General features: G+C 33.8%; 3 protein-coding genes across 3 annotated transcripts; all 3 read right to left on the bottom strand.

Annotated features, from left to right (window-relative positions):
* Window positions 1–22,783: 22,783 nt before the first annotated feature.
* LOC145319167 (long-chain-fatty-acid--CoA ligase 1) lies at window positions 22,784–108,406 on the bottom strand. The gene is made up of 31 exons (XM_080161076.1): window positions 108,323–108,406; window positions 107,658–107,727; window positions 107,184–107,233; window positions 106,011–106,064; window positions 105,742–105,790; window positions 104,799–104,856; window positions 90,094–90,122; window positions 86,100–86,194; window positions 85,849–85,917; window positions 80,868–80,933; window positions 50,711–50,755; window positions 50,487–50,579; window positions 49,594–49,650; window positions 44,797–44,943; window positions 43,371–43,438; window positions 42,392–42,427; window positions 41,528–41,587; window positions 41,101–41,195; window positions 40,240–40,294; window positions 38,376–38,442; window positions 37,973–38,050; window positions 36,350–36,396; window positions 32,557–32,609; window positions 30,754–30,821; window positions 29,466–29,537; window positions 28,291–28,362; window positions 27,938–27,994; window positions 27,568–27,610; window positions 27,199–27,236; window positions 26,429–26,506; window positions 22,784–24,383 (listed from the first exon to the last, which is right to left on the bottom strand). Exons 1-31 carry the CDS (start codon window positions 108,398–108,400, stop codon window positions 24,333–24,335), a joined length of 1,998 nt encoding a protein of 665 aa, XP_080017202.1. The 5' UTR covers window positions 108,401–108,406; the 3' UTR covers window positions 22,784–24,332.
* LOC145319861 (uncharacterized) lies at window positions 95,595–97,411 on the bottom strand. The gene is made up of 2 exons (XM_080162265.1): window positions 96,671–97,411; window positions 95,595–96,532 (listed from the first exon to the last, which is right to left on the bottom strand). The coding sequence occupies exons 1-2, from the start codon at window positions 97,409–97,411 to the stop codon at window positions 95,600–95,602; spliced, it is 1,674 nt and encodes a 557-aa protein (XP_080018391.1). The 3' UTR covers window positions 95,595–95,599.
* Window positions 108,407–124,169: 15,763 nt separating the features above from the next.
* Window positions 124,170–135,667, bottom strand: LOC145319166 (myosin heavy chain, muscle-like). Its single transcript, XM_080161075.1, has 13 exons — window positions 135,539–135,667; window positions 134,706–134,861; window positions 134,078–134,171; window positions 133,595–133,705; window positions 132,513–132,669; window positions 132,119–132,261; window positions 131,749–131,823; window positions 131,206–131,315; window positions 130,559–130,658; window positions 130,262–130,392; window positions 129,437–129,569; window positions 124,587–129,242; window positions 124,170–124,471 (listed from the first exon to the last, which is right to left on the bottom strand). Exons 2-13 carry the CDS (start codon window positions 134,858–134,860, stop codon window positions 124,466–124,468), a joined length of 5,871 nt encoding a protein of 1,956 aa, XP_080017201.1. The 5' UTR covers window position 134,861; window positions 135,539–135,667; the 3' UTR covers window positions 124,170–124,465.
* Between the last annotated feature and the right edge of the window lie 2,110 nt (window positions 135,668–137,777).

The raw sequence follows: 137,777 nt of genomic DNA, 5'->3' as shown, positions 1-137,777 counted from the left end.
AATGACTATTTCCAATTGACTTTCAATTTTAGTCAAAATTGCACATGTAGTACCTATGCAACTTAAAAATCGCCATGCTAGATTTATTTATATTGTTGCTTTGCTAGAAGAATAATTGTAAGTCTGGTAATAAACAATCAAGAACAAATTCATAAATGGTTGGGGGTGCCGTAGGCTTCCTCAGGGTAGGGGTAAATTTTAAATTTTAGGGGTGAAATGAAAAAAATCGTGTTTTTTTTTGGGGGGGGGGGGGGGAATCCCCTTGGACGTCCTTGATAAGGATCCAGCGATTCTTTTAGGCCCCCCTAAAAAAATTTTTTTTATTGGAAACCTGCAGACTGGGATGTAGAAATATAAAATATGGTTTTAAAATACTTTCTAGTATTCATTCGAATCCGGTGGAAGGGAACCGGTTCTCATCTATACGAAAAAAACTAAGTCTAGCATCGAATTATATCCAGCTTTCTACGAATATAAAAATGTACAATCATGAGATTAAAAACAGTTTTTTAGCCCGTGCCTTCGGCACCTCGGAGCTAGAAAAAACTGGTTTTAATCTTATAATTGTACATTCTATATCCGCGGAAAGCTGTTTATAATACGATGCGAGAAATAACTATTATTATATATGCTAAATAAAACCTCCAAAATATCTTTAACTTTTATCCTCTGAAGTATTTCTGTTAAGTAAAGTTTTAATACAACAGAGAGTTGAATATTTCATTTGCTTTTAACTGATGGGTAATTCCCAGGAAATTTAATGTATTGTGTTTTCAAAAAACTAAAAAAATCATATTTTCATATTTATAAGATTTGAAATAAAGTTTATCTTATTTATATTTGATTCTTTAATTTATTAATTAAAATTTTTCATCTAATTTAAACTTTAAATAACTATAATTTCACATTTTAATCCTTAACCCCCTCCGTTTTTTTCTATCTCATTTTCTGTGTGTGAAAGATACCTCAATCAGTACAGGATGCCAGCAAACCTGTCAGGGTCACCCAGGTAAAGGGCAAAAAACTTTTTTGACTATAAAAAGGCATTTTATGTAGGGTTGGCAATCCGAATCCGGAATGCGCCCAAATTTTTAGTCAATTTTGGAATCCAGAATCCGAACCCCTCTGGTTCCAGGTATGATATTGACTGATCCTTCGACTGCGGCAGCTGACAACATCTTAGTACAGCTGCCGCTGCTTGATTTATATTTCGAGATTTCTAATAAAAATTTACATAAAGATTAACATTCTCTGATAAACTTGTTTGGGGTGAGGAAAGGGTACCTATTTTTAAGGGTTAAAAATAACAAAAATTCGCCTGCAACATTATCACAAGACTGCCGGATGTATAAATTATATTCTGTGGCTATATAGATCTTAAGATGACTGCAGCAGCCTTTAAATGTTCTCAAAATCTTAAAATAAAACTTTACATTACCATTGAAAAGATCCTTTTTGTCCGTGGTGAATTCCCTAACTGTAGTAAAACTTTTTCTTCTCAACTGTCGTTGATCATTAGTCTATCTAGCTGTTTCACACAAAGTCAGGAATATTTCTTCTAAATAAAACAAGGATGGCAACATCAATAAAAGCGAAGCACTGAAACGGTAGGACAAACGGACATTAACACTTGTATAGTGTCAGAACTGAATAATCAAAATATAAATGTATAAGAGTCAAAGCAAAATTGTAAGTAAATTTGTTGAAAAACTGCTTAATAGAGGATAATGTTTATGGACATACTTACATTTATAGGACCTGATTATAGAGTTGCTTTGCCTATAACATTATACTTTGATATCCCAGAAATCAATATACCAAAAATCAGACTAATCGGATGATTAGATCACATAAAAATTTGTTGTTAAAAAAGTAAAAAAAAACGACATGTTTAAAATTGACGTACGGACATTTTGGTAATGATTATAGAGTTGCTACGCTTTCTAACTCGTACCTAACTACTAAAGGAATCACCCTTACAGATCGAGGGGGAGGGGGAGCTATCTGGTCTGTGTCGGTCGTGGTGTCCGGTCAAAGTCGGTTAGGTGGCACCAAAATTAGAAAAAATTATAAATAAATCTACATTATGACTTTTGTGTATAAGATAGAGACCTAAAATCTTTTTGGGCGAATACTTATGTGGTATTCGGCAACCGTGAGCCATGCCTATGGCACCCCTGACCGGGGTTCGGGGAAGGGCCACAGGCCCTCCCCCGAGTCCTGGGGAAGGGGTCTGCCGACCCCCTCCCTATGCCTAAAATTAATGATTGAATCTGACAAGCTTTATTATGGTTAAGCTGCATTGTTAATTCCCCCCACCCTTTCCAGGGATGGGGGATCATTATTGCCCAAACTGACTATTGTATGTGTATTATAATGCTTTTATGTTATGATTATTTATTCCTATCTGTGTAGCTATTGTTTGTTGTATATATCTTTAGTAATCCTTAGACCTTCAATAAAGGGACAACTGAAATAGATGTTGTTTGTTGTTTAGTGATTGTTAGAGAAGCGTAGCTTCTCTATAGTAAGGTGTCCACGTCTGTTCACACTGCCGTAGTCTAATTGAACTCTGGTGTCTGCCATTTATCCTCGGCGGATACCACAACTTTTGGTGACAGCTGTGTGAGATTACGGCAAACCACAAGTGTAGAGCAGACGCGCAGCTGAGGCTAAGGTACTCCCAGCAGTGAAACTGGCAAAACTGACACAAGCAACCTGAATTACCCACCCTGGATAGCAAGGTCTAACTCTGCATCCGGCAGTTGTGGAAGTGAAACAGCGAAACTTGACGGAGAACCGCGAGAAGCGCCGACATCTAACGGAGAATTGAGCGCTCAAAGGGCTGAAACAGGCCTGCGGACTGGCTGAAACAGGCCAAATAAGTGCAAACGGCTGAAAATAGGCCAACATTTACTGCAAGAGATAGCAGGATCCGAACCAGCGGCGCTAGCAGGACGGGACATTCCCTGCCGCCATCAGCCGGATTCGGATAAGCGGCGCTAGCAGAACGGGACATTCCCTGCCGCCGATAGGCTGAAACACGCCACATAGCTGCGAGCTGCGAGCCAACATACGAGTGTAGTGTACCAAAGCAGAGAAAACTACGTCAACTCCAAGTATCCTGAGAGGCTACAGCGCAGCCACCCATCTAGAAAAGCAGATATTATATCACATTGTAGGGATTACCACCCTAGTGTGATGGTTAAACAATAGATTTATGAGCAAGGATTGGCAAACAATTTGTTGTGTATTGTGATAAAACTAAAAATAGAACAGGCTTGGATTTGTTGTGTATTGTGATAACAACTAAAAATAGAACAGGTTTGGTAAGCAAATCTGTTATGTATTGTGATAAGGCCAAAAATAGAATCTAGATGTAATATAACAATGCCTTGATAAACAATCTAACCACCCAAGCCTACAGCACAACAAAAATACACCCCTTATTCCAGAGGAAAGGGAGGGGCCCACTCTCCATTGAAGGAAATACAATCAAGGTGACATAACAGATAAGCCTAGGATTAAGGAGAAAGGGCACCATTACCTCATCACACAGTTACCTCAAACCCACAGCACTCCCCCTTCCTCACAGGGGGAACGGACGGATTTACCCCGTCCCCTCACGCGCTTCCCCCCTCCTACCCACACTTGACTAAGTCCGCCCACGGTGTGGAGCTAGCGACCGGGAACACAGAGCGCCATTTACGGGTCGCGCAACAGAGTGCGGAAATATCATAAAATTCAACGGACAAAGCGGACCAATGAGAGAGCGAGTTGAGGGATAAGTGCGCGTTTTATCTGTGTGCGCGGATTTGACGGTGCGTAAGCGTGCTGCAAGGACAGGAGATTTCACGCACACACACACACACAGGAGCGGAGCTACTCCATAGCATCCAACAGAGGTATTTTTAGAAAATAAAGAATTACAAGCTTCTTCCTCCTATCTATAGTGTGATAAAGGAAAACCAAATCAGTTCCTGACAGCAGTTCAGACCCTCAACAGCTATCTACCCCTACCAGCCTACTCTACAACCTCAGAATAAAACTAGTGATAAGTACAGCTAAGTTATATCTTTGTAACTAAACTACCAACCTAGTGATAAAACAGTGTTGGCTGTTAGGCTAGAAAGCCTCAAGTGACAAACCATTTATAATATTGCCTTATAACTTTGTGTCCCGCCGTTGAACCGTTGACCCGATGGAGCAGCCGCAAGCGCCAGGAGGCGACCAAGCCCAAGGATGGCTCCAGGATTACCCTCAGCCGGCTCCAGCCGAGTACCGCAAGCTGATGCTGAGTAACCTGCCGGAGTATAGAGGACCGCCCAAGCAATCCTGGAGTTCCCACATCCGCAGACTCGAGATGTCATGGGCGGCTTACCGCGTGCCGCCCCATGACTCCCTCAACCGCCGCAACGCCCTTTTACTGTCACTGGTAGGGCAAGCGGCGGAAATGGCTTCTCATCTGTTTGGCGAGGCAGGCCAAGCCTTGACATACGAACAAGTCAAGGCCGAGTGTGAAATGTTATTTCGTCCCGCCTTTGAATCCCAGACTTTGAAGCAAGCCTTCAGGGATTACAGGCAACACTCGACAGAACCTATACAAGCATACATATCCACAAAGTGTGCCTTGTATAGGGACGCCTACAGCCATGAGGATCTCGAATTATTAGTCGATGAATTAAATCGTGGCATTCGTAACGCTAATGTGAAACGTGAAATGATGAGTCATGAGATCGCCTCTGTACCTGAGTACACGAGGCGAGCCATGTTCACCGTCACAATGATTACCAAGCAGCTGAAGGAGGGTGTGTGCCTAGTGGACGCCACCGACGGGCTCACGGGATCAGCCAGCGTCCAGTTGCCCAATTACGACGAGTCGGAGCCAATGGAGATTGGCGCCTTGGCTCTGGGTCTCCACCAGATGGGGAAGGTCGCTCCAGATGACAAGATTCCAGGCCGCTGTTTCCGCTGCCAAGGGAAAGGCCACCGAGCTCGAGACTGCCCGACGCCTATGGAAGTCAGCCTAGAGGAGAGACGCACCCAGCCACGCCGTGACCGTCCTGCCAAGTGCGAGCGTTGCCACTATGCCGGCCATACGGCGGCTGAGTGCAGAGCCGACTGGGACCAGGTAGCCGGCCGTAGGCGCACCGCAGACAAGGGTGCTCCCCCAGGAAAGCCCAGCAGAGTAGCCCACATGGAAGGGAGCGCGCCCCCAGCACCACCGCAGCAAGCAGCCGCCCCCAACGCAGCGAGCCGAGCCGACGGAATGCCGCAGTTTGGGACCGTTCCAGCTAGGATCAACGTACTGGGAGGCGCGGCTGAACCCAACCGGGTTGGCCTGGGCTTCAGTCTCAACCACCTGGGGCCGGAGTTTGTGCAACCCAACAACATCGCCGAGCCAGAAGTTCTGAGGCCCCAGCCTTTTAGCCTAAACATGATGGAGCCTGCTTGACCGAGCCTACCCAGCAAGAGTGGAGGGGCGCTACCCAGCGTCACTGAGGCGGTGTACGGGGAGGCCCTGGCGGCCGTTGAACGAGAGAGGCAGGAGGCGCTAGCCAGCGCATCAGAGTCGATGTATGGGGCGCCACCCGGCGCCGCCACCTGCGATGACTGGGGGGTGCTATCCAGCGCCTCCAACCTGGTGCCTGGGGCGACAACCGTCGCCGCCACCGAGATACCTGGATCCTGGAACGAGCCAGCCTCCAACCTGGTGCCTGGGGCGACAACCGTCGCCGCCACCGAGATACCTGGATCCTGGAACGAGCCAGCAGTCCCAGAGGAAGGGGTGACACCCGTCACCCCCAGTCAGCCAGCGCCACCAGCCTGTAGGGAGAGCTCAACTATACACCATCCAGCGCCCCCTGCCAGCCGAAGGAACCCAGCTGCCCAGCACTTCCAGTCGAGCCAGGATAAGTTAAATTTAACAAATGTGTTGTATCCAAACTATTGTAAAACCCCAACCTTGCCTGTGCCCCCTGCACCAGAGGCTGGGGAGATTGAAATTTGGGGATATAAGGACTTGCCTGTGCCACATGCACCTGAGTTCCTAGGGCAGGGGAGGGACGTGAGTCAGGGCGAGCCTGTGCCACACGCACTTCAGCCCCATGCCACTGGGCATGCCATGGACAAGGGAAGGGACCCCTTGGGGCTAGGGGAGCCGACACCCAGGCAAGCGCCAGTCGCCTGCCAGTCTGTCATTGGGGAGGGTATCGGGGTGCCCCGGCCACACAAAGATAACGCTCAATGGAAATTTGTATCTAGCCAGGAGCAGCCCAGCCGTGTCCAGCCCCGAGAAGCAGCCGTGACCCGAGCCGAAGATCCCCAGCCGCGTGCGCGAGGTAGATGGCTGTCTGGTAGCTTCTCACACTGGTGGATGGTCCTGTGGGGACTACTGCTGGCAGCCGTGTGGCCTACAACCAGCTACGTCCTGGTGGGGTGGGACTGCGCCAACCCCACCCATGTCACAGCCTACAATAAAGAAAAGATGTGTAGCACGGAACCGCTACACCAGGAGGTGCCCCTGGGCCATGAAGTACACGTCCTGCAGCAAGTCAAGATTAGGGAAACAATAGGATACAGTTGTCAGCTCACTGTGTCCCAGTGGACATTCAGGTGTGGGGTATGGGGTCACCTCAAGGTGACCTCGGTCCCCACCCTCATGAGGCCAACCAAGATCGATCCAGAAACGTGCAGACCTGGCCAGGAACCGAGTCTACACGCTGCCAGGCAAGACCCAGCCACTGACGTTCCAGCTGAACCATCCCCTGTTCTTCACCCTCGATATGGTGGGCGCCCTTGTCAACAGCCCCGAGGGGGTGGGTTGTGAAGGGGAGGACGTCCACTTCGAGGGCCAGCTGTACCGCAATGAATTAGTGCTCCAGGAACGACGGCTGCTGGTCAAGGAAGAGACCTACGTAGTAGAGGATGGACGGGTGGAGTCCCAATCTGACCACCTGGCCTTAGAATGTCCCCATTCTGAGCTGTCTTGCATCACTGGGGAAGCAACCTACGTGTGGGACCACCTGGGGAGAGATTGCCCCTTGAGGCTGATCCGCAGCCTCCAGCCTAGCCTAGTGATGGATGCGTTCCTGGTTGACCATCAAGCCCAGTTTTTCATCAACATGACCAACCCCACCTCAATAGTGAACTGCGACTTTGAGGCCCATGCCACCAACCACCCAGCATTGTTCGTGGCAGCTGACCCGGCCGCGGCAGCGCTGCCCAGAGTATCGGCCAGGGATGTGGATGTCCCCCTGCAGGCCCAGATACATGCAGGTTACATTGGATTCACCCTGGAGACACGCATGAAAAGCACAGCGGCAGAAGAAGTAGCGGCCAACTGCTGGAAGCTCCAACAACTAGACCCGGCCCACCCGGTGTTGTCCAGGGGAGCACGTTCTCTGTACTGAGGGGAGATGTCCTGCTCCAGCTTACCTCCCAACGCAACAAATACGTTGTCCGTGAAAGCAAGGAATGTTGGGACAAAGTACCAGTGGAACCCACAGGATTTGTAGACGCCGCGACACGGGTGTATAGCGGCCACGCCACCAAGATTCCCTGCTCCTCCACCTACCCCCTGACTGTGCACGCGGAGGAAGGCTGGATAGAACTAACCCTTGCACCTAAGAAGAGGCCACCCCCGCTGGATACGCCCAAGCAGCTGCTGACAGAACCCTTGGATGACTTTAGTTCAGGAGGCTTGTATTCACAGGCTGAGTTGAACGACTGGCAGCAGCTGCTAGCATTCCCAGCGTATAAAAGCGCCATGCTGACCGGCCTGTCCTATGGCTCGTGCGTTCAGCAGGGTAGCTGTTCGGCCACTGGAGACCATGGGATCGTGTCCTACAATATCGACCGACTGGCAGAGGAAGGAGAGGCCGCCCTGGATGTCTGGGCTGGATTCAGACAAGCTATTCACGAGTGGGGAGATGGCGCAGCCATACTGTGCTTACTGTTGTTGATCCTCAAACTGCTGGGGGATCTGACCATTATTTCCCTGGCAGCCGCACAAGGAGGTGTACGGGCCGCCATGAATGCGATGTCACAAGTGTTCCTGTACCATCCAACCTTGTACAGGAAGGCCTTGGCCAGAGCCCAGCTCACCCATGCCAAGTCCCGGGACTTTTCAGTAGACTGGGATGCCATTCCCATTGGCCGGGAAGCCGCCGAGGAAATGGTGTCCATGCAATCGACCGATAGCGGGCATGACCGCCCAGGCAGGCCTGGACCGCCCTCTGGAAGACCCCGCGGCCCCTCGGGAGGCCAGGCTGCCGCTCAGACGGTCAACTTGGCAGCCAGTGCCCCAGCCGCTGCCAACAACAACCAGAATGCCCCGCTGCTGACCGGCCCCGCAGTGGCTGTGCCCCACGCCAACCTGACACCTGCCGGCGCCGAGCTACGTGTCCAACCAAAGCCAGCCTCTGCCTTCTATCCCACGTTGGGAGCCCATCAGCCCTGAAAAACTCACCACTAGGATTCCATTGAATCATTATCATTTGTATATATCTTAGCCCTAAGGAGCGGGCCGAAGGCCTCAACCACTGTCGGAAGTCTGGTAGGGAAACCCTCTCCCAGCCTTCCGAGGGGAGAGTTGTGGTATTCGGCAACCGTGAGCCATGCCTATGGCACCCCTGACCGGGGTTCGGGGAAGGGCCACAGGCCCTCCCCCGAGTCCTGGGGAAGGGGTCTGCCGACCCCCTCCCTATGCCTAAAATTAATGATTGAATCTGACAAGCTTTATTATGGTTAAGCTGCATTGTTAATTCCCCCCACCCTTTCCAGGAATGGGGGATCATTATTGCCCAAACTGACTATTGTATGTGTATTATAATGCTTTTATGTTATGATTATTTATTCCTATCTGTGTAGCTATTGTTTGTTGTATATATCTTTAGTAATCCTTAGACCTTCAATAAAGGGACAACTGAAATAGATGTTGTTTGTTATTTAGTGATTGTTAGAGAAGCGTAGCTTCTCTATAGTAAGGTGTCCACGTCTGTTCACACTGCCGTAGTCTAATTGAACTCTGGTGTCTGCCATTTATCCTCGGCGGATACCACACTTAGATATCAATAAACATCCGAGAAAAGTAGTGTTATCACCGTTTGACCGCTCCCTAGCCGATTTTATGACCGATTTTTGTCCGGCTTTTCCTATAGACTTATATCATGAATATAGTAGCTACTATTACAGCTAGAGACCTAATTTTTTTTGGCGAATCATTGAGCAATAAGGAACTTCCGTGATTAGGAAGGTCATGGCCGTTTGACCGCTCCTTGGCCGATTTTTGACCGATTTTCTAAAGATCGGTCTGACGAATATGACTAGAAATAGATTTTTTTGTTATGAAAAATAAAAGCTCCACCTAAAATTGGGTAATCTTAGCTCCAGGGGCGTTCAAGCTTTTTTATTTGGGTGGGGGGGGGGGTAATCACCCCATTACCCCCCCCCCCCTAGACGTCTATGCTTAGCTCCAAAATTGGCCGCTCTACAGCCATGACTAGAAAAAGTAATTTTATCTAAAAATGCACATGGACCACCAGAAAAATCTATCCCTATCTGAAACAGGAGCCGAGATAGAGGGGAGGCCCGATCTGTAAGGGTTAACACTCTACCTACCTTAAGATTATCTTATCTCCATGCTAATCTCTTCGGGGTGCCCTACTAACCCTACAGGGGCTATCCAGTACCCAATATAAACTAACCTAATCTGAATTTACTGTTCACGCACTTTAAATAATTTATTTTTTCAGTATATTCGAACTTGTCTGAGAAAAAGTAAAAATATATCTAAATTTTGTATTAATCTTCCCTATATAAATAAATCAAGAATGGAAATTTATAATAGATAACATTTAAATCTATTAAAAATTTTGATATATATAATTTTTTCTACCACATTCTCCACCACATTTAAATTGAATTGATAAAATGTAAACATTTTGTTTGTTGGAGTCGGGAAAACTTGGTTTCGGAATGCTACAAAGCTGATATTCGAAGGAAGAAATAAAGTAAGTTGATTGAAACAAATACTTCAACCAATTTAAAAAGCTGAAACCTTTTCCATAGCCCCTCAATTTATGTTATTAGTTCTGATCAGATATTTAAGATTATTATGTTTCTACATGCAATGTTAAAAGCGATGCTACAATGTTTATGATAATTAAGTTGCTACTAAAGTCCTTACCTATTTATTTAACTCTTTCTCCAGAATATCCGTCCCTGTCTGATTGTAATCGGGTGCAACATGTAATTTATCTTGTTTCTTCTGTTGGTGACAATTATTAAGAAATATTTGCAGAACACACACACACACACGCACACATCCTGCTGTTACAATTAAAGGGCCAAAAATTATTTCCTACTCCTCCTCAAAAAAAATAATGTTTTAATCCTTTTTTTCAAACTTTTCCATTTGTCATTTGTATTATCCGATGATAAGTTTCAAAATAATTTGTGACATGTTTCAATATAAATGTATGTTTAATATCTTTAATCATATTTGCTGTTATCTAATGTCTCATACCTATATTTTTTAATTGAAAATGATTGCTAAAATCGAAATATATCTTTATGTCTTGAATAGTGTATTTTTTTAAAAATAGGTTAAAAAACATACCTTAAAACTTTAAAATACAATATAAGAGATAATTATATGTACTATTAGTGTTTACACTGATTAACTCAATATCGACGAAATTGTGGTTTCGGTTGGTCTGTTAGTCGAACATTCAGACGGATAGATAATTCTAGTTTTTAAGTAGTTGCGATATTAATTGAATTTCATCTGAAATTTATATTTCTCCTCATCTAAAATATTTTATGTTGAAAGAATTATATTTGGAAAATGATTTAAGTTTTATCAGCCATCATTTCCGCTAAATACTAGAAAATAAATATAACACAATCTCGCACCTATCCATAAAGTCTACTCTAATCATCATATACCCCTACTAATTCATTTGCTTTTAGGTATTTTTATTAATATGAATTACTTTGCAGATACGACATATGCGCAAGTGATGTGAAATCAGTATTGTCAATGTTAAATTTGTGTCTTATGATTGAAGAATAGTTTTATCTCTTACAAACAGGCGTTCGGGGTAATATAAAACCAGGGAGAAAAGAAGTGCAGAAAAAAAAGACGATAACGCCTATAATTAGGCGTATATAAAAGGAAGAAAGAGACAAGGGGAGAGTAAGAGAGAAGGAGGGAGAGAGAGAAAGAGTGAGGGAATGGGAGAGTAAGGTAGAGAACGAGGAACCTAGTAAAAGTGTCTGACTCTGATTATGACATAAAAAAAATAGCCAATGAGAGGCCACTATAAATTTTACCATTGGTCAATTACAGTGTATACTGGCCTCTCATTGGCTAATTTTTTTTTCGTCATAATCAGAGTCAGACACTTTTACTAGGTTCCAAAAAGGAATACCTAATAAAGAGCAATATTACAGACAGTCAGACAGAAACAGCTTTGTCCTATCTTAAACGAGATTAAGTAAAAAGGGGATTACTTTCAAAGTCTAATTAATCCATTATTGTGCTGTAATCAAATCAACAAAGCATTATTATTATGTCATTATTGAAAATTAGTTAAAAATTTCGGATCATGAAAAGAAAACAAAGTCATTCCTAAATTAGGACAGAAGTCACCTTCCTAGGAAGGACATAAGTAGCCTTCCTTAAGTGAGAATTTGTTAGATGCCTCTCTTAACAAAGATTTTGCAAGATTGAGGATATAAGTAGCCTCCCTTCACCTCACAAAACCTAGCTTTTTGATCCTTCACATAGCAAAATCTTGCATAAAATTGGTTTTTGGTCCATCACATAGCAAAATATTGGAAAACTTAGCTTTTCTGTCCTTCACATAGCTAATTCTTGCAAAACATAGCAAATTCTTACAAAACATAGCAAATTCTTGCAAAACATAGCAAATTCTTACGAAACATAGCAAATTCTTGCAAAACATAGCAAATTCTTGTAAACATAGCAAATTCTTGCAAAACATAGCAAATTCTTGGAAAACTTAGCTTTTCTGTCCTTCACATAGCTAATTCTTGCAAAACATAGCAAATTCTTACAAAACATAGCAAATTCTTGCAAAATATAGCAAATTCTTACAAAACATAGCAAATTATTGCAAAAAATAGCAAATTCTTACAAAAAATAGCAAATTCTTGCAAAACATTGCAAATTCTTACAAAACATAGCAAATTCTTGCAAAACATAGCAAATTCTTACAAAACATAGCAAATTCTTAGAAAACCTAGCTTTTCTGTCCTTCACATAGCAAATTCTTACAAAACATAGCAAATTCTTGCAAAACATAGCAAATTCTTGCAAAACATAGCAAATTCTTGCAAAAAATAGCAAATTCTTGGAAAACTTAGCTTTTCTGTCCTTCACATAGCAAATTCTTGCAAAACATAGCAAATTCTTAAAAAACATAGCAAATTCTTGGAAAACTTAGCTTTTCTGTCCTTCACATAGCAGATTCTTGCAAAACATAGCAAATTCTTGGAAAACTTAGCTTTTCTGTCCTTCACATAGCTAATTCTTGCAAAACATAGCAAATTCTTACAAAACATAGCAAATTTTTACAAAACATAGCAAATTTTTACAAAACATAGCAAATTCTTGCAAAACATAGCAAATTCTTGCAAAACATAGCAAATTCTTGCAAAATATAGCAAATTCTTGCAAAACATAGCAAATTCTTGCAAAACATAGCAAATTCTTAGAAAACCTAGCTTTTCTGTCCTTCACAAAGCTAATTCTTGCAAAACATAGCAAATTCTTACAAAACATAGCAAATTCTTGCTAAACATAGCAAATTCTTACAAAACATAGCAAATTCTTGGAAATCTTAAGTAGCCTTCCTTAGATCAATTTCCAGTGACTTCTGTCCTAATTAGGAATAACTTTGTTTTCTTTCCATGACCAAAAATTTCTTTTTCTTCTACATATATCCCTGATTTTTAGCAGTGAAGCTACTCTATAATTTGAAATGTCCGTCTGTATGTATGTATGTCTGAAACGTTTTGGGGAAAACGTAATTTACTCTGCTCATAATGAAGATAGACAGCTGAAATTTTTAGTGAATATTCTCATGACATATGCCCATCTAATCTATACATTGTTTTGTCCATCTGTCTGTTATTTGGGGTCCTAGATTTTCAAGTTTTCATGATTTTCTCAACTCCTTTTCAAGATACAGGGCTGAAATTTTCAGGGAATAATTATATATTCTACATATTTTCCCTAAGTTTTATTAAGGTTTTTCTATTAATTGGAGTGCTAGATCGATTCCTAGATTTTTCATAGTTCTCGGTTCCTATTCAGGATTGACGGCTGAAATCATCAAGGATTGAATAAGCTAATGTTCTACATAATCCCATTAGGTTTCATTAAGATTTGTCTATTGATTGCAGTGCTAGATCGATTCCTAGATATTTAAGTTTTCATGATTATAAGGTTGTGTGATTTTAAAGGTTTGATGATTTCTCTATTTACCAAGATTGATGTTTATTGTATGACACTGCTTTATAGCAATTTTTCATGATATCCATTCATAATTTTAGAGCTTCGCTACTTATGAATGTTGCCATCCTTGTTAAATAACTTTTTAGGATAATCCAATATCTTACCTTCACCTTACCCATATAACTCCCCATCACCAAACATTTAAACCTTTTGAATTACCTCGCAGGTGTCGAAAATAATACCTAAGCATGTCCAATAGACAAAAATAAATATGAACAGCAGTGTCTGCTCAAGAATCGAAGGGTAGTAGGTAAAGTGTACAATCAATTACGACCTTTGTCTAAGCTGTTAATGTTACTGAGTTACGCCAGTTTATGAGCCAAAGTTTTACCGCTAACATTTTGACACTCTTCGTTCAAAAAAGTATTAGAAACCATTTTCAACGCCTGTGATAGACTCGAACCCTTAAACTGCGCAACATCAAAAAAAAGGTACGCCAATGCTGCAGTTAACATTTAATTTGGTTCAAAACGTTAGTTATCCCCTCATTTATGTTTATATATGAGCCAGGCCCCCGGAACCTGGCGGGAAGTATTGTGGAACTATATTATTGTGTGACCAAAGAAATGTGCCACTGTTTGTGAGAATTAAATGTAGTGGAAACATATTTTACCAGTTTCTAACATCAATCAATGAGGGCAAACCGGGATATTACAATGGCAGATAAATTACAGTTGAAGCGCCCTTGGTACGTATTTTATTATCTAATGATATATTTTGGATAATTAGTGTAAAACAGGGCAATATCTTGTAATTTATTTATAATGATACGTGAATGTAAAAAAAAATAATTTTCAACATAACAAACTATGCATTAAAACCAGTTTTTCATTAACATATGATTTTGGAAAAATTAATAGACCAACACCAAGTTTCAAGGAACCTAGGAAAAGTGGCTGACTCAGATTATGACGTCAAAAAATTAACCAATGAGAGGCCACTATAAATTTTACCATTGGTCAATTACAGTGTATACTGGCCTCTCATTGGCTAATTTTTTTACGTCATAATCAGAGTCAGACACTTTTACTAGGTTCGTTTCAAGGTCACTATTCTGACTAAATAACTTTAAATGCAGTTATTTTTCCAAACGGCTGTCACCACACATATAAATCTGGAATGGAAAAATCTGATAAAAAAAAAAATAGTTAAACACTAAAAATTCACAGGAATAGCAAAGCAAACAAAAAAAACGCGCGTTTTTGTTTGTTGTGTATTTCGTTTCCATTTTCTGTAAATGGTTCTAATGATTTGTGCCACTATATGTTATGCCAGCCGTTTGGGAGCTATCTGCAATTAAAGTTATTTTACTCAGGCACAGATAAGATACAGATACAGGTGTATCTCATATATTCAGGGAGGAAGGGGACATTGGACAGTAATTAAAATTGGTATTGAAGTTTGTATTTGTTGGTTCAAAGAGTTTGGTATATATTTTTTAACAATATCAATTAGTTATTTTTTAAAATATACATGATAAATATTAGTAACAAACTTTCTTGTAAGCAACTCCACTTTTATATTAATAAAATAACTTCAAGCTCAGTCTTTAAATTACTTAATTTGAATTGAAACTTTGGTGACATAAAGAAAATTCATAAAAGAATTAAATGACGAAGCCCATTTTGTTCCGAATTTGTATCACTTTTGAAAAGTGCGACTCCAGTGTCGTCATATTTTTCTTTCCCGAAAAAGGGAAGGAGGAAAGAAAAAAAAGGGAAGGGGGGAAGAAAAAATAGATGAGAGAAACTTCATATTTTCATGATTTTAACAAGAAATAATTAAAGAACTGCCAACCTAAAATAGTGTAACAAATATGAAGTAAGGGGGGGGGGGGAGTTCTGACACATTTGCGTAAACCTGGTGTATAGGCTTTATCTTTGGACTGAGAGGATAGGTTATTAGGGATAAAATCATTCTTATATGATGAATTTCCCCCAGATTTAAGATTTTTTGGATAGGCCTCCAGGTTCCGGAGCTCCAGGCCTCCAGGTGGTCTCTGTAAAGGTAAAAATTAAAAATAAGATTTTTTTTGAAGAGTTAGAGGTTAACTTATAAAACAAAATATGCTTCTTTTTGATTGTTATTCACATATTTGAAGAAAAAACATACATATTTTGTCTCATAAGCTGACATCTAACTCTTAAAAAAAAAAATTTTTTTCATTTTTACCTGTACAGAGACCACCTGGAGGCCTGGAGCTCCGGAACCTGGAGGCCTATCCAAAAAATCTTAAATCTGGGGGAAATTCATCATATAAGAATGATTTTATCCCTAATAACCTATCCTCTAAGTCCAAAGATAAAGCCTATACACCAGGTTTACGCAAATGTGTCAGAACTTCCCCCCCCCCCCTTATAAAATGTAGGCAGAACCGCCATTCCTGCCAAATAATTCCGAAAAACGTCTAAAAACATTGTTTTAGTTAAATTGATAATTTGTGTAAGAAATTGAACTAAAACAGTAGATTGTTAATAATTTGATTGTTTTTTATTAAATCAGAATTAAAGAGTAAGGCTTATCTTTGATTATTTTTCTTCAATGATTTTGCAGTATGAATTAGCTTTCCCAAATTATTGTAATTGTACATAAATAAATTTTTATACTTTCTTTCTTCATATGTTTATTCCTGGTGATTTTAATATTTTATTTTAATGTTTGTAAACAAACAGACAGAAAATTTGATGTTTTGCTTTATATCTGGTGTAATGCTTTGATTGTTTATTTTTCATAAAATTTATTCCTTTTTGTGGTAAAGCTTAAAAGAAAAGAAATATGCAAATCTTGCGAATTTAGAGTCGTGTTTTTATTTACTTTCAATAATGCTCTTCTTTTTATACAACACACAAATACAATACATTAATGTTTCAATAATTTATTCTCATGGTTCTGCTACAAAAAGGGAAATTTTGTTATGCCAAACTATTATAGGAATCATCATTGAAAGTTTGAAATAGATAGGACATGCCTAACTTACGGACGGACGTACGGACGGATGGACTGAGATGTTTGACCCGACATTACAGTGTCATGGACATCCTCGCTGTAAAGACAGAATCTACTATGTCAAACTTGAACACTTCGGTGGAATTGATTGAACACGACTACAATGTAATATGTGTCACTTGAAGTTATTCAATGCAATGTCAAATATCACATTCCTTATCAGCAAACAAGAAAAGGTACATAGTTTTTAGTTTTTATTTATTGTTGCAATGATATACTGAGGCGGAAATGCTAATATCTTTAACCTCTACAGAACAGTTTTTAGAATCTATTTCTTATTTGAAACGAAATAAACTTTGTGGGGGTGATAGTGATACTCCCCTCCCACACACTCTCTCTTTAGACTACAAATATGAAATAAGGCATTTGCTGAACTTTCATATCAAACATTTATCTCTGCAAATCTGTGATTCTTCTCTACCATTGTACCTTTACTTCCGCACTAAAACTATTTAGAACCTCCTAATCAGAATTGTCAGGTATCTGTACTCGAATGATACATGTAGAAAACTTTAAGAATAATAATAGCTTGTGTGTAAAAATTGAGAGGTAATATAATTCAGGACTCGGCAGCTGAGCATCAGCCACCTGTAAACCTTAGGGAAATCAACCTTTTAATATAATTAAAAATACGCTGGATGTATAACCTGACCCAAACAGAGCACTCCATATTTTATATATTTTTTTCATGGTATACCAACAGTTTTAAATTTTAGGCGTTGTCGCGGCTGACACGCGTCTGCCGAGCCCTAATATAAATCTAAGCTTTTTGTATTTATGAGGAATCTATTGCACACCATTTTGCTCTACTCATCCAGTCTTACAGGATTGAACTATGGAGATTTAATTTATCTTCACTTATTAAAAAGCAGAGCACATTAAGCTTCCCAACTGTCTTGTCAGGGAAGCTTAATGTGTTCCTCAAGCGGTGAGATGTATTATATGTGGCTAAGATAAAGCTTTATGAAAAAAATAAAGTAATTCTTCTAGTATTCTTCAGTGTTGGTGATTTAACCCGAAAAACTTCAGGTACTTTAAAACCCCACTTGGATGATTTTATGCCCAATTAAGTAAGTTTTTATTAACGGCATTTAAGCCTAGTGTCGGAACGAAGCCCCGATAGGCTCTGTGACGACATATGTTTCGAACGACCTAACCTATTGTTAAGAACAAAACAATACTGGATCCATAAAGTTAAACTTTAATAGTTGAAAGCATAAAACTTTTTAATCCTCAGCTGGATAAAAAAATTGAATTATTTCTGCTAAGTATTAAAAATTCTTTATAATTAAAATAAATATAGCTTGTTTGTTTTCCGTCACTTAGAAAATATTAACAATAGTTGTCCACAGTTCAAAAATCAAATAATAAGTGATGCGTTTGAATTTTCAATTTACAGTTTAGAACAATAGAACAAAGAAAAAAGGGAAGGGATCAAAAATCCGCGCATGAACACTAGTGTGGCACAAATGAAGGTCTAAATCGCTTTTCAATGTGCGGAATGTAAAAATAGGTTATGTATTGTTTGTAGATTTTAGCCCTATAATTGATTTTAAGAAAAAATCTATCGCTATCTCGCTAAATGCATATTTATTTTCACCTTTTCTTCGCCGAATTATGAAAGCATTACACCAGATATAAAGCAAAACATCAAATTTTCTGTCTGTTTGTTTACAAACATTAAAATAAAATATTAAAATCACCAGGAATAAACATATGAAGAAAGAAAGTATAAAAATTTATTTATGTACAATTACAATAATTTGGGAAAGCTAATTCATACTGCAAAATCATTGAAGAAAAATAATCAAAGATAAGCCTTACTCTTTAATTCTGATTTAATAAAAAACAATCAAATTATTAACAATCTACTGTTTTAGTTCAATTTCTTACACAAATTATCAATTTAACTAAAACAATGTTTTTAGATGTTTTTCGGAATTATTTGGCAGGAATGGCGGTTCTGCCTACATTTTATAAGGGGGGGGGGGAAGTTCTGACACATTTGCGTAAACCTGGTGTATAGGCTTTATCTTTGGACTTAGAGGATAGGTTATTAGGGATAAAATCATTCTTATATGATGAATTTCCCCCAGATTTAAGATTTTTTGGATAGGCCTCCAGGTTCCGGAGCTCCAGGCCTCCAGGTGGTCTCTGTACAGGTAAAAATGAAAAAAAATTTTTTTTTTAAAGAGTTAGATGTCAGCTTATGAGACAAAATATGTATGTTTTTTCTTCAAATATGTGAATAACAATCAAAAAGAAGCATATTTTGTTTTATAAGTTAACCTCTAACTCTTCAAAAAAAAATCTTATTTTTAATTTTTACCTTTACAGAGACCACCTGGAGGCCTGGAGCTCCGGAACCTGGAGGCCTATCCAAAAAATCTTAAATCTGGGGGAAATTCATCATATAAGAATGATTTTATCCCTAATAACCTATCCTCTAAGTCCAAAGATAAAGCCTATACACCAGGTTTACGCAAATGTGTCAGAACTTCCCCCCCCCCCCTTATAAAATGTAGGCAGAACCGCCATTCCTGCCAAATAATTCCGAAAAACGTCTAAAAACATTGTTTTAGTTAAATTGATAATTTGTGTAAGAAATTGAACTAAAACAGTAGATTGTTAATAATTTGATTGTTTTTTATTAAATCAGAATTAAAGAGTAAGGCTTATCTTTGATTATTTTTCTTCAATGATTTTGCAGTATGAATTAGCTTTCCCAAATTATTGTAATTGTACATAAATAAATTTTTATACTTTCTTTCTTCATATGTTTATTCCTGGTGATTTTAATATTTTATTTTAATGTTTGTAAACAAACAGACAGAAAATTTGATGTTTTGCTTTATATCTGGTGTAATGCTTTCATAATTCGGCGAAGAAAAGGTGAAAATAAATATGCATTTAGCGAGATAGCGATAGATTTTTTCTTAAAATCAATTATAGGGCTAAAATCTACAAACAATACATAACCTATTTTTACATTCCGCACATTGAAAAGCGATTTAGACCTTCATTTGTGCCACACTAGTGTTCATGCGCGGATTTTTGATCCCTTCCCTTTTTTCTTTGTTCTATTGTTCTAAACTGTAAATTGAAAATTCAAACGCATCACTTATTATTTGATTTTTGAACTGTGGACAACTATTGTTAATATTTTCTAAGTGACGGAAAACAAACAAGCTATATTTATTTTAATTATAAAGAATTTTTAATACTTAGCAGAAATAATTCAATTTTTTTATCCAGCTGAGGATTAAAAAGTTTTATGCTTTCAACTATTAAAGTTTAACTTTATGGATCCAGTATTGTTTTGTTCTTAACAATAGGTTAGGTCGTTCGAAACATATGTCGTCACAGAGCCTATCGGGGCTTCGTTCCGACACTAGGCTTAAATGCCGTTAATAAAAACTTACTTAATTGGGCATAAAATCATCCAAGTGGGGTTTTAAAGTACCTGAAGTTTTTCGGGTTAAATCACCAACACTGAAGAATACTAGAAGAATTACTTTATTTTTTTCATAAAGCTTTATCTTAGCCACATATAATACATCTCACCGCTTGAGGAACACATTAAGCTTCCCTGACAAGACAGTTGGGAAGCTTAATGTGCTCTGCTTTTTAATAAGTGAAGATAAATTAAATCTCCATAGTTCAATCCTGTAAGACTGGATGAGTAGAGCAAAATGGTGTGCAATAGATTCCTCATAAATACAAAAAGCTTAGATTTATATTAGGGCTCGGCAGACGCGTGTCAGCCGCAACAACGCCTAAAATTTAAAACTGTTGGTATACCATGAAAAAAATATATAAAATATGGAGTGCTCTGTTTGGGTCAGGTTATACATCCAGCGTATTTTTAATTATATTAAAAGGTTGATTTCCCTAAGGTTTACAGGTGGCTGATGCTCAGCTGCCGAGTCCTGAATTATATTACCTCTCAATTTTTACACACAAGCTATTATTATTCTTAAAGTTTTCTACATGTATCATTCGAGTACAGATACCTGACAATTCTGATTAGGAGGTTCTAAATAGTTTTAGTGCGGAAGTAAAGGTACAATGGTAGAGAAGAATCACAGATTTGCAGAGATAAATGTTTGATATGAAAGTTCAGCAAATGCCTTATTTCATATTTGTAGTCTAAAGAGAGAGTGTGTGGGAGGGGAGTATCACTATCACCCCCACAAAGTTTATTTCGTTTCAAATAAGAAATAGATTCTAAAAACTGTTCTGTAGAGGTTAAAGATATTAGCATTTCCGCCTCAGTATATCATTGCAACAATAAATAAAAACTAAAAACTATGTACCTTTTCTTGTTTGCTGATAAGGAATGTGATATTTGACATTGCATTGAATAACTTCAAGTGACACATATTACATTGTAGTCGTGTTCAATCAATTCCACCGAAGTGTTCAAGTTTGACATAGTAGATTCTGTCTTTACAGCGAGGATGTCCATGACACTGTAATGTCGGGTCAAACATCTCAGTCCATCCGTCCGTACGTCCGTCCGTAAGTTAGGCATGTCCTATCTATTTCAAACTTTCAATGATGATTCCTATAATAGTTTGGTACAAATTAAGAAGCGTAGCAACTTTATAATCGTTACCAGAAAGCCCGTAAGTCCATTTTAAAAAAAGTTAATTTTTAACATTGTTTATTATAAGATTATCCTAATCATCTGATTTTTGGAATAATGAATCTGAGGGCAACAAAATGACTTTAGGACTTCTATGAAAAAAAACACGTTAAAGTCTTAAATTATTAAAAACTAAATAAAACTCCCCAAGCTAATAAAAAGAATAAGATTTCAATAATAATTTTCGTCAAGGTTAAGTTTGATAAATGAAGCAACCCTTGTAATAACAGCAGGTTAACAAGTTAAAAATCAAAATCTTATTAACAATAGCAATTAATGAAAATTTAGAATGAAAAAAAAACCTTCTACGCTTTATCAGTGGTTCCTAAAAGCCATTATAATTTAAACTATTTGGGGCCTTAAAATATACTGTTATATCTTTGTTGTACAAATTCTCAGGATTTATATTTAAAGAAATATTATATACAAAGGAACAGAGACAAATATTAAAATAGTATTAGAACTTAGAATGAATAAATATGAAAGTTAATTGCATTAAATTTAACTGTTTGTCCTGATCTTTTATTTATATACACATAAGATAATTTTCTACTGGATGTATCTGCGTGGTTTATTTGACTTTTTCCAACCTTTTTTTCTAAGAATAATTTTCCCTGTATTAGTTTGAGAATGTTAGCAACTGTTTGTCTATACTTTTACCAACATTTTACATTAGAAACTCTTATAGGATCTTGTTAGTTTGGGTAAATATTCCGTAAGATTCCTCATGTTATATCAGAATAACCTTTAGAAAATAGCTTGAAAGAAACGATCATGACCTCACTATATAGTTTAACTAAAAAAAGTTATAAGTCCATTCTTTGCATTGGCCCTTTCTTTTAATGAAATGAAAAATGGTTTTACTTTACTCTTAGATCAAAAGGTCTTTATTCAAAAGCGTAAAGAAGGGCTGTGTCCCTATATTAGAAAGAAGCTCCCCCCCCCCCCCTAAAGTCTCCTTATATCCCTCTGGTGAATAATTGTGCACACTAAAGCTTAAATTAGGTTTTCGCCGGTAACGATTAGATTATTCAGACCTTTATTTGTATAAAAGCTTCAAATTTAATATTATATATTCTTTTACCCTCATTATAGAGTTAGCCTTTTTTGGTTGTTTTTTTGCCTGTGGCATATCTTGGAAACAGCAGGTTTTAAATGTTATATTATTCCCAATTATTAATACTGAAAATTTCATAATAATTCTAGTATTTAATTTAATATAGTTTACAAATTGGACAAGATCCGAAATTGAAGAGGCTTGAATTTGTCATCTAAGTTAGTTAAAACTGAAAATAGGTTACAACTCTTTCTTTGGTTCTTGTGCTTTATATATATTTAGCATTTACTAATGGCAGTGAACCAAGTCTAACGGGGTATGGGGGTCATATTTTATGTAAAGAAACTATTGCAGTAAATCTTTTTTTTTGCAAGAAATGTTCACCCTTGCTTTGAATATTTGTAGGAATTTCTTTAAAATTTAAAATTATATCATAGTAAGTATAATATTTTTTATAGGACATAAAAACGGACGGACGGACATACATTAATCATAGAGCATAGTGCAACTTTTAAATGTAAATATATTTAATTAAAAAGTTTATTGTTATTAAATACATTGATGAGGAGTATCACATTTATATGAACAATGACATACAATTTACATTCAAAGTATAGAGGGAAGGGTTATTAATGGAAAGATTTCATAGATTAAAGCACAAGTATAATTTTGTTGAATAAATGTTTTAAATATGATAGACATTTGTTCTTAAGCTATATTTGATTTTTTATAATTCTGTATTATTTCCCAGTGTCATTAATATCACACAATTAAATTATGGGTGAAAAAGTTAAGACACTGCTATTTTCAATAGTATAATGATAATTTTCCCTGACAATCTTCAGAGCATTACAAGCAGACTGACTGACCAATTGATCAAAAAATAGATCATTAAATTAGGGGATTCCTCACCAAAAAATCAGAATTTTGTGTGCAATAATAGCTGACAAAAGGTAAGTTTCATTTGTGAAATTTAATGTCTTCAAAAATTCTAGACTGTTCACTCTTTGGTTAAAGGAATCATTAAAGAAAAATAATAAAAAATAACAATATTATCCCTTAATAGAAAATTTAGGAAATAAGTTGAAAAATTGAATCAAAATTATATATATTGCTTTTTAAATAGTTTATTTTACTGATTTTTAACTTTAAGAATTCATAAATTCTCATTCTATTGTTTTTTATTTAATTTTTATTTTATTTTACTTAATACAAATAGATGTAGTGTTAATATTCAGTTAGTACCTGCTAGATAAAATTCATGTGATATTACCATTGAAAACTTTTTGAAAAGTTATTTGTTATGACCTAATACTATATTTTAACTTTTTTTTAGTTTTGCAAAAGACCTTTGCTCCAAACAGGGGTCAAAATCTTTACACTACTTATTTTTTCTCTGAACTTGGAACAATGAATAAAGTCAAAATGAAACTCTACAATTTTTAATAACAGGTAAAATCATTGGCAAATATGGTTTAACATTTTAGTTAGACATTTTACAGAAAGAATCATATTTAGAGTTTAAACTTTTTAAGTTATATATAAGATAAGTTTTTAAAATTAGTTTTATACTAAATTAAAAATTTGTTTTCTAAATTCAATATTCAAATTTAAAATTAAGTAAAATATTCTCAAAATATACTTGAAATAAAATCAAAATAACAACGAGATAAAAAACAAACATTTGATTGAGTGGCGAGCAGAGGGAGTTCTCTCCAGAGGATGTGAAACGAGTAGAAGGTAAAAAATTCAATATTAAGAGGATTGTTACCACCCCCCCTATCACAAGCCACTAATTTCATATTTGTGTTTCAAATAATTTAAGATTCTTTTACACTAACAATCAATGATCTTTAAATTTAAAGATATCAATTACAAAAGGTTGGACCACAAAAGTTAGGTGTACCAATAGACTCAAAAGTTTGAGGTTTAGGGGTAAAAAAAGTTTACATTATAAAGACTAGTAAAAAGAAAAATGTGTCTAATCATAAGATGTTCAAATAAAAACATGGGTTAAAGTAAAAATTATTTCACATTAAAATATTGTTATTTCAATATTTGAATTTGAGTTTTCCTTATAGCTTTGCATACATATCCTCCAGCTGAGGCTTGAAGTATTTCATCAACTAAAATAAATATACTAAATTAGAATATAATTAACTCAAATGAATATGTTATTTAAAGAAAATTAATGTCATAACATAATTTGGGTTTGATTGTTTATTTTTCATAAAATTTATTCCTTTTTGTGGTAAAGCTTAAAAGAAAAGAAATATGCAAATCTTGCGAATTTAGAGTCGTGTTTTTATTTACTTTCAATAATGCTCTTCTTTTTATACAACACACAAATACAATACATTAATGTTTCAATAATTTATTCTCATGGTTCTGCTACAAAAAGGGAAATTTTGTTATGCCAAAAATTTAGTTTTACTTGGCGTTAACAAAACAATTAATCCCCCCAAAATTGTTAATTTTTTGATTGGCATAATACATATGTTAAAACCAGAAGGATCCAGTCAGGTAAATAATTCTAATTTTTATACAACACACGATCAGAAATATTAATTAAGCATAAATGATAAATATTTGTATAAAGCTGCGTTCTACCAAAACTTTATTGTTGAAAACTTATAAGATAACATAAATATTAAACCAATGCAAATCACTGTGGGCTAGAATTGAATCAAGACAAAAGTAAGTGCCGAGCCCTGAGACCTATGTATGGTGAAAATAGACATAAAACCATGATGAGTCCAGGTAAAACCTAAATATTTCATCGGGGGCTTTTTGAGAAAATTAGATTTGAAAATTTCAAGTTCAATTTTCACCCTCTAGAAGTTGCCGCACAATCAAGACAAGAAAAGCAAATATTATTTATTTTAAATTTTGAACACCTTTGCTTTTATAAAGTTCTTCATAAAACCACTCCTGAAGGGAGTTAATAAATGGCCATTTTTATCACTTGCTTTGCAAAGGTCACGAAAATTCAGACTAAAATAAATCATATATATAGAGGTTTTAAGAAGGACTTCATAAAAGCAAAGTTGTTCAAAATTTAAAATAAATAATATTTGCTTTTCTTGTCATGATTATGCGGCAATTTTCAAATCTAATTTTCTCAAAAAGCCCCCGCTGAAATATTTTGGTTTTACCTAGAATCATCATGGTTTTATGTCTATTTTCACCATACATAGGTCTCAGGGCTCGGCACTTACTTTTGTCTTCAATTATAGCCCACAGTGAAATGGAAAGAAATAGGCCAATGTAGTGTAGACATTGAAACCAAAGTTTGAATATGGTCCGTCATTTTGACGAGAAACCCGAATTTTCTTGTAATTTTTTGTAATTCTAATAATATCTCTCATCACGGGATTTATGTACAGCATTTAAAACTTTTTTATAGGGTGTTGAAATACACAAAAATTTCATACATTTGCGTTAACGGTGTTATATCCGTCAAATAAACGAAATATTGAATTGAATATTGATTTGAATTTATTTTGTTTAATAACTTAATAAAAAAGAGTTTTTATGTGCTACTTTGGTAATGAGTAAACCTAAAAGTGCATTTTAATCAATGATAGGGTTGAAAAAAGTTATAACTTGTTTTATAGTTTTTGATCACTAATTTTATATACATTTATCTGATATGTATATCAAAATCAAAAAGAACTATTTTCTTTAAATTTTCATACTTTGCAAAAATGTCTTGGTTACTTTTTGCACTATAGTTGCTCTAAAAAGGATTCTATATCTGATTTTTACATTTAGGATAATAGATTTTATACCAATTATTGTGTTTAAAAAAATTATTTGTTCCTATACCTTTTTTATCATAAATTGTGAAAAACTGCTTTTTCATATGTAAGGTGAAAAAAGTAGCACTAATGAATTTTTTTTTGCCTTAAGTATGTTCTAAACTTATAGATAAACACATTTCATAAAAAGATTTTTTCTAAATAAGTTAATTAAGGCATTAAATTAATTTTGCAAATTAACATTGCAGATTTTTGCAAATAACTTGCAACTATAATTTCTGCGGATTTTCTAATTTACATAGGCGTTTTCTATATATACTCCTCTTTCCAAAAATACCTCACTTGTCAAGATTGGATAAAAAAAATCTTTGTGGTCGAGATTCCATAACTGTGATTCCATAAAGTATTACCTTAACCCTCATGAGTTGTCCAGTGGAGCTTAATAAACCAGTTTGTACGGAAAACAAATTTGGGTGCAGATACACATCCTTAATATTTTTTTGTGTATAAGAGAAGGAAAATTATCATTTATAATATACCTGTTTAAAACCAAATCTTGAATAATAATTTTTCCATATCTTTCAAAGAACCTAATCCATCCTTTATTGGGATTGGAAAGACGATCATTAAGAAAGTGGATGTCCATCGTCCCCTACAGAAAATAGCTTAAAATTATAACACGAACAATTGGTATATTCACTAAATTGCATAACCTAATAACAGTTAGCAAGACCTTAAGCTCCAGACAAATTGACATACAGTCTAACGGTCTAAGGGACATGGTGGTACTAGTACTTTGTATCACAGCTATTTATCAAAATTCCAATATCTATCTATCTTGTTAAATGTGTGATGATACCCTGAAAGTATCAAAATCTGTTGAAACTTTTCAAAACTTAGTGAGATCCCATTTTCTATATATGGTCCATGTATTACCCCCAACCCCCACATAACCCCTTACTTGGGCAATATTTAGATGAAGCCAATGGATAAGGAATTGTATAAATTTAAATGTTTAATATTTAATTATTCTGTCTATTATTTACATGTTTTATCAAAAATGTCATGCACTTGCATTTGCAGCGCTATTTGTCAACATAAATAACCTTGTAAAATATATCATTTTAATGAGGAAGGGAGGTCCATTAACTAGAAAAATCAAATCATAGTAAAACTTTACCTTAACTTGTTCATAATCTTTTAAATCAAATTCTCTTCCTGAAAAAAAAATAAAATGGTTACCAACATAGTTAATTACAGGCCTTATTTCTTTTTATAGTCGAAGCCGATTTAACGACTTTTAGCTTTCTATTTTTTCTATTAAACTTTGGCATGGATTTCTAAAACGTTTCAATATGAATCATCCAAAAGTAAAGTTATAGTGTACAACAACGGTAATACGGACAAACTGACTAACCAAGAAAGATATTATTCTATACCGCAAAAATAATGCAACTTTAAAAATAAGCCAAATCAATAAACAGAATCACATTTTTGATGGCACTTAGGTTTACGTATTCGCTATCAACTATTTGTCATTCAAACTTACCCAATTTTTCTACTTCATTAATTATCAACTTCTTAACCTCCCTATACAACAATAATATATTTGTATTTTGCCTTTTTGTTTGTGTCTTAAAATGAAGATTAATAGCTTATCTATTTTTTTTAGAGAAAATTTCAATATGTATACATTTAGGATAAGGAGAAAAAGCCACCGAGGAGCAATATTGTTCATCATAATTGAAAGGTACATTAACTTATTGTCTTATCTCCATAGATATTGGGTATATCTATTTAATTTGCTTGCATCTGCTAATACCTAGGTGGTATTTGCATACCCATTTAAAAATGATAAACATATTTAAAGATAATATCCATTCTATTAATGAATAAAAAATATTTATATTTATTTTCCTGTTATTACAAAGAGCTGTAAATGATTCATTTGGAATTCTCCTTCTGCCGGCCCAATCCTTTAATATTCATTGTTAGTTCATTCCTTAAAATATCTTCTCCTTGACATTATATATTCCAACCTTATAGAAAAAATGTAAAATAAATTTCATAATAATATCCAAATACAAATTTAAATCACAGCTCTTTTAGACATACACCGACTTAGGTGATTCAAAATGAAAATAACTGTTCTTTAAACAAATACATTTTTAAATGTAATATTATGTTGTAAAATATAATAAATAAAGGCACCAAAAAAATATTTCTTACGGTTTCAACTGTGGCTTTTTTGTTCCAACTCTAACTTTGTTACCTGAACATTTTTAATATCCGGGACCACTATTCCAACTACACAAGATTTTAATGAATCCCCGTGAACAAATACCTAAACATATCAACAATAAATTTAAAGTTAAAGAGAATCATAATTTTATACTTAGTACTTTCACTTAAACCTATTTCTTGACCACAAAACCCATCCTTATACCCCATTTTTTAAATTATTAAAAATTATTTCAAACAAACTTTTGCACAGAACGGACCATAGAAGGTTGACAAGGATTAGATGTAACTTATCGAAATATATTTCTACTTTTGAGCTGCGTCTTTTTTTTGTGGATAGTCTATTTTCAACACTTGCGACGTGTATTATTCTATTAAAAATAATTGGTATGGACCAATATTTCAATTTATGCTTAAAAAATAAACTCTCTCAACCTTTACTCAGCCTACATTAACAATTATATAGATAGGTTGATTTTCGCATGTTCAGGTTCTTCTAGTTGTCTACGTCTATATAGTATCACTTCTGCAAAAGCATTACTTTATCAAATTGAAAAAATCGCCAGTTACAACAGCAAGAACAGACATTTCTCCTTATATTCACTCTTTTAATTAAATTATTTGTACTTCCATAGTATTTGGAAATCAGCACACTCTCGTGGCTTACTGCTACTATACTGATTACGAAATTGAAACAAAGAGAAAATTGTTTGTTTATTTTCTCAAACCTTGTTCTCATTTATCGGATCAAGTTGAAAATATTACAAGGCTGATATCGGTCAATTAATGGGACGCATAGCTAAGGATATCATGGCTTTTGTTGGGTAATTACCCTAGGTTTTGTTTGGTACTGAGTAGTCCTGCAAGGTTAGGGCCCTTTATATCCCCCGCCCCCACCTCTAGGAAAAAATATTCACGCCTTTTTTAAAATGATTTTATAAATGAGGGGGATATCAGTATTCAACTGGCACTTTATGTGAAAGCGGGGATAGAGGAAAGTGTCATATGTGGTGCCTCATAAAAATACGTCTATTATCCACCTCTTTTTTAGGGATTTCTTTCCCCACTTTTCCTCTCATCCTTCCTTTTAATACGTATTCTTATGACGTCACACATGACACTTTCCGCTCACCCGTGAAAGCACCATTAATATATATATATGTATATAGTACGTCTAACGCCGCATATGACTGTACTAGTACTAACCTGTGCGATCATATTGCTTTGTGTGTAAATATTTTCTAATTTTTCTGGGGCCACATACTCGCCTTGGGATACCTAGCACATTCAATATAGATTAGTATATTAGAGTGCAGGGTTTAAATAATTTAGAAACAGATAATGCGTATTGAAGTTGTATCGCTAATGCTTTCTTTTGTCTTTAGACATAGCCTTTTCAAATTCCAGTGCTCTATCCCTGTTCGTAAAAGACTTGCTTATCTATATCTATATTGTTCTATGATTTTCCAAGGTAATATGCCCAAGAGACTTTTTGATTAATTTTTATAATAATAGTAAAAGCAATTATCTTTCCTTTGATTCTTTTTAAGATTGTCTACACTAGTTTATTTATTATGATTGAATTATTATTATGAATGATACATTGCACAGATCGTGCCTCTAATTATAACGATTAATTATTCGTATCCTTCATGCCATCTATTTATGATTTATGTTGATTAAATTCGTTTTGTGTTAAATATAATGAAAAGATTTCCGTGTAATGCTTGTAACTTTTCTGCTAATCATATTAGTGATATATTAATATTTGATTATTGATATATTGTTATGTTATGAAATTAATATTTTTTATATTTGCAGTTTAAGTCTCTGATAATTTTGTAATAAAAAAAAACAGAAAATTCTTGTAGTACTTTCAATTTAACTACTTCGCTTTGTTCATAATAAAGCTTATTGGCAGAAATTCGAACTTAAGTCCCCGTTGGGCTTGACAGAAGTATAATATATCCCAGTAGCAATGCAGAGCTGGATCTTTAAATCATTTTAGTGGTGAGGCAGATCGTGGTGCGCCGAATTTCCGCCAATCACAGCGCGGCATTTCATAAAATGCTGTGCTCTCATTGGTGGAAGGTTGGCTCACCCCGATCTGGCTCACCACTAATATGGTTTAAAGATCCAGCTCAGTACTGTATAGAAAACTACATCATAATTAAAAAGTTTTGGTCCTCTAACTATAATACCAAAAAACTTTGGTATTGTATGGCCACCCTACAATCCTAACTCATACTTAGTAATTCTCCGCCGCAACCACACTAGCCACGAGTCTTTTTAGCAGCTGCAGCCGCTTTCATCACCTTTAATAAAGCAGAAGCCTCGACCGCAACAATTAGCGCAGGCGGCTTCGAGAAAGAATCGACCACTTCTACCCGTTCCAATGTCAGCCGCAGCCAAAATTATAATTTAGCTGGAGCTATTGTGCCACACTGTAACAACAATAATATATAAGTAATAATATTGTCAAAAATCAAATTACCTTAAAAATTTGTTTTTTTCTGTCTATAATTTTCAATGTACCATTCGCTAACCACTCGCCAATATCTCCTGAAGAAAAATATTTAATTTTAAGTATAAAACAAAAGACATGATACCTGTCTGCCTGTATATCTAAAACAGACAGAGTGGAAACTAAAAAAAATAACCTTTTTATTATACTTTTAAATCTCACAAGCACTCTATATTTAATTTACTAGCAACTATGCCCAAGAGACTTATAGGTACAATTAGTAGCGAGTGGTCACCGCATCCCTTTATTTCATTTTTAGTTTTGAAAGAAAGAAAAAATCTAGGGGTGATTTCTCAACCAAAATAATTATAAACCTTCCAATGAACTTCATTGTAAAGGAGAACCATTCGGTACAAATATGAGACTATCTGCTTCTTCTATATAAGTATAATTTTCCGTTTGTCTGAATTGTTGAACTCTGTATTTATTGGTACTGCAATCCGTGTATACTGCAAGATAACGATAAATATTGAATAATTTTAGTATAAAAAGAAATATTTTTATACAGATATGCATAATTATTATTTCTATTAAGATAATCATCTCTTTTCATAGTTTAAGTATTATTATGAAAATGTTTTTTTTTTTTTATTTTAAAGTTTTTCTGTAAAAAGAGTATGTCCATAGGCTCCGATCGCAAACTTAGGAATGTTATATTGTAGTTTCCTGTAGATTCCTGCGACTATGTGTTATAAGTTGGAAGCTTCACAGCAATCCAATTTATCTAAATCATCATTATTATGACATAATTCAAATTGAATTTTTACATAAGTTTAAGTAAATGTAAAAATTCCGTAATAATTTAATTTGAGAGTATTTCAAATTTCTTTCATGCTATTCAGTGGAAGGATTTTATAATTTCAATTATTATTGGCTTTTATAAAAATAAAGTTGTATAAAGCGATGACGTTAAATATTGTGAAACTAAAAACACAATTAGTTCTTTAAAAACACTTTTAAAATTGAAAAATAAGGTTTGCCACACTATGCTGAACACTTTGGCCGACAAAAAAAAGGGATTGATCCCATATTCTTATTTTATTTATCGTGAGCCTTTTCTATAAAACCATAAAATTCATGCGTTTTGTATATAGTGAAACTAATTATATTCGGAGCTGTTTTACTCTTTCTTTTACTTGAGAATTTTAGCATGCCTGTAAGAGTGACTTAAACTGAGAAAAGTTCACTTATAATTAAAACTTAAAAATCATATTTTATGTTATGAATATGATATATCATTAATTTTATTGTGCATTTTTTTAAAAGCGAAGCTTTTATATAATTAGGGTCGGTCCGTCCGTCCGTACGTCCGTCCGTAACGGATAGCTTTTTTCATTAATTTAGGCATGTTAGAATTGTCCTATCGATTTTAAATTTTGCATGGTGATTTCTTTAGTAGTTAGGTACGATTTAGAAAGCGTAGCAACTCTATAATCATTACTAAAATGTCCGTACGTCCATTTTAAACATGTTGATTTTTTTACTTTTTTAACAACAAATTTTTATGTGAACTAATCATCTGATTGATCTGATTTTTGGTATATTGATTCCTGGGACAACAAAGTATAATGTAATAAGCGAAGCAAGTTTATGTTCATTAAATATATATTTATAAATCAACTTATAGAAAAAATATATTTAAAAAATCAAAATATAACCAACTTGTGAATAACTCGAAAATACTTTTGGGTAGAGGTAATGCAAACAGTCGAAAAGAATTAGATAAGATAATATATAATTTGTAAACAATAACTGTGAATTAAAAAATTTTACCCGTATGTAACCATCCCTCTGAGTCAACAACTAGACTTGTTCTCTCTGGTTCCCTATAAAATTATAAATTTATTATATTGAATCAACCAGTACGCCAAGCAAAACCAGCACTTATCTTCCTTTTAAATGGTAGACTATGCAAAGTTTTCATTTCTAAATAAAGGAATTGATTCAAACAAATAAAGGATTAGGTATTCATATATTCTGTTTGTTATTTGTGTTTATGTGTAAATAAATAGTTTGTTCTATTTTTTTTAAGAATCTCCAGGGATGATAATAATACAGTAATTGAAAATGTATGAAACCTCAACAATTGTGATAAATAAATTAACACCTATGTAGATTAAATCTATTGGTGGAAAAGTTTATAAACTAATAGTTTATAATAACATCAACATTTAATTATAAACATTAAAGTTTGTAATCAAACAAACGTCAAAACCAGTCAAAACTTTGTGGATCAATATAATTTTTACATATCAATGCCCACCCTTCTCTCTGGTTTTATTGGTAAGTCATCTCTTCCCCACACAAATCTTGTTCTAGAATTGTCAAACTATATTTAAGAAATAAATAAATGAAGATAAACATACAAAAGCCGCAATAGCCTTCATATATTAGGCAAATATAAAATTAGTTCGAGATATTAAAATCGCAAATAAAGATCGCATAAGGTTCGCAAAGCAAGATATTACATTTGAATCTAACATTAAGATCTTTATATTATGTATATTTCTTTTAAAAAACAGAGTTATCAGATTGTTATATGTTATGTTAATTGGAGATTTTATAGATAAAATGGTTAATTTTGCCCCCAAAAAAGTAACTTATAATTAACACTCCACAGTCATATTTTATGTTTCAATAATAAAGGTACTAAGAAAGAGAGGTAATCAGGCTCCACCAATAAAAATATCCTGGGAGAACTCGGCAGACCTGCTATTGGGTAGAAACTAAACACATTTTGGTATGAATGGCCTTATTTTTTTTTATTTCTTTCCAATAAAAAATTCGGCTATAAACGGTCGAATTTCTTAACTAAAACCCATAGATCAATTAGTTTCCATAGCTTTCAAATTTCGTTCGGACGGGTGTTACTAACAATACCCCTTAACTTTTTATAGATTCATATACATTTTTAAAATTGAAAAAAATAGGAAAACTACTATTAAACTTAGATAATAAAATACGAGTATATTCCCTTTCCATTTTTATAAGTGCAATTTTTATTTTGAAATTAATTGCCACGAAAATGATGCCTTTTTTTATTTTTTTATTTCGTCGGTTCATATATTCTAAGTTGTTGAAGCAATAATACCCTCTAATAAAACAAAACCCTGTATCCGAATATTAGGCATTAATTGTTCTAAATGTTGACGATATCTTAAAGTACATACCACGCACAATCTATTTAATTTTTTAGAAGTATCTTCTGTAAACTAAAGGAATACAGTTTATACTCAGTATTAACATATGATATACCAGTTTTAAGAAACAATTATTCGGTATCTTTTTTAAAGATAATATTGTAGTCTTAATTTTCTCATATAAAGTAAAAATGATAATAATAAAGTAATGTGCAATATTTTTTTGTAATGTTTTAAAAATATTTAAACTACAAAAAAAATCTAATAAAATAGTTTTAGTTAATACTGAATAAACGATGATAAATCCTTTTTAAAACTATCTAAAAGTTCTTTTTAATTTCGACAAATTGTTTTACTATACACTATTCTTTTTGTCTCATAATTCTATTTTTTCAATATGCAGATGCTAGTTAATTAGTGATTTTTCGTGCATTTTCTGTACTTTTTCAAATTTATATAAAAGAATATTATAAAAGCTTGCTTTTAACTAACAAACTAATTACAGTTGTTTTTGTTTTTTAGGGGGGGGGGGAAGAGATATTATCAATTTGTGGTGTCTATATTATGGCGGAACTTATTGCACATAATTTTTTATTACTTGACGCTAGTAATAAACCATGAATAAAATAAACTATTACAAATATTCTTTCCAAAGGAACGTACCAACTTTCCTTGAAAAGTTTATAATAAAATTAATAGTAATGTTATATTTCTTACTAGCGGCTACTCCTCTAGAGGCCTCTAGTGGCACTTTAAATGTTTGGTTTTTTGGTTCAAGTCTCTACGATACCTATCTATGTAGCGTTGAAATCTATTTTTTGTGATTTCTCTTGGGAGGGTGGTGGTACCCTTCCCAAAAATAGTTGAAAACCCTTCCGGGACCTATGATAAGCTACCCTGTTAAAAAGAACCCGATCGGTTCACCGGTTAGCGAGTACAAACACACAGACAAACATCCTGTTACTTTAGTATAAGGATTTGTAGACGAACCAAACAAATGAAAAAGGTAGAGGACAATGCCAGTTGATATATTACAACTTTACCAGCTACAAAAAGTAGAGTAGTTCGTCAACTTCGTTTTTAATTTAAGACCCCTAATTTTTTAGCAAACTTCAGAGACCAGCCTAATTTATAGTCCGGTGTCGCCTCCCTCATATGTACAAATAGTGTGTAAAAGTTTTAACCAAATTTTCAATAAATAAAATACTTCTTAACAAATATATTTTTTTCTCAATTGTTCAGCACTAGTAACATAAGATATTTCTGAAACTTATCCTTCAAAATATTTATTTGGTAAATTGAATAATATTACAGATGCTCCCTTTACTACAGTAAGATCTGATGCATACTCAGATAAAAGTAGGCCGAAAATCTTATTTAAATTATTAATTAGGAAAATAAAATCATAAATAATTTGCGGTGCTTGCTTACATGTGAAGACCGGAGCACCGAAACCCCCCCCCCCCCCCGCTTAGTTTTGACAAAAATCAAAAATAAGGGGGGGGGGGGTAGTTTTTTCACTGTACAACACGCCAGAAAGTTGAGTGAGGTAAATCAAGTAAATCCAGTATACCAGAGGGGAAACCTTATAACATTTTTTGTTTTGGAGCATAATTTCCTTATTATTGACTGATTTTAGTAATTGATGTATCCCTGAACAGGTAGTCTTAAGGAGAATATATCAGAAGTGTTTTCATGGGGACAGTCCCCATGAAAACACTTCTGATATATTCTCCTTAAGACTACCTGTTCAGGGATACATCAATTACTAAAATCAGTCAATAAATAAGGAAATTATGCCCCAAAACATGAATATCTCGTAATAAGGTTTCCCCTCTGGCATACTGGATTTACTTGATTTACCTCACTCAACTTTCTGGCGTGTTGTACAGTGAAAAAACTACCCCCCCCCCCCCCTTATTTTTGATTTTCTTCAAAATTATGGGGGGGGGGTTAATTCTTTGCCTTGCCGTGCTTTTTTCCTCCTTGCCGTTTTCCAGACATTAAAAAACTACCCCCCCCCCTTATTTTTGATTTTTGTCAAAATTAAGCGGGGGGGGGGGGGTTTCGGTGCTCAAGTCTACCACATGTAAGCAAGTACCTAATTTGCAATTACGTTATTTCTGCTTCTTTTGAAACTCAGATAATTTTCAGTTTGGCTTCTTATTAATCCTGGGTAATCGAGACTAAGAAGGGGGGAGGGGGATGCGCGCGGCGGTAGAGAAGAGAGTTGAAACCACTGGTAACTTTCAAAGCACTTAACTCTGAAATGGATATATTTTGAATTCTATCAAATATATTCACTATACTTCCTTTTTCTTTACTAAACTGAAGGTCAAAGTTTTAGTTCCATTGTCGACATCAGACTATAGTCTAGAGTCATAGAGCAGCTCTACATTTACTAATAAATTTCATTTAGCATATACCTATAATACCCTTGGAAAACATTTGATCCTTTGACACACACTTCACCCTGAAAATATAATCTGATTAAAGATTTGCCCTATGCCTTTAAATATTTTTAAAATGAAAAGTCTCTTTTGATTTTTTAAAAATTTCTCTTGCAGATTATAATAACGTTCCAACATACATTGAACCATATCATATATCATTTCTTAGGCTAGCCTAGAAGTTAGATTTTCACAGGAGCTGCTATTCAGCCAATAACGGATCTATAGTATAGATGTATATACAGACAACTGCCTCCCTTCATTTTTCAAAGACCTCTTTCGTCTGCTTCTAAATTATTTTCTGCTACTTGGCTGTGTTAATATAAGCGATACCATTGGTTGATTTTCAATGGCCCAATAGGAAGGTTGCACAAGACGATTGCGATGGGGAGATACGGTTATTTAACCATTTCTCCCTCTAGTGTTTTACCCTAATCAGCCAATTAATTCCAATTGAAAATGCCGGAAAATTTAATATTTTGTTGGAGTAAAGCTTTTTTTCGTAACTCATGGGGAGTGGGTAAGAAGGGGAGAAAAAAGAGAAGGGGATTGTGAGGAAATTTTCCTTTAGAATTGTTTGCTAGAATCACATTACCCTTTCTCTGAATTTTCATCAGTCAACCTTATTCTTATTAAAAGCGAAGCTTTTTTAAAAGCGAAGCTTTTCTATAATTAGGGTCGGTCCGTCCGTACGTCCGTACGTCCGTCCGTACGTCCGTAACGGATAGCTTTTTTCGTTAATTTTGGCATGTTAGAATTGTCCTATCGATTTCAAATTTTACATAGTGATTCCTTTAGTAGTTAGGTACGATTTAGAAAGCGTAGCAACTCTATAATCATCACCAAAATGTCCGTACGTCCATTTTAAACATGTTGATTTTTTTTACTTTTTTAACAACAAATTTTTATGTGATCTAATCATCCGATTGATCTGATTTTTGGTATATTAATTCCTGGGACAACAAAGAATAATTTAATAAGCGAAGCAACTCTATAATCAAGTCCTAAAAATGTAAGTATGTCCATAAACATTATCCTGAATCAAGCAGTTTTTCAACAAATTTACTTACAATTTTGCTTTGACTCTTATTCATTTATATTATGATTATTCTGCTATGACACTATACAAGTGTTAATGTCCGTTTGTCCTACTGTTTCAGAGCTTCGCTTTTATGGATGTTGTCATCCTTGTATATTTACTAAAGGCTATGGAAATCCTAACTCTTAGGCTTTCCTAGGAAATTCTATTTAATAGTCTATTGCTTTCTGTGGAATTGGATATTAAAATGTATAGGGTTAAAACCAATATAAGGCCCGGTCTAACAAAACTGGCAATGATCTTATGATTTTATTTTAATATACGTGGGAAAATGTCAGTAATACGATGCTATACTTTATTTTTCAGTATGGCTAAGAAATGTTTCAAAGTCACCGGATATTAATCGGTTTCGAAGTCATACTGGAAAAAAGCTTTTTATTTTAATAATATTTTTTGGTGTTTTCACTCACCCAATTATTTTCGAATTTTATCACTTAAGGGAAGAGCTCAAACCCTGCAGGGAACCTGCTCTTGATTTTAAAAATATGCAAATAATGTACCTGTCCATGTGCTGAATAATATTCAAGATCTGGCACATCTACAAGTTTTATATTATTGCATGGCAAAGGAGGTCCAACCTAAATATGAATTAAATTGTGATTTCTATAGTATTTAGTAGAACAGTTTCTTATTTCTGAATCAACAACCTACTGGCGACTGTGGTTTCAGCTGCGTATAAAGAAAAATCTGGAAGGCAACAAAATGTATATAAAAGGTATGGATTGGCGAATGTTAATATTCTTCGGCAACAGTTGCTGAATACTGCAGCGGCTACCAGGCCATAGGTTTCAGGCATTCAAACTTGTTAAAAAATTGTTAAAAAAAAATTAAACAATTATTTTAAAACATTTCTGTATTACTAAGATCTATGAAACTTTGATTTACGTGTATGAAATATTATACCTGATCTGGCTGGGGATCTCCAGGAGCAGTCAAAGTACAGGGACCAACACATTCGGTCTGTCCGTATCTGAAATTCACAAGAAAATAAGTATGAAAAAAGAAAAATTTATGTCTTTGAACTTTTCGTCAAATAACCATTTTCACGTGTTTTTTAAGAAAAATAATTTTTCTTCTAAAATAAATTGAAAATGTCGGAGTAAAATATATATTTTAAAATCGAAAATGACATAAATTTAACCATAAATAACCAAACATTATTTTATTTACTTCCGTCCACTAGACATACAGCAATAGAGGTCAACATGATTATTGTAAATAAGAAGATTGTGTACAAGACTATAAAAATTGTTGAATGGAAAACAATTATCAATCTACAAATGATATTCTACTATGTATCTATTGAATTTCACGAAATCCCCGAGGTTAGGGAAGCAGCCACTAAGGTTGTAAACATAAAGAACACAAAATATTACTCTTTTTACATAAATTTGCCTAAAGCTAGCAATATAACTGATTTTACAACATTTGCAATTCAAATTTATATTGCTAGTGATATGTTATGCCCGAATATTCAGGTGTTCTAATAACTCTGGAAAATTTTCCATGTCTCCAAGATCGCAAACCTTATATAAAAGTAACAGGATGGCTGTCTTTCTGTCTGTAGCTTAATTCGAGCTGACCGCTGGACCGATATGTTTCTCCTGTACAGTTCCTTCATATAGTTCTAAGGAAGGTTTATAACTATTAAGTGTAAGATTTCTCCACACACACAAGAGAAATTGTCCCTTGAAAAAATCCCCTCCCCCTTTAATAAAAATTACTTTTTTCGTTTCAAATTTTATGTGCCTCTTCAAGCTATTAGGGGCGTAGCCGCTAGTTCCTTAATATTGAGGCTAAATAAACCAGAAATTAATTTTATAACTCAGATAAAATGTCTTAAAATGTTGCTTATGTATATATTATATTGTAAAGTTTCTGAAGTAAAAAATAAGAACCTTGCCACAACAAACATAATTTTTCTATATTGAACACTATAACGATCCTGTAAATAAGTATTTGCTCCACTATGCAATATAAAAAAGTCTTTTTCCATTATGATTATAACACATACTGGAATTGAGCTTTAGATTTGTTTAGTTACAATTTGTTAACATCAGAATTTCAAGATATCTAAAACATAAAGCTATATGTTCCAGTATCATATTAATAGTCTTTGAGAATACGTTAGAATGTATTGTGTATGTAAATTTTGTATTGGTTATATTCTATTTTATTTTTTTTTTCTTATAGAAGCTACTCTACAATTCTATATTTGTCGAATTATCGCAACGCTCGACAGCCTTAGGCACAGCCGCACTAAATCGCACTCCTTAAGACATACTTTACTGTTTGACATGCCACTAACTCAAGCATCATCGTCACTTGCGCAGCTTACACAAGCCATCCAATGAGCATTAAACTTATCCGCACCATCAATCAGCCGCTGCAACCCCAAACGAAAAAATCAGGCACTCTCAAACGCATTCACCTTGGCCTCTGCAAACTCCAGCCTTACTCAGCCTACCTAAATTGTCCATGACAATCCAACCTCAGGTCCAACAACTTATATTTGGCTTATGTATTGGGAGGTTTCGATATTATTGTAATAATCCTTGTTTAATCGAAACAATTGGAATATCTGCATTACTTCTTATCTTTATTTATTTGAAAACATATTAATGTAATGCTTGTATTATTATAGGAGGCATTATTGGTTTTAAAACAATTATATAATCAAATATAATGAAATTTATGTAATTGTTAATATAAATGTATTCGAAACATCCAAAGCATTTGAGAAACAAGAAATAAAATGTATACTTACCCTTCAACTACTAAGCAGCCAAGAACAGCTCTCATAAATGTCAACACATTTCCAGCTAACCAAAAAATAAGATTAAATTAGTAAAAATAAATAAGGATGGTTACATCCAATAGTATTAAAACTGTTTAAAATTTTATCATGGAAAGTGTTGTAGAAAGAAGTTATAAAAAGGAAAGAGTGCGCTGGCATATTTTTGCTCTTTATATCCTGATTAACACATATTTATGTATTTGTAGCTGAGTGGGGCTTGAAGCGCACCAATTTTTTTCTACAAATATTAATATGTTTATAGTTTAGAAATACAATGACCCACCCTAGTATTACAGACAGAAGGTCAGACATACACGGACATTTTGAGAATACCTAATCTACTAAAAATATAATATTTGTACCTTTAGGGCTAAATCAAATTCAATAGAGTTAACCCTCAATGGACACCACATATTAATTTATTTTGATCAGGAAAAAGATCTTCCATGGTTGAAGAGGTTGGTTGAGGCTTAAAAACTAGAGAAACTTAGATAATATCCACGACAAATACCCCCCCAAAATAAAAGTACAAAGAAATGTATATCTTCTTTTAAGATATAATTGCAGAACTTAGTACTTCAATATGTAGGAAAGGTAAACACACAAAAACCCTAATTATTTTAAAGCAAGGTTTGGTGATTTTAATATATAACCAATATATCAGTTCGAGTATTGGACCTAAACAGCGGAATTACCGATGATGTCGTTAAATGTTAATGTTATAAGACTAAGAAATTGTATAAAATATTAAAACTTTATGGGGCATAAACACGACCGCAAAAACATCTTGTTATTTCTATAACTACTAGTTATGAAAGATGAAATGTATACCCAAAGGAGCAGAGCCAACAATAACAAGTCTAATTCTTCCTCCGAGTTCTTTGCGTACAGGCCAAAATATAAGTTTGTCCCACATAGACGTTTTTCTAAATATAACATAAATCATTTTCACCTAGCAAACAATAATAATAATTTTTGTTACGCAGTTTTTGTGTATTCACTGTTGAACTACTACACTCTAAGTCTAGAGGCTTCTTTGAATTATAAAAATAACCTGTCAGTGACCTATATGACACCTAACTAAATGTAGAACTTAATCGATTCAGGGGCTTAAGAAATCTTGAGGAACAGACAAAAAAACATTGTGTTTTAAATGTTTAACTGTCTGTCTATAACAATGTCCCCTGGCTTCATTTTTCAGACAGACTGATAGAAATCATATAGAGTGGCTTCGCTACTAAACATACAAATAGAGCACCTGACAATTCCCTTGTAAAGTTCTTCAGTTTTGAAAGAGAGGGCCAAATTAAAAATATGTCTGAAATAAATATAATATATCCTTAACTTATAATATAACACACCAGAAGAAAAACGTATTCACTTCAAGTTTAAGATTTATTTGACATTCACGTGTAACAAAGGTTCGATATAGCAAACTTTTGATTTCAAAAGTTCTATAAATGTTACTTTAGTTACATAACAAAAAAATCTAAACAATTTTTTATAGTGCAAATATGAAAAATTTTAAAGCTTTATATTTTATTTCCAAAAACTACAAGGTTACATATTTTGAAAATAACTACTTTTCGGTTGCCTATTTAATTTAGAAGGAAACTGCAAATTCTTCATTTCTTTGTCTATTTTTTTATTAAAACATTTTTATAAATGAAATTTCAATTTCTGTCGAAAATCTAAATTCGACAATTTTATGTTTAAAATCTAATTCAATCTTCAAAAAAAGTTTACCTTTTATATACTTTATTCCTACCAAACGTACAGATTTACATTTAATAGCGTATGTCCGTTTGTCACTCCGTCTCTCAAAGAAGGATTTTTTCATTATAAGTTAATATTTTTTATATACTTGTTTGCTAACTTTTGTTTAAATCCTTCTAGTTTGAAGTACTTAACCTCATTTATCTACCCACAGTTTAAAGTTTTAAAAAGTAAAAGATGTGTGTTTCATTTTTTAATTTAAAATCAAGTATTTTGATGATTTTGAAATTTTTAAATTTTATGAATTTGTACTAAAATTTAAATCAAAATATTTTGATTATCAAAGAAAAATTTTTACTACAGTTATTAAATATTTCACCTTTCAAAAAATAGAAATAATAATTACCTAGAAAAGGCAGTTCTGTTAGCTTTTTTCACTGCTCTAAAATAAAAATAAGCATTACGACAAATTTTTTAAAATTAATAGAGAAATCTAGGTACTGTAATAAAACATGTGTATTTAAAAAAGAAAATTTACATTCAAAACTTCTAGATAGATAGTAATTTTACTGCAAGGAAAATTTTAGAAATTACAGAGTAGTAAAATTAAATAGGATTATTAAGGTTTTTAATGAGTGTGTTTAGTATTCAGGGATACAGGGACACAATCGAATAAAGGTCTGCATAAAATATTCAATAAGATAATAATTATACTGTATTCAACCTGTGCTTTGAATTGATAAATATACATACTAATGGAGTCAAATAGAAATAGGGATTAAAATGGGCTGTTTAATTATGCGGGTTTTAATAGAAGACAAATTTAGTATCATAAAATTCGAGAAAAAGATGTCATCAAAACTACAAAAAAATGGCTATTTGGAAAAAGCTATTGATAATTTAAACATAATCAACATAAAAATAAAAACTTTCAGTTCTAATATGTTAAATCTTTTCGAATAAAGTATGTTAAAATAACTAAACAGGCAACTGGCTTACTTTTTTAGAAATCTGTATATTTTAAGCATCTGTTAGTAAAGAGTCAGATTAAAATACGAGCAGTATTTAGAACCTTTTTGCAGCTGATGTGTAAATAGGGCTATCCTAAAAAGAGTCTTGACTTTATATTTATATATTTTAAAGCATTTTTATAAGACAGTGGAAAAGTTTCACATAAAAGATTGAGAGCTGTTTAAGTGTTTAATACTCTAGAATTTAGCACATGTAAAATAATATCCCTTGTGAACCCTGACTGAAATATGACTGCAGTGTGTAGTACAGAATATTATACATCTCAGGATAGGAACAAGCTTAAAAAAAAATCCCAACATTTTCAAAGTTGTGTAAATTAATAAATGATATAAAATTTACACAATAATTTATACCTGTCATAAGTTTTGTTTATAAATCTTGGAACTGCTGGTAATACAGTCGGAGAACATGCTTTCATATCCTCAAATTTTTAAAATATTTGAATAAGTAGATAAATAATATTTCATGGTACATAGTTTTAATTAAACTATCTATTCATTAATTACAGAGTAATAACAAAAACAGGGGAATTTCATAGAATAAGGAGGAATAGAAATGAAAACCCTAAATATTTCTGGGAAATTTGAAGGAATCTTTGACTTGCGCAGTAAAGACAATAATGATAAAGTACAAATCACAATGACTAGTTGGACAAAACTAGAAAAGTTTAATTTGTATCAACATCTAATATAAGAAACATAAGAGCGCAACTTAGTTTTATAATATAAATACTGAGACCAATATTTTTTTTGTAAATTTTCTTACATAATTATTTTTTTAAGGCTTAATATGCACATTAAATTCATTTTTAATCCATTGTGAATAGGGAAGAGGAAGCTGGATTCTTGGCTACATGGCTTTTAGTAAATCATTGGAAAAGAAATTTATTTTAAATATTTTTTCTGAATAATTACTGAAATCATGTTATTTACTAACAGCCTTGTAGCCGTTTTGGTCTTTCAAAAGTTCCAATTTTACTTCAGGCTAGCCAGGCAGAATCTTCTACCTGGATTCTATTCTATACTTTATCTTCTTTGGGGAATTTAAACATAAAAATAACTAAGTCAGTTGGGGAGTTAAATCCATTTTTATAAAAGCAGAAATCTAATCTTTGATATAGTTTTGACACTATAAAACGTAATCTACCATTCCACTTTCCCCTCTCTTGGTGATGATATCATCATAGCCGATTCGATTTTTGAAATGTACAATTTCACTTTCAATAGAGGCGAAACTGGGATGATACATTTATGTTTACATATCAGCGTATTCATAAACATTGATTTCCTTATTTAAATCGACATAATATTAATGGTATATTCTAGTCATCATTTTTATTTTACATAAAAAAAAATTTTAATTATATAAGTAGTATTTTATACATTCTTACGATTAACATAATTTAAAATTAGTATTTATGTTTCAATTATGTCGATGTTAAAAGTGTAAACCACCATTCCAGTTTGGCCTCACTTGAAAGTTAAATGGTACATTTCAAAAATCGTATCGGCATTGATGATATCATCACCAAGAGAGGCAAAATTGGAATGGTAGATTACAAAAATCATATCGGCGTTAATGATATCATCACCAAGAGAGGGGAAAGTGGAATGGTAGATTACGTTTTTAGAGGGTTAAAACCGTAATCATAGATTTTATTTCTGCTTCTATAAAAATGGATTCAACTTCCAAAATGTAAGTGTCTAAATTTTATTATGACTGAGAAAAAGAATTTTGAATTAATGAAAAATATATATAAAAAAAAAACATGTATTGTACCTGTATTATTTGTTTGATGTTTCCTGAGTAGTATGCAATGGCTCCACCCGCCATTATGACAGACAACTCACAGCACTTCTCCAAGGTGTGAGACAGGGGCAGGAAGGAGAAAAGGATATCTGTCTTGTTTGGGGCATACTCACCAAGCTAGAATACAATACTAGATAATACTAGATAGGGGGCACCGTAGCTCTGCGGTAATTCACTGAGTTACGGTGATGAGAATTTTTTTTTTCAATTTTAAAAATTTGACTACCCCCCCCCCCCCCCCCTCCGAACAATGAACTCTGGCCGCAGCGCTCGGCTCCCTAGCCTGCCTAGCCGCAGCGCTCGGCCCCCTTGCCTGCCTAGCCGCAGCGCTCGGCTCCCTAGCCTAAAACCTAACCTAACCTAAAATAGTTGTTCGTCGGTATTCGGGGGGGGGGGAGGGGGGGTACAAAATTGAAAAAAAAATTTAAGAGGATAACGCCCAGGAGTCATAGGTGCAAACTCTAAGAAATTATGGCTAATCAAACAAACAAACAAAAATAATACTAGATGATATTATCATAAACCATTCCTAAATTTTACATTGCATTGTTTTATGCCAAATTAATAAATTACACTTTGTTACATCTAGATTTCGTACGGCTGTTCGTCCGCACGTAACGCATAATTCTTAATCATTAATCAAGACATATTAGTTTTCAGACTGGGCATCATGATTTTTGCGATATTTAGGTAAAATTTAGAAAGCGTTGCAAATCTATAATTATAGTCAAAAGTCTTTCAAACTCATTCCTAACATGTTGATTTTTATGCTTTAAAAAAAATTATTTATTTACTTATCCTGTTGAATTTTGAAGTATTTATTCATATTACGATAAGGCACAAATTTATAAGCAAAGCATCTCTTTAATTAAGTCCTTAAAGTAATTTTTGTATAGTCTTCTAAATAATGATAAATTTTAAATGCATTGTTACTCTACATTTGTCTATACGTTGGATTTCATGAGCTCCACTTTTATATATATCATCCTTATTTGTTTATACTAACTTACATATCTCCCCTATTATTTAAGTTAAAATATGTTATAGATATTATTTTTTTTAATTTATGCCACAACTAGACGTAATTGTTTATATACATTATACATTGTACATATTTATTTCATGCAATGTTTTTAATGCCCTAATACTTTATTACATGATAGAAATGTTATTATTACATAATATTGAAACTTGTTTATAAACAAAGGCTCACCTAAACTTTAATATCCTATGCCTTTCAAGTAAATAAAGGGGTGGATACATATTTATTTCATGATTAAAGTTTAATGTTTTTAAACAACATAATGCATAAGAGGGGATGCTTAACTCAGGACTTTGCACCTGCAATTTAAGAGGCACTTTAATATTTGTAATACAAAGAGTATGAATTAGTCCTCAAACAAAAACATACATTTTACATTTAGTCTGTTGTTTCAGTACCAGTAAAGTTGTGGTTAAGCATCAAAGATTGCCAAGTTTTAAAGTTATCAAGTATATGGTTAATCTCATATACACACCCCTCCTGAACTATAAAACTAAGTATATGGTTAATCTCATATACACACCCCTCTAGAACTGAAACCAAGTATATGGTTAATCTCATATACACACCCCTCTAGAACTAAAACCAAGTATATGGTTAATCTCATATACACACCCCTCTAGAACTAAAACCAAGTATATGGTTAATCTCATATACACACCCCTCTAGAACTAAAACCAAGTATATGGTTAATCTCATATACACACCCCTCTAGAACTAAAACCAAGTATATGGTTAATCTCATATACACACCCCTCTGGAACTAAAACCAAGTATATTGTTAATCTAATATACACACTCCTCTAGAACTAAAACCAAGTATATGGTTAATCTCATATACACACCCCACTAGCACTAAAACCAAGTATATGGTTAATCTCATATACGGTTGATTTGTTTTGTAAATTAGTTATGCAATCTGCAAGAATTGCAAGATCATCTGCAAAATCAAGGTCATCAACATTAGCTGCATGCCATCTAAGACCATTGTTTTCTTGATTGGTTTGTTTCATTACCCAATCAATAACAATAAGAAAGAGTATGGGTGAGATAATACACCCTTGTCAAACTCCTGTTTGCACCTCAAACCAATCAGATCCACACAGCACTCAAATTAGATGTAAAACAATTTCATTAAATTTATAATTTTTGCAGGAATTCAATAGTTTTTGAGAATTCTCCAAATGGCTACTGTACATAAAGAGTCTAAAGCCTTTTTGAAATCTACAAAATTGATGAATAAAGGCTTTTGCCATTCTGAAGCTTGTTCTTCTCTTAGTAATAAGTCAATTTCATCTTCAATTCGAAATAAAAGTATTTCACAGAAAACTTTGCTTGCAATAGACAAAAGAGTTATACCTCTCCAATTGTCACAATTGCTTAAATCACCTTTTTAGGAAGCTTTGTTTCCTAACACCTTTGCACCAATATTCAGTACAGTTTCTTCCATCCAAATATCACGAAATAGATCATATAAGTATTTGGTGGAAGTATACAAGTCTGATTTTTAAGATTTCGGCTTCAATAATATCAATTCCTAGTGATTTATTGAATTTTAAGGATTCTATAGCTCTTCTGACTTCTGCATCTGTTGGAGAATCTATATTTATATATATGTCATTTTCTGCGCTTTCAGGATCAGCTATGATTATTGGTTCAGGTCTATTCAGAACTTCATTGAAATGTTCTACCCATCTATCAGCTTTTTCACGTTCTATGGTAAGTATTTGGCCTTGTTTATTTTTAAGTGTATTAGAAGATGCTGGTTTCTTTCCAGCTAGGAGCTTGGTAATTTTATACAATTCTCTTGAATCACCATGTACGGCAGCTGTTTCTGCCTTGCCAGCAAGATCTTCAATGTAATAATGCTTATCTTTTCTGGCACTCCTTTTGACTCTTCTATCCTGTTCACTATATTCTGCTTTTAGTTCTACTTTTGTCTCAGGTGAATTTGTTCCTAACATATTAGATAACATAATAGATTAGTTCTTTTTTATACCAAGATCATTTTCAGATGTTTTTGAAAAGCTAATTTGAAATTGTTCCACTTTCCTTCAACAGAATCAACTTCTTCTGTTTGAGATTCTTCTTCATTCACAAGAATTTGAAATCGGTTTCTCAGCTCTAGTTTGAATTGCTGTTTAATATTATTATTCTTTAGTTTACTTTCTCCTTGTTGGATTGGCAGGATTTTCTGACTTTCTCAATTTAAGATTGAGAGTTCCAACAAGGAGATTGTGGTGTACAGAAGCACCTCTGTAGACACGTACATCTTGATTTATTTAAAGATTTACCTATCAGCAAAGAAAACCAACGCTACTTACTAATATTGTTATTAGGCACATAAGATTATTTCTAATTGTCCTAGAACTTGATGTTGAAACAATTAAATTAAAATATATTAATAGAAGAAAAAACCTGCTAAAGAGGAACGTATTTCCTTATTGGTCTAGATATTTCATCAACTGACAGTTAAACAATAAAATCAAAATGTAGAAAGTCGTCGCTTTAAACAAGGATGACAACATCCATAAGTAGCGAAGCACAAACAATTAAATAAGAATTTAGATATTAGTTGTCAAAAGCATGTATATTAGGAAAAAATCACGAAACCTTTTCAACATTTGTTTTTAATTTCTTAATATTTATATTTCAGTACTATGATAAACTGACTGATGGTTAAAGTAAATTACATAGTGGATGCTCAAAACAACGGGAAATTTAATTTTGATATGTTTAACTACAAAAATTAAAAAAAAAACGGACCATAAACACCAAAGATATGAGGAAAAATGTAAAAAATATAAAAATAGCCAAAAACCTGAAAAAAGGCAATTCTGACCGTCATAGTTGTTTTAGGTATGGAATAAAATGTGAAAAATTCAAAAATAGCCTAAAACCTTCTTAAAGACAGTCTGACCGTCATAGTTGTTTTCTTAAATCGACAGGAAATTCAATTTTGATGTCTTTAACTGAAAAAAATTTGGAAATCGGACCATAAACACCAAAGGTATGGAAGAAAATGTGAAAAATACAAAAATAGCCTAAAACCTGCTTAAAGACAGTCTGACCGTTATAGTTGTTTTCTTAAATCGACAGGAAATTTAATTTTGATATCTTTAACTGAAAAAATTTTGGAAATCGGACCATAAACACCAAAGATATGGAGAAAAATGTGAAAAATACAAAAATAGCCTAAAACCTGCTAAAAAGCGGTCCGACCGCCATTGATGTTTTATAGTTAATTGTGCTCCTTAATAATAGGAATGTTGTCAAAAATTTCAGCCTTTTATCTTTTATAGGAGCCGAGAAATTTACGTTTCCCCCAAACTAAGACGGACAGACGGACATTTCAAATTATAGAGTAGCTTCGCTTCTAATAAAAAAACTAATCATTTAGGATAGGTATAAATTTAATCATTCATTAGGTTAAAAGGTACTTTTCTAATTTCCATATTTAAATTTTAATAAAAGATATTTTTATATTTCTATGTTGAAATACAATATTAGTTTAATTTAAATATATTTCAAATAAATTTTATCGATAACGCAAGAGCCTACTACAAATTAAAAATATAAACCACATTTTATGGTTGATTTTAATCTGTTATTTTTCAAGCGACTAATATTAATCGTGAGATTACAAGGAATGCATTGGCCCAAAAAAAAAAAGTGCAGCATATTATTAACAATTACAAAGGTAAGCATTAAAATACTTAGTTTACCTGAAGAATCGCGGCTGATGTGGCTGACATAATATTCTCATGGGATAACATAACACCCTAAAAATTTAAAGAGTTTGGCATAATTTATTTATACGTGCCTTATTAAAATCAATTTCTCAAGCACATTTATATAACTCCATGGGAAAGGGAATGTGATTCAGACAAGCAATTCTAAGTAAAAATTTCCCCTCAGCCCCCTCCCCTTATTTCTCCCCCGTCTTACTCTTTTCCTTTTAGTTACATATAAAAAATTTCGCCAACTCTACGCTAACAAAATATTAAATTTTCGGCAATTTCAAATTGAATTAATTGGCTGAATAACAGCCCCTGGAGAAGTCAAATGTTTCCTTTTAGAAAAAAAATTAACTTAAAAAGTATAATTTTCGTCGGTTGTAATGCTTTTAATGCTATTCAAGTAAAGTAGAATGTTTTTTTAAACTGTTCCATTTTGTTAACAAAAATATGCAAAGACCCATTATCAAGCTTCCCTGAATAATAACTGATAAATCCAGTCGTTTACTATATCTAACAAACAAACATACACACATAAAACTGTTCTAGTAGACATATAGTATAGCAGAAAATTAGAAACTTATGTAATAAATCCTTGAATAGAAATTTAAGATAATAATTTAAAAACTCTCCACGTCTTACTTAATATTAATTAATTTTAGCTTGACATAAGCAAAGCATTTATTTCAAATACGAATATGTATATAAACCAGCATTATGAAAGAGAATTTTTTGCTAACTTGAGACAATGGGTAGAATAAATATAGGTTAGAAATGAATTATATATATGTATACTAGTTTAGGTTAACCTATGTTGTAGATAGGCACACATGTTGGGAAAATATATGCCTATATGCTATATTAAAAATTATATTTTTTACCTTTGGTTTACTACTCGTGGTTTCTCCAAATGCAGCCAGCTTCGCAAAACAAATAATAGCTGTTTGATTTGGTGCGGGGGCTATTTCTGGAATCTAAAACAATTATCTATTACAGTAGCGCAGCATTAGGATTTAACACTTAAAAATAACAATAATAAATTAATTATAAAATGATGCAGTTAGTATTCTGTTCATTCAATTCTTATTATAGATATATTAAATACCTTATTTTTAGCTCCAAACTGCTCAACTTCGGCAAATCTAACAACCTAAAAATAACAAATTCATTATTTTAAGAAGCGATATCTCTAAAAATCTAGTTTAATTAAATGATATTTATTTTTCATCATTTATTGTTAAAAGCGAAGCTTTTCTATAATTAGGGTCCGTCCGTCCGTACGTCCGTCCGTAATGGATAGCTTTTTTCGTTAATTTAGGCATGTTAGAATTGTCCTATCGATTTCAAACTTTGCATGGTGATTCCTTTAGTAGTTAGGTACGATTTAGAAAGTGTAGCAACTCTATAATCATAACCAGAATGTCCGTATGTCCAATTTAAACATGTTGATTTTTTACTTTTTTTAACAACAAATTTTTATGTGATCTAATCATCCGATTGATCTGAATTTTGGTATATTGATTCCTGGGACAACAAAGTATAATGTTATAAGCGAAGCAACTTTATAATCAAGTCCTAAAAATGTATGTATGTCCATAAACATTATCCTGTATCAAGCAGTTTTTTAACAAATTTACTTAGAATTTTACTTTGACTCTTATACATTTATATTCTGATTATTCAGTTCTGACACTATACAAGTGTTAATGTCCGTTTGTCCTACCGTTTCAGTGCTTCGCTTTTATGAATGTTGTCATCCTTGTTTAATCACTCTTACTTGGGTTCATTCAGTTGCACTTATACCTTTAATTTACCCATAACTTTTATAACAGTGTTTCTATTGAAGGATATTTTATTTATTTTTCAACACTGTTCTATGAGTCTCTAATGCATTTTGGAATAATAGTTTTCTGCACAATTAATATTTAAAACTTTATATAACCAATTTTAAAGTTATAATACAGTTATAAAACATACGTAGAAAACGACCAGTTCATATAAAGTCTAAAAGCAGAGAAATAGATTAAAATAAAGATAAAATCTTTCTACCTTTTCCCAGTGACATGGAATCGGACACTGTAAAAAAAGTACAAAAGTAGCACTTATCAATATAAAAAAATGAAAAGCGAATCTTTCCTATGATTAGGGTCTGTCCATAAGTAGTCCGTAACAGCTTTCATCGACACAATACAATCAGTCCCGATTTTGTATTACTTTTGCGGAACATTTTTCCAGTTACGTCATATTTTTCTTTCCCGAAAAAGGGAAGGGGGAAAGAAAAAAGGGAAGGGGGGAAGAAAAAAGAGATGGGAGAAAAGGGGGTTTTCCCCATCTCTTTTGAAGAGATTTTCTTCCACCCTTCCCTTTTTCGGGAAAGAAAAATATGACGTAACTGGAAAAATGTTCCGCAAAAGTAATACAAAATCGGGACAGATTGTATAGTGTCGCTTTCATCGTTAATTTATGCATTTTAAACTTGTCCTATTTATTTAAAACTTTGCATGACGATTGGATATATTACAGAAAGCTACTGTTTTATACGAAGAATCGCCCCCACAAGGTGCGATTTAACGAAAGGGACTATACCCAATTCACTTTGAGAAGAATTTGCTCATCTTCATGATTTTGGTTTGTATACAATTTATATTCTCCCTTTTTATTTTAGAATATGCATTCCTTCCCTTACATTTTCCTTCCATCTTTATTTTCAGACATCAAAGAATTTATGATATTTTCATAGATTATTACAGATTATTGGTCAGGTAGCGTATTTTGCCCAAGCTAGTCAGTGCAAATTTAGGCTTATTTCAAAATTAAAAGCATATAAATAGTATTATGAATATTTTTTATGCTTTATGCAAGTTACTAGCCCTCGCATTTTCACAAAATTACCTAACCTAATTATAGAAGACTTTGTTCAGCTAATTATTGTGGCTAAGGGAATTTATTAACTTAAAATTTACAGAAACTTGATCAAAGAAAGTAACCATCAAGGGAAGAAATATCATGCTGATTTTATTTTTTTGAAAATAGCTTTTTGTATATGCTGTATTAAATCTATGTCAATTTGATATAAGAGAAAATATATATTTACAGCTACACAAATTTAAGAATGGTCAGAATTCTGTGTGTGTGCGGGTATTTGTGTTTTAAGCAGGTAAAATTATGTTCGTGGAGCTACTCCTACGTACGTCTTACAATACTTTCAATTCACCTAGTGGCTTCGCCCCAAGCCTATATATATAGAAGCTTTTTCCTAGAGGTAATTTGGTCTAACACAACTTTTTTTGTTTGTTTTTCAATAAAAGTAAAGAGTAGGAATTTCTAATTATAGGGTTTTGCAACCCCCGGCAATCGCCTAAAACCTTTCTAGACATTGACAAAACTTTCCGAAAAATTGTGAAACACAAATGTTTTACAGGACACCCACACAAACATGTGAATCACTACATTATAGATTAGGTTAAACTAATTGAGATAAATAAGTCAAAATTGTATACATGCTCATAAGATCGCGTAAACCGTTTTACCGATAGGTAAACAATCTAGATCTCTAGATCAAGAAGATAATTTTCTCTTGAAAAAAATTGTTTCTACAAAATGAATTAAGGAAGCAACCCCAAAACTTCTTTTCTAAAACAAGGCTCTTCGAAACTAGGGATGAAACAATGTAATTACTTTGCATTTAATTTTTACCAATTTCTAACTACTTTTTAATCCTAAAAAAAAACTTTTTAAAATAAAGTTTTATATTTTTAAAATGCAATTACGTCTATTACGTGAAAATTTGACTTAATTACTTGAAATGTACCATTATGCAATTACTTTTTTAGTAATCTTTATTATTCGTACTTTTATTTTTATTGTTTTACCTTTTTGCCAAGGAAAATATGTTTTTAAAACAATAAAGGTGAGGGATCAGTTCTAAGAACAACGTCCCAACAGCTAAATGAGTTAAAGACAACCCCCAAACTGTCCCAGTTTTGAGCAAGACGATTCCTGTGACGTCATATAAAAAGGGAAGGGGGAAGAAAATCTCTTCCCTTTTCTCCCATCTCTTTTGAAGAGATTTTCTTCCCCCCTTCCCTTTTTCTTTCCCGAAACGTATATGACGTAACAGGAATCGTCTTGCTCAAAACTGGGACAGTTTAGGGTTTGTCGAGTTAAAAATTAATTTTTTCTTCTCATTCTTAAATGCAACTTTAAACTTTAAAGACTATTTTTCGCCTAGCCCTATAATTGACAGATGTACCTGTGCTTTATAGTAACTTCACGCTGCCGTAAATCTAAATTATCAAAGACAATGACAATTTTAAAGTTAAATTTATGTATTGCTTTTAGAAGAAAATAAATATAAATTACGTAATGAAAAAAAACTTGACCTCTACAATATCAATATCTGTATATCTTTTTCTTCAAATCTAACTAACACGTAAAGAATAAGACAAAAACATTAAACAAATAGGACTTTCTTCAGTGTTTTATCAAAACAAGTTTAGCTAATCTAAAACAATTATACGTACGTCTATTTTATTATATGATATTTTTGTTGTTGCTGTTGTTGACCATACCTTTATTCATCTCAAGGAAGTGCATATCAAATAGATACTAAAGGATATATAGTACAGTTGGGGAATTGAATCCATTTTTATAAAAGCAGAAATATAACCTATGATTACTGTTTTGAACCTCTAAAAAACGTAATCTACTATTCCACTTTCCCTTCTCTTGGTGATGATATCATCAAAGCCGATATGATTTTTGTAATCTTGTCTTAACCTCTTTTCGAGGAAGCTTTGTGTTTATCAAGATCGAAATTAATTCCTTATTTATTATCCCAAATTAAGCAGGAAGCTTTGTGTTTATCAAGATCGAAATTAATTCCTTATTTATTATCCCAAATTAAGCGCAAATGTCGTCTTGTTTGACTTTCCTTTTCTAAAGAGACGCGGCATGGATTGTTTATATTTTGATGCATCCACGTTCGTTACTTTTGAATGATATGTGAGTGTGTGAAGATTTCGGAGAACAAAATTGGGCCTATCATTGGTCTCATAGTGCGTGAACGACCCTAGTATACCAGGGGCTTGAAACCATAAGAACTTCAGGTAGAATTTGTTAATTTTATTTAAATGGAATGGTGTATAGGACGATTATATTTAGTTTAAAAGGCTTTAGCCAGCTAAGCATGAAACTTTATTATGATTAATTATTATGTTTTAGTAATTTTTATGTGCTTTTATTTTTGCATTTAACAATGATTTATTAAACCAAATAATTTTCCTTTAAAGCCAAAGTTTCCAAAGATTCTTAACCATAGAGAAAAATGATTTTAAAAAGCAATTAAGATTACGTGGTTATAAAAACTGGAAATTTGTATTAATTGATTTTGTAATTTCAGGACTTTGAAATAGTTGCCTCAATAAATCTATAATCAAACCTGCTGTTGAAACTTGATGGTTCCTGGTATTGGGGGTTTGTGTGTACGTCAACAAGATCTCTAGAACTTCCCGCTAATTCGGAAGTCACACTCAACCAAAGTGTCATGGTTGAGACAATTTCAAAGTATCTGAAGAATAGGCGTTAGCATTCTTCAAGAGATCAATAGCATCCAGTGATTATTGATGCAAAAAACTGTGACAATTTTTTCTGTGAAATAAGTACCTAGTGAATCAATATGCCACTAACCAAAAAGCAGAAAATTGAGCGAGCTATCGCTATTGGCAGTGAAAGGCTAGAAGTGTTTGATGAACAGTTAAAAGTGTTTTATGACAATCTAAAAGCCTGCCAAAGTTTTAATTCATGTGAAAATGTGAATTTAAAATCAATTCGTGACATTTTTAGTGAGGTCAAGGACCAATCTGACCTAATAAAAAGTCTAAAACCTGCCGTGGAGACTAGTGAGTTGCGCGAGTTCAAGCGTGATTTGGATGAAGCTAGTGAACAGAAAACTGTTGCAGATAAAGTTTATGCATCGTTGGAGCAGTGTACGAAAATTCTGCACTGCACTGATGTGTTATCCATCGCCACGAGAGTCAACCAAGATGGTAAAGTCAAGGGAAAGAAGGTGAAAGAGGATGCTGATTTGTACAACCTCCAGGACGCCTTGGACGAGAATCTGACAAAGAAGATGGTCCACAGGTTCGCCGCCCAGACCTTTGACCCGCTCGGGCTTTGCAGCCCTATCCTGTTGAGAATTAAACTTGTCCTGCGGAAAACATGTTTGCTGAATTTGGGCTGGCAAGATTTCATTCCAAAAAGTCTACGGGATGAACACTTGTTAAGTCGCTGGAGGACAGAGCTGAGGTCGCTAAATTGGAGTTTGACCGTTGTGTGGTCCCGGAGGAAACAACGGGCCTTCCATCCTTGATGATGTTTTCGGATGGATCATCAGAGGCCTATGCATGTATGGCATATTTGAGGTGGCCAACTAGGCAAGGGTTTGAAACGTTCCTGCTAGCCACCAAGTCAAGAGTTGCGCCGGTCAAGACTGAATCAATTCCACGCCTTGAATTGATGGGTTGCCAGATGTCCACCAGGTTGTCAAAGTCCATCAGAGATGCCCTGCCCTTTGATGTTATCAGAGTGATGTACTTTACTGATTCATCGTGTGTTTTATCACAAATTGTTTCCAACAGTGCCATGTTGAACACATTTAATTCTCATCGCATTGGAGAAATCCAATCTGCAACCAACAAGGATGACTGGAGGTGGGTCTCTGGGACACACAATGTTGCAGATTTGGGCACCAGAAGCACCTGCAAGGTATCAGATTTAGGTCCAGGTTCCAGGTACAGATTGGGCCCAGAATGGTTGCGCCAGGATGAAAGTGCGTGGCCGGTGAAAACTGCCGAGCAAGTCAAGCAGGATTTACCACCGGAGGAGTTGAATACCAAAATGGTTAAGTTATGTTCAATGAAAGTTACTGGAGAAGCCGCTGAAGATGTCTTTAGGTTTAAGCACAGGAGATCATTTGGACAGGCCAAACGTATTATGGCAGCTGTCCTGCAAGTGTCGAACACCTGGTTGAAGAAGCTAAAGAGCAGACAAGAAGGCAAGACTACAGCCGCTGGTAGTCATGTAGCAGCCGCAGATTCTGTGTACAAGCCGTCTTTGTACAATTTTATGGCGGCGGTGGAACTTTTCATTGTGTCATGTAGCCAGCAGGATGAGTGGATAAATGACGCTAAAGGCAATTATTCGTCATTGAATACATTGGTGCATGAAGTATCATTGACCTGGCCTGTCGTTGGTCCCGGAGGTAAATATGTGACCAGGGAGATGCGTATTCTGAAAATGGTTGGTCGTGGCGAGCCCGTCATTGACGCCATTACTGGTGGCCATAAAATGCTCTTTGAAGACATGCCAGGGTTAGTGATTTTGGAGCCTGGTAATTGGTTAGCTTCTGTCATTATGAGAGAGGCGCATGTTGAGCTTCATTCTGGTGTCCGTGGAACTTTAGCTGAGAGCCGCCGTTGGTGCTGGATTGTGAAGGCAAGGAGGTTGTCCATCATGGAGGTGAAGAAGTGTTGGCCCTGCAGTGTTGAGAGGGCCAAGGAATGTCGTACTACCATGAAGGATGTTTTACCTGACAAGTTGGTTCCGAGCAGGCCATTTGAAGCTGTGCAAGTTGACCTTATGGGTCCGCTGGTTACGAGGAGAGCTACCGCCAAAACGAGGAGTCAGACAGCAACGAAGAAGGTGTGGGTGTTCGTGGTAGTCTGCAGGTTCTCGGGGGCGCTATGGCTGGATGCCTTGGAGAAGTATGATACCAGCAGTATCCTGTTGTCCCTGCGCAAGTTGGAGGCTGTTCATTGTCTGCCAAAGGTTATAGTAAGCGACATGGGCACACAATTGTCTGCTGCTCGCAAGGTTTTAGAGCAGAAGTTGGGCAGCCAGGTAGAGTTTTCTTGGTCCCAGATTCCGGCCCGAGCCCACCATTTTATTGGGCAAGCTGAGAAAATGGTGGGATTAACCAAGAGATTGCTGTCCAAGAAGTTGGTGAATAGTTCTGTTAATTTTAATGAGCTCCTGGTGCTGTTGGCAGAGGTTAGCAAGTTAATGAATAGCAGACCATTGACGATAGAAGCTGCGAATGACGTGGAGAATTGGCGGCTGATTACCCCTGGCCAGCTGCTGGGAAATGTTGACCGCCAGCCGTTGTACAATGTGGCGATGAAACCTGAGGACCAAATTTCCTCCAGGTTGAAGTTAAAGAGACGCGGCATGGATTGTTTATATTTTGATGCGTCCACGTTCGTTACTTTTGAATGATATGTGAGTGTGTGAAGATTTCGGAGAACAAAATTGGGCCTATCATTGGTCTCATAGTGCGTGAACGACCCTAGTATACCAGGGGCTTGAAACCATAAGAACTTCAGGTAGAATTTGTTAATTTTATTTAAATGGAATGGTGTATAGGACGATTATATTTAGTTTAAAAGGCTTTAGCCAGCTAAGCATGAAACTTTATTATGATTAATTATTATGTTTTAGTAATTTTTATGTGCTTTTATTTTTGCATTTAACAATGATTTATTAAACCAAATAATTTTCCTTTAAAGCCAAAGTTTCCAAAGATTCTTAACCGTAGAGAAAAATGATTTTAAAAAGCAATTAAGATTACGTGGTTATAAAAACTGGAAATTTGTATTAATTGATTTTGTAATTTCAGGACTTTGAAATAGTTGCCTCAATAAATCTATAATCAAACCTGCTGTTGAAACTTGATGGTTCCTGGTATTGGGGGTTTGTGTGTACGTCAACAAGATCTCTAGAACTTCCCGCTAATTCGGAAGTCACACTCAACCAAAGTGTCATGGTTGAGACAAATCTACTATTCCAATTTTGCCTCTCTTGGTGATGATATCATCAATGCCGATACGATTTTTGAAATGTACCATTCCACTTTCAAGAGGGGCGAAACTGGAATGGTGGTTTACACTTATAATATCGACATAATTGAAATCATACATACTGTTTTTAAACTATGTTAATCGTAGGAATGTATAAAATACTATTCATAATTTTAAAAGATTTATGTAAAATAAAAATAAAAACCAGAATATACCATTACTATTATGTGGATTTAAGAAATCAATGTTTATGAATATGCTGATATGTAAACATAAATGTACCATTCCAGTTTCGCCTCTATTGAAAGCGGAATGGTACATTTCAAAAATCGTATCGGCGTTGATGATATCATCACCAAGAGAGGAAAAAGTGGAATGGTAGATTACGTTTGTTAGAGGGTCAAAACTGTAATGATAGATTATATTTCTGCTTCTATAAAAATGGATTTAACTCCCCAACTGTAGTATAGGTAGATATCTAGGATAGATAGCGCTAAAACAATTTAAATTCTTTTACCAGTGCATTGCTCTTACCTTTAGGGTTGGCCGGGGATAACATAATATGTTTTATTTTTGAAATGGAGTTAATAAAAATGTCGGGTATTGTCGGTTTCGTGACATCACCTCTTAAATGACATTTCATTCTATTTAACAGTAGCTTTTCTTCTATTTCTAGTCCCTGCGGGAAGGCTCTAACCTCCTAAGCGACGAAATGCCCCTTCAGAGGCAAAGTCACAAAACCGAGAATACACAAAATTTCTTGTATCAACCTAATTTAGTATTATTTTTTAATGTGATAGTGTTATGTCTTTTTTATTAAGTAAGGTTTGGCACAGTTTGGAAGAATCCTGAGAAAATCTCAAAAAAAACTCTACAATTTGGATAATTCTCAATAAACCTTTAAAATGGTGTTTTTTGTCATTTCTGTGGCTAGGAACAAGATATTTTGAAACGGACAAAAAAACCTGATTCTACTCCTCAAGGTCTTTCCTGCGAGCACCATAAAGCCATAGTTCTGATACAATAAATTTTTGACTCTCATTTACAAAAAGTTATACAATTGTATGTCTGGTCATCAGCGGTTTTAAGACTTCAGATAAGTTTTAAATCATCTAGAGATGTATTAAACTTATAAAAATCATTTGCAGATTACGCTTTGATCTCAGATAAAAAATCAACCCAACCTAATGGACATGCAACAGTTAATGCCTATCTACATTGCATATATAGTCCAGAATTATTCCTGCATTTCTTAAAGATTTAACCTTCAACTGTATGAAATAACTAACTAAATTATAAAGTATAAAGGAAGATTTGTGAAGTTTATAAGTGAAGAAGAAAAAAACCCTCCGTGGATATTCTACTATCAATAAAAAACTAAGATTAAATTGAATTAACCTACCAGCTTTTTCCTTAGATGATTTTGTACATTTGCCATTTTATTGAGTTATATTATGCATATTTAATTTTGATTTATTTGATAAATCCAAAAAAATTGGCACATAATCTGTAAACAAACCACTATCTTTTAATTTCCATATGCTTGAATATATGCGCAATGCAGAACTTTACCAAATTTTCAACTAGAATACGCACCAAAACTAATTCACTTTGATTGGGTACATATTTGCAAAAATTGTAAAAGAAAGGCCTTTTCTTTATTCACATTTTTATATTTGGGTTAAAAGGTATTAACCTGAGAGTATGCTGCAGCAGTTTTGGAAATTTATTATAATATAATCTTATAATTATTATAAGATTATATTATAATTTATTATAATATAATCAATTGGTTTCTTTATTCTTATTGATATTTTGAATTAAACTCTTAGCTTTATTTTATATATTATCAACCCAGTACAAGAGCTATACATTTATTTTAAGTGTGACAAAGTATGATAACTGAACAAATCAGAAGTTCTTATATAAATTTTTTATGATTATGTTGAGAACAGAGGTGAATTCTTAAAAAAACTTTTGCCCCACTAAAATCACTTTGTCCCACTAAAATTTTAGTAAGGCAAAATTATCCTCTATAAATTTTTAGTTTGCCTCACTGATTTTAGTGGGGCAAAAGTTTTTTTAAGAATTCACCTCAGAAAACATTTTAAACTATAGCCTCTCTATAATTCTAAGTAAACACCTTTCTTATTTGTTGATTGACAATCATGCTCCAAAAGACATTAAAATCTTAAGCATGTTCAAGCATGTAGAGGAAAACTTACAATTGTTTAATACTGTTTAAATTTATATTGTCATTTAATTGATTGTATAGCCTCTAGAGCCAGCTTAAACTCCACATCAAGCACATTGTATTCTATAAGAGTATCGCATTATAACCTGATCCTCTTAAACAAGAAGGTCCAAGTTAATTTTTTTTGTGGGGGGAGGGGGGGGGAGTAAAAAATCATTGCAGGAGGCCTGGGGTAAAATGGAACACAAGACATGCTAAAAATAACTTTTTCACCCTGGAGGTAAAATTTACAAAAAGAGTTGGATCTTACCACCGTCAATCAGTGTGTTTCTACTGAGCAACGACGCATATATTTTCAAAGAAATAAGAATTTTCATATGCATCCACGGACCTTTTATCTATGCTTTGAGCCGACAGGCTTAAAAATCCGTTAAAACACAATAAAGGGAAGTGCATGAAGGTAAGTAATGGGCCAGCAATTTTGTAGGCGGGGATACACATCCCATTTAGAGGGGCGGGGTCAAATAAACAGTATCACATGACTTTACAAAGTTCTTATCTAAGTTGGGTGATGTGAAATATACATACTCGGCTGGGATAAAAAATAATTGTAGAAAATTATATTCAAGAATTTTAATTATTTTCGATTTAGCTTATTTCTATTCATACTTTTTAGAGAAGAAGTAAAGCTTCTTTATAATCAAAGTTTTTAATTCAGTAATTTACTTTTACTAATTATAAACCCGTTTGGGTGCTTTTTTTGTTTTGAAAGCGGAATTTCAATATTTTGGTCAGGTTTAGACTTAAAGCTTATTTCTTAAATTGCAGAGGTTGATTTCCCTGAGGCTTACAGGCGGTTGACGCATGGCTGACGATCTCTGGTATATTGATTTGTATTGTTCTTATTATTTATAGAATCAATTAAATAATTTTAATATCACAGTTCATATTGATACTCGAAATAAAAGTTTGTCTTTCATGTTAAACAACTTTTTCATGAAACTTGTCAATTTCCGTGTACGCAATTATGTGCATTTTCGCGTATCATTTTCCTTTCACAAATAAAAAAAAACTTCACCAGTACACAATTTTCACATTTGTACATTTTCACAATAATAAAATGTTCTCATACATTAATAAAATAATAAAACATTTTGTAGTAATCAGTAAAAGTATTGTTAAACATATTGTTTATATCTAGATACAAAAGTCTATCTAGAAGAAACAGTAGTATTATTGTTAAAAATTGATTTACAGACCGTAAGTAATTGGGGTAACTAAAAATTTAGTTTTAAGTAAAGGCAGATTTTTAAAAATATTTTTAAGAAGGGACTGGGGGGGAATATCCTCTCTTATATCTCAATACAATGAAATTGAGGTGAAGTTGTTCAAATTATACACATCCTAAAACTGAGTGTTGGTAATAAAAAAAAGAATGTCAAGAATTGTTTTGTTGTGTTGTTTTGCAACAAAATTATATGAAGCTTCTCGGAAAATTATTTTATGCCTTATCTTATTTTCCTTCTAAACTCAGAATTTACCTAATTTCCGCTTAGCGGTAACCAAATGCGTTTATCATCCTGGCTTTTATGCATAGACGTCCAAGGGGGGGGGGGGGGGTAAAGGGGTGATTACCCCCCCCCCCCCCAAATGAATTTGGGGGTGTCGTAGGCACCCCCGAAATTTTTTCATTTTACCATCACCCCCCCCCCCCATTTAATATTTACCCCTTCCAAACATTTAGGAGGGGGTATTTACTTTTACTTTACTAATAAAAAATCTCTAACAAAAAATATTTTGTGCGCTTCGCGCGCATTTTCAATACTAAATATTTAATAAAATTTAAACAAAATTTACCTCTGCCAACAGATTTTAGGGAGGGTAATTACCCCCGGGGTAAAAATTTGGGGGGGTAAAAAAAATTTGCGGCGTGCTTCGCGCGCCATTTTACCCCCCCCCCCCCAAATTAAAAAGCTAGGACACTCCTGCTTCTGCTTTTATGAAAACAGCTAACGGTCTAAAACAAAATATATATTAAAAATTATTGTCTACAGGACTATATATACAAAAAGTATACAGAGTTAGTGTCCACATGACTGTATATATATAAAAAGTATATAGAGTTAGTGTCCACATAACTGTATATATACAAAGAGTATTCAGTATTTGTGTCCAAATGACTGTATATATACAAAAATATACAGTTTTTGAGTCCACATGACTGTATATATACAGAAAGTATACAGTATTTGTGTCCACATGACTGTATATATACAAAAAGTATACAGTATTTGTGTCCACTTGAATGTGTATATACAGAAAGTATACAGAATTAGTGTCCACATGACTGTATATTAAGATATAGTTTTTATAAAGAATTTTAATGTTAGAGGTAGATTTGAAATCTGCATCAAATTTTAAGGATTTTTTATAATTCTTTGGTGCTTGCTTACATGTGAAGACCGGAGCACCAAAACCACCCCCCCCCCGCTTAGTTTTGACAAAAATCTAAAATAAGGGGGGGGGGTAGTTTTTTAACCCCCCCCTTAGTTTTGACAAAAATCAAAAATAAGGGGGGGGGGGTTAGTTTTTAACCCCCCCTTAATTTTGAAGAAAATCATAAATAAGGGGGGGGGGTAGTTTTTTCACTGTACAACACGCCAGAAAGTTGAGTGAGGTAAATCAAGTAAATCCAGTATACCAGAGGGGAAACCTCATTACAGGGATATTCATGTTTTGGGGCATAATTTCCTTATTTTTTGACTGATTTTAGTAATTGATGTATCCCTGAACAGAAAATAAGGAGGAGGGGGGCCAGTAAAAGGGGGTAATTTTGTGCGCTGGTGAGTCTGAATAAGTTTGAATTTGAGGAACTCATTTCCTTTAACGTTTCCACCAATCATGTTGTGTGTTTAAAAAGTTTAAATATAGATAGTGTAACGATCATTGTGACTTTTTTTTGCACCCGCTGTTGATGAGAGATGTTTATTGTCGGGTGGGTACTCAAATTTTCAAAATTTCAAAAAACTTTTAGGTTAGGTAAGGTTAGGTTATAGGCTAGGGAGCTGAGCGCTGCGGCCACAGATGTTCATTGTGGGGGGTACCCTAATTTTCATAATTTCAAAAAACTATTTTAGGTTAGGGATGGGAGACCAGTTACGTGCACGCCGTCCATCCTGCACCGTGCATCAATGATCCTAGGAGCTACACCAGAAGAGTCCTACTGTGCTGGAAAGGTCCTAGGGTAGATGCCAGACTGAATTCTGGTCACTTCCCCCAGTTCAGGGGGTTTGGGTGGGGCTAACAATCCCTCCCTAGAAAAAACCTGCTTATGTTCAACCCGCACAAAGTAATGACCAATTTAACTTTGGGCTCGGGAACGAAGTAGAGGTTGGAAACAACAATATGATGTTTGGCTGGGAAACCGCTAACGGACCAGTCAGGCGGATGATTCTGAATTCCCGCAGACCAGCAAAAATTTGCACCTGGAATGTTCGGACAATGTTTCAGTCAGGCCAGACAGAAAACATTTGCCGAGAAATGCTAAAAGCCAAGGTTGACATCCTGGCTATCACCGAATCAAGGTGGACAAACAATGGAGAGTTTAAACATCATTCTGGCTTGAAAATACTATACTCAGGTCATATGAATGAGGATCTAGGCCATAATCAAGGGGTGGCTCTTATGCTGACCAAGCAAGCAGAGCAGGCCATGATCAGTTGGCAACCCCATGGTCCTAGAATTATGGAGGCTTATTTCAAATCCTCAGTTAAAAACATCAAACTGAGAATTATAGTAGCATATGCTCCTACAGAACAAGCAAATACAGAGGTCAAAAACGAATTTTATGACCAGCTTGACTCTGTATTTAAAAATGGTCATAAAGAAAAGGATCTGACCATGCTCCTAGGAGATTTCAATGCTCAAGTGGGGAGTAATAATGAGAATTTAGAAGAAGTTATGGGCAGATATGGCCTAGGCTTAAGTAATGGCAAGGAAAATGACAATGGTGATAGACTTGTAAGTTTTTGTACTGAAAACAAACTTGTCATTGGTGGAACCATCTTTAAACACAAAAAGATTCATACTGCCACCTGGAGATCACCAGATCAAAGAACCTTTAACCAGATAGACCACATATGTATATCTAGACGCTTTAAAGGTTCTCTCCTTGATGTCAGGGTTGAAAGAGGACCTGATGTTAATTCAGACCATTATCTTCTATCTTCTAAAGTTCGGCTTAGATTTAAAAAGCAGGACACAAAGCCTAACCCCAGGAAGAAATATAATTTAACAACCCTCCAAAACTCTGAAAAGTTGCAAGAGTTTAAGCTCACTCTAAAGAATAGATTTGAGTTGCTGACTCTTCAAGAGGAAGATGGAGTGGAAGATATTTGGCAAGGTATCAAAAAAGTTTATAATGATACCAGCCAAGAAAAATTAGGTTTCAAAAAGGCTAACCAAAAGCCGTGGATCACTCAAAGATCCATTGATCTCATGGATCAAAGAAGAGAGGTAAGACAAAAGACACTCTCTAGAAACTCTCCAGAAGATAAAGACCTGTATAAGAGGCTCAGCAGGGAAATCCAAAAAAGTGTCAGAATTGACAAAAAAGAACACTTGGAAAACCTTGCCTTGCAAGCAGAAAATGCTGCTAATCAAAATAGAATGAAAGATGTCTATGAGATTACTAAGAGCATTGCAGGCAAAGTACACAAATCAGGATCACACATCAGGGATAAGGATGGTTCACTCCTTAAAACTGATGAGGATATTCTAAATAGATGGGCAGAACATTTCACTGAACTGCTGAATCTTCCAGTTCCAGAGGAAGAAACTGAGATTCCACCCTCAGATGCACTTGACATTGACTGTCGAGCGCCAAATCTATTGGAAATCAAAGAGGCCATTAAAAGTTTGAAAAATAACAAGGCCGCAGGACCTGATAACATCCCAGCTGAGGTCATGAAAGCAGACCTAGACACATCTGCTGAGGCATTCCTACCTTTGATCACTAAGATATGGAATGATGAGTTATGCCCAGAGGACTGGAAAAATGGACATATCTCAATACTGGCCAAAAAAGGAGACTTGACCCAATGTGGAAACTACAGAGGGATAATGCTTCTTTCAGTACCTGGCCGTATCCTTAGTAAGATTCTTCTTAATAGAATAAAGAAGAAGGTTAATGAAAAGCTAAGACCTAATCAGGCTGGATTTAGACCAAACCGTTCCACTATTGATCAGATAACCTCTCTAAGAATCATCATAGAGCAATCCAAGGAATGGAACTCTGAGCTTTTTATAAACTTTATTGACTACAAAAAAGCATTTGATTCTTTAGACAGGAAATCACTCTGGAAAATCTGCCGACACTATGGCATTCCAGAAAAGATAATCAATATCATTAAAGCTATCTATCATAAAGGAGGTGGAAATGTTATGTATAAAGGTAAACTATCAACCTTTTTTGAGATTGTAACAGGTGTCAGACAAGGATGCCTTCTCTCTCCCTTCCTTTTCCTCCTTGCCATTGACTGGATCATGAAGAACTGTGAAAGCAATGATGGCATTCGCTGGCAGTTATTTGGCAATCCCAAATATTTGGGAGATCTGGACTTTGCTGATGATATTGCTTTGTTAACAAGCAATAGAAGTCAAATGCAAAGAAGGACTAACATGATAGCTGAAACTTCCAAGAAAGTTGGACTTGAAATAAATGTTCCAAAAACTAAAATACTCAGATTAAATGCAAACTCCCAAGAACCAATAACTATTGGAAATCAAATTCTTGAGGATGTTAACTGCTTTGAGTATCTTGGAAGTAAAATTGATGAAGCTGGAGGCACTTTGACAGATGTTAAAGCTAGAATTAACAAATCTAGAACAGCCTTTGCCAGCTTGAATAAAATTTGGAATTCCAACAACATCTCCATAAAGACCAAGTTAAGACTTTTCAAGTCAAATGTTCTGTCTGTTTTGCTGTATGGGGCCGAAACTTGGTTCCTAAACACAGCAGTGGTCTCCAAGCTTCAGACATATGTCAACAAATGTCTTAGGAGAATCCACAAGATCTTTTGGCCAAACAAGATCACAAATGCTGAGCTTTTAGAGCACAGTGATATGTCAGACATCAAACTGACAATAAAACAGAGAAAATGGAGATGGTTGGGGCACACTCTAAGGAAAGGGCATGATGATTTAACCTATCAAGCCTTGACTTGGGACCCCTTCACAGGAAAAAGGAAACCAGGTAGACCAAAAACAACCTGGAGGAGGGAATTCCTTGAAGAACTGAGTAAAAAGAATTTTTCATCTTTCAGTGAAGCCTCTACTGAGGCCCAATTCAAAGATAAATGGAGAACCATTGTGCGTGGCCTATGCTCTGGAAAGAAGAGATAAATGGCGATGATGATGATTTTAGGTTAGGTTATAGGCTAGGTAGCCGAGCGCTGCTACCACAGATGTTTCTTTTCAGGGGAACTTCTCAATTTTGAAAATATTTTTATTTCCTTAATAGGATAATTGATATATTCATTTAAATTTAATACTGTTGGTATCATGGATGGGCTTCCCGTCCATAGCTTTGGTAAACATCTCGGCGCAAATGTTAGAAAACTCTATGGTTTTAAATGTGAAACTTTAATATTTAAATGTTTTCTGTGTGTACTCTCTGAAATCCCGCACTCTTTCATGCGGCCACTCCAATTTTCCCCCCCATACCCTAATATATAATATATATAATATAATATAATATATAATAGGATGTTTGGTATTTTCCTCTTAGCAAGTGATTTTGTAATTTTGATAGTTTGATTACCTCCCTCCCCCGATTACAAAATAATATTTCCTGTAAAATGTTATTATGTTAGACAGGCCACAACAGTGGCCGCACGAAAGAGAGTGGGATTTCAGAGAGTACACACAGAAAACATTTAAATATTAAAGTTTCACATTAAAAACCGCAGAGTTTATTAATATTTGCGCCAAGATGTTTACCAAAACTATGGCCAGGAAACCCATCCACGATACCAACAGTATTAAATTTAAATGAATATATCAATTATCCTAAATATATTAAATTTGGACAATAAATAACAAGTCTATGGTGAAAAGTAAAGAAATTGTCCCCTTCATTCCCTTTTTTCCCCCTTTCCCCTATCCCCCTTCCCTATATAAAGGCTTCTAATGTGTTCCCCTAAAGATTACCTTTCCAAAAACACATCAATCACTAAATTTGGACAATATATAACAAGTCTATGGTTAAAAGTAAAGAAATTGTCCCCTTCCTTCCCTTTTTCCCCCTTTCCCCCTCAGTCCCCATGAAAACACTTCTGATTTATTCTCCTTAAGACTACCTGTTCAGGGATGTTAATGTTAATGTCGTGTGGGTGAGTTGCACCTGGACTGAACAGTCAACTTGTCAACTCAAGGCCAGACTCTTGGTCCTTCACCTCATACCCGTGGTACAGTACATTACAGACAACCAACCCTTTGATTGCACGATCTTTGTCTGGAGATCCTAACTGTGCATGGTAATGAGTTGCGCCTGTTTGGGGCCAAGGCATTCCCCCTACTCTAACTCTTTGATGTCCTGTGCCGAACAGAGCAGGTAGGTACCATTTTTTAACGTCTTTGGTATGACGCGGATTCGAGTTGCATCCTTCCCATCAATTTCCTTGGCACTTTAATTAGGACTTGTGGGTAATTACACTTCAACCTTATGGGTGGAGAGTTAAGGTTTCGTGATTTTTCGGTCACGGTATTATTGCGACAATTAATGCAACCCAAGCATGAACATGACGCTGTATCAGCAATGACTGAAGCCACATCAAATCCTAGGGATTTTTCAATACAACCTAGGATCCAAGCATGACTCCTAGTCGTTGAACTAACAAACGCCACTAATACACTAGTGAGCTACTACACAATGCTAGTCCACAAGGACTTTTCAATCAACCTATGACCTTACAGAGTTTTTCGATCACTAGTGCACCATGCCAAGGACCACCCATGCATACCTGATTTAGGGCTAAGGCTTCCCCCCTACTCTTACTCCAAATCTCTAACGCCTGAAAGAGCAGCAGTAGGTACTAATTTTTACATCTTTAGTATTGATGCAGTCTGGGGACTTGAACCCGACACCTCCCCAACAGATAAGCGGACGTTAAACCACTAAGCCATATCTGCGGGTTACCTGTTCAGGGATACATCAATTACTAAAATCAGTCAATAAATAAGGAAATTATGCCCCAAAACATGAATATCCCTGTAATAAGGTTTCCCCTCTGGTATACTGGATTTACTTGATTTACCTCACTCAACTTTCTGGCGTGTTGTACAGTGAAAAAACTACCCCCCCCCCCCTTATTTTTGATTTTCTTCAAAATTAAGGGGGGGGTTTTGAACAAAAAGTCTTTGCCTTGCCCTGCACTTTTCCTCCTTGCCGTTTTCCAGACATTAAAAAACTACCCCCCCCCCCCCTTATTTTTGATTTTTGTCAAAACTAAGCGGGGGGGGGGGGGGGGTTCAGTACTCCAGTCTACCACATGTAAGCAAGTACCAATTTTTTATTTGTATAATTCTTTATTTAAAAGCGCAAATACAATTGAAGTTAATCACATCCGTGATAGGTGGATTGAAAACTACCTGTGCTCTAATTGGTTGAATGATATACGACACTTAAGCTTCTCCAATCAGAGCGCAGATAGTTTTCAATCTAACAATCACAGATGTCAAAATTTATTAACTTAAATTGTTCTTCCGCTTTTAGATAAAGAATTAAACAGAAAACGAATTTTATAAAAAAAAAATCCCTAAAATTTGATGCAGATTTCAAATCTACCTCTAACATTAAAATTTTTTCCAACTTATATATCTTACTGTATATACAGAATTAGTGTCCACAGGACTGTATATTTATAGAAAGTATACAGAATTAGTGTCAACAAAACTGTATATAAACAGATAGTATAGAGAATTAGAGTCCACATGACTGTATATATACAAAAAGTATACAGAGTTAGTGTCCACATGACTGTATATATACAAAAAGTATACAGAGTTAGTGTCCACATGACTGTATATATACAACAAGGATGACAACATCCATAAAAGCGAAGCTCTGAAATGGTAGGACAAACGGACATTAACACTTGTCAATGTATAATGTCAGAACTGAATAATCAGAATGCGAATGTATAAGAGTCAAAGCAAAATTGTAAGTAAATTTGTTGAAAAACTGCTTGATACAGGATAATGTTTATGGATATACTTACATTTTTAGGACTTTATTATAGAGTTGCTTCGCTTATAATATTGTACTTTGTTGTCCCAGGAATCAGTATACCAAAAATCAGACCAATCGGATAATTAGGTCACATACAAATTTGTTGTTAAAAATGTAAAAAAATCAACATGTTTAAAATGGACGTACGGACATTAAGGTAATGATTATAGAGTTGGTACGCTTTCTAACTCGTACCTAACTATTACAGGAATCACCATGCAAAATTTGAAATCGATAGGACAATTCTAACATGCTTAAATTAACGAAAAAAGCTATTTTAAAAAGTAGAAAAATCAACATGTTTAAAATGGACGTACGGACATTTTGGTAATGATTATAGAGTTGTTACGCTTACTAAATCGTACCTAACTACTAAAGGAATCACCATGCAAAATTTGAAATCAATAGGACAATTCTAACATGTCTAAATTAACGAAAAAAGCTATCCGTGACGGACGGACGGACGTACGGACGGACGGACGTACGGACGGACGGACCGACCCTAAATATAGAAAAGCTTCGCTTTTAAAAAGTATACAGTATTAGTGTCTACATAGTTGTATATATACAGAAAGTATAGAAAATTGCAATATGTGTTGCTAGGCTTTTTTAAAGTGTCCATCTGTTGTAGTAAAAATTATGAATTTGCTGTACCAAAAGCTCAAGGAAAGGGATTTATATAAATGAAAAAGAGAAGCTTTCCTCAAGAGCAAAATCTATTCGGTTCAGTCATCTTTCCTCCGGACATAAAGATCTTCCTAATCATTTTGTAACTCCATATAAGCTAACGAGATAAACAGGAAAAGCAAATAAATTTGAGGTGAGACACGTAATAAACTTCAGAAACCTTTATTTTCTATAAATTTACATAAGCTGTTGAAATAAAACATTACAAATGCATGAAAGAGAAGAGTAGACAAACTGGCAAGCAACAAGGACAGGCTACAGTTTACTGAATAACTAAATGTATCATCAAGGAGCAAAATAACAAATAAGAAAAGCAATAGCACAATAAATAATGTTACTAGTTACTTTTATAATTTATTTTAAAATGTTGAATTCATAAAGCAAATATATAATTTTATATTTTTGATGCTTTTTTCATATTTCATTTTTAACTGTTTGTTTTTAAACTAAAACTCAAAGTGGAGGGTTTAGTCCTCCCAACCTTTCCCCATTTTTCGCTAATTTTAAGGCCATAGCAGAAGGTCTTTATATATCGCCATCTTTTTTTCTCGAATGTGTTTCTCTGTCTCTTTGACTCAAACATATAACAAAATTAAGTGTCAACGGCAAAAAAAAGCGAAAATATTTTTCCAGATAAAAATTATTTAAGAATTTGCACGTCTCTGCAGGCATCAAATTAACTGAAAAATTACAAAAAAAAATGTTCAATTATTACGGAAAATTGCATATTAATAGTCAACGACCAATACATAACTTGCCTTTAAAAGTGTTCTGCGCAAACCTAGTCGCTAAAAGCCTAATTTCCATGTTATGAATTTATTTAGCTGCGCAGTAACTATTGTTGTTATTCTTATTTGTTGTGTGGATTCTGTAACGACCATAAATAAGATAAAAGTCATGCTACTCCCAAAATCTTACTTTAATACAAAACATTCTTTTCTTTACATTATCTTGCTCAGTTCTGTTCTGTTTTCCGTCTCTCTCTCTCTCTCTCTCTCTCTCTCTCTCTCTCTCTCTCTCTCTCTCTCTCTCTCTCTCTCTCTCTCTCTCTCTCTCTCTCTCTCTCTCTCTCTCTCACTTTACTTAGTAATATGTATTGTTTTGATTGTAAATAATAAGTGATATTTTGACATTATTATATTTTGTAGTAAAGCTGAATGATGTCTAGACATCTAGAACTGGGTTCTAAAGTAATTTTCTGACCCTACATTACAATACAAGACTACTAATAACCAGGGTAAGAAAGGATTGTAAATAGATCCATCTGCAAACACAAAATATTCCTGTAAGAAAAAGTTATCAGTTATGAAACCTTTTAAAATAATGTTCATAATGTTGGTTGATAATAAATAACAATGTTACAGTTAAATAACAATTTAGCTTTTCATAGGTCATGGGAAGGTTTATAACTATTTTGTGGGAGAATAATACAACTCTCCAAGAGAATTTACTCCTTTTTGAAAAAAAGTTAGGTAGGTAAATACCAACCCACCCCCCCTCCCCCCCAAAGTGGGGGTAAATTTGTTATAAAGGGATTGAAATTCTAAAAAAATTGAGGTGGTTAAACCTAAGCATTTTCTAGTGGAGACAAACGTCCTGATGGGTCAAGTAATTTTGAAACCAGGACCGTTTAAGACCGGATTTTTACCTCACCGTGGATGTATACATACATTTTTATGGAATAAATTACGAGTAAGATAAAGTTAAACATTTAAAATTAAATCTGTTGCCAATAAATTATTTAAAGTATAAAATGGAAAACATACTTAAAGTATCTTTAAGATCTGGTAATCTGTAAATATTTTCTAAAAGGCTTAGATGTCTTATTTTGAACTAAAATAATACTAGATTAATGAAAAACTTCTTGAAATTTTTCAAAAAAAAAACCAAGGCTAAGATCGATTGGTAGGGAAACACATAAATCAAATGATACACTACACAACAATTATTTGTTTTAAATCTAATCATTAAAATGAAATATAAAAAAAGAGTAAATGAAAGTCCCTTTTAGTGCCTTGCTATCTAACCGAATACATTTATCATACATTAAATTTATTTCCCAAGCCTGCTTATTAGAAAAGTATCGTTCTAGATTTAAATACTAATATGAAATAAAAATAAGAAATTAAAATTTTGCCTTCATGACTGATTACAAATTTACATGATACTAAATATTTTGAAAAGCACTTGAAATATTTAATTCCCATAAATAGAAATAGGGATACTTGAAAAGAGAAGGGAGGATAGTAAGATTAAAATAAGGAAGTACTTAAAAAGATAGAGCAAGAGAGAAATTTTGTAGATAGTTTAAACATTTTTAAAATAATTATTTTTAAAAAATAAGTTGATAGAAATAAAACAGAGAGAAGAATCGAGTGAAAAAGAAATTCTTAGAAAAAGTATAGGAGCTGCTAGTTCAAATGTGCTCTGTTTATTAAGCTCCTGGGACAACTATCTGTCTCTAGAAATCTGTAAATGTCATTAGAAATCAATTTCTGTTGTTGGATATTTGTATCTGTCCTTAGATATATGTTTCTGTACCTAGATATCTTTATCTGTCCATAGATAAATGTATTTGTCCATAGATAAATGTATCTGTCCATAGATAAATGTATCTGTCCATAGATAAATGTATCTGTCCTTAGATAAATGTATTTGTCTCACGATATTTGAATATATGTACCTATCCCTAGATATCTGTATTCTGTATATATCCCTGTTTATCTGTCTCAGTTCATAGATATTCGTATGTGTACCTAGATATCTGTTACTTTCCTAAGATATATGTATCTATATTTGTTTATCTGTCTCTGCTCCTTGATATTTGTATGTGTACCTAGATATTAGTAACTGTCCCTAGATATCTGTACCTGTCCCTTGATATCTTTATATATCCCTGTTTATCTGTCTCTGCTCCTAGATATTTGTATGTGTACCTAGATATTAGTAACTGTCCCTAGATATTTGTACCTGTCCCTTGATATCTTTATATATCCCTGTTTATCTGTCTCTGCTCCTAGATATTTGTATGTGTACCTAGATATTAGTAACTGTCCCTAGATATTTGTACCTGTCCCTTGATATCTTTATATATCCCTGTTTATCTGTCTCTGCTCCTAGATATTTGTATGTGAACCTAGATATTAGTAACTGTCCCTAGATATCTGTACCTGTCCCTTTTTATCTTTATATATCCCTGTTTATCTGTCTCTGCTCCTAGATATTTGTATGTGAACCTAGATATTAGTAACTGTCCCTAGATATCTGTACCTGTCCCTTGATATCTTTATATATCCCTGTTTATCTGTCTCTGCTCCTAGATGTTTGTATGTGTACCTAGATATTAGTAACTGTCCCTAGATATCTGTACCTGTTCCTTGATATCTTTATATATTCCTGTTTATCTGTCTCTGTCCCTAAATATATCAGAGCCAGGCCAATTTTTCCACTTTTAAAGTTTGAAGAGGAGTTGAAATTGTCAAGAATTTCATCCAACACAAGTTTACAGGGTTGCAGAAATAGTAAAGTGCAATAAATGACAATTATATCCAAATTAGTATCTGAGGATTATAATTTCGTTTAATAATTTTTACCTTTCAAATCTGTATTTGATTTTTTTGTCTGTCATGTTTAACCAAACATATGTTTAATTATTCCTTTATCTGTTTGTTTTTAAACTAAAATTAAGGAGGGAGAATTCACTCCCCTGGGTGTCCATAACCCTGCATCCCCTTGACTAAGTCTCTGATACACTCACGTAATACAGCCAAGGGGGATCAGGGTAAAAAAAAGTCATCACCTTTATACTTAACGGGGATGTTAAAAAAAAATTTGCGTGCTTAGTGATCAGTTTACCAATTCAGGTCCAATTAAATTTTTGGACTTTTCTGTGTGTTGGTGGTCACCAAGGGGGGTGTATCCATTACCTTGACAATAAAAATACACCTCTTTTGTTTTCTGTAATACACCACCCTCAATTTTAAATCAATGTGGATGTAAAAAATCGTGTGAAGGGTGTCAAATTTATAAGTGCGAGCACATCCCTCCCCCCCCCCCAGGCGAAAAAATCTGCAAGCCACTGTTTTAAACTCTAGTCTTGTGACTGTATATATAAATACTAAATTTTTATATCGTTTATTTGACTTATAAAAAATATTGTAAATGTTTGTAATATTTTCAACTAAGTAATATTCTTTACTTAAAAATTGTCATTTTGATATATTTTGATATTTTAAGATGAGACTAAATAAATTTCTTGAATAAATTTGTGTGTCAGTTTGTTGATAATAAATCACACAAAATGAATGGGTTTACATTATATAAGAATGTAATTTCAGGGATTGGAAAATGCATGATAAAAATAATTACATAGAGATGATAATTTTCATGTAAAATACAACTATCAAAATATTATTAATAAATATTTTTAAATTTCATAGCAAGTATGGTCTTTAAATTAAATTACAGGGAGTTTCAAGAGAAACTTTTTTTTTAAAAATCTTAATTGTGCATAGAAAATAAACAAAGGTTTTCCAAATATATAAAGCATTTTATATAATTGTTAAGATTTAAAACATTCTACTTCTTTTAAAGTTGTATATAGTTTTTAAAACTTTTCATTGATTTAGTTTTCATAGATTAGGAAAATGAAGTAAGTTTAATTTATGAAAATGAATTAAAGATTCAAGTTTGCCAAGATAATAATGACAAAACATAAAAAAAATAAGAACAATTATTATATTTAAGAATATATTGTTCCAATATTATACTTATGCTGTTTTGATTTACTTCCATTATCATAACATAAATATCAATTATTAAAATTTAAATTTATTACGATATTGTTCTTTTTAGCATAGGGCAAAATTATTTTATAAATGTTAAGACATAAAAGTACTTAACTAAAACTATGAATATCTATATTCTATGTCTCATTATAATCAGATATACAAAGTGCATATTGGCCTAATTCTAGAATATTAGATATTATGAGAGTGTGTTTCAACATTATCAATAAAATATTCAATTGTATAACATAAAAACAGATTTTGTATAAATTTCATTGTCCCATAGATAATGTTTACCATTTAATTCAATTTCTATATAATTATTCTAAAAAACTAACTCACTCATAAGGATTGGTAAATAAAAGTTTAAATAGGTTTAAAAAGAAACAGCCTTTAATGAATAGTTATTTCTTAAAACGTATTATAAACGGCTTTCCGCGGATATAGAATGTACAATTATAAGATTAAAACCAGTTTTCTAGCCCCGAGGTGCCTCGGGGCTATAAAAACTGGTTTTAATCTTATTATTGTACATTTTTATATTCGTAGAAAGCTGAATATAATACGATGCTAGACATAGTTTTTTCGTATGGATGAGAACCGGTTCCTATCCACCAGATTCGAATGAATACGAGAAAGTATTTTTAATTTGTGTCCCTAGTTCTTAGTCTAATCCTAATTCTAATGTAAAGAGATGCATCTACTTTATCTCATAAGACAATAATATAAATTATAAACATCTTCTGAGAGGGCTCAGTTAACACATGGATATAGGAATAAGATTGGCCATAGAAAATTTAGATGAAGAGACGTGTATGATTTAAGTTTAATATACTTAAGTTTTAATAAACTTTAATAAGTTTTAACCATTTTGTGTAAATTTGTTTTGCTTTTCATGATGTACTCTTATATAAGATCTTCCCAAACTAAAAAATCTTATTATGATAAAATATATGTATTTTCATCATCCCATTATCAGAACAAAATAATTATACAAATGCCTATATCCTATTAGACTTGGTAGATGAAATATGAAGCTAGTATACAAATTATACAAATGAGTAAATGAGAACTGCATTAGATACAATAAACAAAGCTGGTTCCTATAAACCTTTTTATTACAGTAGAATGCGACTTCAAAAGTTGATAGATTTATTTTGATTTATAAAAAAAAAATTATGTTTGAACAAACCTAGTGGCCTCACCTCACTCAACCACATTTTCCTTATCAGAAATCATGGACAAGGACAGATTTAAAACCAGAAAAAAAATAATTATTATTAATATAACATTGAGTTAAAAGCTATCATAAATATATCACACTTCCCCAAAAGATTAAGTCAGACTAACAGAGTGACTTAGTTACAGGCAGAAATTATTATCTATAGAAAAGATATGCTTTAAAAAAGGGACTTTGTGTGCAGGGGGGGGGGATGTCCAAGGGGGAGGGGTGGTGGTAGTAGTCTAATGTGCATACCAAAATTTGCTTAATTTTAGGAAGGGGGGGGTAAAAGGGTTTTACCCCTCCCTCAAAACAAATTAACCGACCCCCATCCCCCCCCCAAAAAAAAAAATTACACGTCCTTTTTGTGATAGTTGGACAAAGTGTCTCAAAAAGTCAGCCTTATGACGTCATAAAAATGTGGGATTATCCATCTCCTTTTTAAGGGTTTTCTTTCCCACTTCTCCTCTCATCTATCTTATTTTTATGACGTCACATGGCTGATTTTTGAGAAACTTTGTCCAGCTACTTGTTTGTGTTTTTAAAATTCATTCGTTTTGAATACATTTTAAGGAAAGAAAGAAAGTGCAAAAACCACCTTTCAGACAAAGTTGGCGCTTTCTGGAAAAGTAAAACTAGATCAAACAGCCATTTGCAAGAACTGTTGCCATAATTAAAAAACTAAAAGATTTATATATTATCTTGGGGTTCTGTATTCTAAGGGTCAGGAAAATGTAGAAAGGTAAACTTATACCATCACAAGACTGAAATCATAAAATAAACAAAATAACCCTCCCTGGAATTATTTCAATCTAGAGAAGAAAAAAACTAATTATTTTATTTAATAGAATATTAGCGGATGTCCCTCAGCAAATCAGGGAGGAATGGCAATTAAATATTCTAAAACAAGTCAAAGATTTAGATTTACAAATGAAATTGCCTAACTTCCCTGAAATTAGATCAACAAAAAAAACCTTACTGTGTATTCCATACATTAGGGTATAAAACTAGTCGCGTCGTCAGTCACAAACCTCTAGTGAATTCTCATAAAATAGGTGTAAAAAAAGCATAAAAACTTTTCAAGGTCCAAATGAAAAAGAAAATAACTGAAATCCCTAATATCTTGGTTATAATGTATTCAGTAGATCATATCATAAAACAAAATTTACATTAGAAATTCAGTAGTAATGTAACGATATTCTGTTTTTCTATTATAATTTTTTAAAAATATCAAAGTAAGTTTTTGCAGTGATCTTAAAGAGAGACGAAAATAGACTATAAAATGATGTTAACCAATTTATATTTAATAAAAGTACCGCAAGTTTTAAGACAAATGAATGAAAAACGTGTTTGTAAAACTTTTGGGTATCATTACAATTACAAGTCCCCAGATTATCTGAAAAAGGGAAACAAATATCCGTGTTTGACCTAGTATGGCGAAACCAAATTTCCTGTAGATATGTCTATTCTCTCTCTCTTTCTTTCTCTCTGTAGCTTTCTTATTTTTCTCTCTTTCCTTATCTCTTTTAAGTTTTTGAAAGCAGAATTTTTTTCAGGTTGCCGTAAACCATAAATAGCCTAAAACCTGACAGTAACCCCAAGATTCCCTGGAAGTACAAATCGATCTGTCTGGTAGTTTATGATAGGATACTAGACACAAAGCCACACAAACATATCCCATTTAGGTGCTAGAAACAAGTTATTGAGATTTATTGGAAACAAGGATGACAACATCCATAAAAGCGAAGCTCTGAAACGATAGGACAAACGGACATAAACACTTGCATAGTGTCAGAATTGAATAATCAGAATATAAATGAATAATAGTCGAAGCAAAATTATGAGTGAATTTGTTGAAAAACTTCTTGATACAGGATAATGTTTATGGACATACTTACATTTTTAGAATTAGATTATAGAGTTGCCTATAATATTGTACTTTGTTGTCCCAGCAATCAGTATACCAAAATCAGATCAATCGGATAATTGGATCACATAAAAATTAGTTGTTAAAAAAGTAAAAAATCAACATGTTTAAAATGGACGTACGGACATTCTGGTAATGATTATAGAGTTTTAACGCTTTCTTTATCGTACCTAACTACTACAGGAATCCCCATGCAAAGTTTGAAATCGATAGGACAATTCTAACTTGCCTAATTAACTAAAAAAGCTATCTGTCTCGGACGTACGGAAGGATGGACATACGGACCCTAATTATAGAAAAGCTTCGCTTTTAAAAAGAGGAGGGAGAGTTGTTCAAAGCAAAGTATATTAAGTTATTATAATTATCTCATTATGTCTTATTTTCATCCAATTTTATTTTCTGAAACTATTCTTGTTTATCTTTGTTTCTTCTCAAAACTGTGTCTGTCCCTTTCTCATGCATTATTATTCGTGCCTGGTGTACCCAGCTATATTCGTGCCTGGTGTACCCAGCTATATTCGTGCCTGGTGTACCCAGCTATATTCGTGCCTGGTGTACCCAGCTATATTCGTGCCTGGTGTACCCAGCTAGACAAAACCAATGATTATTATTCGTGCCTGGTGTACCCAGCTAGACAAAACCAATGATTTTTATGTCCCAACTCTATGATGAAAATTTTACACACATAAACTCACACTGCAAAGTAATATAATTTTTAAAGATAGAAGTATAGATTTTTAAAAGAACAAGGATGACAACATCCATAAAAGCGAAGCACTGAAACGGTAGGACAAACGGACATTAACACTTGTATAGTATCTGAACTGAAAAATCGGAACATAAATGTATAAATGTCGAATCAAAATTGTAGGTAAATTTGTTGAAAAACTGCTTAAAAACAGGATAATGTTTATGGACATACTTACATTTTGGACTTGATTATAGAGTTGCTTCGCTTATAATATTGTTCTTTGTTGTCCCAGGAATCAATATACCAAAAATCAGATCAAACGGATAATTAAAACACTTGAAAATTTGTTGTTAAAAAAGTAGAAAAATCAACATGTTTAAAATGGACGTACGGACATTCTGGTAATGATTATAGAGTTGCTACGCTTTCTAAATCGTACCCAACTACTACAGGAATCATCATGCAAAGTTTGAAATCGATAGGACAATTCTAACATGCCTAAATTAACGAATAAAAGCTATCTATCTCGGACGGACGTACGGACGGACGGACGGACGTACGGACGGACGGACGTACGGACGGACGGACGGACGGACCGACCCTAATTATAGAAAAGCTTCGCTTTTAAAAATAAGCATAAAACAATATACCTAGTAAACATCTAAAAGACGGCTGACAAATTTAATTGTGGAGTAGTGTATGGCAGCCGAGAAAGTCACATTTCCTCTATCCACAATTAGTTACAGACAGACATTTGCAAAAAAAAGTTCAAAAGATACCTTTTTTAAAATAATCTTTTTAGGATACTTATCTCTAGTTTTTATTACGCAAACATTTTTTTGTTGTCGTTAAGCTCAAAGTATTATCATAAATTTAATATTACAATATACATTATAAAGTGACAATTAAAATTGATGAAAACATCACCAGAATAAAGCCTCTCTGAAATGGAGACCTTAACCAGTTGAGGGATAAGCAAGATCCTAATAGACATACAAAATCCGCGAGTCGGCTCCTTTTTTTTCTGGCTCCCAATATCGAATCTCATATGTATTATATAAAGATTATAAGCAAATTTACATACAAAATCCTTTAATACGCTATATCATAAAATTTTGTATTTAGATTAATATATAGGAAAACCTTTTATTGGCAGAGTAGTTTTCCTATGCATAAATCTAAAGAAAATTCATGTATCACATAGGTTTATATTATTCGACCATAATTTAAAAGCAATTAAATCTTTGGTTGAATTTCGTAGTTTCGTTCAAGGATAATATGAAATGACTACGTATATCAATCCCAGTGTGTAAACCTACTAGAGGAAGGTAAACCTTCTAGGGGAAGGTAAACCTACTAGAGGAAGGTAAACCTTCTAGGGGAAGGTAAACCTACTAAAGGAAGGTAAACCTTCTAGGGGAAGGTAAACCTACTAAGGGAAGGTAAACCTACTAGAGGAAGGTAAACCTTCTAGGGGAAGGTAAACCTACTAGAGGAAGGTAAACCTTCTATAGGAAGGTAATCCTACTAGAGGAAGGTATAACCTACTAGAGAAAGGTATACCCTACTAGAGGAAGGTATACCAAACATTTAATTACAATTTTTCTTACCTTTATTCCCCTTCTATAAGCTTCCTCGACTAGTTTAACTCTCACGTCCTTTACAGTAATCAAAACCTGAAAACAAAAATGAATTAAAGCAAACCTTTTGAAATCAGACACTTAAAGTAAAACACTAGAGGGGGAAGGGGTTAAATAATTGTATGTACCCATCCCAAGAGCCGACTCTTAATTGGGTCTTTGAAAATCAACCAATAGAGTTAAGTACATTAACACTGCCAAGAAGCAGAAACAATTTGCTAGCAGACGAAAAAGGTCCTTGGAAAAGGAAGGGAAGTAGTTATCTGTATGTGCATCTATACTATAGATATGTTACTTGAACAATTATTTTATTTGCATGGGTAATTACGGAAAAGAAATGTTCTAGACTTGTTATTGCAGCGCGACTAATAAATTAATAGTCTTTTTAAAATCACGAGACTTATAATATGATAGGAATGTAATTTCGTAATTAATTTTTTGTATAAACTTCGTGCAGGGATAAGTCAAAGTACAATAAAATAATCTACAAGCTTCACGATATCAAAGTTCAAAATAAATATGTCTTTGTGTGCTTCAAAATAAAGAAATATTGGGAAATTCATTTAAAATAAAATCTCAGATCCCTGAAACATTGCGAATTAATTCATTCCCGACTTCAAGAAATTTTATAGATTCGTAGCATTTCAGCAAATGTCATACACAACATATGAATTCCTTAATTTTGTTCGGTTTTGAACTTTATGGTGCCCTTCCTTAAACTTATAACTAAAATCTCCAATCTATTACAACGCCATATTTATATGATACTCAATTCAGAATTTCAGAACATTTTTTATAACAATTTAGGGGAAAAATTCCATTGACCTCTCCCTGTATTCCTACCTTACACGACTTAACCTTTCCTAATATTCCACTTTCTTTAATTTGTTAAGCATTTTGTTTTTATGCTTTTTCCATACTTGTTTCTAATCCTATTATAAAAAGTAGTAAGCTTTTTTTGTCTATATCGAAGGATCTCGCTAACCTCTGAACCGATGTGTTTCTCCTTAACAATGTCCAGGGAAGGTTTTTAACTATTTTGTTACCGCCCCTCTCCACTCATGTTTCCCTAGAGGCCTCTCTAACTTTGTCTTTATCTTTTATTACAGTTTTGTATAATGTATAAATTCCAACATTCTAAAGCTTTAGTATTTTTTTCTGTCACTGCTTTGGATATAAACTTCCTTGTATAGTTACAAAATTTTGTGTGTTGGTGGATTAATTTGTGTTATGCTAAATATTCTTGTTATCCGGACATTGCAAAACATTCCAATACATTTTCAATGAAAAATAACAAGGATGACAACATAACAAAGTAATGTAGAAAATATTTTATTCATTTTCCTAAAAGGATTTAAAACTACGTTGCTTTGTGTTTTTGCCCTCTGACAGAAATCAATTTTGGCCTGTCTAATGCTATATGACTGAGAAACAGATAAATTTTTCACCAATCTCCCGGCAAAAATTAGGAGAGTTCATCCAACTCCCTGATTTACCACCCCCCCCCCCCCCCTCCCCTCCGGATAAAACACACAAGAGAGTTTCGAGTTTAAAAAGTCACAAACCCCTAAAATTTAAAGGGGCTTTAAAAAAAAAATTGCGCGTCAATTTATTAATCAAAGAATGCATTTTTAAGTTTGGGTATGTTAATTATGCAGTTGGATTGGTGCTCCCTGACATTAAAAATCTTCTTTTCATGTCTAAATTTCTAAATTACAACACCCTAAATCTTCTAAAACCCTCGATTTTGATTTAAGGGGATTGTCAAAATTGTCTGCCCTAGATTAACTTGTGCAAACTACTAGCAATAGGTGCACTTCTTTTACGAATCTTAAATTTTGTTTAATTGTTATTTAAGGTGCTTGTTTTATTGTAAGTCGAGATCGAATGATTTTGTAACTAAAAATTTCACACAAAAGATTTTCAGGTCTAGCACTTTGAAACAAATGAGATTAAAATCTAGCACAAAAAAATGTTGGAAACTTGATATCGTAAATACATTGTTAAGATTGCTGTAAAAAAAGATTGCTTTAAAAAAACGTAATAGCCTATGAACATTCTAATTAAAATTCATTAAAAGTCATGTGGTCTTTCATCATTTTTGTATAAACAACGTTTATCAATGTTTATTTTATTACCTCAGTTACACTATTTTATAATTATGATCTGTCCGTACGTCCGTAACGTAGCATCGCCGCTAGATATACACCCATGTGATAGAAAGTTTTCGCCACCTTCACTTAACTGTCTGTTACCGACTTTTATTTCATTTCGTAAGATTTTCTACAATAGGGGCTGACCCGCATGTCCGAAACGGGTTGAAATATCAATTCCTCAAAGTTACATTTAAAAAATCGCATCAACTCTATATTCATCGTTATGTCAATTAAAGCTTGTTGACTTTTAGATATTTTAACATTTGTTTTTAAGCATGATGTTTTACCATATATATTAAGTGAATTTTTAAACAGATTTGGAAATAATATTATATTCTTTATCTTTAATTTGGTAATGTTAGTATGTCCGTCTGATTTGTTGCCCATTGCTTTTATGGATGTTGTCGTCCTTGTTCTTGTGAAGATTACTTAAAAAAAGGTTGTTAGGTTTCACGATTTATATTTTTAGGGGAGCGGGTAACTTAATTCTTCTAACTCGGCAACTAGAAGAAAGCTGCAAAACACGCCCTCGCCTACACCTAACCAGCCAACTCCCCTCCCCCTCCCCACAAAAAAATTGATATGGGGAAATATACTTGCAGATCTATTCTTATGGATTGATATCAACTTTTTCTAATACTTTTTTAAAAAACAACTTCCTGTTAGAATTGTTACTAGGTGTATAATATAAAACTTTAAAAGGAATGTTTAGAAATTTTTTAACAAGTTAAAACAATATTTATTCTTTAAATACATTACTTCACAGTTTTCTGTCTCTTTACACTTTTTTTATTGTATTGTGCTTTTTCTGTTCTTTAAGGTTGCATTTGTTGATGCTTTTTTAACAAGAAAGATAACATTTTATATAATTAGCTTTGAGGACAGTTTTATAACTATCTATTCAAGATTTTAGCATTAAACACTTTGTTTATGTCAAGGTGACAGGAATTAAAAATTTAATAATAGAATTTAAAAATTGGATCATGGACGAAAACGAAGTAGCGGGTTTCGTTGTATTTTCACAGTAGCTTTTCTCCTATTTCTTGTCAATGTGGGGCCTATGTCCTAACTCTGCGGGGCAATCATTAACATTTACCTAGCCTAATTTAATATAAGCTATCAAAAGCTATTGTGATGAATACGACGAAACCCACTACTACGTTTTCTTTCCATGATCCAAAAGAAAATAATTAAACATCCTTACCTCCCATATACAGGTGAAGCAATCAGTGTGTTTAAACGTAAACAAACTAACGGATTTAGGAAAGACGGTTTAAGTGCCGTTAAACGCAATAATGTATTTTTTATAAAAATATCGTACTTTCTAAAAAAAATTTATATGCTTGTTATATAGTTCGTATTTACAAGCGAATGCGAGCGAGAATGTAGATTTGATGTTCTACTCCGATAAGATATTTGATTATGGGGTTGCTTCGGTTCGATGTAATATTTTTATCACATTTTGAATATTACTTTAGAATGCTTGTGACGTTCTTTAAATAAACCTTGTTCATAGAGAAAATAATAAAAGAGAGGAATCGAGGTATTTGGGAGACTAAAATAGGCAGTGGGCCTTTAGGCCTATATTGAGCAATTGCCGCGCTGAATTTTTATTGTTATTCCACCACTTTTCAAAATGGGAATATTTTAAAATTAGATGTAATTTCAAGACAATTATAGTTGCTGTTTGAAGCATACATCTGATTTTTATAGGATGATATAGAAATATTTTGAATTATTATCCATTTTGATAAAACCTAATGAAAAAATATAAAATTATCATTATTAATTTCTTATAAATTTGCTACTGACTTTAATCATTACACACATTATTAGTTTTTAAGATTTATTTTGCTGTCTATCTAACTTTTATTTCTTAATAAATAAACGTTTTTCCAAATTAATATAAACATTTGATTGTAAATCATAAAAGTCAGTTTTTCAGTGCCATCTAGCTTTGGATATAGAACTAGAATATTAAAGCGTTTATCTATTTTTATTTTGTCTGTATTTTTCTTGTTTTGGATTTTTGTCACTAAAGGGCCAAACCCTGAGGGCTAAATAAGATCACTGGAAAATGTTAAAAATATTGTAAAAACGAGTATTGTCTTAGAAAAAACGTAGATAGCATTACAGATTATTCACTAATTAGGATTATTCAGTTTTTGAATTTTTTATTTAATATTTAGCCTTAGTTTTTATGTATGTCTTTGAAGTAGACAACTAGCGAAACTGGTGGCTTAGAGCTGAACTATTAATTCTTTTATTAGTAAACATTTAAAAGTTTTATTATGTTAATTAGATTTTAATATTACATTTAGGCTAATTTGAAGAAAAAATAATTTTCAATCTTAAAAGAGTTATCCTCCCATTTTTAAACTAGGCGTAGCATACTTTCCTGCCAAACCAGCACCTCAAGCGGCTATTTGTTTTTTAATATTCTAAATCAATCTTTATTTTAATTATTTTCCCTATAAGTTCATTTTTTTAAACCAATATATTATAGAATAATAATAAAATACATTATATTTTTTTTACATATATGTATAGTATAGGTTATGATTAAAATGCAAAAAGCCGCTAGATGTTTCACTTAGTAGCAGACGAATTATTTTAATACTTCCCCCAACAATTGTTACAATAAAAAAGGGGTGAGTATTCATGCTCTCATCCTTTTTCCTTATGACCTTGTTTAATATATTGTTCTTGCATAGCTTCTCTAACTGTTCGTTCCCATGCTATAAAGTGTAGTGCTTGTCACGTTATATAAATGGTCATAAAAAGCAAAAACCTACTTTTAAAGATGGAGGAGGATTGCTATCAAGAAGACTTTGTGCTGTCTCATCATTATATACAACAACAACCTTAACAATTAGAAAAATTAATAAAATACATTTTTAATAACATTCAGAATTTTAAAGTTTTTCAATGATTTTTCTAAGTTTAACAAAAATTGGATATAGTTGATACTTATGTAGGCAATATGCAAAAACAAATAAGGTGAAGATTTACAAAAAAAAATTGTAAGGAAATATAATCAGCTTACCCTCATGTCACATTCTGCCATCACATATGATCTGGTTTGTGGTCCCAAGGAGTCGTACAGTGGTACATTCACCATACTGTAGCAAAATAAACCCTTTACCAATATTTTTATTAAATAATATTGTGAATGTGAGCATCATACAAAAAAGTAACTTTAATTATAAAGTAATGGGATATAACTTATACAGATATGTTTTATGTTATTTATTACACAAAGTCTTCTTTGTAAAAATGCATTGAAAGAATTCTAAAAAATATAATGTTTTTAATTTTAATTCTTTCTTTAGGAATGTATTATAAATGTAAATGCAAAAAAGTAAAGCATCGATATTTTTACAGAAGTTACATATGTCCCAGAATATTTAGCGTTATTTTTTTTAATTGAATCATTTATACCAGATAAACTCTAATTAAAGTCAATAGAAAAGTAGAGAAAAATGTGAATATCTCTTAGAAGCTGGGGAGAATGTATTGGTTGGTTTAAAAGATTCATATGAAGAGTGAACATCTTTTAGACAGCCTTCTTTTTCTTAAGAATATTAGAATAGCGTCATATGAAAGTTATATAATTCAAATAAATATACAGAATGTTGGTAAAGTTGTTGACTTTAATTTCAGAACAAATAGCAAAATAGCATGTCATGTCAGATGCGTTTATTTAAGCACTTGAATTAAATGTCATTTAGTTAAAAAAAATACTATTTAAATTGTATCTTTATAACAATAAAGAAAAACTTTATATGTTTGTAAGCAAATTCTATAATGAAATTATGGAAGTTTAGGATTGAAATTACTCTCCTTAGAGTCTTTTGCAAATTCTGAATTCTATATTTTTTGAAAAATCAGTCAAGAAGATTATTGTTTAGACAACTTTATTTTAGATAATTTGAATTTAGTATCACTCTGTTAAAAAAAAACAATTTATTCTGCTTTAAAATTTAAGTTGTTTATTGGAAGTATTTTGTTTTCTAAATACTTGTCCATTTGTGTGGCTTAAGTGTGATATTTTCCAAAACTTGTGTCATTTGCCTGATTAAAGCTACAAAATTACTGTCTGCCAGGAATAAAGCTATGGCTTCATGGAAAATAAAAAAACTTAAATAATTATCATGTTTACATTTTTTTCTCACAAATTATGACTTACAAAAGTAAGGTTAGAATTAAGGGGAGCGGATCTTACCTCTAACTGGGGTCGAGTCAGTCCGTCATCGTGTCTAACATAGACAGATAAACTGTAATGCATTTATTCATTTATTTGTCTAAGCAGAAGAATCTTGGATTTAATGAATTACCTAATAAATCTTAGTTATTTAATGCTACCCTAAAAAACTAATCTTTTTATAGTGCCTAAAAAAATGACATCATAAAATATAAATGACCAATGATAGGCCACTACACAGACTACATTACCAATGGCAGGCCAGTATAAATTTGAATTGACCATTTTTATAGGCACTATAAAAAGCTTTCAAAAAACGTCATTATCTCTGTCAGTAGCAAAAATATTTCTACAGTTATAAATTCTTATAAACATTATTATCCCTTAAATTTGTGAAGTCAGTGTCTATTCGCTCATTTCTAGTCGTTAGGCATAATTTTTGACTCAAAACTAATATATTTTAACTTTTAAAATGGATAATTTGTCGTTAATAAGTCAACACTGTATTTCATATTTTCTGATGGGTAAACATAATTTTCCTTTACTTGGATACAATACCTGTCCGTAAATAATAGTAAATATCAACTAAAAACTACAAATAAAATTAAACTATTGAATTATTAGTTTTAAACCATTTTTTAAGAAAAACTTTTCCTAAAAACAATTTTAAGTTGTAAATTTTAGTATATTGAAAACCTAAGAATCCTAAATACTTAGACGTGCAAAGCACGTTGTCTATGGGGAAGGAGGGCAATTTTATTGAATATACATAGATTATTTTGAAAAATGTATTTTTGATGAGTGACTTGATGGTGAGGAGAACTGTGCAAACTTAGAACGCACAGCAATGCCTAAATTGGTAATTGAATATACATATGTGTCTAGAAAACTGAAGTACCTTCTTTCTTTACAAAATTTTAATTTTTGGTCATCCTTCCGGACATTTTTAAAACACTTTTTGAGTTTTGATATTTGTATATTAACCCTTTCCCTTCCTTTTGCATTTTATGTTATTTGGCTAATCCACAAAGAAAACAATCTTGAAAACGATTGAAAAAATAATACCTATCCTTGTTGTGTAATAATTTACTGTTAAGTGTTATAGCTACGCTACGTATGGGCATATTTATCCTACTTGTAAGTTATAAATTTTGAATTTAGATTTAGGTATCAACATGTGAACATTATTTAGCTAAAATGTCCGTAAAATTAAAATTACATTTTTCACCAATTTTATCGCAAAACGTCTGGACTTCACAGCAATGCCTCCAAACTTTAGGATAGGTAAGTGTGTTTAGAGATACTCTAAATACATCAAGGTTAGGTTATCTAAATTTTATTTATAAAAATGCCCAATGGTAAACACTGAGCCAAGATTTAATATGAAGTTACTTAACATTATTCCAATATAACATATTCTTCTGTATGTATGTATGGAAGCAACTTATAATGCCTATAAATAAATGGCGTCATACAAAAAGTCAGTATACATTGTAATTGACCAAAGGCCTATCAATGGTCATTTGTATTGTATGACAAAATATTTAATAGGCACTATAAGCTGCTTCTATGTATGTCTTTAAATATCTCCATAAGGTCCAGTCTGATTGTTCCACAACTTTTATGGTAGATTATTATTGGTGTTAGGTATTATGCAATTTGAAGATTAAACTCCTCATCCTTTCTTGAAGATTTGACCCAAAGTAAAAATTACCCTAAAAATAATTGAATGTTGATGTTACCTATTAGGACAAAAAACACAAAGTTGCCAAATTGAGTGTATGTTTACAGAGATATTGGCTTACAGGCCGGGCCCTTTGCTCTACAATTTTTTCATAAATAAACATACAAATTTTTAAAAAAATAACTCTTATTTATCCCATTTTTTTCTGAGGCTAGCAGTTTAGTAATGGCCTATTTATTCGTGTTAAAATCATTTCATCAGCATTTTTAGGTATCATGGCTACTTAATTAAAATGTTTAATAAATCAAGATAATTACTTCGAGTACCTAATAAAAGACTTTTTGTATAGAATTTAATTTTAACAAGAATTCACATACCAGAGGAAGTTCAGAAATTTTATTTATCTTTTTTATTTGTTGTCGAATTTCTAAAAAAAAAGTAATATAAAGTGATTGCTTTACAATACGCAGGTAAAAATATAACATACGTTTTTTAAACTTTATAAGCCTTTAATAATTAAATAAAATGTGGATTGAATTGAATGTAACTCTCTTTATTCTAGATTAGAAAGATCATTAATCTTGTTTTTACTTGTCTATAACATTTATATACACAACAACTAAGTATTAAACTGTATCTTTAGTTGCGCATATACTTTATACCAAATGTCTGTCTGTCCCTCAAGGCGCCTCATCTGTTCAACCTTGTCACTAAAGATCACTCTAAAAATATTCAGTGAAAAAAATTATAGAATTTTCATTTCAAGTTTTGAAAGGACTGATATTGTATTTTAAAGAAAATTGTTCCCTGTTACGTCTAATATTACTTAAAAACACAAAAAATTTGAGACTTTGCCTAATCTTCTGATAAATTTTAATGTAAACAAAGAAAATCCGTCAATACATCAGTATGGTGATTTATTGTTTGTACTTGTCAAGATTTTTTTTAGATTTGCCGTGGTTCTCTTGTTATTTTCTTGTTTATTACATTATTCAGTTAAATTAAGAAATATTTATTTATTTCATAATTTATGTTTGTTCCTTGAATTATCACATATCATATTAATGATTTATGACAATATACATATGTGTGTTGTTTTTCTCCGTTATCTCAAATCAATCTTTTATATGTTTTTAAATAAAAAATATTCCTGTTCAAAAATGGTCCATTCTGGGCAGTTCCTAAAACAAAACAAAAAATATGAAGAAGATGTAATTATAATTAGGCAACAAAAAAAATTAAAAGATCTTGGCGGCTAGAGGATATGAAACTTTGAATGCCATAAGAAAAAAAGAACAAGATAATATGTACGGTTACTATTATTTTAAACTCTCCTAAACGTCGCACTGCTATAAAATTTGAAAATGTATGAAGGATTATATGTCTAAAATTAGTCATAAGAAATGATATAGATGTGAGATATGGCGATTGCTTTATACAACTAATAAAACCAAAATTCAAAAACTAATTACATAAACATTTTTATTAAATATAAAACATCCAAATAAGAATTGTGCCATTAAATGGTTGGTTGTCTAATATGACAGCTATCTAAAAGCACCAGAGGTAGAAAATTATCCCCTTAATTAATTCATTTTACAAATACATAACAAACAAACTTAAACATAGGACTGAATCTGCTGAAAATAAATTTAAATGCCTAAATAATAAATTCAAAAAACTTGCTAGAAAAGAAAAGAAAAAATATTACCATGAAAGATTTGAAGATTGTGTTACTGATATCAGAAAGACTTGGTCGCTAATTAACTTAATAGTCAAGAAAAAAAAGTGTAAAAATGACGTGCCTTGCGTTTTTACAGATGCACAAAAATCCTATAATACTTTCTCTGAGATAGCCAATGGTTTTAATGACTTTTTTGTTGATGTTGGGCCAAGACTTTCTGAATCAATACCTCAATCTTCTAAATCTTTCAGGGATTTCTTGGGGGATCAATATGATGAAGAATTTAACTTTCAGGAAGTAAACTCTTTTATTATCAATATAACTTTGTCCAAATTAAAATCAAAATCAAGTGTAGGTAATGATAATATCTCTATGAAACTTTTAAAAGAAATAATGCCAATAATTGTAAAGCCTATCATTCACCTGTTTAACCTCTCTTTAAACACTGGCTACATTCCTGATAACTATAAATGTGCAAAAATTATACCTATTTACAAAGCTGGTGAAAGAGATAGATTTGACAATTATCGTCCTATTTCCATACTTCCAGCCCTCTCTAAATTACTTGAGAAAATTGTTGCTTTTCAAATGATTAGATATCTTGAGGGAAACAAAATGTTATATCAACATCAATATGGCTTCAGAAGGTCAAGAGACACACAACAACCACTGATACATTTAATCAACAAAGTTTATGACGGACTGAATAAGCCCCAATCAGAATACAGTGCCTGTGTGTTTCTTGACCTTAAAAAGGCATTTGACACGTGTGATATACCAATTTTACTATCCAAACTAAAACACTATGGTTTTAAAGGTGTATCTGCAAAATGGTTTGAAAATTATCTAACTAATAGAAAACAGTATGTTGAAATAAATGGTGTAAAGTCCAAAGAAAAAGTATTAACCCATGGAGTACCACAGGGCTCTGTCATTGGACCAATTTTGTTCTTGTTGTATATAAACGACCTTCCAAATTCAACAACCTTATTTTGTAGCCTTTTTGCAGATGACACAATATTTGTAAAACCTCAAGTAATTTAGAAACCATAAAAACATCATTAAATGAAGAATTAGATAAGGCATCAGTATGGTTTAGGGCAAATAAACTTTCTTTAAATGTATCTAAAACAAAATACATGGTCTTCAGACTTAGCAGTATGCAACCTGTCAATAATAACTTTAGAATCTTCATTAATGGGGAGGAAGTTGAGAGAATCAGCAATGAAAATGAAACAAAGTCTTTTAAATTTGTTGGGGTACATCTTGATGAATTTCTCAATTGGAATGAGCATACAAAAATGGTAAAAAACAAAGTTTCTAGTTCTCTATATGCATTAAATCAAATAAAAAATGTTCTCCCATCAAAAACTTTGAAAACGATTTATTCCTCAATGATTTTGCCTCACTTAAATTATTCTAATATCACATGGGGTCTCTCTAAAAGTAAAGATATTGATCAAATAAGAAAACACCAAAAAAGGGCAATAAGGATTATTGTAGGTGCTAATTATAATGCACACACTGAAATTTTGTTTGGACAATCTAAAATCTTAAAATTTGATGATTTGGTAAATTTAAACATTTTAAATTTTATAAGTAAATTTTTTCATAAGAAACTCCCAGAAAGCTTTGATAACATGTTTAAAGTTCTTTCTTCTCAGAGATCAAAAAAGTTACTGATAAGTATACCTAAAACAAAACATCTTGAATATTTTCCAGCAGTGTCATTTCCAAAACTTTGGAATAACTTGAGAAATGAAATAAGGCTTTCAGACTCTGTAAAGAAATCATTGTCCATGATTAAAAAAGATTATTTTTAAATTATAAATCATTTCATTGCAACAAAAGAAAATGCTTTTCCTGTAAGAAATAAAATCTGTACCAACTTCTGTAACTGTAAATAGTTATTTAGTCAACCCACTTAATTATTGATCTATTAAATTCGTGTAAATATCTTTATATAATAAATAATTTTTGTAATTTCTCGCTATAAATAAAATAATAAATGAAATCAATTAAAGGGGTAAATCTACGGCCTACTCCAAGGCTTAATTACTCCTTGCTATGCAATTTTTAAAATATGATTTTATATGTATATTTGATAATTTAAATGTATTGCATTAGTTAATAAATTCTATTCTATTCTATTCTATTCTACATATAACTGCGCGCCTGTGTCATAATGTTGCTTTTCTAAATATTTTTCCCTGTTCTCATCCATAAATATTAAAATTGCATATATTACATAATAACGCCACAAATTTAAGCAAATGTCAAGATCAATTAACTTTCAAGCAAAACTGAATTGGAACCAGGGAAAAAGAGAAATATTGTTCTAAGGTTCCCAAATTCCGCTTAGGACCAACAAAAAGCTTTCGTGAAAATTTTAACCGTTCAATCTGTCAGATATTAAAATTTAATACAGATAAAAAGTGTAACAACTAAGTACTTATGTATTGTATTTGTATTTGGGTGAATTTGTTGTTGTTGAATTTGTATATTTTAAACTTTTACTTGTTCTTTAATTTTGTTTAATATATGCACAATACACATAAATGAAACGGACTATTTAACCTAATTACCAGAAGGATGACATTTCTGTACAAATCTAAAAGTTCAAACAAATTATCATGGCGAAAGGAATAGGACATTGATCAATAGGGGGCCCCTGTTTGAAGTTAAAATGTTTGTTGAAAAGTATTGACACTTGCATTCACTATTCCAAAATAATCCCTATCTATCATAACCCCTCAAAAATAATTAAACTAGCCAATGACAAAACGAATATAAAATATTTAGAAAGGATTTATTTTGAGCCCTATTTCTCTAATCAATATCATACGTCATAGTTTCTTATTTATCATAAAATTTTAAGTTTTTGAATACAATAAATAAAAGAATTTACATTTTTTGGCCAATAATTATAATAATAATTGGACTGTTAATCATGTTTAATGTTTAAAGCTTGACATTTATTCATTTGATAATTGTAAAAAATAACGTAACTTGGCTTGATTGTTTTACTCTTATAGTTTATACTTATACTCTATATTCAAAGGGATAAAGAAGGGCAAAAAATAGCCTAAAACCACCTTAGGACCTTAGCATCTAGGGGCTTTGTATTCAAAACGGTAGAGGACAGAAAAATAACCTAAAACTATCCTAAGTCCTATTTCTAAATATATTATTGTCTAAAACCATCCAAAGACCTATGTGAAGCTTCCATTGAAATCGAGAACCCAATCGGTTCAGCGGTTAGCGAGATCCTTCGCTACAGACAAAAAAGCTTACTAGTTTATGTACTAGGTATGTGATAGGATAAATTAAGCATAGCAACCTTAGAATGAATCATATTACAGTGTACATATATCTGTATGAAAAACAAATATTCTAGATATGCCTATTAAAGCATATGATTATTTTGCATCTTGCATTTCAAGAATTTACCTAATATTTATTATTTTTAAAAGCAAAGATATTTTACTTTTAATATTTTAGATGTGTTCTATCAACTTTAAAGCTCGCATAAGATTCAATTAAAAACAGTTTGTAAGCGTATCTACTATAAAATTATTACCAAAAAGTCCAAATGGCAGTATTAAAAAAGTTGATATCATTTATTAAAATTAAAATGTCCATGTAGATTCATGGAATAAATAGGAATAATCATGTAACTTGAGTGACATTTATATAATGAGCATCATGTATTTAATCATTTTACAACAGATTTACTGGCTTTTTTTTAATTAGTAATTTTGTTTGTCTATTTTGTTCATCTTGCTTTATTGTATGTTTTAATTCTTGTTAGGTATCTTTTACCTACACTAAGAAATATTGTGGTATCCGCCTAGGATAAATGGCAGACACCAGAGTTCGAAAAGACTACGGCAGTGTGACAGACGTGGACACCTTACTATAGAGAAGCTACGCTTCTCTAACAATCACTAAATAACAAACAGCATCTATTCAGTTGTTTCTTTATTGAAGGGCTAAGGATTACTAAAGTTGTACAACATAATATAAATACATATGGATTAGGAATAAAGATAGTTAAAGATAAATCATACAAGTAAAACATAGATAATTGCAATGGTTAGGTAGATGGCTATCCCTGTCCGGGGAAGGCAGGATAGCCCATGGAACAGCACAATAGGTAGATAAGCATAGAGGGGTTGAGTGGTAGGTCTGGGTACTAAAAAGGGAAGGTTTGATGATTACTGTGACAACAACAGTCTGTGTGGGGGTGATTCTATCAGGTGAGGGAAGGCTTAGATCCTTTATCCTCAGGGTTGAGGTGGTGCTGATAACTTGGTGGTTGAAGGGGAAGGTTCCGGTGCTTAAGATGAGAGAGGGAGGGGTAACACCCCTCCCTCCATTTGCAGGACAACTGAGAGATGAAATCAATACCGTTATCTGACATATTTTCAGGTGGCTTTACAATTGTAGAATAACAGGATTTAGCTGGGTGCGTAGCATCACTATAATGTCTTGGTTTCTGCATGGTCCAGAGTTGCCGCATACCACAACTCTCCCCTCGGAAGGCTGGGAGGGGTTGTCTGCACCGCCAGACTTCCGACAGTGGTTGCGGCCTTCAGTTTGTTGTCCTTGTGGAATGGGTCCGCCAGGATACCAGCTGCTGAACGGTGGTAGACTCCAGCCCTCACAAGGTCGAACGGAATCTGCTATATCTGCTGGAGTAGCTGGTCCTGTTGGATGTTCTGGCCGTTGGATGTGTACCTCTGAGGCCACCTTGGCAACCTCCAGGGGTGGCACAGCACATGAGGGGGCTTGGACCAACAGCCGCCTGGTATACACCTCTTCAGGTTTCTCTACTGGGCTGGTGGTCTCCATCGTGTTGGTCACCTTGCTGCTGGCAGGCTGGCTACTGGATGCAGGCGCAGCTTCTTCGCCCTCGGGGCTGGTCAGGTTCATTCGGCTTCCAGGGTCTCTGTCAACGCGGGCAGGTGGTGGTTACCATACTGTAGGAGCGTTGCCTCCCTCAGGCTCATCCTGGACATTGGCAGGGTGGTGCATGGCAGTCAGACCTGCAGGGTAGGGGAAGGTAACAGTCCATCCCTTATGCCGGAGGCTGTCTTGGATCTGCAAGGGTGGCTCCGCTCTAGTTGGCTGGGAGACAGGCCCATCCACGGCCACTGCTGCTGGTGGACTGGAGGCACCAGGCTCCGGATTTCCTCCCCTAGCCTGAAGGTGTCCAGGCACATCGTCTCCATCTTGGGTAGACATAATTGTTGGGGATCCTCTACTTCTATGGTTAGGCTCGGCACTTGGCGCATCTAGTTGAGTTACTCCCCAGGCAGCGGTCAAAGCTTCTTCAGTTTGGCTGGTAATGGCTGATATCCTGGTTCCTGGGGCAGATGCAGGGGGCGCAGGCAAGTTTGACCCAGCCCAAACTTCCAGGTACACCAGTGCAATACAATTACCCTGGCTTGGTTGAGGGAGGTAGACAGCTGGATGCAGTTGAGGGTGAGGGACAGCTGGACTCTCCCTGCTGGCTGGGGGCTCTGGCTGACTGGGGGTGACGGGTGTCACCCCTTCCTCTGGGGCTGCGGGCTCGTTCCGGGATCCAGGTATCTCGGTGGCGGCGACGGTTATCGCCCCAGGCACCAGCGTGGGGGCGCTGGATAGCACCCCCCAGTCTTCACAGGGGTCCAGGTCTCTCGGTGGCGGCGACGGTTGTCGCCCCAGGCACCAGCGTGGGGCGCTGGATAGCACCCCCCAGTCTTCACAGGTGGCGGCGACGGTTGTCGCCCCAGACATCAGCTTGGTGGTGCAGGGAAGCACCTCTCGTTCCTTCCAGGTGGCGACGCCAGTTGGCGTCCCATACATCAACTCAGACTCGCTGGCTAGCGCCTCTTGCCTCTCCCGCTCGGCGGCCGCCAGGGCCTCCCCGTACACCGTCCCAGTTGCGCTGGGTAGCGCCCCTCGGCTCTTGCTGGGGGTGACAGGGGTTACCTCCTCCCTCGGGGGACGCGGTCTGACGGGTACCATCATGTTGAGGCCGACCGGCAGAGGCCGCAGGACTTCTGGCTCCGCAATGTTGGTTGGCTGCACGAACACCGGTCCCATGTGGTTGAGGCTGAGGTCCAGGCCAACCCGGTTGGGTTCAGCCGCTCCTCCCAGCACGTTGATCCTGGCCACTATGGTCCCAATCTGAGACACAGACTCCTGGGTAGCCGCGGCCCCAGCGGCGGCAGCTGGTTGGGGTGACGGCTGGGCATCTCCCTCCAGGTGGACCTGGGTGTCCGACTGGTTGTAGGCAGGTTGTTGGGCTGCTTGTGGTGGCTCCTTGGTTACAGTCAGCCTCCTCCCCATACACACAGGTCCCTTCCATCCAACAGCGGCTCTCCTCTCCTGGGTGGCGAGGCCAGCCTCGGCCTTAGCTTCTGCAGGTGCTTCTCCACCTGAGGGATCCTGCCTCTGGTTACGCCAGGTAGTTGGTAGTAAAGGCCGTTGATGGTGCCAGTCGGAAGGGGGGCTATGATCTCTGGGGGGTACCTGTGGCCAGTGTGTGGACAGGTACCCACAGTTGAACCAGCAAGGCCCAGAAGATGCCATACTGATGGTAGCCTGAACTGTGTTCTGGACTGCCAGCAGGCTGTTGGTAGCCACTTGAGTTGGGCCAGAGTTGCCAGCTGGTATTGCGTCCCTGCCAGGCTCCGTCAGCTGCTGGTGGGGAGTCCCTGCGGTGGTTCTGGTTTTGGCAGGGGGTGGCCTTCTTATTGACTTCCCTAGTTGGAGCTCTGCATCCTGGTGGGCCTCCATCTTCAGCAGCATGGGGGGGACTTGGCTGGGTCATGTGCAGGGGTTCAACAGAGTAGAGGCATCTGGTCTTGGAGTGTGGGGGAACAGCCTCACTGCTGCTGGTCAACCCTGCTTCCTCCGTGCTGGGTAAAGCCTTCCACTGCAGCAGGTCACCATTCCCCATCCTTAGGCCGGTCCCCCGTCGTTCCATGCCTGGGGGCTCCCAGGGAGGCTTGGGTGGCAGCTCCCCCACCCCCAGGTACGCGTCGGGCATCTGGGTGAAGAGTCTATTTCCCTGGGACAGCTCCCCATCCTCCAGGTTGGTGAGGCCAGCGCCAGGGAGGACCTTTCCACCCCAGACACAGGTGGTACTGGCCCTAGGGCTGGGCCCCTTTGGAGCCTCAGTTCTGGTGGTAGTGTCCATCTTGGGGCTGGCCACTAAGTCTCTGAAGCTTGTCACCTTCTCATTAGGCTCAGTCGCATCGTTCAACACCCCCAGGAGGACACATACAGGTTCAACAATCCCCAGTCCAGTATCCCCATTTCTCGTGCGTTGAGCACCAACTGTACAGGAGCTGTGCAGCGGACATTCAGTCACCCTTCCAGACAAGGGCATCTCAGGGACCAGGGGTCTGTGACATGGCATGTGTTTTATGTTCACTGTACTCAACACAGTAGGCCAAAGTAATAACAGAAGCAGCACCTTGTATGAAGAAGCAGAGAGTGGTGGGGTACAGATGTTGGTGGTTATGGTCCAAATGAAGACTTCTGTCCACCACAGTGCCAGCAGCATGCCTAGGCACACAGTTAATGCCCAATCAGGAATGTCTTCTATTGCCGCACGTCGGGCTAGGGGCTGACAATTTCTCATCTTGTAGATATAGGAGCAGAGTAGAGTAGCCGCACCGCAAGGAGGTTCGAGCCGGCTCACCCCTAATATAGATACTATAGCTGTGTAATTAGGGTGGTAGTCCACGTAGCCGTAGGCTCTGTCCTCCTGGCTCAAGAGTTTTGGTGGCTGGAGCGTCCCCATGATAAGTAGCAGGGGGTTGGTCTGTTGGTGCCAGCGTCTTGTTTAACTGTTGAGTCTGAGTTGTTCTCCTTTCCAGTATAGCTCTTGATTCCTGTGATAACCAGCGGATCTTAGCTTAGAGATAAAAGGGAATATGTTAGGTATCCATAGATGTCTCTAGGAGCGTATCCGCTGGTAGATATATGGATATGTAGGCTATCTATATATATATGGCTACACTCCCATATATATATACGTGTATAGGAATATCCCCAGAGCTAGCTAGCTTTCCTCCTTGCTTCAAAAAAATCACGCTTCCTCTGTATATAGTTCACAACCATGAGGGTCTATGGTCAAGGTACACACCACCACTGCCCAGTGTGGGGCATCAAGTCAGGCTATGTCCGCAGGGTGGGCGTACTTTCGTTCAGTTACCATATCAGTCTCCAGTGTTGTATGGTGAGGTTAGTATTCACTTACTTGCACCCATGATACAAAAACAACACTATTTATCACTTGGGTATTTATATATGCATATATTTTTTTCACTAGCCACTCAGCTTTGAAGTAGGGTTGGCAGGGCTAGGAAGATGTTGAGGGTCTGAGCGGGTTTAAGGAACTGATTTAGTTTTCCTTATCACACTGTAGATAGGGAGGGAGGAGCTTGCAAGTTTTTTCTTCTAAAAATATCTCTGTTGTATGCTATAGAGTGGCCCCTCTCCTGTGTGTGTGTGTGTGAGTGTGTGCGTGAAATCTCCTTTCCTTGCAGCGCGCTTACGCACCGTCAATCCGCGCACACAAGTAAAACGCGCACTTATCCCTCAACTCGCTCTCTCATTGGTCCGCTTTGTCCGTTGAATTTTATGATATGTCTCGCACTCGGTTGCGCAACCCGTAAATGGCGCTCTGTCCTCCCGATCGCTAGCTCCACACCGTGGGCGGACTTAGTCAAGTGTGGGTAGGAGGGGGGAAGCGCATGAGGGGACGGGGTAAAGCCGTCCGTTCCCCCTGTGGGGAAGGGGGAGTGCTGTGGGTTTGAGGTAACTGTGTGATGAGGTAATGGTGCTCTCTCTCCTTAATCCTAGGCTTTATTGTTATGTCACCTTGATTGTATTTTCTTCAATGGAGAGTGGGCCCCTCCCTTTCCTCTGGAATAAGGGGTGTATTTTGTTGTGCTGGAGGCTTGGGTGGTTAGATTGTTTATCAAGGCATTGTTATATTACATCTAGATTCTATTTTTGGCCTTATCACAATACATAACAGATTTGCTTACCAAGCCTGTTCTATTTTTAGTTGTTATCACAATACACAACAAATCCAAGCCTGTTCTATTTTTAGTTTTATCACAATACACAACAAATTGTTTGCCAATCCTCGCTCATAAATCTATTGTTTAACCATCACACTAGGGTGGTAATCCCTACAATGTGATATAATATCTGCTTTTCTAGATGGGTGGCTGCGCTGTAGCCTCTCAGGATACTTGGAGTTGACGTAGTTTTCTCTGCTTTGGTACACTACACTCGTATGTTGGCTCGCAGCCCGCAGCTATTTGGCGTGTTTCAGCCTATCGGCGGCAGGGAATGTCCCGTCCTGCAGCGCCGTATATCCGAATCCGACTGTTGGCGGCAGGGAATGTCCCGTCCTGCTAGCGCCGCTGGTTCGAATCCTTGGCTTGTTTCAGTCTATCGGCGGCAGGGAATGTCCCGTCCTGCAGCGCCGTGTATCCGAATCCGGCTGATGGCGGCAGGGAATGTTATTTTACATATTAGATTTAATCAATGCATACTATGATATTAAAAACCCTGTGTTTCCAACTGGTATTTACAATGTAATGTCTTGAGTACTGCAAAAATACTGGTAATTTGAGTCATTCATCTGATCATATTGTTAAAGTGTGCGGACATTACGTGTCAAGCAACAAGATCAGATCATAACAGATTTAATAAAATCTTAAGCTACTCATTCATAGACAAACTCAGGATTAAATACATCATTTACTAAATGCAAAGAATGTTTTAAATCCAGCTTCATAAGAAACTAGGTTGCTGTTTTAAGTAAGAGTTTGTTATTCCATACAATTAAATCTTAACAACATCTAAGTGAGTTTTTATGTCAGAGTGACATCTCCAATAGTACCTGAGAGTCCAAGGTAGTAGTAAAACAGTTTGTGTAATGTGAATGAAGGTCACAAGACCATTGAATGTGAGTGGCATATGTTGTTAAAATATGAGAAATAACTATTATTGAATTGTAATCAATTTTATAAGTGTTACAGGGTGTTTCAATAGAAACGTCTTTTTTAAATCTTATTTATGCATAGAAAATAAAACAATTATAAAAAGTGCTTTATATATCTGGAAAACCTATTCTGGGATATTTATGTTTCAAATATTCAAAAATGATTTTTTCAACAAGTTATGCCTTCAAAACCGGTTTTCTAAAGTCCTTATTTTAAAAGATTTACAGATATAAAGATTGTGGAAAAAATGCGCATGTTTTTAAAATTGGAATGGCGCGGCTTGTATTAATAGTAGAAAAACGTTATACATGCCGTTAGAATTGTTATAAACTCTAGTTTTTGGAAATATAAGTACTATTTTTGTGCTATTTGTAGTTTAGGAGCTACGTTGAAAAATGTGAGAAATGTTGAAAAGTTTTAAGTATGTTGGGACATTTTACCATGTAGCTCCTATAATATACGTAGCACTGGAATGGTTTATATCCAAAAACTAGAGTTTATGATGATTCTAACGGTATGCATAATGTTTTTCTGCTATTAATACAAGACACGTAATTTGAATTTTAAAAACGTGCGCATTTTTCCACAATCTTTAAATCCGTATATCTTCAAAATAAGGCCTTTGGAAAAACCGATATTTAAGGCATAATTTGTTGAAAAAGTCACATTTAAATATTTGAAACATAAATATCCGAGAATAGGTTTTCCAGATATATAAAGCATTTTGTATAATTGTTTTATTTGCTATGCATAATTAAGATTTTTAAAAAGACATTTCTATTGAAACATCCTGTACCTTAAACTATGATAAGTACTTCAGTTGTGTAAAATTTTATAGTCGAATTTAAAAGTTCTATAAGCTGGTACGGACCTTTTTTTCCTTTTTTAGTAGCGAAGCTACTCTATAATTCACTTTGTCCGTCCGTCAGTCAGTCCGTAACGCTATGGGGGAAATGAGATTTACTCAGCTCCTATAAAAGATAGAATGCTGAATTTTTTTGACAACATTCCCATCATTAAGGAGCACAATTAAGTATAAAACATCGATGGCGGTAGGACCGCTTTTTTGCAGGTTTTAGGCTATTTTTGTATTTTTCACATTTTTCTCCATATCTTCAGTGTTTATGGTGCGATTTTCAAAATGTTTTCAGTTATAGATATATAAATTAAATTTCCAGTCGTTTCAAGAAAACAACTATGATGGTTAGACTGCCTTTAAGCAGGTTTTGGGCTATTTTTGTATTTTTCACATTTTTCTCCATATCTTTGCTGTTTATGGTCCGATTTTCAAAAAAAATTTTGTTATAGATATCAAAATTAAATTTCCTGTCCTTTAAAGAAAACAATTATGAACGTCAGACTGCCTTTCAGAAGGTTTTAGGCTATTTTTGTATTTTTCACATTTTTCTTCATATCTTTGGTGTTTATGGTACGATTTCCAAAATTTTTTCAGTTATACATATCAAAATAAAATTTCCTGTTGTTTAAAGAAAACAACCATGACGGTCAGACTTCCTTTTTGCAGGTTTTTGGCTATTTTTATATTTTTTACATTTTCCCCCATATCTTTAGTGTTTTTGGTCCAATTTTAAATTTTTTATGGGATATCAGTATCAAAATAATTTTTCCCATTGTTATGAGCATCTTTTATGTAATTTACTTTGACCGTCATTATTTACAAAATAAAACAGGGTTTCTCCAATAAATCAATTAATAAATACACTTCAAATCTACTTGTACATATTACCATCCATGATTTTGTTTTTTGTGCTTCGCTACTTATGGATGTTGTCATCCTTGTTATAAATAAAAAATGACCGTATACTTAATGCCAAAAGCGTAATTATTCTTTACAATTAGCTGTTATAATTTAAAATACTCTATGATTCAAAAGAAGTATTTTTAAAAGCGAAGCTTTTCTATAATTAGGGTCGGTCCGTACGTCCGTCCGTCCGTACGTCCGCCCGTCCGAGATAGATAGCTTTTATTCGTTAATTTAGGCATGTTAGAATTGTCCTATCGATTTCAAACTTTGCATGATGATTCCTGTAGTAGTTAGGTACGATTTAGAAAGCGTAGCAACTCTATAGTCATTACCAGAATGTCCGTACGTCCATTTTAAACATGTTGATTTTTCTACTTTTTTAACAACAAATTTTTATGTGATCTAATTATTGGTTTGATCTGATTTTTGGTATATTGATTCCTGGGACAACAAAGAACAATATTTAAGCGAAGCAACTCTATAATCAAGTCCTAAAAATAAAAGTATGTCCATAAACATTATCCTGTATCAAGCAGTTTTCCAACAAATTTACTTAAATTTTGCTTCGACTCTTTCGATACTTTTATATTCTGATTATTCAGTTCAGACACTATACAAGTGTTAATGTCCGTGTGTCCTACCGTTTCAGTGCTTCGCTTTTATGGATGTTGTCATCCTTGTTTACATGAATATATTGAGAAAGACTAAACTACATAACTTTTGTGTCACTTTTTAGGAAGACGATTCCCTTTTCTCCCATCTCTTTTGAAGAGATTTTCTTCCCCGCTTCCCTTTTTCTTTTCCGAAATATATGACGTCAAGAAATCGTCTTCCTTAAAAGTGACACAAAAATTATGTAGTTTAGTCTTTCTCGAATATATTTAATCGCCCTTTTTAATAAAAAGAACATTTTGGTCAAAATTGACCACAGCATAGCACTTAATATATGAGTGATATGTAATATATAATATACATGTTTTGGATCTACTGCAGTTCACGGTAAAATATTGCTGGTAACGAATATTGCTATAAATTTTTAAATTTTAAAGGCTGCTAGCTGCCAAACGGCTGAAAGTACAGATCATACTCGCACACTGTTTTAAGCGGCATAAGAAGGCCTAAAAATTATCAGGAATTGTCATAAATCAATAATGCATAATTATCTCGCAGTGCAGAGAAATGCGCGAAAAAGACCTATTTTACGCTGTTTTTCTTCAACGAAGCTTTCCCTGTGCATATAGGATCTTGTCTATTCCAGATTATTTGTAGGCCTTCTTATACCGCTTAAAATGGTGTGCGGGTATGAACTGTACGTTCAGCCGTTTGGCAGCTAGCAGCCTTTAAAATTCATAATTTTTTAGCAATATTCGTTACCAGTAATATTTTACCGTGAACTGCAGTAGATCCCATGTTTTTTTTTTAGTAAAACGCAAAATTTACGCTGAAGAAAAATGATCGTGAGTTTTGACATAGAAAAGTTTAGAAATCGAAAACTTAAACGAACCTGTTTTATCTAGAATTTCTAATGAATTTTCTTTATCTAAAAGAAAAAGGTAATCATCCAAAATTTAATGGGAATAAGAGTTTACTAAAAATTCAAGCATAGAAAAATATATTACTATTCGATAATTAAAAACAAAAATCGTGAAAAAAAGGATTGTTAATAAAATTGGCTGTGAAAAAAAATTCCTAATAACTTTACTTTTCCTTCTTTTGACTAGAAAAGAACTGGACGGAGTGAAAATAATAAATTTAGTGAAATCAAGTGACATTTTAAAACAATTCTTTTTGCAACAAAGATAAAAATGTTTTATACTATTTAAATACGGGAATACCTTATAGAAATAAACATAAAATAAGCAGATTTTTCTTTTATGTCCAGGCATATCAAAATTTATATTAACTAATCATCATTTAAAGGGAGGGACCATTTGACTTTAAATCAAACTGGTCTAAAAACTGTGGGTATCAAATTTTAATTTATATCATTTTATCGTCCAATTTATTAAACCTATCTGAATATTAATGATTCGAATCTGACTTTTATACATATATTTCGTACTGAAAATACTTTGTTGGTTCCTGTGTCCGTCTGTTTAGTTTGTTGCAGCTGTTGGGATAATAACATTATTCTATCTTTCTGTATCTTTGTAAATTTGTTTTAATTTCGATGATTTTCTGCTTATGGATGTTTTCATCCTTATTCCTTTTTTCACTTCAACTAATCTAGATATTTAGAAGGGTACTTTGATATTTTGTTTTAACAACCTTTTCTTTGTAATCTCTAAGTTTAAGTTTCATATATTATCCATGAAAAATAATAGAAGGAGGACATGAGCGGAATTAAGGGTTTGCCGATAAATTAGTGAATTCTGGTAAACTATTTAACCTGGAAAAAATTCCGACCATGGTATGAACTCCTGGCTTTAATCCCATGCTTATCAATCCTAAAAAAAAGAACAATTAAGTACACTAGGAGGGCTCACCTGTGGAAGCAGATTTAAAAAAAAAAGATATTTAACCTATGACTTGATAAAATTGTTTCAAAGCCGCGATTGTCCGTCATTTTGGATGGTCTTTCCTGCGATAAAACACGACTGCTAACTATAATGTTTTTATTAGATCTAGAACAGACATATTGCTTCAAATTAATAATATTATAATTCAACAGTCAGAAGAAATAGAAACGACACATTAAATCCAGCCTTCTGTAGAGTAGCTTTGTTGCATAAATAAATTTATAGTATAGATGTATAAACAGACTACTAAATGATATCCGATGGCAAAGACCTAAAGCTCAGCAGACGAGAAACAATTTCATTAAACTTTACTTTTTAAATTCAGCTGTTTAATGCTTTCTTCTGCTTTTTGAAAGAGAAAGGGACAATTTATTTCTAAATTTCTATGAAGTATTTAAAACTGCCATTATCAATTTCTCACAACTAGGCTCCTGACTATAAAATTATATTCATAATCATCTTTTCCGATTTACACTACTGCATTTATAAACCTAGTTATTTGTGATTAACAAGACATTTTTCCTAATGATGTAAATTCTTTCTTGTAAATCCTAATTATCAAGTTTTTAGTGACATCTAGCGTCAAATATAGAACTAATATATTGGGCGTCCTTGTGTTAACATTAGTTTACAATTTGCCTTTTGTTCTTTTGCCAGCACCCGGCTGTATTTACATTTTTGAAAGAATCAGCTGAACTCAAGGACCCAACCACAAGTTGGTAGAAGGCCTTTAAAAAGGGGTGATTGTTACATATAATATTTATCGCTCTATATATATTACTTTAATGTTGCATAAATAAGATGAAAATTTACCTGAACCGAAATTTTGAGCTCTCAAAAGAACTTGATCGTATGTCATCCACTAAAATTATTTTTGAATTTAATCTTTGTTAGTATTTATTACTTTCGAATCATTTATCATTTTAGAAGGTGAAGAGCAAAACTTTATCTTTGTATTTGTTAATTTACTTCTTCTAACCTAATGGATGAACCCTTGAGAAAAGCAGCCCTAAAGCCGGGACATTAGAACCTAGGTATTGTATTTCTTTGTCAATTTCTAATTATTTTTTCTAAGTATCTACCTGATATGGAAGGGAAGAGCTAGTTCTAAAACCAAGACAGTTTCCACCATTTGCCTAGGATATTAAATATATTTAAATAATAAAAGTAAATTTGAACAAGAACGAAGCTTAACAACATTTGATCTTTTTTTTCAAAATTTTGATAAAAACTACAAATATAGTCAATATGTGAATTTACAATAATTTACAGATAGTGAGAAATTTGTTTTAGTTTTATAAAAAACAAGGATGACAACATCCATAAGTAGCGAAGCACAAAAAATCGTCGATGGGAATACGTACAGGTAGATTTAAAAGGTTTTTACTGAAATCAAGAATAGATTTATTGGATAAAATAAACATGAAACCTTGTTTTATTTTGCATGATGATGATGGTCAAAGTAAATTATATTTAAGATGCTCATAACAATGGGAAAAATTATTTTGATACTGATATCCCATAAAAGTTTAAAAATTGCATCAAAATAAACAAAGATATGGGGAAATATGTAAAACATATAAAAATAGCCAAAAACCTGATAAAAGGCAGTCTGGCCGTCATGGTTGTTTTATTAAAACGACAAAAAATTTAATTTTTAAATCCTTAACTTAAAAAATTTGGAAAATCGGACCATATACACTGAAGACATTGAAAAAAGTGTTAAATGTATAAAAACAGCCTAAAACCTGCTAAAAAGGCAGTCTGGCCGTCAAGATTGTTTTCTTTAAAAGACGGGAAATTCAATTTTGATATCTAAAACTGAAAAAATTTTGAAAATCGGACCATAAACACTGAAGATATGGAGAAAAATGTGAAAAATATAAAAATAGCCTAAAACCTGTTAAAAAGGCAGTCTGGCCTTCATGGTTGTTCCTTTAAACGACGGGAAATTTAATTTTGATATCTGTAACTGAAAAATTTTTGAAAATCGGACCATAAACACTGAAGATATGGAGAAAAATGTGAAAAAATATAAAAATAGCCTAAAACCTGCTAAAAATCGGTCCGAACGCCAATGATGTTTTATAGTCAATTGTGCTCCTTAATGATGGGAATGTTGTCAAAAAATTTCAGCATTCTATCATTTATAGGAGCTGAGTAAATCCCATTTCCCCCATAGCGTTACGGGCGGACTGACTGACGGACGGACAAAGTGAATTATAGAGTAGCTTCGCTGCTAAAAATAATATGACCTTAGTTGCTCCTTTTCTGAAAGCATCGAACATTGTTTTACAATCCTCATCTAAATATTTTTTTTATTTTTAAAAGCGATTCTTTTCTACATATAGGGTTGGTCTGTCCGTCTATGATTAATGGCGTCATCTAAATGTTTTACCCTCCTCCAGCTAAAATTTTTACTTGAAATTAACACACACACACCCCCCCCCCCTCCCCACACCCCCCCAAACAACAGAACCAAGTATAATATAGTCTTTATAATTTTCAGGGGCAGTGGTATACGCGGGGGACACAGTATGACAGTCACAATATTTTCCCTTTTTCTCACCCTTCATTAAAATATTCTTTATTAATTTATCGGTATCTATTAATTGTTACTGAACGTGATAATCGCATTAAATATTTATAAATATTTTTAAAAATTTGAATTTTAAATCAATAAAGTATGAAGTTACTTGTAGAGTTGCTATAAAAATGAAAATATTTACCTAAATATTTGAGAAAATGTTCTTTTTGAGATTCAGGATTCCATTTTGAACAACGAATTAAATTTGGACCCTAAATATCAAAAAAAAACTTTGTTGGTTAAGATTTTCCAAAAATTATTTTAAAAGCATATCTCGTTTGTTGCATAGCCTAAAACTATCAACATATCCTTATACTAAAGTAACAGGATGTCTGTGTGTCTGTGTGTGTGTCTGTACCGAAGGATCTCGCTAACCGCTGAACCGATCGGGTTCTCCTTAACAGGGTAGCTTCTCATAAGTCCCGGGAAGGTTTATAACTATTTTGGGGGAGGGTACCACCACCCTCCCAAGAGAAATGACAAAAAAAAAAAATTTCAAATTTAGAGGAGACTTCAACGTCAAATAAGGTGGTATCGTACATAAAAAATTAACTTTAACAAACAACAACATTTAAAGTGCCACTAGAGGCCTCTAGGGGCGTAGCCGCTAGTATATTATATATAACTATATATATGTATTTTAAACCAAACGGTCCCCCAGATTTTCTAACTATAAAATTATCTTAAATAAAGTTTGTGTGCCCATTTATATTGGCTGTTTAAATTTTTTCCATTTATTGACTTCAATTTTATAAAATGTTGTATACTCCTTGTTAGAATTGTCTTTGTTCAAAGATGGAGTATTACCTTAACAGAGTCGCTTTGATTTGTATATGTAAAACTTTCTAAAGGTATTCTGACCATATTTGGATTATAGTAACCCATCTTTATTTATCTGAAAATAGAATATATCTATTTCATGCTTCAATTTCTTTTCTTTTAATTTTAATGAGGATAATTTGATATATCCCAAAACTCCCCTCCTCACACCCTTAAACTTACATTAATATTAGTTGTTTAGTTTTAAAACCAAGGGATATTCCATCACAATTTTTCTAAATGTTTCATATATGATATTGTCTTATTTAAAAAGTTTTGTTTGTAACTTGATGATAACTAAACCTAAAAGGGGAAATAAAAAAAATGATATTTTAATGCAAAGTTAAAAAATATTTTCTTACATTTTGAAAAAAAATAGTGAAACTTTTAATAACAAGATAAAAGACAAAGTCCTTTCTATTCAGATGCCTTAACCTCTCAGGGTAAAAAGCACCATGATTTTTTGCTATTATAACTGCCCCCCTCCCCTCATATAATAATTGTTCTTGTTTTAAATATTTACTGTATTGTCCAAAGTCCTTTTTTTAATACTTTAAACTTTAGACTGCAAAGGTTATAAAAATAGAAATTATTTCAAATCAAGTTTGAAATGTAAAAGAAACTATTTTCTTTTTTAAATATTGATTTGTAAAGCCACTATTATACATTGTATCGTGTTTGTTGTCCTTCTAATATTACGTTAAAGGAAAATTGCTAGGTAACCAACAAGCGAAATAACTCTTAAATGATATTTGGGAAGTGAATGGAGAGGTTGTCAATTTTACAATGTGTTGCCCCCCAACAACAGCTGAAAAACACGTAAAGTTTTCGTGGTTTTTATCTGAATTAATTTCGTTATTAGCTGGATAATTCATCCTATAGAAGCTAAGCTATTTGAAATTATAACCAAAAACATTAGGATAGGGCACAATTGTAATAAAGATAATGATTACTTCTAAAAAAAGTAAAAGGAAAACAGCTTAAATGATATCAATAGTGTAGTAAGGGGCTGCGGCTGTCCGCCGCAGCCCCTCACTGAACATTCGTTCTAGATAATAGAACAGGTGCGTGTGGAGGAACCTACTAGCGAGATCGCTTTTTAAGTAAAGAAGGTCAAGGGATGTTGGTAGGTTGGTATTATTTATTACTGAATGGAACATTACATAAAATCAATATATTTAAATTTATACAAAATAGATAGATAACAAGGATGACAACATCCATAAGTAGCGAAGCTCAAAAACTATAAATAGACAACTGGAAATGATCTATAGAATATGTAATAAAAAACTTCAATAACAAAAATCATGAAACCTTTTAAAATGTATATTGTATAATGTTTTTTTGAAGCATTAAGCTAATAAGAAAAAACGTTAAAATCTAAAATTCGATTTAGCACCCCAAAAAAAGTAAGTCTTTAAAAAACTTGGTCAAAATATGAAGAATGTTGACTTAATTAATCACTAAAAAATCCAACCGTTTATCTTGAACAGGAGTTGAGAAAATCACAAAAACTTGAAAAACTAGGAATCGATATAGCACCCTAACCAATAAAGGTATCTTAATAAAAATAGGTGGAATTATGTATAAAGTAAACTTGTTCAATCCCTGAAAATTTCAACTGTCTATCTTGTCTGTCTATAGGGATTGAAAAAATCATGAAAACTTAAAAATCTAGGAATCGATCTAGCACCCCAACCAATAAAGGCATCTAAATAAAACTTAATCGAAATATGTAAATTCTAAATTTATTCAATCCCTGAAAATTCCAGCCATTTATCTTGAACAGGAATCGAGAAAATTACAAAAATGTAAAAATCTAGGAATCGATCTAGCACCCCAATTAACAGACAGACGGACAAAACAATGTATAGATTAGATGGGCATATGTCATATGAATCTTCACTAAAAATTTCAGCTGTCTATCTTGAATAGGAGCCGAGAAAATCACGTTTCCCCCATAGCGTTACGGACGGACTGACTGACTGACTGACTGACGGACGGACGGACGGACATAGTGAATTATAGAGTAGCTTCGCTACTAAAAATGAAGAGATGTAAAAATAGATAACCATGGTGTATAATGAGAGGTTAGAGGGTAGGCTAGGCTGAGGAGTTGAGGTGAAGGGGGTGCAACATCTGATAACAATAGAAATATTGGCAGATGCAGCCCAAAGGGTTTATTTTATAAGGAGGCATGTTCTTCCGTTCCCCATTACTACAATAGCATTAAAGCAAAGTATTGTGTCTTTTCTTCTGCTAAATTTTAATCCATTTAACCCAGAGTGCAATAAATACAGATAAATTGATCAATGGTTTGGTTCTGGTTGTCAATAAAGAAATTTCTGATATCATTTTGTAAAAAGAGTATAGAAAATTGCATTTCCTTATACAGCTGGACATATTAAATTCTAAAATATTCTCGCAACTAATAATCTTATAATATTGACACAATGTAGAATTTGTTTTCTTTATGCAATCTTTCATAATATGTACTAAAAATGTTAAAATTTAATTAAACAATATTTAAATCTGACGCAGTTCTCAAAGAAAAAGAAACACAGAAAAAAAATTTCTCTGCAAAACAAGGACAGATACTTGCAAAAATATCAAAGCTATTCCAAAAGCATTTTTTTTCATTGCATATAAATCATAAATCAGCTTATACCAACAACGAAATTAATTCGAAAAAATTCACGAAACCTAAAAATGTCATGGGGGGCAAGAAATCGTAAAATTGACGACCTTTCCATCTGCCCCCAAATATTATTTTAGATTTATTTCGCTTGTTGGTTATACCTTATTCGTGCATTAAAAGTAATAATGCCCCTAGATGTGAATTTTGTATTTTATTTTAAAGAATATTATCTGATTTTTAGACGTACGGACATAACTTATATAAATATGTGGTGCTGTTAAAATAGAAAACGAATGAAAAATATCTTTCAACTAATATTTTTTGGCATTGAAAAAAATATATTTCAGTGATTCAGTATCAAATATCTAACTAAAAAAGTTTATAGATTCAAGGAATTATGAATGCTGAGCTAGGTTTATTGAAAAGATATAAAGCAACCAAAAAAAATTATAAAGTCAAGTTTCTAATTAAAGTATTTAAAGTATTTATAAGAATGTAAAATTATATAGAATATAATATTATTACCTATCCATTATCATCTATTGAATTTTAAAATAAAACTGCTATTTATTAAAACGCATAATAGAATGGAAAAATTCTTAGTAAAACAAAATATTGCTTTTAAACAATTTAGTAAATCTATGTTGAAAAGGCTTAATCAATCAGGTAAAGAAAGGTACATTTTTTACAAAATACAGTATAAAAAGTACACATTTGAAACAGATGTAAATATACAAAAATGAATAGTTAAACTCAAATAATGTCAATAAAATAGTAAAAACAATGACTTTATAGACAAAATTTAAAATTTATGCATTGCGTTGCATATAAACAAGGATGACAACATCCATAAAAGCGAAACTTTGAAACAGTAGGACAAACGAATATTAACACTCATACGGTGAGTGTTAGAACTGAAAAGGCAGAATATAAAATCTATGAGTCTATTTTAAGTTTTAAGTAAAACTGCTTAAATACAGGATACTGGTAAGGACATACTTACATTTTTAGGACTAGATTTTAACGATGCTTTGCCTTTGAAATGGAACATTATAGTAATAGGAATCATTATTACAAAAATCAGATGAATAGAATAATTATAACACATAAATAATTGTTGCTAAAAAAGTTAAAAATCAACATGTTTTAAATCGATGTACGAACTTTCTGGTAATGATTATAGAGTTGCTACGCTTCCTAAATCTTACCTAACTATTATAGGAATTATCATACAAAGTTTGAAAACAAAATTAACAAATAGAGCCAACTGTTCCGGACGTACCAACCTTAAATTAAAAAAGCTTTACTTCTAAAATAATCAGGTATAAATATCCTAAAGTTCAGATCCAAATGTAAACAAGAAATACAACAATAATACTTATAATCTATAATACAAAGTAGAACGATGACTGTTTGTCTGTCCGTCTTTCCCTTAAGATCTCGGTAACCAGGGAATCAGGGAATATACCTACTGGTCCTGTTGTTGTTTTAGGCTATTTTCTTGGGGGGTTGGACACCCCCAACCCCCCCAAAAATAAAAAGTCCCCCCCCCCTTTTTTTTTGTTACTTAGGTAGGTACCTATTTTTTTATGGGGAAGTTAGTTCACATAAAACTACAGGCGGCAGCACCAGAAGTGCTTAATTTTTTTTTTAATTACCTCTTGGGTAACTAGCTATCTAGTACTTATAATAAAGTAACAGGATCTCTGTGGACTATGCATCTATAGCCAAGTGAGTTGTGTATACTGGATGTGTTACAGACGAAAGGATGAGCAGTGAAAGGGAGAAGTAGAATAGCTTCGCTACGTTTTTCCTATAAGTGAATAGTCGAACACAAGACCCCCCCCCCCTCATTCACTATTTATTTGATATTTATAGAAAATAAAAAAGAAGGGGGGGAGTTTTTCGTGTATTTTATCAGTTGGTAGCAGGATAGAACCTCAAGGTTAGGGTGACATATGTATAAAGTCAAAAATTTAAAATAACTACATTGTCGACATCTAAAGACAGTTTATGCTAAATAGCATATATGTATAATATAAGAGGCAATTGGTGACTTCCTATAAAAAATAATTTTGTCCAAAAGAGTGAATGTAAGAAAGACTGAAGACATTGTTTATTTTGGAAATAGGGTATTATATAAAAGATATTTTTATGTTGACATTATAACACAAAATTTTGGCAGGTCCCTTAGTTAACAAGATATTAAAGTGTCTTTTCTTTGAAAAAAAAATTATTGAATCTTTTATATCACTGCATTATTTACATCTGCACCCTATATAAGCAGTTTTAAGCAAGTTATGTTCTACATTTTTTAAATCCTTTAACAAACAAGGTATATTATTTTTCTAACTCTTATGTCCTCTTGATATCTGCTCTACTAAAAAAAACTTTATATTTCTAAAGATAAAAAAAATATTTCACTTTTCTTGAAACAATCAACGAAGAAAAATAACAAAAATATTTCAACTGTTTCACTATCTCCAGATGTAAAGAAACTGATTGACCGCCAGACATGGCACACGCGCGCTTTTTTCACAGTGTATAAGTGTGTTTGTGTGTGTGTGTGTGTGTTTTTGTGTGTAGGCGCGTGCGTGTGTTGTGAGTTTGTGCTTCTTGCTGCACATATATAAAATAACTAACATTCCATTCAGGTTCTTAAACAGCAGGGGTAAAGGGATAGGACTATAGACAATTAATCAAACTTTGTCCCCATCATCTATGCAAGCCTGATTAAAGACAAAGTCATTTCAACTTTTAAGAAAGAAAATTTGAGTTTTATGTAAAGTTTAATTTATATGAGAAATTATAGCTGCGCCCCTAGATAATATGATTTGATCTAACTAAGTTCATTTGTAGTATAAAGTTATTGCATCAGTTGAGAGAATTAAATTGAACCATAGAGTCCAAAAAAAGCAGAAGAATTAGCGTCAAGATTAATTGGTCATTAGACGAAATAAAAGGGGGAAGAGATTTTAAAAGATGGATACATAAGTTTATGGAAACACGGAGAAAAGTTAAAAGAAGAAATCACATAAATCAGAGAAAATAGTAGAACAGTACTAACATATAAAGTTCATAAGTTCATCTTTATACCACTCCACCAAACCATAGTACTAGATTTTTCTTTTTGCATTCTACACTAAAATATCTATAGAAACTCTATCAATTGTAAGAAAAGAGAAAAAAATCATAGGGAATTTTTAAATTCATTTGTTTGTTTAAAGGAAATTATTGTGAATAATAAATGTACTTAAAATTCAAATAAAAAGTAAATTAAAGGTTTTACATCTTGTTACATTCAGAAATTGAAAAGAAAGTATATAAATACATATTTATTATAACGGGTGGCTTACGGTTATCCGAATTAATTAAAATTTGTGACTTTAAGTCAAAGTAATTAATAAACTATCAAATGTTTCAGTAAAGTCAAACTGATATTAAGTGACATAACAAATAACAAAAGTCTTAGAATCATTTTTCTTTTAAAAACTTAAGCGAAGTCTTTCGAAGGGATCTTCGATTTCATGCACTCAAACGCAGCTTTTCTATAAATGATTACTCTTGCTGCATGTTGAGTTAAAATGTTATGTTATTTTATATATTCGTGAGTTTGTCTTGAAACATCTTGTTTCTGGCTAAAATGGCCTTTAAGGTAATTAGGTTACTTTTGATTTTGTAAAAATGAGGGACAGATAGTAAGTAAATAAATGGCAAGGAAAATAACCCTAGTACGATAAACAATTTTATTCCTAAAATTATTTGTTAAAAAGTTTGGATCTATTGTAAGTTTAAAACAACTAATCAAAATTTAATAAATAGCCTAAAGTTTTCAAGTATTCGATTTAGAGAGTGTTTTTATAAAACTTTGGGTACCTATATAATTTACAGTCAAATGTTCCCTTCTCTACCTAAGAAAGGGGTAAAGGAAGAACTGGGTTAATGTTTTTTTTGTCTAATGAATCAAAAAAATTGGCATAAACTTTTAAACTAACAAATGTCTGTTTTTAATAATAATTTTCCTGTCCATGGTTAAAAATTTGAAAAATATGTGATGATATTTAATTCAAAGTAAATCCAGTTATTTCTAGCAAAATTCACCTTTCCACGAAAGTACATAAATATGAACATGTGATGTAAAAATTCACAAATATCTAGAATTAATAAATAGTAGAATAAGGTGAAAAAAAGACAAGGACTAGGGATGGAGCCGATGAAGGGACGATTATGTCCAATAGAAGCAATTCTTATTGAAAATATAATCTAAACTTTAGATCACACATCAAGAGAAAAAAAAGGGGGAAATAAAAAGAAAGCGAAAGAAAGAAAAAAATAAGCAAAAGGAGAAATAATATGAAAGAGAGAAAGAAAGAGAAAAAAAGGAAATGAAAGGACATACCGTTTATAGAGAAAAACTGTGTTTTTTTCTGTTTTTAAAGGTTGAAAGATTAGCGAGGGAAAGAATTATAGATAAAGGAAAGATAAAGAAGGTGGTTGAAGCTGTTGCAGTTAGATTAAGAAATGCGAGGAAAAGTGAATCATCTGCACTTTTAAAAACAATCTGGCCACCACAGCATTACAAAAGTAGCGAACAAAGACACCCAATGTTAAAGAATAGCTTAATAACAAACAAAAAACTTTTTAATATTTTGACTGCAATATATTCAGCTGAAGAGAAATGATGTTTCATGTTTTTATAAAATATTTAGATTTGATTGTGAATATTTTAGTCTAGCATATTTCTTACATAAACTTTTCTACAGAGGTATCACAGGTTAATACATTTATAAGAAAACAAAGACATCCAATAATACTTGTACATTGTACTAATGAAATCAGGAAAATCATCAAAACTGATAAGAAGTTAGATAAAAGTCGATTTTAATTTTTTTTATGTCCGGATATTTGTCAAAAGATCCTACTGTGTTGTGCATATTTTCAAAAATATAACATGTTAAGGCCCGTTCAATTATTTTTTCCTATAGGCTTTTTTAAGTTCTTTGCAATATTATATTATGTTATTTTGAAAGAGATATACTTTTTAAATGCCCTATCAATTAAATTTGTAAAATACAACTGTACAGATTTTTTACACCCTAGTCTGATAAATTTGTTTTAGAGAGATGTATTTTCCATCAGTAAGATTGAAACTGATATACAGAGATAACTTATCTAGCAAAAAAATATTTCTGGTCAATATAATGAACCAGTTAATTCTTCATAAGGTTTATGTTACAAATAGTATATCTGCACTACGGTTAATACATTAGGCTAGTTTCGAATCAAATTATAGTGAATTAAATTACTATATTAGAATAGATATTGTATTTTAAAAATAGTATTTAAGATTAAACTTTATTAGTCAGTTATTTTGTCGTGGAATTTGCCGTCAGTTCTTATCCTATTTTATCATTAATTTTTGAATGCTATTACTATTTATCCTAGTTCTATTACATCTTTACAGCCCCCGTGATACACATTCCATAGAATATAATACAACATTAGGTAAATACCATGGAAAGACGATGGGGGCGGATTTATATAATATTAATATTGAATTCAAAATTTCTTGTTCGTCTTGTGGCCAGAATTGAGATATTCCATAAATAATTTCATACAAATTATTAAGTATCAAAATTGGTCAAAATTTATTTATATTTCTTTTCATGTATTTCTGAGAAGATTCATGCAACCATTGATCGCAACGAGTTTGTATTCATATCATTAGTTTGCATGAAAAATGTGCATCTGTCTGTCAATAATGCTACAAAGATTTAAATTTTGTGAGGGGGAAATGTATTTTAACGACTTCTCCGAATTCATTAATTTCTTGAGGAAATTTCTTAGTTCTATTATATAACTTGCTTTGTCTGTACGTTTTTGATCGAAACGTTTAATGATTTTTCACTGAATAATTTTATTATATGTGTGCTTCGCTACTAATGGATGTAATCGACATTTTTAGCAGCCTTTGTATTCTAAAATTTGCCTCCCATCCTATCTTTATTGCAGAACTTTAGGCAGCCTAACTTTTGGTTGTGGAACAAGTTACAAAGCACAAACAGAAACTTATTAAATATAAAGTGTATTATATGGTTGAAACAATTATGGTTTTAATTAAATATATTACATAAATTATTGTATCATAAAACTTAACATTGAATAAAATATAATAAAATAAAGCAGATTATTCATTATTGAGATTCTGGAGTTTCAATAATAAAACAATAATAACAACATCCATCAGTAGCGACACACAAAAAATCATGGGTTGACAAAACGAAAAAAGGAATTATTGAGCAATATAATAGAAGATATAAGAATGAAAGAAAATCACGAAACTTTATGATATTAACGTCTTTTGTTGCATTGATCGACAGATTGACTGACAAAGTAAGTTGTAAACTGGATGTTCTTTGAAAATGTTAAAAACCTGCCATGGATGTTATAAACTTGAAAACGCTCCATTGGAATGTTAACAAATCCGAGGTCAACCTAAGCTAAGTAAATCTCATTTCTCTAATAGCATTACAGACAGACGAACGGACAAAGTGAATTATAGAGTAGCTCGTAATATCTTTAAAAAATAACATTGAATTTAACATAAGAAAGAAAAGAAACAGCATATCAAGTTATATAAATGCTAAATACTTTATATTATGATTGTTTGCAAAGATAATAAGACTGATGCCAATTCAACATGACAAACACAATTTATTTTCCATATTTAATTAAAGTTTTAAGAATAATATTTAAATTTAGTTGGCACCAAAATAATTTAATTTTTCACAGCATATAAAAAAGGATGCATATTTCCTTTATCTCGTAATTTTTTATTTCAACCCCTTCACCCCTTATTTCCTCCATCTTAGTTAAAAAAAAACATATTTGAAGAGCATGTGTATTTTTAAAAAACAGCCTTGCAAGTTAATATACAACCCTCGCAGTACATAGTTTGGCTAGGCCATTTAATGCTTATATACGGTAAAAATAAAAGTTTTATTTTGGTGTAAATTAGTGAACTTCAGAATAATTATATGATATTGAAATTTATCTGTAATGTTTTATTCTGATTAATATTTCTGTTGAAAGAGCCCTATATATATTTTTGGTGGATGGTTGGATAAATGGTTCACTGTCAACTTAAGCAAATATTTTTGGGGGTATGTGGGGATGCAAAAACGAGTGGAATAAACTAAAAAGTTTTATAGAGTTTTATAGTTTCCAGATAAATGGAAAACCTTTAAAAAGCTGTGAGGAATAGAATATTGAAATAAGTTATAAGGGTCTTTATTCCGTGCTAACTAATTCAATATTTAGCAAATGTGAACCCGCGACCGTGGCTCAACACGTAGCGCATCCGCTCGTCGTCGGGAAGGTGTTAGGTTCGAATCTCGGTCCGACACCGCGTCATAACTAAAGACGTTAAAAATGGTTCCCACTGCTACTATGTCAGATGCGCGACGTAAATAGTTAGAGTGGGGGGAATGCCTTGGCCCAAAACAGTTAGGACTTCTCAGACAAAGGTCGTGCATCACAGAGAGTTGGTTGTCTGTAATGTACTGTACCACGGGTATGAGGTGAAGGACCAAGAGTCTGGCCTTGAGTTGACAAGTTGACTGTTCAGTCCAGGTGCAACTCACCCATACGACATTAGCAACATTAGCAAATGTAAATTGTTTTATTAATGTGATGTTAAGGCTTTCAAAGTTTAAGCAATTAACTTTAATTGTACTATATTTGCAAGTCCTGGCATAATCGAAAATTGGTGTGAGGGGGGGGGTAACTTCTAAATGCCACTATAGTTTTTTTAGGGGCGTAGCCGCTAGTATTAGTACAAAGTAAATGGAACCGTAGTAAATAAATAAGACATTTGAAGCAAAGAAAGTCTTAAAAACATGTTAGTTTTGTACTTTTGCTGTTGATTATATTTGTGACTGTATTTGTTCACCAACTGTAACTAAACTGGGATGAAAGAGTTTTACACTGAGTCAACTAATATAGTTATCTTTGAAATTATATAAATATATTGGCATTGCCCCTAGCTTCTAATAGCTTCATCCAAAGAATGAGTGTGGAATATTTCCGTCCCTGAACTCAGCATTTATTTCTTATTAGTTTAAATAAAATAAATGCCAGTGATCATTTCTTTCAGGCGTTGCTACAAACTAAACGTCTTCCACACTAAAAATCTCCGTCGCATATGCAGAATATTCTGGCCAAATACTATTTCAAATAACGAGCTGTTTGTACTTACTAAAAGTATGAGCATAAAGGATGAAATTAAAATGAAAAGATGGAGATGGCTAGGGCATGTAATTAGAATGGGTTCTCTAAGATCTCCAAAGGTGGCTCTACACTGGAAACCCGAGAACGGGCGGAGAACCAGAGGCAGGCCCAAGAAGACCTGGAGGAAGACTATCCTGGAGGATCTGGAAGAACTGGAGATGGAGTGGGAGCAAATGGAGGAGAGAGCCCAGGACAGAACGGCTTGGAGGATGTTTGTGTCATCAGCCCTATGCTACAACCGTAGCGACGGGCATTAAGTAAGTAAGTAAGTAAGTTGCTACAAAAGACCTACTCTACAAAAGACCTACCCCTACAAAAGATCTACTCTACAAAAGACCTACCCCTACATAAGACCTACTCTACAAAATACCTACCCCTACATAAGACCTACTCTACAAAAGACCTACGAATATATATTGTTATATAAACATCAAATTTATTAATAAAGTAATACATAATCAATACATGGCCGCAGCGCTCGGCCCCCTGGCCTGCCTAGCCGCGGGCGCTCGGCCCCCTTGCCTATAACCTAACCTAACCTTACCTAAATATTGTAAAAAAAAATATTAAAATTTGAAAAAAATCTACCAACCACTTTTTGTAAATCAACGAAATTCTAAAATATAATTAAGTTAATGTACGATTAACATTCATACATTATTACATATAAGTTAGGTAGGGTTAGGTTAGGGTATAGGCAAGGGGGCCGAGCGCCCGCGGCTAAGCAGGCCAGGGGGCCGAGCTCTGCGGCCATGACCTTCTAGCATTACGATTTTTTGTAGAGTAGGTCTTTTGTAGAACCGACGAGTAGGTCTTTTGTAGGGGTAGGTCTTTTGTAGAGTAGGTCTTTTGTAGCAACGCCTTTCTTTCAGGATGGTTGACCGGGTATAACAAATAGCTTTAGGAAAACTTAATTTTTCAAAATTTTTGTTACCATCCAACTGCGCTTTTATTTGTAAAATATATTTCAATTATCATATAAAATTCTATGATTTACTGACCAATATTGAGAAGAAATAACAATAGAAATATAAACGAGATAGCAGGAATATCTTTATTTATTTTTAAATTTTCTGTGTATTATTGTTAACTCTTGATCAAAATTACATTGTTTGTGTATGTTATAAGATAATTTACTACAGTGTACTGTTCTTTTTAATTCTGAAATATTGAATTATTTTGCTTTTATGGGAAATTGTGTGCTTAGATTTGAGGAGTCTAACCTATTTATATTGCGCCTGTATAAAAGAATTATAGCCACATGGATAAAACTGGGAAATATATTGACATCTCTGCAGCCTCAATCAAATGTACAGGGGGATCCTTAAAAAGCTCTCTACGAGATTTTAGCTTTTATCCATCTGTCCTTCATAAACCAAATCACCACAAATTTTTTTTCTTTACAATGCATCAATGGGGATTTTAAAGTCTTTTTATGATTAGTGTGAGTAAAAGTGAAAATAAGTTTTAAATTAGTAATATACCTTTACACTTTTATGATATCAACACATATACCGTCTGACAACATATATCAATAAATAGCAAAGCACATATGAAAAAAGAATGGATTAACAAACGAACAAAGTCTTAGAGCAGAAGACAAATAGTCATAAAAAAGCAAGAAAACATATTACATAGCAATTCTAAAGAATTCTGTCATACTGATTCAACGTTTTAATTAAGAAAATTAAGAATTGAATAAGTATATTACGCTAGTATTTCATTAATGTTTTGCTAAACTGAATATTTGTGTTTTTAAGGGTGTACCAAAGTTTTCACTCTGAACTACTGAAATATTTATGATATGGCTAAATAGCTTAAAACCATCACAGGACCAGTAGGTATATTCTCTGAAGAGTAGAGCTCAATCTGTTTATTGTTTATTAAGCTTCAGACAGACAGACATCGTTCTACTGTGTGTCCATCTAAAACGTTAAGACTAAAACATGATTTTCTCGGCTACAATTTAAGACATATATTTCTATCATTATGTAGAAAATATTACAGTATAAAACATTCATAAGCATGGCAGCTTATTAGTCGTTTTTTAATATTTTGAACTGAATTTTTTTATTATTTTCATATATCTTTGGTATTTTTGTTCCGTTTTTCAAAATTAATTTTGGAAATAGTATTATAAACTGCGAACCAAAAAAATAGGCAAATCGGAATTTTCAGAATAGCAGCTTTAATATTTATTTTGGATAACTTTACTGTAAATATGAAATGTATATGCATCTTTTGGTTACAAGTTTCCACTGCTAATTTTTTATTAGTCAGTACAAATGAAGCACAAGATCTCAAAAACAGCATTTGGGAGAAAAACTGGTGAACCAAAAAGATTTGCAAATCCAAAACAAATCAATAAAAAAGCGATTTTTTTCACTTTTCTCCTCTTTTAAAGATTGATTCTGGTAGATTAACTATTTTTTAAGGGATTTTTGCATTGATTATTATGAAATATGGTATAAGGTAGAAAAAAAATGATTTTTCTTAATAAGAAATATTAGAAAAAAGAAATTCGACCCCTATCACTTTAGAGGACAGTTTTTAAATCTTGATTTTGAGGATGATGGCCTTAAAGATGCTCCTACTGGTGGAAATGGTGAGCAAAATGTTATCAAAGTGCATGCCCATGATGACCACTTATATATTGAACTATGATCCAATTTTTGTCTTCATAGCAATCTTTAATGGAGCCTCCCGACAAGAAATATAAACATCTTCTAAAAACTACAGTAATTACCATATGAATTGGTGTAATTAAAATTGTAATTTTTTTCTTTTTTAACACTGCTTGGCTGGGGGCTGCTATGAATACAAAAATTGAACCAAATTCAATATACAAGTTGTCATCATGGAGATGCACTTTGATAACATTTGGCTCACCATCACTACCCGTAGGAGCATCTTAAAGGCCATCATCGTTAAAATCAAGATTTCAAATGGATTTTTTAACACATAAAAAAACATTTTTGTGTACTCTTGAGGGTAATTTTTATCTTTGACATGTATTTAGCTTCATCCATGAGACTGGAGGTCAGCAGCTGTCCTCTAAAGTTATAGGGGTCGAATTATTTTTTTCTAATATTTCTTATTTAGAAAAATCATTAACTTTTACCTTATACTATAAAGTGTGTTACCTTTTTTTATGTTTTATTATTATTTGGCCACAACTTGGTCAAAAATGCTCACAAATCAGACCTTTTTGATACTCAAATGGTTCCTTTACAAGTCCAATCAATCAGTTTTAAGATATCTTTATATTTCAAGGAAAATTGATGAAAATACTAAAAACGGCAAATTTGGGTGTTACCTTTTATATGCACAGATACCAGAAAAAATACTTGTTTTTACTTTTCTGTCATTTTTAAAGTTTGATTCTGTTAAATTGGCTATTCTTGAAGGGATTTATGCATTGATTATACTTAAACATAATATTGGACAGAAATTAATGTATTTTGTTAGCCATAATAATTAGCCCAAAAAGTAAAACAAAAAGTATTATGGTAAAAAAATGATAATCTAAATCTTAATTTTGGTGATGATGATCTTAAAGATGCTCTTGCTGTTGGTGATGATGACCCAGATGGTATCCAAATACATTCAGCATTATGACAACTTATCTATTAAACTATGGTCCGAATTTTGTATTTGTAGCATTCTCCAATCAATGGTTTTTAAATTCTCCAATTCATAAGGTAAGTATAGTAGTTTTTAAAAGATGGTTATATTTCTTGTTACATATTTTATTCATCCCAAAAATTAAGATTTAGATTATCATCATTTTACCATATTAAAAAACTTTTTGTTTTACTTTTTTGGCTAATTATTATTGCTAACAAGTATTTAATTTTATCCTGTCAACTGGAGGTTGGCAGCTGTCCTCTGAAGTGATAGAGGTTGAATTTCTTATTTTCAAAATTTTCTCTCTTTGAAATACATTAATTTCTGCCCAATATTATGTTTCAGTATATTTCAATGCATAAATCCCTTAAAGAATAGCCAATTTAACAGAATCAAACTTTAAAAATTACAGAAAAGTAAAAATAAGTATTTTTTCTGTTGATTTTATGGTATCTGTGCATATAAAAGGTAACACCTAAATTTGCTGTTTTAGTATTTTCATAAATTTTTCTTGAAATATAAAGATATCTTAAAACTGATTGATTGGGCTTGTAAAGGAACCATTTGAGTATCAAAAAGGTCTGATTTGTGAGCATTTTTGACCAAGTTGTGGCCAAATAATAATAAAACATAGAAAAAGGTAACTCATAATAACTAATGCATAATCCCTTTAAAAATCATTAATTTATCAGAATCAATCTTTAAAAGAGAAAAATAGTGAAAAAAATCACTTTTCTGTTGGTTTGTTTAGGATTTGCATATCTTTTTTGTTCACCAGTTTTTCTCCCAAATGCTGTTTTAGATCTTGTGCATCATTGGTGCTGATTAATAAATAAATAAGGGTGGAAACATGTAACCAAAAGATGCATCTACATTTCATATTTACAGTAAAATCATCCTAAATGAATAATAAAGCTGCTATTTTGAAAATTCGGATTTGCCTATTTTTTTGGTTCGCAGTTTAGTTAAATTTACTATAATCATTATATATCAGGAAATAATTATTTCGATGTTTTCAACAAATTATACTATTGGAACTAGTTTTTCAAAAAATTAATTTTTTAAATATTAATAGATGTTACCCTAGAATTTTAAAAATAATTTAATTCAGCGGCAGCGTTCTAAGGCAGCCGCCGGCTGCAACGGTCTGTGGGAAGACACCTGCGAAGTTTTTAAGTCTCTTCATAATTTATGAATGTTGTTATTCTTGTTTTTTAGCCGATATGTTTAGAATTATAATTGATAAATAGAAATAAAAGTTAAATTAAATGAACAATAAGATTAGCATGCAATGATTTATTCTACAATATGGTCATCATTAACAATAACCAAAACCATATAACTACAGAAGAGCAAATCTTAAACTGTTTGAAAATAACTACAGTTATCGTTTTGCACAAGAATAAAAGAACAACTAATTAAGCTCCAGTCATTTTAAGAGTTTGGGGGGATTATATATTTTGTTCTCTAACTAAATCTTCTTTAGTTATATGGTGATAAATATTTCTATAATTTGTTTCCATTTCCAAGTTCATTGTTCCATGAGTCAGTCCAGAATCAGGGCGTGGTCAGGTGACTTAAACCTAAAATGAGATACATAATTTAAAAGGGGATTCTTTTTCAATGATAAATAATAAAAATATTATGATAAATAATTCCTGATCTATGTGTTATAAAATATAATTTATAAAAACTTACGGGTGCAGGAGTCACAGAAGGTCCTCTAGATGCCCTGTACTTCATGATGTTTGCCTCACAAAGCTTACTCCTCTCCTCAGACTCCTCAAGGTCCTGCTGGGCCTTGCGGTACTTTGCCAGATTGATGGCAGCAATCTCTTCGGCCTCTTCAATCTGCTTCTTGTAGGATTTGATCTTCTGCTGAAGCTTCTCAACCAGATCAGTGATGCGATCCTGGTTCTTCTTGTTCTCCTCCTGCTGGAAAAGCAGTTCCTTGACACGTCTCTCACCCTTGGTGATATTTTTGTGCACCTCATCAGTCTGATGGATGGTATTGTTCAGGGCAATCTCAATGTCAGTAGCTCTAGATTCAAGCTTGGCAGGGATCTGGGCAGCACCTCTAGCCATAGCAATAGAAGCATCCTCAGCCTTTCTCTGCATTTCAACAAGAGAAACTTCAGTGGCTCTTGCAGCCTTCTCCTGGGCATTAGCATGATCTTGTTCAGATCTAAGCTCATCAGCAAGTCTGCCTGCATCAACCATGGCTTTCTTAGCTTTCTCCTCAGAGTTCTTGCATGAAGCAAGCATGTTATCAAGGTCAGCCTGCATCTGGTGGATATCATTCTCAAGCTTCCTCTTGGCATTAGTCAGAGCAGCATTGCTGGCATTCATGTCAGTGAGATGCTCACGAGTGTCAATAAGCTCCTGTTCTACCTGCCTCTGGCCTCTGATGGCAGCATCAAGGAGAGCCTTGGATTCCTCCATCTCACCAGCAATAGCATTAGCTTTGCGGTCAGTTAGACCAAGCTGTTCAAGAACCTCATTCTTAATTTTTCTTTCCTCTTCAATAGCAGCATTGACATCACCCAGTTGCATATGGGTTCTCTTTATGGCCTTCTTTGCCTCAGAGTGAGCCTTGTTGGCGTGATCTAGAGCAATCTCCATCTCATTTATGTCAGACTCATACTTCTTCTTGATTCTCAAAGCCTCTTCCTTGGCTCTAGATTCAGCCTCCAGAGATGCCTGCATGGAGTCAAGAGCTCTCTGGTGATTTTTGCGGGAGTGATCAAACTCCTCTTCCTTCTCCTGGATTCTTCTGTCAATCTCTTGTCTCACTTGAGACATCTCCAATTGAGCTCTCAGAACCTTGTTTTCTTCTTGTTCCAGAGCAGCCTCTGCTTCTTCAAGAGCAGTCTGCAGTTCTTCCTTCTCTACTTCAAGCTTCCTCCTAGTTTTGTCAAGCTCATGCATAGATCTACCACCCTCTCCAAGTTGATCAAGAAGATCCTTGATTTCTTCAGCAAGGTTCTTGTTTTCTCTCTTTACAGTGTCAAGATGCTCAGCAATTTCCTCGTTGGCAGACTTGATTCTGAAATATTCAGAGCTGAAGTTGCGGCACTCACACTGGCTGGCAGTAATCTCATTTTGAATATCTTCAGCCTTCAGTCTCCATTCATTAACAACCTTATCAAAGTTGCGGCCTCTCTTTTCAATAATGGTAGCATTGGTGTTATGTCTTTCACACTCAGCACTAAGTTCATCAAGTTCAGCCTTGGCTCTTGCCTTGGATTTCTCCAGAGATGAAATCTTCTCCTGCAGGGATGAAATAGTATCCTCAGCTTCAGCAAGTCTTCCAGCAAGCTTAGACTTATCTCTATCAATTTCCTCAGCACGTGCTACACCTTCAGTTTCATATCTGGTCTTCCAAAGCTGGATGTCAGCAAAGGCCTTAGACAGCTGTCTCTCAACCTCCTGCTTGGCATCATACTCCTCATCAAGATGCTCTTTCATAACTTCAAGCTCATGCTGTAGGTTTCTCATCTTGCCAAGAAGATTGATTCTCTCCCTAGTTTCAGCTTCAGCTAATCTCTTGGAATCTTCTAACTGGGTAGTCAAGCTAGTTCTATCTTTGCTGAATTGAGCAGCTGTGCGCTCAGCTTCCTCAAATTGGTGAACAAGGTCACAGTTTTCAACAGTGAGCTTTCTCTTCTGGCCATCAGCCTCGTGTAGAGCCCTCTGGAGCTCCTCAAGTCTGGCCTGGTTGTCAAAGATGTTCTGTTGAATCATCTTACCATGCTTCTCAAGTGAGGACTTTTCCCCCTGTTCAGTTCCAAGGATTGCCTGGGCCTCCTCAAGTTCTAAAGAAACTGCATTTCTTTCCTTCTCGACCTTAGCCTTCATCTTGTTCAGCTGGTCAATCTGTTCTCCCATTTCAGAGATAGCAGAGTTGTGCTTCTGTCTAAGCATAGCAAGAGTAGATTCATGAGTGATGTTAGCCTCATCAAGCTCCATCTTGAGCTTGGCAAGCTCCTCCTCTCTGCGAGTGTTAAGGGCAATCTGGGCAGCTGTGTTACTGCCGGTTTCTTCCAGCTTTTCATTTAGCTCATCCAATTCTCTTCTTAGAGTTCCTCTGCCCTTGTCAGCTCTGGCTCTGGCTAATCTCTCAGCCTCAAGCTCCTCATCAAGTTCTTCAAGACGGGTGCCTAATTCTTTGATCTGGTTGTTAAGTTTGCCTCCAAGAGTGCCCTCATCCTCAATTTTGCCTTGAAGAGAGCTACACTCCTTCTCCTTACGCTGAAGAACCTGTCCAAGTTCAATCTTATTCCTCTCCAAGTCAGTAACAGTTTCCTGGGTTAGCTTAAGGTTGCCCTCAACCTGTCTCTTCAACTTTTCAATGTCACCCTTGTGCTTCTTTTCTCTCTCCCAGCTGTCTTCAACCTCATCAAGGCTCTTTTCAAGTCTGATCTTAAGCTTGTTAAGATGGTTGCATTTGTCCTCATATGATTGAATTTGCTCTTCTTCCTTCAGCTTACTCTCGCTGATATTTTTTTTCTCCTTATTCAGCTTGTTGACCAGCTCTTCCTGATGGAGGCATTCCTCCTTCATTTGCTTAATTTGAGCATCCTTGTCAGCCTTTTCATCCTGAATTTGAGCAAGTCTGGTCTCACACTCTCTCATTTCCCTGCCCAAAGCAGACTGGGTAGACTCTGTCTTCTTGAGAGCCTCAGAGAGACCCTCAATGTTCTCATTCTCATTTGCAATTTTCTGGTTCAGCATGTTGATTTCTTTCTGCAGACCAGATTTAATGTCTTCAAGCTTGGTAATTTTATCCAAGAGATCCTGCTTGGCATTAGTACCACCAGCAAGGGAAACCTTAATCTCATCAACTTCAGTAGTAAGACGAGCATGCTTCTTCTCAGCATCCTCTCTCTCTCTGATAACTTCTTCCAAATGTTCTTGGGCATAAGCAGTTTTGGCAGCCAGTTCCTGCTTGAACTCTTCAAATCTTCCAGACTTAAGGTTAGGCTTCAATCCCAACCAGAGAGTCCACCACAACCATTTCTTGCCGATCATGTAGTTTCTGATGCTTCTCTGAGCAACCAACAGACCCATCTTGTGATCCCAAAGCTTCTTGTAAATTCTTCTGGCATAGTAGGCTCTAATAGCACCCTGCAACATGGCAACAAGTCCATGGACAGTGTCATCACGATATTCCTCCATGAGACCCAAGATACCAGCACGGAAGAAGATCTTGGTGTGACCATACTGGAACTTGTCACCAGTCATCTGGATCTTGTCCATGATAGCATGGGTGGCAGCAATATTCTTCTTCTCCTCAGTTACTGGCCTCTTGACCTTCTTCATAGCCTGATGGGCATCCTTGGGGGCAAGAATAGCATATCTGCTTCTGAAGTCGGCATACATGACTCTGTTAGGGAAACCCTTACGACAGATACGAATACCCTCAAGCACACCATTACATGTCAGCTGGTGCATGACAAGGAAGGGATCAACAACTCCAGGCTTCTTGTGGTTGTTAGGGACAATACAACGGATGAAAGAAGGCTCAGTAGACATCAACATGTTGATCAAGTTGTTCAGCTGATCTCTGAAGTAAGAGGTGACAGTCTTAAAGTTTGCCATCTTAGCAGCAGTCTTTGACTTGACAACAACTCTCTTCTTTCCGCGTCTATGTCCAGGTGGTGGAAGATCTTCCTCTTCCTTTGTCTGGCCAGGATGGTCAGAATAGCACTCAACCATCAGCTTGCATGAACTACATTTTTTCAGCAAGTCGACAACAGTATCATTGATAGGGTCTCTGTTTTTGTCCAGCCATCCAGTAACATTGTAGGACACAGTACCAGCATAATGAACAACAGCAAAGTGAGCATCCTTGTCAGTCTTAGAGCAAGCCTTGACAAAGTTGTTGTGTTTGCCAAGATGTTGGGCCTTGAGCTTAGCCTCAAATGTTTGATCAGAAGCCTTTGGATAGATGGTCTCCTCTTCAAGAATAGGCAGAACTCCCATGGGCTTCTCAAAGAGATCAATACAGGCAGCCAAGTCCATACCAAAGTCAACAGACACCCATTCAATACCCTCTCTCATGTATTCCTCCTGCTCGAGCACAAACATGTGATGGTTGAAGAATTGCTGCAGCTTTTCATTCACAAAGTTAATACAAAGCTGTTCAAAGGTGTTGAACTCGAAAATCTCAAAACCAGCAATATCCAAGACACCAATAAAGTTAACTTTCTTCATGGTAGGATCAATCAGAGTGTTATTGCACATGTCTACAAGGTATCTAAAGAGACGACCAAAGACGTTCTTGATAATAGAGGCAACAGCAACAGTGACAGAGTTTACGTTCTGAGTCTTGTTAACCCATTCAGCACCGACCTAAAACAGTTGATTTAATTAATTTATTTCTTAATGATAGGGAGGAAATTAAAATATGTCTATAGAAAGTATAAATATTCAATAAATCTAACAACAAACTCAAAAGGTGATATTAAATTGATTGTCCTTAAATTTTGATTCAAAATAAATATTGTTTAACTTGTTTAGCAGTAATTTAAAATTAAGGAAAATACCTTAAACTTCGGGTTGATAAATCTATCATACAGCTCCTCACCAGAGCCAGCAAAGCCAAGGATCTCATTAGCCTTATTACCAGCATCCAGATTCTTGGGAGAGGCAACCTCACCCATGCCCTGGAACTCAAGCCTGAAATATAAGTAAAATATATCTATAAACACCCACAGCCATACATATGAAATTTTAAACTTGGTAAAAATTGGCTAACGGCCTTGTAACGTGTTAAATACACAATTTGAGACATTACAAATGAAAAGAAATTACGATGACAATCAAAATAAATTGAATCGGAGGAAGGACAATGGTATAGAGAGATAATTCTTATTCTAACCATTTTTGCATGTGTATATCTCTAGAGTGTGTCACTAATGAGAAAATTAGATCTGTAATTATCTAAAGATATATTAACAACATCCATAAGTAGCGAAGCAACTTTCAATAATATAAATCACGAAACCTTTTTAAAATGTATATTGTATAATGGTCTTTTCTGATAAGAAAAACGTTAAGATCTAAAATTCAATTTAGCACCCCAACCAATAGTAAGTCTTTATAAAACTTGGTCAAAATATGTAGAATTTTAATTTATTAATCACTAAAAAATCCAATCGTTTATCTTGAACAGGAGTTGAGAAAATAAAAAAAAACTTGAAAAACTAGGCATTGATCTAGTACACCAACCAAAAAGGGTATCCTAGTAAAAATTAATGGAAATATGTAGAGTGTAAACATATTCAATCATATCGTTACGGACTTACGGACTGACTGACTGACGGACAGACAAAGTGAATTATAGAGTAGCTTAGCTACTAAAAACTTACTGAGAAAGAATCATACAGATGGCGGACACCTTGTAGACATCAAACTTCTCCTCATGAGTAAATCCAAGGATATCAAAAGCTTCATCCATGATCATCATCTCTTCTTCGTCATCAATGGACTCAACTTTAACCTAGAAATAATCATTAATAATCTTTTTACCAAGTTGCACAATGTGGGTTACAAAATTTAAAAAACAAAAAATGTCAATTAACTAAAATGTCATTTGGTCTGTCCATGAATCTGTATATCAGTATTATGTTGTAAATTTGATCAAATTTTTTTAATGTAAAGTATACCTTGCCCATAGAGACGCAGGGATAGTCGTAGATGTTATCAGAGAGACATTCATGCAGGTCAACCTTGTGGGTAATCAAGAAGTAGAAAATATGGTAGCATCTGAAATAAAGTAATCAATAAAACATAATATTAAAAAGTAATAATGTGGTCTTTCTATTAATATGTAATTTTTTAAACAAATTTTGATATCATCTAGATTAAATTTACTTAATCCAAAAAAATGTGTTTCTATCCCTGATATATTCATATTCTACAATGTGCTTGCTAAACTATTTCTATATGACGGTAAATTTGTATGTTGGGGCGCAATTTACCAAACTTTTACAATCTCTGCTAGTAAAACTTTGAGCGGGGAAATAGAGGGTATTAAAAACAAACGATATAAAAGGGAATAAATGAGTTATGATATGAATTATCAATAGTTTTGTGAGTATTAAAAGATTCATATAAGCTTTATAGCTTATATATCTCAGGGTGGCTGTTAAATAATGCTCTCCTCACCACCCCCGCTGAAGATAAAAATTTGTCAAAAATAGTTTTTGTCTTATCAAATGATAGCATGTGTAATTTAAATCATTTATGGAACATTTTGAATCTAAAAAGTTTGTCACGAGACAGAATATTCCTACCCTTCAGCGCAACTAACCTCTCATTTGGAGATTGGTAGGTAACTCTAGACTTCTCAAGCAAGTAAGTCTCAATATCACCACCAGCCATCTTACCCATGTTGTTGAACCACACACGGATAAACTTACCCTAAACAAATGGTAATAAAAGAACACGACAAACATTTTACTTTTTTGTTCTTAATATATACTTGCAGGTTTAGGAATTTAGGATATGTAGTAAGATTAGTATAAAAAAAAGAAATCAGTAAAGGTAAATTTTTCTTTCCTCAAATTAAAGAAATACTAATTTTTGGTCATTAAATTAAATTTTAAAACTAGAAACCAAAAAAATCTTATTAGAACTTAATTTATTTGAATGTATGCTTTACAAAAATATACTTATGTAATTTTTCAATTAGGTTTAAACTTTTTTTTAGTAATTTTCTTTTAGTAATCTTTAGATTCGGTTATTCATCAAATTTAATTGAATATATATTGATATGCCTTAGGTTATATTATCTCAGATGACAATCTGACCCTTTCACAAACAATCTAAACTAAAGTAAAGTTTAAAAACTTACGAATCTGGAAGAGTTATCGTTCCTGACAGTCTTGGCGTTACCGAAAGCCTCCATAACAGGATTGGTTTGCACAACCTAAATATGTCAAATTTTTCAAGAACAAAAAATTTTAAAGGGGGGGGGGAGTTTTATGGATCCACTTGTCTATCATGGTTCTAAACCATCTCCTCTACGCCCCCCCCCCCCCCTGTCAAAGAAATGTGTTTAAATCAATTTCTTATTATTTTGTAATTGAGGATTCTTATTACTTTGTAATTAAGCATTAGATCCCTTCCGCCACTATTAAATTTCCTGAATTAGGCTTTAGTCTATACAAATTACTATGTCAACAAATAAATTATATTAATCCAGCTTGTAATTGTGTTTTTACCTGATCCTCAAGAGAGGCTTTCTTGCTGTCTCCCTTCTTGCCAGTGGAGCCGACGAAAGCGAAGTATGTGATGACCTTCTTGGTGTTCTCAGTCTTACCAGCTCCAGACTCACCGGTAATCAGGATGGACTGATTCTTAGCCTCTTAAATAAGAATAAACTTTTAAACCTTTCTTTGCCTAGTAACTTTTTAAAACACAATATTTACTTATTTTTTAGAAGGTGGTGGGGGGGGGAGTAAAAGTGGGAACCCAGTAAGTTGGGCATGTTTATAAAAAAATTCTCATCACAATTATTTCCAAAAAAGATGAATTAATAAAAATAAGTCAGGGTAAAAGAAAAACTTTGATCTTCTAGTTGTGACACACTTAATTAACCTTTTTAAAAATACTTACTAAGGCACATAGCGTGATAAGATCCCTCAGCAATAGCAAAGATATGGGGGGGCACCTCATTACGCCTCTTGCCACGGTACAGACCGACAGTTCTCATGGTGTAGATGGGGAACCTCTTGTAGGGGTTGACAGCAATACAGAAAAGACCAGAGTAGGTCTAAAAGCAAAGATAACATTATAAATTAATTACGAAGCATAAATGCATAAATCACCATAATTTAAACATGAACAAACAGATAGAATTAGGACAAAGTGAGTAGTTGAAAAAAGTGCTTTTTATGGTCTAAACTACGATGTTATGCAAATATCTTAAAGGGCTTTAAAAATAATTTTTAACAAGAAATCATAGAATTCAAAAAAACCTGATTGATAAAATATTCCTTTCTTTTTTTAAAAAAATTATAAAAAGTAATTAATTAAAACATTTTCAAAAAGAGTTAATTTTATTGAAATTAAATCTTGAGAGGATTCATTTAGTTCAAATAAAAAAAATAATCTTTTATGTAGTTTCATTGTTAACAGAATTAATAAAATACTTTTAAAGAATTTTCTTTGATATTTTATTAATATGCATTTATAAAAGGGGGGGGGGGTAATGCAACCATCTCGTAATCAATGATTAAATGGCATTTAGAATTCGAATTTCGATCTGAAATTTTGCATAAATAATCCTTGGTAGGTCTATTTTCCCTAAATCGAATAAAAAGTTGGAAAAGTAAAGGCTAACGGCTGGCGGCTCAGATTTAGGGAAAACAGACCTACCAAGGATTACTCATGAAAAATTTCAGATTGAAATTCGAATTCTAAGTGCCATTTAATCATTGATTATGAGATGGTTGCATGAACCCCCCCCCCCCCCCCTTACTTGGAACAAATAAAAGAAAAAAAGTAAATGGAAGGTTTCATTTCAATAAAAAAATATAATAAAATAATGTCTTTTGATATATTACCCTAGACACGTGACTTAAGAATCTTACTCCAACCCGCAAGAAAACAAAATCATACAAATGTAGTTTCTAGTCACGTGTATTATTATACCATAAAATCTTATAGGTGCAACTTTACTATAAACAAATACTTACATAGATAAGCCTCTCAACATATCTTCCCTTCAGGTTGAAGAGAACAGAGGCGTCGTTCAGGTAGGTCAGGTTAGACATGTCCTCACAACAATCATACTTTGGAGGGTTCACCTAGTACAATACATATATTACAATACACAGTTAAAACCATCATATAAAGTAAAAGGACCCCCAGATTATCTCGCTAATCAATAAACCCATCCGGTTCTCTTTTACATTAAAGCTTCTTATAGTTCCGGGAAAGTTTATAACTATTTTGGATAGAATGCATCCACCTTTCCGCCACTCCCTCCTAACATTTTTTGCTTTTTTTCTAAAACTAAGATTGAAAGTGAAGGATGAACTCAACACTCCACCCTTAAGTTCTTAAAAGAGAACTCTAGAGGAGTATTCGCTAGTAATATATATATAGTAAGACATAAATTATATATAGATACTATTTATTGCGAGGTAGATTTTCACATTGACGCTGAAGTTTCATACCTGTGTTACCAGGTCAGCCTTGAACTCCTTGACCTCACCAGTGGCGTTGATCTTAACCTTGATCTTGTTTCCATTAGTCTCCTCAATCATGCCTGCACGGATCACACAATTTTAGCAACAAAGTTTTATCAAAAGTGATTAATATAAGGGAAGTAAATAGGAAGAGAAATTTCTTTTTTATTTTTGTCATAATGGAACTTTTGTTGAAAGTAATGTTTAACCATAACTAACCCAACAATTAAATAAATAATACAACGGGAAAAAAACTGTTTTAGCTTAGCCTTCAATTATTATCAAAGGAACCAGTTTCCAAATAATTAAATGAATATTAGCATTAGAATTTTGGCACTTTTTCTCAATAAATTACTATTATCTATTAGTTTCCTTTCTTTGGCTACTTAAATTTTTGCTCATTTTATCAGAAGTTATCAAGTTATTAAATCATCTTGTCCCTTTTCTTGCTAAAAGCTTTGACCAATATGGAATGTTTGTATATCTAATAGATTATCTAACCAATAAGTTAGTAGTCGTTACTTTGCTTTTATAAACAATGTCATGCTTGTTTATGTTTTAACGCGAAAGTTTAAGCAAATTCATCTATAATTTGAGCTGCAAAAGTGTCATTCCTTCAACGAACTTCTCCTCTGTGTGAGGAACATAGCAGGACCTCTTGGGGTCATACGCCTTCTCAGAGATCTTCTTCTTGATCTCCTGGGAGACGAATAGGAAGGGTGCTGGGTCGGGGTCATCCCCTCCCTTCAACTCAATCTTCGTTCCAGGCATCCTAAGAAAATTAGTTAAAATAAATCATACTAAAAAAATAAAGCACAAAACCATTAGATTTTTAAAAAAGTGAAAGCAGCAGAGTTTATTTGTGTATGTGTGCTGTAAGAAATGCCTATCTGTGGACCGATCTAATTCTCCTTCACTATGAGGCAATATAAGATTCCAGGAAGGTTCTTTAAAATATTTTTGGATAGTTACCTCCAAACTCTCAATCGGCAATATAAAAATCCCCCCCCCCCCCCTCCATAAAAATAAATTTCTTAATTTTAAAACTAAATTGAATTGAATATGATTTACAAACTATCCCCCCATCCTTCCACCTTAGACGCATAGGTGGCAAAGTCGTTAGTGATTTTAAAAGATATAAAATGGGCAGGGAATGTAAATAATATTGCTGGGGAAAAACATATACACACATCAAACACTTTAATTATAATTGAAAATTCAATTATAATTTTTAATATATTCTTTAAAAAGGTTTAAATAAATTTAAATCAAAGAGTAAAAGTTAAAGTATTTCTTTCAAAAGGGTAATTATATAAAATAGTTTGTATATGCGTTTTTATTTTCTAAAGCTTATTAAAACTTGAAATAAATCTTGAAATATTACGGCTAAAATTATAATTATATTATAATTTATCATAAATAGCTAACTAACTCTGAATCTAGTTGTACCTTTATGAGTTTGATGGGCGTGTGATTCCTTGCTGATCACGTCCTCTCAACTGAAGATTTGCTAGACTCTGCTGGCCTTAGGTCACCTCGCTTGACCGGAAATTTTTGCTGAACCAGCGAAAATCCAACGAGCAACAGGGACATTACAAGGGAAGTGAGAAATTGAGGAAATATTGGGGTTTAAATGAAGAAAATAAAAAGGGAAAGCTTTTGATGAAATGAGTCATTAGTGCTGATCATGCATAATTTAAAATGAGGGCCAGTGAAAGCAATATTATTCATAAATATCCTTTACAAATATTCACCTTATACCGATTATATGCTTGTTTGAATTGTTCTATCGATTTAAAAAATGTAAGTTGATTTCTATAACAGTTAGGTACAATTTAAAAAGCATAACAACTACATAATCGTACGTCCATTTAATATGATATACTTATCTTTATCATCTGATTTTGATACAATATTTCTAGAACAACAAGGTACAATATTTTAAGCGAAGCATCTCTATAATCAATTCCTAAAAATGTAGAAATGTCCTTAAATATAATGCTGTTTTTAAGCAATTTTACAACACGTTTATTTACAATTTCTTATATACCTTTAAATTTATATTCTGCTTATCAAGTATTGATACTTTACAAACGTTTGTTCAACCTTGGAATTCAGAGCTTAGCTTTTATGGATGTTGTCCTCCTTATATTTGTGAAATTTATATATTAAATTAGCTATTTTTCATTATTCATATTGATTTAGAATTTTAGTTAGTTTTTGTATCGAAATGATATTATGCTATTGCGTTAAAAACATTATATTTCAACCATTACTACAATAAAAATCTGTTTTTCGTTTAAAAATTTTATATCCATCCTTTTTTTGAAATATTGAGCTCTGATTATTAAAATATAAATGTATAATTTTTGTGTTCAATTATTATATTTAAAGCTTCTAAAAAATAATTAAAGGATAAAAAACAATTTGCTAAAAAAGGAGAACAACTAAAAAATTAACCTGCCAAGAAATTTTTAGAGTATGTGATTTTTTACAAATAGCAACTGAGAAAATTTACTTACCCTGACAGAGATTCGATATTATACAGACCGTATCTTACAAACTTACGGACATTAAGTAGCTTCGCTACATAACTGAAATGGGGAAAATAAAGTGACCAGAAGAGGGAATTTTATAATCAAGGATAATTTAAATGATTTCTTAGATATGTCAGCTAGGTAATTAGTAAACAGAGAAAAACATTTAGTAAGTATCAGGGTGTTTGTGTATTTATAGTTTATAATAAATTTGCTAACTGCTGGACCGACATGGTACTCTTAAGAGTCAGACAAAAACTCTTATCAGATAATCTCTATCACAAAGTACTCAAAGTTTTTAAGCAAATGTCCCTTACATCCCTACTTCTTCCTTTTAAAATGTCCAGATTAGCTGTTAAAATTAAACCGCCTGATAAACTAGCCATTTATTTTTCCTAGCTTTAGATTTCAATCAACTAAGTCAATCTGTGACTAGGGACAGGGTAAATAAAATGAAATTATTGAAAAGAAAAGGACAAAATGTATAAGTGTGAATTCTTTATTTGTGAATGTTTCTTATTGAATAGCAAGACACACAAGTATGTACAAATTTGCATACAAATTCTCTATCCCCCCTCCCTATCCCGCTTAAAAGACAACCTCGAAAAAATTGAAACTAAATTTTTTCTGAAGTGTATTTCCATGTCAATGTTTAGTCTCCTCCTCTAAATTTAGGAAATATTACTAATCATAAGAAACTTTGATATTGATTCTACGTAAATTGAGCACATCGATTATATGGGCACAGTACCTTCGATCTAAGTAAAATCAACAGTTAATTTAATGTATATTGAGAAAATTATAGTTATTAGCACATTGACTTTAGGAAAGTGTTTAATTTTATTTATAATTGAGGCATTCCTAAAATCATGGCTCAAGCGTGGGTCACTTGTAAGTCGAAAGGAAAAGTTTTATACCTTTAAAAGTCAGAAAAATGTTTAATTATGATAGTGGTAAAAATATTCAATAATGGGGTTTTGTGTATTTTTTTCATATTATACAACTTTTTTTTCACATATCTTTTCAAGTAAAACTTCTATGAGGGAGGTATAGTAAGGATCTTTAGAACTTTAAACTTGGCGTGGGTTATCATTTGTTTTCTTGTTAAAGCTAGTTTGCTCCAAGAGGTTTGATCGAATAAATTTTTCGTA

This window comes from Acartia tonsa, chromosome 5 (genome assembly GCF_053477335.1).
Source record: "Acartia tonsa isolate MP-2025a chromosome 5, ASM5347733v1, whole genome shotgun sequence".
NCBI classification, from domain to species: Eukaryota; Metazoa; Arthropoda; class Copepoda; order Calanoida; family Acartiidae; genus Acartia; species Acartia tonsa.
Note: the sequence above shows the minus strand (reverse complement) of the source record. Positions and strands in the feature narration are given on the sequence as shown.

Excerpts from the sequence above, each read along its gene's own strand:
- LOC145319861 (XM_080162265.1), bottom strand. The coding sequence starts at position 97,411 with ATGGAGGCCCACCAGGATGCAGAGCTCCAACTAGGGAAGTCAATAAGA. Across the intron at positions 96,533-96,670 it reads CCAACATTGCGGAGCCAGAA|GCCCTGGCGGCCGCCGAGCG; the intron begins GTCCTGCGGCCT and ends GTGTACGGGGAG.
- LOC145319167 (XM_080161076.1), bottom strand. The coding sequence starts at position 108,400 with ATGGGTTACTATAATCCAAATATGGTCAGAATACCTTTAGAAAGTTTT. Across the intron at positions 106,065-107,183 it reads TCAGAAAAGGAGCAACTAAG|GCAAATGGTGGAAACTGTCT; the intron begins GTCATATTATTT and ends TTAATATCCTAG. Across the intron at positions 27,995-28,290 it reads CGGATATTAAAAATGTTCAG|GATTGGGCCGGCAGAAGGAG; the intron begins GTAACAAAGTTA and ends TGAATATTAAAG.
- LOC145319166 (XM_080161075.1), bottom strand. The coding sequence starts at position 134,860 with ATGCCTGGAACGAAGATTGAGTTGAAGGGAGGGGATGACCCCGACCCA. Across the intron at positions 134,172-134,705 it reads ACAGAGGAGAAGTTCGTTGA|AGGCATGATTGAGGAGACTA; the intron begins AGGAATGACACT and ends TGTGATCCGTGC. Across the intron at positions 132,262-132,512 it reads TTATCACGCTATGTGCCTTA|AGGCTAAGAATCAGTCCATC; the intron begins GTAAGTATTTTT and ends TTCTTATTTAAG.